At 43.3% G+C, this 110,454-nt stretch overlaps 3 protein-coding genes across 3 annotated transcripts in view; 1 reads left to right on the forward strand and 2 right to left on the reverse strand.

Annotated features, from left to right (window-relative positions):
- The window catches only part of pfkfb3 (6-phosphofructo-2-kinase/fructose-2,6-biphosphatase 3), a 22,732-nt gene extending 20,197 nt beyond the window's left edge, over nucleotides 1-2,535 (reverse strand). The window contains exons 1-2 of the mRNA XM_083659996.1: nucleotides 2,465-2,535; nucleotides 114-239 (exon numbers count right to left, since the gene is read on the reverse strand). Of these exons, the coding sequence (XP_083516122.1) occupies nucleotides 114-239; nucleotides 2,465-2,528 (190 nt within the window). The 5' untranslated portion in view covers nucleotides 2,529-2,535. The remainder of the gene's footprint in view (nucleotides 1-113; nucleotides 240-2,464) is intronic.
- Nucleotides 2,536-15,478: 12,943 nt separating this feature from the next.
- On the reverse strand, nucleotides 15,479-55,922 carry rbm17 (RNA binding motif protein 17). Its single transcript, XM_083658971.1, has 12 exons — nucleotides 55,823-55,922; nucleotides 54,899-55,044; nucleotides 45,580-45,696; nucleotides 42,738-42,907; nucleotides 40,371-40,486; nucleotides 35,381-35,431; nucleotides 34,461-34,596; nucleotides 31,070-31,221; nucleotides 30,304-30,354; nucleotides 24,608-24,681; nucleotides 21,135-21,306; nucleotides 15,479-15,815 (listed from the first exon to the last, which is right to left on the reverse strand). Exons 2-12 carry the CDS (start codon nucleotides 55,016-55,018, stop codon nucleotides 15,712-15,714), a joined length of 1,263 nt encoding a protein of 420 aa, XP_083515097.1. The 5' UTR covers nucleotides 55,019-55,044; nucleotides 55,823-55,922; the 3' UTR covers nucleotides 15,479-15,711.
- A 2,553-nt stretch (nucleotides 55,923-58,475) lies between these two features.
- LOC310794803 (uncharacterized protein) lies at nucleotides 58,476-94,126 on the forward strand. The gene is made up of 7 exons (XM_083656853.1): nucleotides 58,476-58,733; nucleotides 72,683-72,886; nucleotides 81,295-81,345; nucleotides 85,652-85,693; nucleotides 86,718-87,155; nucleotides 88,263-88,332; nucleotides 92,751-94,126. Exons 1-7 carry the CDS (start codon nucleotides 58,667-58,669, stop codon nucleotides 92,830-92,832), a joined length of 954 nt encoding a protein of 317 aa, XP_083512979.1. The 5' UTR covers nucleotides 58,476-58,666; the 3' UTR covers nucleotides 92,833-94,126.
- The last annotated feature ends 16,328 nt before the right edge of the window (nucleotides 94,127-110,454 follow it).

Consider the following 110,454-nt stretch of genomic DNA (forward strand, 5'->3'; position numbering starts at 1 on the left):
AGTTCCAGCGCGGCTGCGTGCGTGTGTGCTTGTGTGTGTGTGCGTGCGTGTGTGTGTGTGTGTGTGTGTGTGTGTATGTGTGTGTGTGTGTGCGTGTGTGTGTGTGTGTGTACCTTTGGTGGGCATGCCGATCCAGTTGAGGTAGCGTGTGAGCTTCTTGGACATGTAGGTCTTGCCTCGAGCTGGCAGGCCCACCATCACGATGACCGTGGGCGTGTTGGCCAGGTGGGGGCCGCCACCTGGGAGAGAGAGAGGGGGGGGGGGGCCTGATCACTACACTGCAAAAAATACACACATTGAATGGAGTCTTCAAAATGTCTTTTTTAGTCTTAAAACGGTTGAAGAAAGGCTTCTCTCTCACTTGCTTCCAGTGCAAATCAATGCGAGTTTTCTTTCAACACACTAACACTTGTTTCTGTAAACTCCGGGTGCAAAACAAACAATGTCCAAAACCCATGTAAACACTGTAAAACCATGTAAACACTATGTAAAACCATGTAAACACTATACCATGTAAACACTGTAAAACCATGTAAACACTATGTAAAACCATGCAAAAATGATGCATTGTAAGCAAGTGAGCCGGCTGGTAGAGTTGTTCTCTTGTCTCTAGGCGTCTATAAGATTGTAAGACTGGAAGTCATAATCATAATCTTTATTGAGGCTACAGCTGTGACAGCTGATGTGTGCTGAGCAAACTGCTGGCTGCTACACATCGCTGGTGGACACAAACCACGATTTATGTAAAGAACGTAGGCTGCCTTGAAAAGCACAATATAAATCCAAACTATTACTATTAATTTAACTATTTGGGAAAATGGAAAAATCAGCTTTGTCAGTCCCTGTCTGTGCTCAACAGCCCATGTGCAGGTTCAGTCTGATTGGCCAACCCGTTGAGGAGAAACATGTGTTTTATAGGCGAGGATAGACAGAGCACTTTTCAAACTAAATGGCCAAAAATAAAAATGAACGTTGGTCGATAAGACAGAACGATGAGGCAAAAAGCAGTTGATCAAGTTTTTCCCCGCTGATTTTCCTGCCATTTCCCCCTGCTGTCCCAGCTGTTGCTCCAGCCCCTCTGCCCATCTGGGGAGAGTGTTAGTCTGGCACATGCTTCCTCTGATACATGTGCAGTCAGTCACCAGCTGCTTTGTTTTACGTGACAGCAAGGAATCAACTGTAAACCATGGAATGTTGCAGAATTTTTCATAATTTGGTGGAAATTGATCAAAGTAGGCCTAATTATCCAAATCAAAAGCAAATTATTTGTAGTAACCTAAATGATTTCATCATTGTAAAATAGGCTTAGAGAAATCATTATTTTCGATTGAGGTGCTTTGAGAGACGGGGGTCGGTGTGACTCTTGCAGTGGGACCCTGACGTCGCCTCACACACCCAGGCAGCAGCAGTGCGCCGTGCCTCCTGGCTGCAGCCTATGGGCAGACTGCGAGCACTGGTGACCCGCGGCCCGCGCCATGCACACGCACCCTGCAGCGACCAATCACAGAGCGGTGCGCTTTCAGGGAAGCTCTCTGTTCTCACACACACACACGGAGGTTTGGGGCCGAGCAGGGAACCGTGGTAACCATGGTGACGTGACGACACGCTCCAGTTCTACAGTGTGTGCGTAGTGCGTGCCGCGCATGCCGATGAAGCGCCGGAGAGAGATCAAAGCACCGGCTACAATTATCGCAGCTAATAGGCTAATTAAGATATTAATAATAATAATAATAATAATAATAATAATGATGATGATGATGATGATGATGAGAAGAAGAAGATGATTTGTGGGGGTTTACAAAGTGATAAGGAACCAGCAAAGCTAAGAAATCCTACAGAAAGTATTGACTATTTATGCAAATGAGTCAATAAAAAAGGGGGGGCGGGAAATCTGATCTCATTACTGAGTGGAAATAGGCTAATTGTGACAAGTTATCCTTCAGTGCGATGACGTCAGACAACAGCGATCTGTTTCCACTTTCAGGGAGAATATGTTTTGGCAAAATCAATGTGTGAACTGAATGAGCAGATGAATCCACTTCATGCGTCTGGATCTAAAGTGGATCTTTGTGTCGTATCAGATGATGACACACTGACAGCAACACCGACACAGTGAACTGGTTGACCCGACATGATGAAGCAGGTGTTTCCAACCTCGACACAAACTAGCCTAGAACCCTCAAACTTAGAAACAAAAACACAGCAAAAATAACGAGAACCTCAGACCATAGATAATTATGGCATTATTATTATTATAGGAATATCATAGACAGACTGATAGCAAAAGATAAGCAGCCTACGAAGTATATGGCCCTTTAAAATACCATCGGAATACTACAGTTAGGCTATCGGACAAACCAGCCTAATTTAATATATTAGGCTATCCACTTCAATAGGTGAAAATGATTAAAATTGCACTTTTGAATAGTTAGTAGGCTACCATAGTGGTGCTATCTATCGGTACCTCTGCGCAGCTTGGAGGACATCCAGGTCTTGTGGGTCCTGTTCTGGCTCATCTCCCGGGGCATGCCGCACCTCCAGGCGGGCAGACAGGCGTTTAGATACGGTGGAAGCGTGAGAGAGAGAGAGCGTCTGTGTGTCTGTGTGGTCTGGTAGGCTATGTGTGTGTTTAAGAGCTGGTGTGACTGACACAGGAGGATAATCTTGACTGTGCCGGCTCGTGGTCCACATCCGCCTTTTAACTCCACTCACTCTCAGGGAACCCAACGTGACTGTGATCACGTCACATACCAGGGAACACTGCGCCCCCCTGTGGCAGGCTTTGGTATCAGGGTCAAACAAGACCCCAACATCATATAATTGCAGCGCCGCAGAGCCCGCAGAGCCAGCTGGCTACGCCTCTTGACACTCTTGACACGGTCTGGCTACGCCTCTTGACACGGTCTGGTATACACATCACCCTTCAAAATAAAATACTCGTTATTTTTCTCTTGATTTAAAGAATTACAAGAACAATGCTTTCTATCTTCCACACAAAATAAAATACTCGTTATTTTTCTCTTGATTTAAAGAATTACAAGAACAATTATGCTTTCTATCTTCCACACTGAGCGTAGTTAGGCTCGTTTTCAACTCACCCAACACATTTTGTTTTTCATATGTATATTTTATGGATTTGGAAAATGTTTCTAAATCCTTTTTAAAGGTTGTAGACAGAGTAGAGTTTTGCTATACAGTATTTACATTTCTGTATAAAATATTTGGTCAAAATAATTACATTGTTCATTAAAAAAAAAAATTTTTTACCTTCAATGAATATTCAAAATTTGACAGTTTCAAGTATAAATGGTGGTAGTGCATCAATGCTATATTTAATCCATAAATTCAAATTAGACCAAAAGCTAGTAGCTAATCCAGTGAAAAACATAAATTATCTGTTGTCTCTATCTCTGTATTACAAAAATGGCAAGAATTACAATCAATATTAAAATTATTCTCAGGAATAATCCCCTTGTTGGAGTGGATATATTAGATTAATTATCCTGAAGTGTACTTCTTTTCGTAGATGGGGAATGAGTTGAGATGTATCTTTTTGACTGTCTAAGGCCTAGACAGCCTAGACTCAATCTGTCGGTGTTCAATCGCCTGTTTTCATAACTTTTAATAAAAACATGGGTAAAGTGTGTGGTAGTTTATATATTTTATTTTTTGCTTGACCTATTTGTTGCATTCAGAAACAATAGCAGCAAACAGATATAGAAGCAATGTATAGAAATAGATTTAGCAGAGAATCACATTCGTGGCAATTGTTAGGCAGGAGGTTAACCCATTTAATCCAAAAATTTTCCCAGGAATGAGGCGATATTCGCTAGACTAGTTCAGGACCTCCGGCTGAACACACGTGCAATTTTTTTTGTCATTCTATGCATCCCCGGCAATGTTATGGCCTTAAAGCTGTGTCCGTTTCTGTCAAAGTCAAGAGGCGTAGCCAGACCGTGCCAAGAGGCGTAGCCAGACCGTGTCAAGAGGCGTAGCCAGCTGGCTCTGCGGGTCTGCAGTTAGATGTATCTCAACAAGACAGCTGCATTCTAACCATTTTAGAAGTAATAGTAAATGGCTTATAGTCTAGTATTGTTTACTTATAGGCTATTACAAATTAGTAAAAACAAAGAAAGAAAGAAAAAAAATCAAAAAAGGCTTTCTTTCATTTTATACATTTCTTGTTTAAATTAGCAAAGTTTTTATATTATTATTATTATATGTGTTATTTATTTATAATGTACGCTATATTAGTTGTTTATTAACTTTCTTTTAGTAGTAGTATGTAGTAACATGACTGAACACATGATTGAGGAGACACACTGTGATGAGATGTTGGCCTAACTGTCAGCAGTGAGACTGAGACCTGAAAGTTCTCAGGTCCAGAGGTCAAAATAATAGAAGGATTCACTCACTAAAGCCTAACTGAAATACCAAAGAAGTAACAACACTTACAGTAATTCAATGTTTCCTCTCTAGCGGGTTAAAATGTCTCTCGATGTTAATTGATTTGATTCTTTTAATGTAATGCAAGTTTCTCATGGTTTTACACACGACCCAGATATTCTTCTCTTGGTAAATGCCTTTATTTCTGCATGTTCTTGTGTTGTACCTGTGTGAGTTGCAGCACTGTGAGTTTCCTCTTGATGGACAGACTGAGTCACAGGCAGACGTGCAGAGCAGCACAGCTTCCTCATGACATCACTCACTCTGCTCCACATCTGGGACAGATGATGCCCATCCAGGGCACCAGCCAGGGGGGGGGGGGGAGGGGGGGGCATCCAGGGCACCAGCCAGGGGGGGGGGGGCATCCAGGGCACCAGTCGGGGGGGGGGATCCAGGGCACCAGCCAGGGGGGGGGCATCCAGGGCACCAGCCGGGGGGGGGGGGATCCAGGGCACCAGCCGGGGGGGGGGGGGATCCAGGGCAGGGGGGGGTGGCTGCATTTATATGGCACTTTTATCCAAAGAGCTTTACAATACACCTACATTCACCCATTCACACACTCATTCATTCATACAGCGATAGCGGCTAACGCGCAGCGTGCTGCTGGCACAACCATCGGGAGCCATTTTTGGGTTCAGTATCTTGCCCAGGACACTTTGACATGCGGACTGGAGGAACCGGGGATCAAACTACCGACCTCTTTTATCCAAAGCGAGAGGGGCCATTGGCCTCTGTAAAGTGGTACCACGGCTAAAGTGGTAAACTGGCGTAAAGTCGCTTTTAGTCGTGGCTGGTGTGATCCAGATTGTCCCTATTTTTTATGTAATTCACTTTTTAATGCGTCACACAACACAAAGACATAAACAGAAAAGATACCACACAGCACTTTTAAAACCGTATAAAACTTTAAGGTTGAAATCTGTTTTCTGAAAGAGTGCACCCTGAAGGAAATCAATAGCTATAGTATCCTTATAACATTCATAGTGGCTTGGAACTTGTGTGTTTTCTATCTCCCATGGTTTCAGTATTAAGATTCCTGTATTTGGGACATTTAGTTTGGCTGCACTATCGAAAAAAATCCAGTCAGAATAATGTAATAACCAGTTCCACAACTTTTTGTTTTGTTTTCTATAAACATCCAAGAAGTTTTAGTTGGAAATGGTGAAATCTCCGTCCAAACTTATGGCCCACTTTCTTTATCGAGTTGAATTTTTCACCAAACGCTCTGGAATGTTGTGTATTTACCTCCTTTAGACCTATCTGAAGATTACTATTGTTGGTTTTGTGAAGGAATCTCATCAGGAATACCAGGGGAATGATAAAAAACTCAAATCTTAAACTCAACCCGTGATCTTGTGAACAGTTTTCCACATCGTTTATGATTTGGAAATGATCTTTCGTCAAACTCTGGTGGTTTTTAGGATCTTTCAGGTTCCTCATTGTAAGGAGAACGTGTGTTGGTTCTTGTGAAACCGGGTTCTGTTTGTCCTTGACCTTGATAGTGAATCACTTTTTTTTTTAGTTTCAAAGTATTTTGCAGATACAACTGCTGTTACCACGGGCACACAAATGTGTGTTTTAAGTTAAAGTTTTAATTAAAATGCGCTCTTCTTTTCTGTGTAAAAGTAAAAAAACAAAACCATTTTACGGCGTAGCTGCCTTCACCGGGTGGATCTGATATAAACAAAAGATGTTTTCCCACAGCGCTGGACAAACCAGCCCCGGGGTCAGATTATATAGCAAAGTCAGGACACTCTGTCACTCAGTCAGTCAGTGAGTCAGTCATGGACGTTTAGTGAGTTTAGCGAAGGGGCGGGGCTAGAGAAGAGGGGTCATAGTTAGACACGTGTGTGGATTCATGCTCATGTTCATGAACTCAGACTCGGACTTGGACTCAGGTTGATTCTGACTCTTCTTTGGTAGTCTCAACGCCAGACCCATGAGAGTTCTTACGCTGATACACTACGTTACTGCATGCTGCAGAGCTCTCTGGGTCTGATACACTACGTTACTGCATGCTGCAGAGCTCTCTCTGGGTCTGATACACTACGTTACTGCATGCTGCAGAGCTCTCTGGGTCTGATACACTACGTTACTGCATGCTGCAGAGCTCTCTGGGTCTGATACACTATGTTACTGCATGCTGCAGATCTCTCTCTGGGTCTGATACACTACGTTACTGCATGCTGCAGAGCTCTCTCTGGGTCTGATACACTACGTTACTGCATGCTGCAGATCTCTCTCCGTGTCTGATACACTATGTTACTGCATGCTGCAGATCTCTCTCCGTGTCTGATACACTATGTTACTGCATGCTGCAGAGCTCTCTCTGGGTCTGATACACTACGTTACTGCATGCTGCATGCACACACACACACACACACACACACACACACACAGTTTGGGTCAGTGGGACAGTCGGACGTTCCTACAGACACAATTGGCCGTGTCTGCGGGTGGGAAGCCGGTGAGGTATGTGTCCTGGTCGCTGCACTAGTGCCTCCTCAGGTCGGTCGGGGCGCCTGTTTGCGGGGGAGGGAAACTGGGGAGAATAGTGCGATGCTCCCACGTGCTACATCCTGCCGGTGAAACTCCTCTCTATCCACCTTATTTTTGAATGCCCCACTGTACAAATAATTGTGGGTACAAGTTCCGGTTTAACGTGACTCATTGTTGTAGCTTGCCATTTCCTTTGTTATACTCTGGCTGCAGACCCCAATTATAAACCGGAAACTGGAGTACGTTATAAAAGTTATAAATATAGTCACGTTATAAACAACTAACCAACGCACCAGCCGGGGGTCCGTATGGAAACAGTGTTACTCGAAATGGTTAAAAGTTAAATCAATTTGGTCATTTAGTGGCATTTTACTGCCATGTAACATAGCTAGCTAGCCGCTAACATTGGCCACAGTAGGCTGCGCAATGCGCTCTTAACTCATTCATGGCCAGTTTAGGACTGCCAATATTTAGCACAGGCCAAAGATTTTCATAATTGTTGGTCATCTTTCAAGACCCACAGTAAATTATCTATTAGCATCAGAGTGATTTGCAATACCTCAAAATGAAGATGTACGTCTCTGGGTTCACCAGGAAAAAAAAAGTGAGCTTTTAGCATGTTCTGTACTCTACTTATATCCATTTATATACACCCTGTTTTCACCCAATAGGTCTCTCTGAGATGACAAACAGGAGAAAATGCAATTTCTGTAAAATACACATTCTCAAGCAGAACTCGCTCTCAATTCTTTTATTTTGAACTGTATTGACATCAGACATGTAAATACTATTTGTTATGACACAAAAAAAAAAAAAAAAAAAAAAAAAAATATATATATATATATACCGTAAATTCCGGACTATAAGCCGCGGCTTTTTCCCCGTTTTTTGGCCCCTGCGGCTTATATAACGGTGCGTCTTATCTATGGATTTTTTCAGAAAAAAAAAAAAAAAAAAAAAAATCTCTCTTTTTTAGCACTCTTTCTAACTATAAATCCACTTCTGTTTTAATTTCCTCTCTTGCCCTCTTTTCACCACACCGCGGACACTGTGTGCACTGTAAAAATAAACAACGGTGGTGTTGTGTTATGTTGTTTTGTTGAAATGTTACGGTAATACGGTAAATGGGAGCTTCCTCAAACAGCCATCTCTTTCCCGACAATCCCCTCTGTGCGTGACCACTTACATATGGTAATTACGGTAAGCAAACGGCCACAAGCCCATCAACTCCCTCCCCCGACTACCAGGAGAAAATCACAAACTTCGGCGAATTCACACAAAGGAAGATCAAGGAATATTCCATCGAACCGGAGCAGATCATAAATATGGATGAAGTGCCTTTGACGTTCGACCTGCCACTCACTCGGACTGTTAACAAGAAGCGCCCTGGAGGATTCTTTCACCAAAAAAAAGCTTTGCTCGTTCTCGACAGCATGAGAACGAGCAGTAGATGATCATGAGGTGGTTTTTCAGACGTGTCGATATAGCAGTTTATCGCAAAAGTGTAATGGAAACACATTTTTCGCATTTGCACGTCATGTGACCCATATTATCCCTTGGAAAAGGAGCGGAAAATAAGTTTGGTAAGTAAGGTTCGATAGCCGTGTCAAAACCTCCGCAGCAAGTGGAAAACTTTGAAGCAACGCTACCTAGCAGAAAGATGAGTGTTGTGCAAAAGCGTAGCCGGGCAAATTAGATAATGTTTAATGGCAGAAATCGGTCCATGGTGACAGCAGGCTGCCTGTGTGCGCGCATTCGGCACAGCGGCGAGATGAGAGGATGAAAAGCACACACTGGTGCGGTGGTGCTGTCTGAAGTGAATACAGTGACTGTGAGTAGGCTAATACATTGCACACGTTTCAGGTGCAATTATAGAACCAAATCAGCCTTTTCCCCCCTCCATCTCTAAATCGGACCAGTTGTAGGCTATTAGGCTACCTTTTTTCCTCTGCCTGTCGCGCTGACTGCATTCACGCAGCCAGCAACATTTTGCGACTCATTTTCTTTTGAATTGATAATCAGGCTCGTTTATATGCATTGTAACTTCATGTTGGGATTTCCATTGACCATTGGTTGGATTTGAGCATGCAGGGGACGGGATATGGGGCAGATCCCCGTGCGTAATCACTGTGGCAGCTGCTGCAACGGGGAATCACTCAAACGCAACTTCAATGGAAACGCCTACAAGTCGCAATTGTACATTGTCGAAGTTGTAGAAATATCGCAATTCTTTTGCGAAAAACTGTAATGGAAACACAGCTATAGATGAAGAGGAGTTCGTTGGTTTTGAGTGACAATGAAGGAGAGAGGAGAGTGGTTGACGAAGCCACCCTGAACCTGTTCGTTTCCGACACTGAAGATGAGGACTTTGGTGGTTTCAGTACGCAGGAAGAAGAGGAAGACGAGCATTAGTGACTTGACTTCTCTGGTTACAGGTTTGCTGCACATATAGCCTATTGTTGTGTGATTTTGTCTGGGGATTAGTGACCTGACTTTTGTTTTGTTTTGTTGAAATGTTAATAAATGGGAGCTTCCCCAAACAGCCATCGCTTTCCCGACATTCCTCTCTGTGCACGAACCCTTTCATATGGTAATTAAACATCAAAACACCCGCGGCTTATAGACCGGTGCGGCTTATAGAAGAAAAAAATAGTCAATTTTGGTCCCGCGGCTTATACACCGGTGCGTCTTATAGTCCGGAATTTACGGTATACACATGAAGTGCTTTTTTTTACATTCAACAATACAGCAGTGTGAGTGAGTGTGCAGACAGACAGACACACCGACAGACACACACACACACACACGATCCCCCTTCGTTGCGTGATTTCTAACCCCACATAGGATAAGCAATAACCACGCCCTGTGGCGCCGGGATTGGCCAGGAGCAACACTGGAGGGCACGCAGCCCAGCGATTTCATGAACCAACTGAATAGCTCTTGAGAACAGACAGCGGGCTGCTGTGACTGCCGCTTCTGCCTTGTGTGTTTATTTTGTTTTGTTCTGGTCCACCCGTCGTCGTCCATGTCTCCCTGTCTCCCTGTCCTAGTATCCTCCCTGCCTGATCGTTCCCGTTTTCCCCTCGGCTATTCAACACGTCCTCACCGCCCCTCTGATCGATCATTTCCTCATTCCTCCGATGATCAAACGCATCTCTGGATTACAGTACTTTCTTCCGTTTTCTCCGGCTGGCACACAGGAAAGCGAGCAGCTCCTGCAGCGCGCGAGTGGCGTTTCAATGGCGTTTCTCCTGTCTGCACAAGGCAAGCTCCTTATCCGTTTTCTGCTTTTCCTCCTGCTCAATTTCAAAACAACAGCTGCGGTATGTGTTTGTTCACGTGTTGTCTTAGATGCTAGGGACCTGATACCATGTGACAGGCTGAGGAAGTGTTTGAACTACGCCCTGCAGTAATAAAAACAAAAACACGTCAAACACGTCATTGGCCCTCTGGGCTATTCCTGATAACACGTCAAAGACGTCATTGGCCCTGAATGAGTTAAAGAGATATTTATCTACGAGATTTCGGCCAAGCTGGACCTGATTAGTGATTTGCTCCATTCGCCCAGACGGGTGCCAAGCTGTCAGCAACAAGGCTGGGAGGATCACACTGGAAGAAAAACACATAGGCATCATGGCCACTAGAAATAAGGTGATAGGTATTTCTATCTTCAGTTGGTCGATTTCAAACTGGCCCCACCTCTCCCGTCGCCAAATGCATATTGCGTCATGCTATACGCTGCATGACGGCACTAAGACATATTCCACCTATCTAATCTTGCATATTGTGGCAATCAAAGTGATTCTGATGCATACTTTGATGCTGGTATGATACGTTGCAAATAGATGATTTTTGCTCGCCTAGAGCGGCAGAAGGGCCCAGGTGCATGCTGGGAAGGCGCTGGGCGCCGGCCCCGTTCTCGTTCTCATTATCCCACGGATATTATCCTACCCACCCTCCCTCCATTACAGTATGTCACTTTAAAAGACTTTGACTTTACACGTTATAACTTGTTTTCTGTTTGCTCCCTCTTCTGCTGCTGGTGATGTGATCGCTGCGCTGCACAAAGACACATTCCTCGTGTGGAACATGTTTACTCGGCTATGGCATATCTACTTTTATAATGCTTTACTTTTACCATTACTCTTACTCAAGTCATTTCAATAATATGTATTCTACTTCCCTACTTTGAAATGTACATTCCATTACAGAGTGAATTCAGATTTAGGTTTTGCACACCGCACTATGAAAACAGCACGGTAGGATTGGGACTGCCAATTTACCAGGGCATTTACACCTGGCGTTAACATGTGGTTTCTGCCATCAGATTGCAATCAGATTGTGTTTTATCACTTGAAAGTACAGGTGTAAACACCCCCAAAACGCATTGAAGATGGATTGCAATCTGATCGGCCAAACCACCTCCGGAGGTGGTCAGGGATGCATTGTGTACACATTGAACACAAGTGTAAATGCAATGTGTCCTCTCAATCTGGATACAGCAACTGTATGCGGATTGAGAGGACACCCATTTCTGCCATCAGATTGCAATCTGATGGCAGAAAACACATGTTATGCCAGGTGTAAATGGCCTCACAGGTCCAGAATCACTTGCACATTTAGGGCGCCCAAACTGGTGACTGGCCAAGTGAATTAGACGGGCGTAGACACAATCCACAAAATCATAACGATTCCCATCGTCACATGAGTTCATGAATCTCAGTTTCATTCATCTATTTGGACAGAAACTCAGACTCACTCACCTCCTTCAAAACCCAACTCAAATCCCACCTCTTCAAAACAGCCTACAATATCTGACTTTTACCTCTAACCACCATTCCATCTCTGCAATCTATTGATTTGTATCTGTATTTGTTCTTGTTATTTAGTTTGTTTACTGTATTGCTTTTCTATGTACTGTAAAGCATCTTTGAGTTCCCCAGAAAAGCGCTATATAAAACCTATGTATTATTATTATTATGTTGTATATCCTTTCCAATATCAGCACAATTTATTTATTTTTTAAATAGTATGTTTTTTATGTATTTTACATACAGAATTTAATTTTAAATACAGGAAATTTGATTAAAAGTGCTTTTCTCAATCAAATCTTTCTCTTCCTGGTTAATAACATTACATTGGGACAGCTTAGGTAACACTGCTAATGTGCTGGACGTGTGCAATTTAAACATTAGGGTAAATGATTAAAATAATAAAACATTTTAAAAGTAATGCAAATGTACATAATACTCTTTCCACCTGTCTCTCCCTCCCTCCTCCAGTATGAATGAATGGAGTGAGGTCTCTGCTCTGTTATCTAACACGATTTCCTTGATCAGAATTAAACCTTCTCCGTTGGGGTGCAGTGTGACGTCTTCGTCGCGGCACCCGGGGACGCCCAGCGGGTGCTCTTACACAAGCTCTGAACCAGGCTCACCCAGAGGCCCAGCGCCTTCCCAGCATGCACCTGGGCTAAGTTAAGATGGGCGAATCCCTGGGGACGTCGTTATGTCACGACAAAGACAGAGAGAGGAAAGCAGGCTTTCAGAGGCTCCACTGCTGCAGAACAGGAAGTCTGCAGCGGTTTCATTAAGTTCAATTTATGGCCGTTTATGTCAGAGTGATATAAGTGTGATTTTGTAAGTGTAAACCACTGTAGCCCAGTCAGAGTGACTCTGCAGATTTCTCATTCGTGTGGAGGAGGGAACATTTTAAAGAGCTCCAAAAAAGAACACCCTCATTTTGCATAATAAACTTAAAGGATAAGTTCACAGAAAAATTACAATTCAGCCATTCTCTACTCACGCCTCATGCCGTTGGAAGGTCGGGTGAAGCTTTTTAGTCGACAAAACATTTGTGGATTTTTCCAGGAAAACAAGAGTTACTGCATTTTCCTAAACCATAGAGACAGTCAGTCTGGGAACGCCCACAAAATGTTAAACGGCTGGCGCGCGAGTGGGGTAAAACCGCCCATATATCTCATGGGCTGACTGACCAAAAGACGGTGCTGCGGCTCTAAACTACATGTTTGGGGGTTCTAGAGCAGAACACAAGACGTCTGTTCAGATGTGCGTTTACTGCGGTGGTTAAATCCCTGATCGTGTCTGCCTGGGCTGGGCTATCAGCTAAATTCTAACTTTGCTGAATGGATAGAACGGGGGTTTTTACCCCACCCTGACCCCGCCCCCAGCCAAACTTCCCTTCTTTCCGGGAGAGAAGTCTGGCTGCATGGAAACAGGCTGCTGGTAGAAGCTCTGCTGGTATAAGCTCTGCCATTGGTGACGACCATTTCAGTCGCCAGCAGAAGAAAATCCCTTTGCGCTCCCTGCAAGTTCCACCTTTGGCTCCTACCCGCTCCGACTGACCGGTGCTACCATATGGATTCATTCCCTTTCCATCCCCTCCGTGACAAATGCCTCTGCCACTGTGCGTGTCAAATCTGTCCATCTCAAATGCTGCGCCGCTGTGAAACAATGTCAACAATGCTAGCTCGTTGCTATACGCTGAAAACGATTGGATCCCCCGTTGTAGGGAGAGTCTGGTAAGCGAGACTAGGATCAACCAAACAGAGCATTTCCCCCCCGGCAAGTCCAGAGTGGAGATCTACACTGCCAGACTCCTCTCCCGGAAGGAAGGGAAGTCTGGCAAGCAAGACTAAAGTGGAAACTGGACTTTCAGCTCACAGCTACAGTGAAGATTTCAGCTAAAGACCGGGTGTAAGTGACATCTTTTCAAGTCAACTTGGCATCTCAGGGCTTCTGGAGAGTTGGATTACGCCAGACGAGCAGTATAGGAGGCTTTTTAACGTTTGAAAGTTGGTCACCATTCACTTCAATTGTTTAGAAGAATGCTGTAGCCTAACTCTGTTTCCCTGGAAAAGCTGTTTAGAATTCACAAATGTTTTGTTTCTAAAAAAACTTCACTCGACCTTCCACCGGCATGAGGGCGGATAATGAGTGAATTTTCATTTTTAGGTGAACTGATCCTTTAAAGACATTTTAACACTTTCAGGCTCTGTAGACCAACTGCAGAAGAACTACTGATGAAAAGGTGCCGACAAACAGAGCGACAGATCATTTTAAAGCACAACCTTCATAGCTACTGGCATCATCTGCATAGACCCATGCCTTTGGAAGACTTCCTTTTATGGCCAGAATGAAAAATGCAACCACATTTGTAAGTGAAAACTTGAGCCCAGTCAGAGTGACTCAGCTGGTTTCTAACTCGCGTGGAGGGGAAACCTTCAGACGTAAAGAATACAGCTGGAGTTTTGAACGCATTTCTTACAGTCAATCCACAATCCCTTTCACCTTATTTACACCTGGTTTTTAAATGTGACCTGTATCCGGATAAGTTATCTGGATAAGGAAAAATGCATCGTGATGAGAATGTGATCAGATCTTCCTGACCACATCTGGAGTTAGTCTAGCTCACGTAGTGTTCAGATCTCTTAGAAACCATTTACCCCTGGTTTTTAATGTGATCATTATCCAGATAACTTATTTATCAGATACAGGTCGCATTTAAAAAACAGGTGTAAATTAGGGATGGGCATCGAATTTCCGAATAATCGTTGTTATTATCAAGGTCGACTTTTATTATTGAAAGTCGAAATTCGAAATGTTTAGTTAAATGTTGCATTGTCTCCCCTGATTCTAAGTATAGTCGAATCGCTTGGTTTGAGCAAGTAAAACAATTTTTATAAGCATTTTAAGCAAGGTTTATGGAAAAATGAATGGCGGATGAAATCCCATGAAGAGGGAGAGGGGGTGACTTTGGCACCCCTTTGGCACTCAGACCTGAGCCTACTAAATATTTAATTAACCACTCATGATTGTCAAAACTGTTTTTTATTTTCGAAAATGTCAATGTCATGTAACATGTTCTTTACTTCAGTGGTGCAATGCTTGTTTGAGCTAAAAATCCACAGCAGAAGCTTTTTCTATTAATAATAAAGCCTTAGACTTAGAATCAGGGGAGACAATGCAACATTTCACTCACAAAAAAAAAAAAAAAAAAAAAATCCGAATTTCGATTAAAAGTCGACTTTGGCCAGCGAATTTCGAATAGTGTTTTTGCTAGAAATGCCCATCCCTAGTGTAAATGGGGTGTTTTTAGCTGTCAACCCGGAAGTCACTGGCTCCAATTGTGAGCTAAAAACTCTGAAATACAGCTCACATAATTTACATGTTAAAAATCACTGTTACCATGAAAAGCCAGGCTGTTGTAGTTATTACCAAATCAAATTCAAATTGAATTTTGAAAATTCAAACTACTTTCCTGAGTTGGAAATCGTGTTTTAACGTTCAGATTATTAAGTTGGTTGAGGAAAAAGTTGAGTGGCATTTTATTATTGTTTTTTTATAATGGAGTCCTATGGCTGCTACATGGACGAGATTTGTTTGCAAAACAAATTCATTGTTGATTTTGTTATTGTCACAGGATTTGTTGACGTTTAGAAACGCATTTAGTTTGGGAGAATATAGCTTAAGACTTTGCTAATGAAAACAGAGTGACATCATTTGAACACAAGAGTTGTTTATTCTCGTTTGCATGTCATAATCATACAGCGACAAAGATGTCGATGTACAGTATACCCTTTATTAGAGTTCAATGAGATGTTTCTCAACATGGGGAAAAAAAAACACAACTACAGAGTCGACTCTTCACTACATACAGACTCAGAATATAAAAACGGACGGGTTATTTACAGGTGGAGAGAGGTGTGCCTGTGTGTGCGTGTGTAGTCTGTCCAGGTGGTGAACGTCACACCTGCTCGCCCAGGTCCAACACCCGAAACTTGTCCAGGTTGTAGAAGCAGGCTTTGACGACTCGCCCACCAAAATACCGTCCGTTCAGATCCACCACAGCTACGGGGAGAGAGGCGGGAAGAGAGAGTATCAATATTACAGCTACAGGGAGAGAGAGGAGGGGAGAGAGAGCATCAATATTACAGCTACAGGGAGAGAGAGGAGGGGAGAGAGAGCATCAATATTACAGCTACAGGGAGAGAGAGGAGGGGAGAGAGAGTATCAATATTACAGCTACAGGGAGAGAGAGGAGGGGAGAGAGCATCAATATTACAGCTACAGGGAGAGAGAGGAGGGGAGAGAGAGTATCAATATTACAGCTACAGGGAGAGAGAGGAGGGGAGAGAGAGCATCAATATTACAGCTACAGGGAGAGAGAGGAGGGAAGAGAGAGCATCAATATTACAGCTACAGGAAGAGAGAGGAGGGGAGAGAGAGTATCAATATTACAGCTACAGGGAGAGAGAGGAGGGGAGAGAGAGCATCAATATTACAGCTACAGGGAGAGAGAGGAGGGGAGAGAGAGTATCAATATTACAGCTACAGGGAGAGAGAGGAGGGGAGAGAGAGTATCAATATTACAGCTACAGGGAGAGAGAGGAGGGGAGAGAGAGTATCAATATTACAGCTACAGGGAGAGAGAGGAGGGGAGAGAGAGCATCAATATTACAGCTACAGGGAGAGAGAGGAGGGGAGAGAGAGTATCAATATTACAGCTACAGGGAGAGAGAGGAGGGGAGAGAGAGTATCAATATTACAGCTACAGGGAGAGAGAGGAGGGGAGAGAGAGCATCAATATTACAGCTACAGGGAGAGAGAGGAGGGGAGAGAGAGTATCAATATTACAGCTACAGGGAGAGAGAGGAGGGGAGAGAGAGCATCAATATTACAGCTACAGGGAGAGAGAGGAGGGGAGAGAGAGTATCAATATTACAGCTACAGGGAGAGAGAGGAGGGGAGAGATAGTATCAATATTACAACTACAGGGAGAGAGAGGAGGGGAGAGAGAGTATCAATATTACAGCTACAGGGAGAGAGAGGAGGGGAGAGAGAGTATCAATATTACAGCTACAGGGAGAGAGAGGAGGGGAGAGAGAGCATCAATATTACAGCTACAGGGAGAGAGAGGAGGGGAGAGAGAGCATCAATATTACAGCTACAGGGAGAGAGCGGAGGGGAGAGAGAGCATCAATATTACAGCTACAGGGAGAGAGAGGAGGGGAGAGAGAGTATCAATATTACAACTACAGGGAGAGAGAGAGAGTATCAATATTACAGCTACAGGGAGAGAGAGGAGGGGAGAGAGTATCAATATTACAGCTACAGGGAGAGAGAGGAGGGGAGAGAGAGCATCAATATTACAGCTACAGGGAGAGAGAGGAGGGGAGAGAGAGTATCAATATTACAGCTACAGGGAGAGAGAGGAGGGGAGAGAGAGTATCAATATTACAGCTACAGGGAGAGAGAGGAGGGGAGAGAGAGTATCAATATTACAGCTACAGGGAGAGAGAGGAGGGGAGAGAGAGTATCAATATTACAGCTACAGGGAGAGAGAGTATCAATATTACAGCTACAGGGAGAGAGAGGAGGGGAGAGAGAGTATCAATATTACAGCTACAGGGAGAGAGAGGAGGGGAGAGAGAGTATCAATATTACAGCTACAGGGAGAGAGAGGAGGGGAGAGAGAGTATCAATATTACAGCTACAGGGAGAGAGAGGAGGGGAGAGAGAGCATCAATATTACAGCTACAGGGAGAGAGAGGAGGGGAGAGAGAGCATCAATATTACAGCTACAGGGAGAGAGAGGAGGGGAGAGAGAGTATCAATATTACAACTACAGGGAGAGAGAGGAGGGGAGAGAGAGTATCAATATTACAGCTACAGGGAGAGAGAGGAGGGGAGAGAGTATCAATATTACAGCTACAGGGAGAGAGAGGAGGGGAGAGAGAGCATCAATATTACAGCTACAGGGAGAGAGAGGAGGGGAGAGAGAGTATCAATATTACAGCTACAGGGAGAGAGAGGAGGGGAGAGAGAGTATCAATATTACAGCTACAGGGAGAGAGAGGAGGGGAGAGAGAGTATCAATATTACAGCTACAGGGAGAGAGAGGAGGGGAGAGAGAGTATCAATATTACAGCTACAGGGAGAAAGAGGAGGGGAGAGAGAGTATCAATATTACAGCTACAGGGAGAGAGAGGAGGGGAGAGAGTATCAATATTACAGCTACAGGGAGAGAGAGGAGGGGAGAGAGCATCAATATTACAGCTACAGGGAGAGAGAGGAGGGGAGAGAGAGCATCAATATTACAACTACAGGGAGAGAGAGGAGGGGAGAGAGAGTATCAATATTACAGCTACAGGGAGAGAGAGGAGGGGAGAGAGAGTATCAATATTACAACTACAGGGAGAGAGGAGGGGAGAGAGAGTATCAATATTACAGCTACAGGGAGAGAGAGGAGGGGAGAGAGAGTATCAATATTACAACTACAGGTAGAGAGAGGAGGGGAGAGAGTATCAATATTACAGCTACAGGGAGAGAGAGGAGGGGAGAGAGCATCAATATTACAGCTACAGGGAGAGAGAGGAGGGGAGAGAGAGCATCAATATTACAACTACAGGGAGAGAGAGGAGGGGAGAGAGAGTATCAATATTACAGCTACAGGGAGAGAGAGGAGGGGAGAGAGAGCATCAATATTACAGCTACAGGGAGAGAGAGGAGGGGAGAGAGTATCAATATTACAGCTACAGGGAGAGAGAGGAGGGGAGAGAGCATCAATATTACAGCTACAGGGAGAGAGAGGAGGGGAGAGAGAGTATCAATATTACAACTACAGGGAGAGAGAGGAGGGGAGAGAGAGTATCAATATTACAGCTACAGGGAGAGAGAGGAGGGGAGAGAGAGTATCAATATTACAACTACAGGGAGAGAGAGGAGGGGAGAGAGAGCATCAATATTACAGCTACAGGGAGAGAGAGGAGGGGAGAGAGTATCAATATTACAGCTACAGGGAGAGAGAGGAGGGGAGAGAGAGCATCAATATTACAGCTACAGGGAGAGAGAGCATCAATATTACAGCTACAGGGAGAGAGAGGAGGGGAGAGTATCAATATTAAATACATTGTTGAACATCTCTTGGTGCAAAATGGCGCCTCTAGAGAGAAGCCCTCACTCTGATTCAGGGTTGCTGCACATTCTCAATAAGTAAAAAGTCCACACGTTTTCCACACCTTGATCTGTTTTGAAGATGTTGTCTGGTGTTCAATATGATTTACACAGACAGACATCTTGCCCTGCTCTATAGATGAAGATTGTTCTTCACAGCCACAATAATGTGAGATAGGTAGGTAGGTAGGGTTCCTACACATGTTCCATGTAAAAAGTCCATATTTTTGCAGGCAGAGCTTATGTTCATGATGTTGGTGGGTATTTCATATTATGCATGCTTGACAGCGGCTGGGTAATTTTAAGAGCAACCTCTATCTTCACCATTATCTGAAAATTATTCTTCACATCAGCAACAACTGTGGACTCAAAGTAGAGATGGAGATTTATAAATTTCCATAATTGAAATTTGGGGCAATTAACGATCAATTATCGATTCATCGTTAATAATAATATTATTATCATCATCATTATTATTTCAACAAAAGCCTGACGATAGTGTGTCATGAGGGACTCAATGTCACGCGCCCTGGCTCAATTTTTGCGACTGTTACATTAGCCACACAAGACGGTAACGCTATTCGCGGAGCTTCTGGGTGGTAAATCCATTAGCTATAGCGCAAGCCAACGTTATCTGGCCAGCCAAAACCACATCATCACAGCAGCTAATACAACAAGCTAACGTAAGGTCGACATCGGTATCATTGCTGCTGTTTGGCCAGACGTGCTTCAGTAGATAAATCTTTTTTTGTTTTTCTGTTCTTTTTACTGGACTCTGTGTTGTTGGTTTGCTGACTTTCATTGGCTACATTAGCTAGCTAACGTAACATTAGCCTGTGTTAGCCTTCTTCTTCGTTGGTGTATTTACTAAATACGCCAATGAAGAAGTGGTGTGTCATATTGTGGTTATATATCTGTCCTGCTTTCTGGGTGCTGTGATGTAAGCGTGGAGCGGCAGCACATCTGGGAGACACTGGGTTGCTGGGCCAGGTGTGATGCAACACCTGAGGGAGAGCAGCCTCACCTGCTTTCTGATCTGAACCGACCCATTTAGAGGGGGACACACTTTCACCGCCAGCGCTTATACAATAGCAGATAAAAAGTCAGCATTACATAAAGCGGGTATTAAAACTAAATCTGTTTCTTAGATGTTCCACCACAGGCCGCAGAGTGAACTCTGGTGAAGACAGAGACATCACATTTTCACTGGTCTAACACGTCTGCACCGAGGTCGGCTCAGGGTTAGAAGAACAACATAAATTGTGTCCGATAAATTATTGGCTGATAATGGGAAATTCATCTTTATCAGCTATTATCGGTATCGGGCATATCGTCTATAATAATATCTATACAAAATTTGTTGTTTACAAGGAAAACCCCTTTGGATACCTTTAAGCATAAAATACCATAGGGGCCAGTCTATTATATACCTTTTGTCATTGTGTTGTATCTGCAGACTAAGCAGCCATAGGCTTTCAGTTCTATAAAAGCCTTCATTTTTGTATTGACTGATGCACTTTTCTAATAACCTGTATTAAATGCATTGAAGCCAAAGTATGTTTGGTGAAGTTTTTTGATCTACTTTACTAGAAAAAATGAATAAATGAAATGAACATTTGAAGAGTCACAGGTGTTCTTTGTTTTGTGTTAAAAATAGTGATGTCAGTTAGGTTTGGTGAGGTCAGAGCTATGGAAAATGACATCATCCATCTTTGCTCACTACATCTTAGCCTTTCTCGCCCTCAGCTGTGCATAAACTACACGTTATTATTAACCCTTTTAAAATACAAAAAATGTGAAATGATCAGTTATCGTATCGGCCATGAGAAGCAGCTACCGTAATTATCAGTTATCGGTATCAGCTGAAAAAAAATCCATATCCCTAATTCAGCTTTTTTTTTAACTGTGAAACTGTTAAATGGGTTTAACTCTCATTCAGGTAGGAGCTTCAGTACACAGATGCACGTCGAAGCCAGGGTTTTTCCTGCATAGACAATTCAGAGGTCAAATTTGGTGCCAGCTCCAGCTCTTGACAAAACTCTCACAGGCGTCTTCATGGAAAACACTATTTTCTAACGAGCGTTAAGCGTTAGACTCGGTGGATTTCTGTCATTTGGAATTGTGGCATTACGCCGATGTGTTGACAATTTAATGTTACATAATTTGATTATTATAATAATTATTTTAAAAGTTATTATAGAAACACCCACAAACCTTTGATGGCCGACTCCACCCGCTCGAACTCCAGGAAGATCCTGACGGCCTCGTCGTCGGTCACCATGGCGATCTCAAAGATCACACACTTGGTCACTTTGCCGTATTTCTCACACTCCTCTTTGGTCTCTCCCTCCAGGTCCTCATCCACCTCGCCTCGCCCCACCATGTTCTGCACAACACACACACACGCACACACGCGCACACACACGCACGCACACGCGCACACACACACACACGCGCACACACACACACGCACGCATGCACGCACGCACAACACACACGCACGCGCACGCACACACACACGCGCGCACACGCACACACACACAACACACACGCACACACACACACACGCACGCACACACACACACACACACACACACGCACGCACGCACAACACACACGCACGCGCACGCACGCACGCACACACGCGCGCACACGCACACACACACACGCACGCACGCACGCACAACACACACACACACACACACTCGCACGCACGCACAACACACACACACACACACACACACACACACACACACACACACACACACACACACACACACACACACACACACACACACACACACGCTTTATGTTAATGACTCACATCCAAACTCTGTGATTTCATCAACCACATGGATCAAAATCTGCATTTGGGGCGGCTTTAGCTCAGGAGGTAGAGCGGGTTGGCCAATGACGCAAGGGTTGGCGGTTCGATCCCCGCTCCCTCCCAGCTGCTGTCATTGTGTCCTTGGGCAAGACACCTAACCCTCCTTGCCTCGTATGAATGATGGTGGTCGGAGGGGCCGTTGAGCGCCGATGTGTGGCTGCCACGCTTTCGAACCACCGGTACGAATGGTGTGAACGAATAATGATTCTGTGAAGCGCTTTGAGCACTTGGAAAGGCGCTATATAAATCCAATCATTATTATTTATTATTATTTATTTGACGTAAATGAGCAGCATTAAAATATGATCAATAATGATCCCAAAAAGGAGGCATTCTTAAAACTCTAACACATCACTGCAGGGATGCAAACTCATGGAGAGTGAAACAGGTGGCGGACACAAACCACTCAGAAATCAGTCACTTCAGTGCCCTAATTTGGGATGAAAAGGGTGACTAGGGCTGGGCGATATGACTTCAAGTTCAAATCAATAGCAGGATTATTTCAAACTTTTACTTCGATTATGATTAATGAACTATGACTTATTTGAGACACTTTAACACTGCCCCTCACAGTTCTCTGACGAGCTCTGTACTGTACTGAACTCAGACTAATGTTAGTTGGGTGGGCGGAGGCACATGACTAAACACAACATAGTATTTTTTTAAGGGGACAGTTCATGAACGCACACATTGGGTAAGTATTAACACGTTAATTGCCAAGAACGAGTTGAGTCGTCAAACACAATCCAGCTGTTCACTGCCAACGACGAGTTGAGTCGTCAAAAAATATATATATTTTTTTTTTGACGGTGCTACGTGGATCAATGCCCCCCGCGTCTCCTATGGAGATATTGGAAGTATTGAATGTGTATAATCTATTTTACCGACCAGCTAGGTGGCGACGGTCCTCTCCCGACAGAGATAAAGTCAACCAAAAGCAGCCGCCTCCCGCGGCTGCTTCCTCCAAGGAAGGAAATCAAGGAAATGGCTTGGCGATTTTACAGTCAGAAACGAACGAGCCTCATTCTCATACTGTAGGCGGGGACGCTTTCGCGCTGCTGCGGTGGGGGGTTCCAGAAATGGACTGTGTGTCAGCATAAAGCCTAGAGTCGCACGGGGCTTCATCGGGGCTCTCAAACCCAAGAGATGAGTGAGACCTATCCACACTCGCTGCCAGGGAGGCAGGCTGCTCAAACTCGCTGCCAGGGAGCGACGCTGCTCAAACTCCCAGCAGCAGAGCACTCACTTGTGACAACGCAGGCTGAAAGCCACTAGACACGCCCACGGAGGGAGGAGTTGAAGGAGAGGGCGTTCGTTTGGATGTCTGATCTCTCACTGATGCCAAAAATAAATGGTTAAAGTGACTGTTCTGGCTGTTTGATTGAATTTCACAAAACTGCGATTATCTCAGCTTCCTGTCTCAAGACGCTAAAACCATGCTGTACTCAACGGCTAATATCTACATAACTACTAACTCTACAAACTAACTCTTTTAGACAGAGAAAGCACACATTCTATTAGTACTTTTGTGAACTTTGTGTTGACAAACTCCAAGCAGAAAAGAATCCTCGGCTCTTGTAAAATGAGCCAGAATCCTCAAAAAAACGGCTTGGCAAAAGCTACCTACAGCAAAAAAAAAACGGCTGGCAGTCAATGTGTTAACCAAATTAACATGAATTAACTGACACAAGCAAGATACAGTTAGACACAGTTAGAGGTTTTGATATATCTTTAGTTAATTGCCCAGCCCTAAAGGTGACTAATTGCATCCCTACACTGAATGTGATCGTAGATCCAGCTCAGGCGTGAACAGGGCGTCAAAAACAAAATGATGGTCATTTATAAGAAAATACCTCTAATTGCCAGGGATAATGAAATTGGCTGAAATTAGAGATGAAACGATATGAAAATTTCATATAGTGATGAAAATTATCACGGTTATCAGTATTATCACGATATTGTTAAATGTTCAAAAAGTACTAATACACTCACAGAAATCATTTCACCAAGTTTGATATTGAAAAGTCAGACCCCAAAAGGATTGATACACTCACTGAAATCATTTCTCAAAGGCTGCACGTTTGCATCTGGGAGACTGCTGCCAACTTTGGTTGATGATGGATGTTTTTCAAAGTGTACGGTTATCGTAAGGAATTTGATCACAGTTATCATTGAAACTGGTTATCGTTTCATCCATAGCTGAAATCATGTGACGCCTGTATACAACTGTAGAAAAGTCAAGGTTTTAAAATTAGTCACTTCCTGATTTAGGGAAGTTTGCGCAGAAAATTAATTTGAAACTGCTAAAGATTCTACTGCTGGTTCCACTAAAGATCCCATTGATTCCACTGCACAAACAAACAAAATGTCATCTCATCGGGGGAAAACTCATCATCAAAATATGGAGGGTAACTTGCACTGGAAGATGGAGATAACTTGATTCAAAATATGAAATAAGTTGATAGGTCTGGAGACAAGAGAAAACCACTGTCATTCTTTACAGTGCGTCTTCCATCAAACTCCTTCATCATACTGTCAGTCCAGCACCAGCTGGATCTGATGCAGATGAGCAGCCTTCAATATGGTAATTATTCAAATGATTTACCTGCCACGCCTAATGAAACTGACCCTAGAGCTGGGTCTCAGAAACAAAATTATGAATTGCACTCTGAAGAAGTGTGCATCCATTTCCAACAAGGACACCTTTGAAAAATAATATTGTAAGAACGTGAGTTGGTATCTGAGTGCATACACACACACACACACACACACACACACACACACACAAGGTAAGCCTTACCCGCAGCAGGACAACTTTGGTTGGGCATTTGAGGATCTCTGTGAGGGGATTGGCCTCTGACTTCTTGCCATCCGCTGATTGGACGAAAACAGAGAGGACGGTCACATGTGTGTTTTAACTACTGCCTATTGGTTAACAGAGGAACACACGACTACTGTCACATTGTGATGACTACACTGACCACATGGATATTATTATTACACAAATAAATTACATACATTTAAACTTATTGTTGGCCCCTTTTCTATTGGTGCATGTGTTTGCTCTGTAGCAGCTGCTGACTCAGCAGTTGGGGATAATGCCTTGCTCAAGGGCAGTTTTCTGTTATACTGTTATGATGCTGGCATGTGTTTAAACTGCATACATTAGTATCAATATCATATTACAGTTTTAATTTCTCCTTATGAGCTTCTATATCTGAGTCTCTTCTTCTTGTGTGTAACTACAAAAATGAACTGGAAATAGTATTTGTTATTCGCTTATCCCACCCAGATTTTGTTTTCGCCCCAAGCAGTCCAGGGATTCAAACACGCAACTTTTGATCATGAGCCAGTATCCAGTATATCAATTTATATATTATTTAGGGCTGTCAAAGATTAATTTTCTTAATCGCGATTAATCGCATTTTTGTATCGCATCTTTGTATCGCATTTTTAAAATGCCATTATTTTGCATTTCAAAGCATTTTTAATTAGATATTAATAATTCTTACCAGTGTGTCGTGATTGGGAATCAAATGAATGCAAATAAATGTACTTTGTGATCTTGAATTTTAGATTTATTTTCAATTCAATAGAAGTGCACTGTAGACAGGAGGTAACAATGTCTACAAAATGTATCTTGAGTAGAAAATAAATGCACAATTGTAAACAGTGCAGTACACGCTCCAGAACCCAGCACTTTGAGCTGCATTCTATGTATGAAAGGTGCTATACAAATAAAGCGTATTATTATTATTATATTATTAGAACCGATACTTCCGGCGGCGGCGCTGTGGAGCAGTCGAAACCCAAAATGACACAGCCGAAGAAGGCTGTATCTGAGCTAAAACTTTGGCACTTCCATGTGAATAATGGCTCGGTATTGGAAACTGTGTATATTGATAACGTGTATATCGCGTGAAGCCATTGGAGCCGACCTCCCAGTGGTTAGAGGACCCGCGCATCCGAGACTCTGAAGGAAGAATGAGTGATGAGTCTCGCGCTAGCTAGCTGGCCGCTAGCTGCTCCGGTATGCTTAAACCCGATGCACTTCGGTGATATTTTAATTCCGTTTTACACAAGGTGCAAACTACTGTTGACTTGTCCACTGTGCCATTTGGGAGTTTCTTAACCCATTGATACCTGATGCAGCATTTGTGTGTGTATCCCTTTAAGAGGTCTTAAAGGGATACACACAAATGAGGGATATACCGTAAATTCCGGACTATAAGCCGCGGCTTTTTCCCCGTTTTTTGGCCCCTGCGGCTTATATAACGGTGCGTCTTATCTATGGATTTTTTCAGAAAAAAAAAAAAAAAAAAAAAAATCTCTCTTTTTTAGCACTCTTTCTAACTATAAATCCACTTCTGTTTTAATTTCCTCTCTTGCCCTCTTTTCACCACACCGCGGACACTGTGTGCACTGTAAAAATAAACAACGGTGGTGTTGTGTTATGTTGTTTTGTTGAAATGTTACGGTAATACGGTAAATGGGAGCTTCCTCAAACAGCCATCTCTTTCCCGACAATCCCCTCTGTGCGTGACCACTTACATATGGTAATTACGGTAAGCAAACGGCCACAAGCCCATCAACTCCCTCCCCCGACTACCAGGAGAAAATCACAAACTTCGGCGAATTCACACAAAGGAAGATCAAGGAATATTCCATCGAACCGGAGCAGATCATAAATATGGATGAAGTGCCTTTGACGTTCGACCTGCCACTCACTCGGACTGTTAACAAGAAGCGCCCTGGAGGATTCTTTCACCAAAAAAAAGCTTTGCTCGTTCTCGACAGCATGAGAACGAGCAGTAGATGATCATGAGGTGGTTTTTCAGACGTGTCGATATAGCAGTTTATCGCAAAAGTGTAATGGAAACACATTTTTCGCATTTGCACGTCATGTGACCCATATTATCCCTTGGAAAAGGAGCGGAAAATAAGTTTGGTAAGTAAGGTTCGATAGCCGTGTCAAAACCTCCGCAGCAAGTGGAAAACTTTGAAGCAACGCTACCTAGCAGAAAGACGAGTGTTGTGCAAAAGCGTAGCCGGGCAAATTAGATAATGTTTAATGGCAGAAATCGGTCCATGGTGACAGCAGGCTGCCTGTGTGCGCGCATTCGGCACAGCGGCGAGATGAGAGGATGAAAAGCACACACTGGTGCGGTGGTGCTGTCTGAAGTGAATACAGTGACTGTGAGTAGGCTAATACATTGCACACGTTTCAGGTGCAATTATAGAACCAAATCAGCCTTTTCCCCCCTCCATCTCTAAATCGGACCAGTTGTAGGCTATTAGGCTACCTTTTTTCCTCTGCCTGTCGCGCTGACTGCATTCACGCAGCCAGCAACATTTTGCGACTCATTTTCTTTTGAATTGATAATCAGGCTCGTTTATATGCATTGTAACTTCATGTTGGGATTTCCATTGACCATTGGTTGGATTTGAGCATGCAGGGGACGGGATATGGGGCAGATCCCCGTGCGTAATCACTGTGGCAGCTGCTGCAACGGGGAATCACTCAAACGCAACTTCAATGGAAACGCCTACAAGTCGCAATTGTACATTGTCGAAGTTGTAGAAATATCGCAATTCTTTTGCGAAAAACTGTAATGGAAACACAGCTATAGATGAAGAGGAGTTCGTTGGTTTTGAGTGACAATGAAGGAGAGAGGAGAGTGGTTGACGAAGCCACCCTGAACCTGTTCGTTTCCGACACTGAAGATGAGGACTTTGGTGGTTTCAGTACGCAGGAAGAAGAGGAAGACGAGCATTAGTGACTTGACTTCTCTGGTTACAGGTTTGCTGCACATATAGCCTATTGTTGTGTGATTTTGTCTGGGGATTAGTGACCTGACTTTTGTTTTGTTTTGTTGAAATGTTAATAAATGGGAGCTTCCCCAAACAGCCATCGCTTTCCCGACATTCCTCTCTGTGCACGAACCCTTTCATATGGTAATTAAACATCAAAACACCCGCGGCTTATAGACCGGTGCGGCTTATAGAAGAAAAAAATAGTCAATTTTGGTCCCGCGGCTTATACACCGGTGCGTCTTATAGTCCGGAATTTACGGTACACACAAATGCTGCATCAGGTATCAATGGGTTAAAGTAAAACGAGCCATTTAGAAGCGTATTGCTGTCTTTCTCTTCCATGCCTGCACAGGCAGGAGACAGGACACAGCTGCGACCGGCTTGACTGCAAGTACGGGTACGACGAAGGGACAAAATAGCGCCATGCGATTAAAAATAACGCGTTATGGTCGGCCCTTAATCGCATCGCGATTAACGCGTTAACGCTGACAGCCCTAATATTATTATATAATTATATCCAAACAGAATTATTTTATGGTGAAAAGTCTTAAAGATGAGATGAACCCAACGGAGCCCAAGTGGCGCGTGCCACGTGGGTCAGAGTCACGTTTCAGACTGAAAAACAAAACTTGTCTGAGATGACAGGTTGAGAGGCGGGCCATAGTAGCATGTCGATGATTTGATTTGACAATTTTGGGGACTGGAATTGGCTTTGGCCAATCCTGGCGTGTTCCGCCCCCAAATCGAGTGGGATTCAGCGTGTTGTGGTGCTACGCGAGTGGGATCCGCAGAGTACCAGGCAGCCAGCTGCTTCTGTGTGGAGCGGAGCAGACAATCCGATGCATGAGTGCTGCCTGCCCGCCTGGAATCTCTGAGGGGAGACCCCTTACGTTAACGTTATCCTGGAATGCGAGTTTAACGAGCCAGTTACATTTCTTTGCATTCTTAGACATCACCGTTTGCTTTATTTTGTATGTTACATACAATTGGCCAAGTTAATAGTTAGTTTATCAACTAGAAATTCTACCAGGTTACAGACACTAGGCGCCATCTTTCTCCTTCATTTGGAGGAGTGAAATGGGGTAGAAATTTCATAGTGCAATGCGACGTCCGCAAACTGTAGATTACTGTTAAGAATTAAATCTTGAAAAATTAACTTTTGATGTGAAAAGTTTGAATTTTTGTGATTTTCTTTGCATACATTAATAAATAGGTGCACTGAATACCCAGGTATTTGAACTAAAATTAAAAAAAGAGTAAATTTTGGGTTCAGCTCGACTTTAAGATAACAGTCATTTTCCCATGACTTTTTCTATTATTTCAAAATGCAGGAGGTTTCATTCTATCTTCAGGAAGGAAATTCTTCAGTTGGTGCCTGGTTCAACCTGTACTACACTGACACCTACAGGCTAGTGGCCCCCAAACTGGGGTTTGGGGACTACCGGGGGTCCCCAGCAAAATGAGGAATACATCAATTTCAATGATGTGAAGATCATTTTCAATACTATATAATGTGAAGACAGGACAATGAGAGAATATGTAAGAAAGCTAATTCTAGTGCACACATGGGCAAAATACGGCCCGCGGGCCTCCTGTGTGGCTCTCTGTTCTACATTGATGTAAACATTTAAATAATTAACTTGTTGGTTTTGGATTTATTTAGCTTCAAGAGTGCATTTTTGTTCGTGTGACCCTCAACACAGGCTTTGATCATCCCGGGCCACTTACTGATACTTATGCTTAAATTAACACACTCATATTCTGGTTTATTTCAAGAAACACATTTTGGCTAGTGGAAATTCTAATTGGCTGGTAACTTTAAAATCTAGCAGCCATATTGGCAGGTGGTGAAAAAAGTTAATTTCAAGCCCTGCAGGGAGAGCAGGTGGTGACATAGGAGTGAGTGAGAAAAGGATCAAATATTGGTGGTTAAGACTGAATAATGACATCACAACTGTTCATTTAAAATTAGTTATTCCTCTAAACCTGGCTTCAAATGCCCCAAATTGTTCGCGCTGGCACCGTTCAGCCCTCAGAAAAATCTGGTAACGAGGAATTTCTTTTGTGGCCCTCTCTATCATCAAAGTTGCCCATCCATGGGTTACGGCATGACAATATTTGTTCGGCCCCCGGCAACAATCTGGGTTTCTCATGTGGCCCCCCATGAAAAATAGTTGCCCACCCCTGTTCTAGTGTATATAAATCACCCATAAACATCCACTCAAAACTGCAACTATATTTTCACTGAGACCAAAGCAGTGATGAAGCGGCAGCCAACAGCGACACCTGCTGGACAAATGTGAACACTGCAGCCAGTGAGCAGCAGCAGCTCACTGAGGGAGCGACCTATCGTGTAAATACAACTTAACTGAGCAGATTAAATGTGACTATTGGAAGTAGAGATGCTGGATGATATCAGCACATCATCAATATGGGCTGATAAAGACTGTAAAGAGAAATCATCAGCGTCAGCCAGAAACGGACATTTCTGCCAATATGACAGGCCGATAAAATGATGCTTTTTTTCATTTTGGCAATGAAGGAAGTGGAGACGCGTCATCCCATCTTTTATACAGTCAATGGTACGCATGCACACAGAGAGACAGACAAACAGGGTATGACAGGCAGACAGACAGACAGGGCATGATGTGCACGGGAGAAATAAAATGAGTTGAGGCCAACCTGCAGCGCCTCCGGCTGATGTCTCTGCAGCAGCTGGCTGGCTGGCTCCTGCTGCTCAGTCACACACACACACACACACACACACGCACACACAATGATCAAATACAAAGACACACACACACACAAAATGATCAAATACAGAGCCATGGCCAAACGATGCTAAACTGAGGACAGACAGAAGAACAGCGACAGTGAAACTTTGTCGGGGATGAAACTACAGCTGAGACAGAGTGAGACGACAGAGACGTGAGCAGGACGGGGACACTTTCCATGCAGCCGACAGAAGAATGTGAGACATTTAAAACACACACATTTCAAATGTAGGACAAAGAGCAAGCAAGCGACTTTTTGCAACCGATAGATACACATATAAGCAGAGAGCAGGAGGGAAAGACAAAGAGAGAAATATTTATCCAACACTGAAAGAAAGAAAGAAAGAAAGAAAGAAAGAAAGAAAGAAAGAAAGAAAGAAAGAAAGAAAGAAAGAAAGAGGGAGGGAGACAGACAGACAGAGGCAACTGGATCTCAATGCGCATTGGGTGCGTTCAGACATGTACTTTACTGAGATCTGAGTGCCAAAGATCAGAACTGGGCAGTTTAAATACCAGGTTTGAGAGAGAGAGAGACAGCAGTCAGACAGACACAGGCAGACAGGCAGCAGACAGGCAGCAGACAGAATCAGCAGACAGACAGACAGACAGTCAGTCAGACAGACAGACAGACAGACAGACAACAGACAACAGACCGACACGCAGGGTGTAGTTACGTTTCTCAGCAGCGTCTCCGATGATGATCTTGCCTCCTCTCTTGCTGGTCTTCTCCACAGACAGTGCAGTGCTCAGGCCCTGCTCGTGCTTGCCCAGTCCCTGGCCCTCCCTGAAGCCGTACTTCTGCATGATCTTATGGGCCACCGTACCTCTGAGAGGAGGAGTCAACAAAACAACATGATCTTATGGACCACCGTACCTCTGAGGGGAGGAGTCAACAAAACAACATGATCTTATGGGCCACCGTACCTCTGAGAGGAGGAGTCAACAAAACAACATGATCTTATGGGCCACCGTACCTCTGAGGGGAGGAGTCAACAAAACAACATGATCTTATGGGCCACCGTACCTCTGAGAGGAGGAGTCAACAACAAAACAACATGATCTTATGGGCCACCGTACCTCTGAGAGGCGGAGTCAACAAAACAACATGATCTTATGGGCCACCGTACCTCTGAGAGGAGGAGTCAACAAAACAACATGATCTTATGGGCCACCGTACCTCTGAGAGGAGGAGTCAACAAAACAACATGATCTTATGGGCCACCGTACCTCTGAGGGGAGGAGTCAAAAAACAACATGATCTTATGGGCCACCGTACCTCTGAGAGGAGGAGTCAACAAAACAACATGATCTTATGGGCCACCGTACCTCTGAGGGGAGGAGTCAACAAAACAACATGATCTTATGGGCCACCGTACCTCTGAGAGGAGGAGTCAACAAAACAACATGATCTTATGGGCCACCGTACCTCTGAGAGGAGGAGTCAACAAAACAACATGATCTTATGGGCCACCGTACCTCTGAGAGGAGGAGTCAACAACAAAACAACATGATCTTATGGGCCACCGTACCTCTGAGGGGAGGAGTCAACAAAACAACATGATCTTATGGGCCACCGTACCTCTGAGAGGAGGAGTCAACAACAAAACAACATGATCTTATGGGCCACCGTACCTCTGAGGGGAGGAGTCAACAAAACAACATGATCTTATGGGCCACCGTACCTCTGAGGGGAGGAGTCAACAAAACAACATGATCTTATGGGCCACCGTACCTCTGAGAGGAGGAGTCAACAAAACAACATGATCTTATGGGCCACCGTACCTCTGAGAGGAGGAGTCAACAAAACAACATGATCTTATGAGCCACTGTACCTCTGAGAGGAGGAGTCAACAAAACAACATGATCTTATGGGCCACCGTACCTCTGAGAGGAGGAGTCAACAAAACAACATGATCTTATGGGCCACCGTACCTCTGAGAGGCGGAGTCAACAAAACAACATGATCTTATGGGCCACCGTACCTCTGAGAGGAGTCAACAAAACAACATGATCTTATGGGCCACCGTACCTCTGAGAGGAGGAGTCAACAAAACAACATGATCTTATGGGCCACCGTACCTCTGAGAGGAGGAGTCAACAAAACAACATGATCTTATGGGCCACCGTACCTCTGAGAGGAGGAGTCAAAAAACAACATGATCTTATGGGCCACCGTACCTCTGAGAGGAGGAGTCAACAAAACAACATGATCTTATGAGCCACCGTACCTCTGAGAGGAGGAGTCAACAAAACAACATGATCTTATGGGCCACCGTACCTCTGAGGGGAGGAGTCAACAAAACAACATGATCTTATGGGCCACTGTACCTCTGAGAGGAGGAGTCAACAAAACAACATGATCTTATGGGCCACCGTACCTCTGAGAGGAGGAGTCAACAACAAAACAACATGATCTTATGGGCCACCGTACCTCTGAGGGGAGGAGTCAACAAAACAACATGATCTTATGGGCCACCGTACCTCTGAGAGGAGGAGTCAACAACAAAACAACATGATCTTATGGGCCACCGTACCTCTGAGGGGAGGAGTCAACAAAACAACATGATCTTATGGGCCACCGTACCTCTGAGGGGAGGAGTCAACAAAACAACATGATCTTATGGGCCACCGTACCTCTGAGAGGAGGAGTCAACAAAACAACATGATCTTATGGGCCACCGTACCTCTGAGAGGAGGAGTCAACAAAACAACATGATCTTATGAGCCACTGTACCTCTGAGAGGAGGAGTCAACAAAACAACATGATCTTATGGGCCACCGTACCTCTGAGAGGAGGAGTCAACAAAACAACATGATCTTATGGGCCACCGTACCTCTGAGAGGCGGAGTCAACAAAACAACATGATCTTATGGGCCACCGTACCTCTGAGAGGAGTCAACAAAACAACATGATCTTATGGGCCACCGTACCTCTGAGAGGAGGAGTCAACAAAACAACATGATCTTATGGGCCACCGTACCTCTGAGAGGAGGAGTCAACAAAACAACATGATCTTATGGGCCACCGTACCTCTGAGAGGAGGAGTCAACAAAACAACATGATCTTATGGGCCACCGTACCTCTGAGAGGAGGAGTCAACAAAACAACATGATCTTATGAGCCACCGTACCTCTGAGAGGAGGAGTCAACAAAACAACATGATCTTATGGGCCACCGTACCTCTGAGGGGAGGAGTCAACAAAACAACATGATCTTATGGGCCACCGTACCTCTGAGAGGAGGAGTCAACAAAACAACATGATCTTATGGGCCATCGTACCTCTGAGAGGAGGAGTCAACAAAACAACATGATCTTATGAGCCACCGTACCTCTGAGAGGAGGAGTCAACAAAACAACATGATTTTATGGGCCACCGTACCTCTGAGAGGAGGAGTCAACAAAACAACATGATCTTATGGGCCACCGTACCTCTGAGAGGAGGAGTCAACAAAAAAACACCAGCTCAAAAGCTACATGGCTGGACCGTGTTGATCATCAGTTTAGATTAAACCACACCCACCTCCGTATGACCAAAGCCTCGGAATTCAAACCGGAAAACATGGCGGCTCGTTTGCAAACTTTCTCTGATCTTATGAAAATGATTCAGCGAAATGTGTTCCTGAAAACATTTGAGGAGAGACATCAGCCGTACAGTTGCTGAATCGGTCTTCATGGTTTCCAGAGGGGCCGAGGAGGGTTGGCCATCGAGAACCCAGTTCCAAAATTATCATTCCAAAGGAATCGAAATTCCAAAAGAATTGATTCTGCTTATTGATCCCTCAACAATGTTTGGATGCAGAACCTACCTGAAATCCCAGTTCCCACCCAAACATATTAAGTGGCGGACACGGACCACTACATAAAGTGTTAATTTAAAATGTTAAACAAAAAAAATGGTAAACTGTTGATGATACAACAAACAATGCTATGATAATAGGAGTATGACTGAATGATTTGTGTAATGGTTAAAAAGAAATCTGTGAAATAAGCATGTGACCTGTTTTGAACCCGTCAAGAGAGAGAGAGAGAGAGAGACAGAGAGAGTCTGTTGTCTCCCACCCACCCCATGTTGGCCAGGAAGGAGTTGGTTGGCCCGGGCGGTGAGCGCGGCCGCTCGGCCTCGTCGTAGGTGGGCGGCGGGATGGCGGCCTTGGAGCCTCTGGCCGGACGGCCTTCATCCTCGTAGGAGAAGGAGGAGCCTAACAGACAGACAGACAGACACAACACTGAGACATGGAAACACCTGGAGGCCAGTTGCACCAACTGGTCTTACACTGGTCTTAAGCTAAGTTGGTTGTAACTTTACGACCTAACAGCTACGCCGGTTGCACCAAGACGGCTTAAGCCTTCTTTTCACTACGACCAGGCGTAACTCCTACGCCTGGTCAGGAGGAGGCGTAGCCTGCCTGTAACAGAGATCTCCGCGGAGACCTTTTTGAATCCTTACCGTCATTGTCGTAACACAGCCAGTTCTCCGTCTTTGAAGCACGATGTTAAGATTATAACTAACTAGTTGTGTGGCTTAGCCTTCCCAAATGTTGCCGTTAATTTTTTTAGAATGTAATACATAGAATTGGGAACGTTACATTCAATTTCATTCAGACTGTCTGTCTGGCTCAATCGCTGCCATTTTCCCCCCAGAGCGAGGGAGGGTGGGAGGAGGGAGGGTGTTTTACAGTAGTGGCTGAGAGAGCGTAGTGGCACAGTGCTCCAAGCAGGTCGCGAGGCACATTTTTTGCAACATCATCCAATCAGGGTGCATTCCCTGGCAATTCACATGGACGCGCATTGCTACGACCAGCATAGTTAAGACCAGACATAAGCCGTGTTGGTGCAACAGGCATAAATCCACTCTAAAGACTGGTCTTAACTAAGACTGACGTAGGAGTTACGACCAGGCATAGTTAAGACCACTTGGTGCAACCGGCCCCTGGGAAACAGTTGTATTAGCACACAGACTGAGGCTGCATGGAGCCCACTCACCATCTCTGTCCACCAGCGATGAAGGAGGGGCGATGGCTGCTCCACCCATAGCTGTACGAGAGAGAGAGACACAGACAGACAGACAGACAGAGAGAGAGAAAGAGAGACACAGACAGACAGAGAGAGAGAGACACAGACAGACAGAGAGAGAGAGAGAGAGAGAGAGAGGGGGCAGAGAAACACAGACAGATTTAAGATTTTTCTAAAATACTTCATTTAGATGATGACATTAAGCATGTTTACATGCACATAAGAAATGCAAGTGGTGTGCTCCAAGCCATAATGTTAGTGAAGGTGTGTTGGAGCACTGCAGAGCACATATTTCACTCAGCAGCACGGTTGCAATTCGGTACCGGTACTATTATAGTGGTACCGGGTTTCCAGTGTTTCTCTACATTGATCTATTTGTGGCGGTACAGCATAAAATAGATAGTGACTGACTGCCACATATTAATTTCAACTTGTTGACTGCAGACTCCTGCTTTAGGGCTTATATAAGTATATATATATATAGCTTATATAAGTATCGTCTTGGCTGAACATCAGTCCAATTAAAGTGAGGGAATTCCTTTGATTTGATTTGACTTTGCCTACAAAGTGGTGTGTGTAGTTCTTCATAAATCTACCCTCTTTCTTTTGCTCTCAAAGTGCACCAGATTGATGCATTTTACTTTAAAATGTAGGTGATGAAGATTCCCATCCCCAATACGTAGGTTTGCTCATTTATGTGTACGATATTTATTGTTATTCACCTTTTTCTTGGACTTACGTTTCCCATGATTCTCAGCGGTTGCCGGTTGTCGACTTCCTGTTTAATTTTTTTTTTTTTTCACTAGCAAGGAGGTGCATGCCGCTGTCAAAGAGTGGGAACGTTTGGCTTATTTTATCCGAAATAGCTAAAAATAGTAATGTTGTGTGGTTGCTTATCGGCGATATTTCACCAAAACGAGGTGAATGTCAATTCACTGGTACTGTATGGGCTTATTTGAGCCGAAATTGCTAAAAAATAGTATGTGGTTGCATAACGGCCACTTTTATTTTGAAGGCTAAACGTCCAAACCGGAACACTTATTATTTGGTAATTGAACGGAGCTTTAGCGGTCTCTCTCTTTCAAGATTCAAGTTATTGTCACTCCTTGTACAATTATGCACGTGTGAAATTATTGTGCTGGGGGCTCCATTACAAGACATAGGTAGGTACAAAGTCACAACAATTATTATGATTATTTTCAGTCTCTTTCGCTATGAATGGTCCTGGGCGGAAACAGGCAACCAGCAGCTGGAAACAGGGAGGGAGGCTGTCATGGAAGCGCCCACGGTCTCACCAGGAAACTCGTGAATAGTTCTAAGTGTGAATGGGCATTAAGATCCCCTAAAAAAATAACTTTTCTATAGAGCGAATCACAATGTTTGTTTAGAATAAGTTCTGGGTATAGAGCAAATCACAATGTTTGTTTACAATAAGTTCAAACATTTCTACAGGTTCTTGCAGATTAGGCACTGTATATCCTCTGTGACAAACTCTTCACTTGACCCATTAACTGAGATTCAAGGAGTGTTTTATCAAGACTGGTATCAAGGTTTTATGATGTCATCAGAGATCATCAGGCACCCAACCTGACAGGCTTGAAATTAAGCTGGGAGAAGGATATATGTGAAGACATTTCTGAAGACTCTTGGAAGAAGTTAGTGGCCAAATGGTATAAATGCTCTCGAGAAGCACAGTCACAACTTATCCTATACAAAGTGTTGGACCCCCAGTAAGCTAGCTAAGCTTAAGCTGAGAAATAATGACACCTGCTGGAGATGTGATAAAGATGTGGGTACGCTCGTACATATGCTGTATGAATGTGAGAAGGTTAAGAACATGTGGGACAAAATTGTAGTATTTTTGAGTGAAATACTGAATAAAAAACGACATAAATCTGCTGCGACATGCATACTGGGTTTGATACCAAAAGATACCATATTGTCTAAACACTAGGGATGGGCATTTCTAGCAAAAACACTATTCGAAATTCGCTGGCCAAATTCGAATTTAATTCGAATTTCGAAAATAAATAAATAAATGTAAAAAAAAAAAAAAAAAAAAATTTTTTTTTTTTTTTACATTTTTAATTTTTTTTACATTGACATTTTCGAAAATAAAAAACAGTTTTGACAATCATGAGTGGTTGTGGTTCATTAAATATTTAGTAGGCTCAGGTCTGAGTGCCAAAGGGGTGCCAAAGTCACCCCCTCTCCCTCTTCATGGGATTTCATCCGCCATTCATTTTTCCATAAACCTTGCTTAAAATGCTTATAGCGATTTGACTATACCGGTACTTAGAATCAGGGGAGACAATGCAACATTTCACTCAAAAAAAAAAAATTTTTTTTTTTTTTTTTTTTTTTTTCGAATTTCGAATTTCAATAATAAAAGTCGACCTTGATAATAACAACGATTATTCGAAAATTCGAAATTCGATGCCCATCCCTACACCAAGGGATGTGGTATAGAATGGCCATGATATCTGGTTGTAGAATTGCATTAAGACATTGGAAATCACTTATTCCCATTACATTTGAGGAATGGTTGGAACTAATGTGTCATACAGCATCTTATGAAAGGGTAACTTATAGAGCTACGGGAAGAGAAGATGTCTTCACTGAGGTATGGGGTCACTTTTTGAAGCTAACTGAAAGGTCTAAAGACTAAATGAGGTTCTTCCCTTTTGATAATATAATAAGTACTGTGAGATACAAGAATTGATCACGTGGTATATATATTTTTTTCTTTTCTATTAACACATTGAATGCCAGCCATGTTTTCATTCCTGTAGGTAAGTTGTGCCAGGGGTGTTTTTGACGATTCTGGCTCATTTTAGAACAGCCGAGGATTATTTTCTGTTAAGAATTCATGAACATCAATCATCTAAAAATAACTAATAGAATGTGTGCTTTCTCTGTCTAAAAGAGTTAGTTTGCAGAGTTAGTAGTTATGTAGATATTAGCCGTTGAGTACAGCATGGTTTCAGCGTCTGGAAATTTATTCAGAGATAAATGGCTTTTTGTGAAACAGTCACTTTAACCATTCATTTTTGGCATCAGTAAGACCGTCAGACATTCTAAACAATAGTTTTGAACAGTAATTTCCTCCATAACAACAGGAAACACCCCTCTCATTCAAACTCCTCCCTCCGTGTGTCTTCTCCTCCTTCCTCCTAACAGCGGGCGTGTCAGAAGCGCGTTGCTGCTGCCTGCCTGCCTGTCTGCCTGGCAAGACGAGTCTGAAATGGATTACTGTAAAATCGCGTCGCCATTTCCTTGAATGGCTGGCTTGCTCCCGCGGTGTGTGTGTGTGTGTGTGTGTGTGTGTGTGTGTGTGTGTGTGTGTGTGTGTGTGTGTGTGTGTGTGTGTGTGTGTTCGCGCGTTGCTGCGCGGCTCTGGGGGGAAGGGATCTCTGTCCGTTCTGTGTGTGTGTGTCCGGGCTTCTGACTGTAAAATCGCCAAGCCATTTCCGCGGGAGGCGGCTGCTTTTGTGGCTTTTGGGTCCCGTGGCTGTGACTTCTCTCGGTCTCTGTCGCCACTTAGTGGTCGGTAAAATAGATTACACACATGCTCTTGCTCCAAATAGTTATCTCGAAGATGTAAAAGGGGTTGATTGATGTCCCACCGTCAAAAAAAAAAAATCTTTATGTAAGACGAGTTAGTCCGTCCTTGGCACTTAAGCGCTGGATTATGTAAGACGAGTTAGGTCGTCTATGGCACTTAATGAGTTAACATTTTTGTTTGTTGTAATTTATTTTCTTTTTTTCTGTTTACGGTTCTGTCTTTATGTTGTTTTTATATAATGTATGTAAAAAAACTATGTAAATCTATGTGATGATGGATGGGTTATACCATATAAGAATTGATTTCTGTATGTCAAGTGATTTACGCAAAAACATAAAAAAACAAAAAAAGAACAATAAGTTCTGGGTATAGAGTGAATCACAATGTTTCTTTACAATAAGTTCTGGGTATAGAGCGAATCACAATGTTTCTTTACATTAAGTTATGGGTATAGAGCGAATCACAATGTTTCTTTACAATAAGTTATGGGTATAGAGCGAATCACAATGTTTCTTTACATTAAGTTATGGGTATAGAGCGAATCACAATGTTTCTTTACAATAAGTTATGGGTATAGAGCGAATCACAATGTTTGTTTACAATAAGTTCTGGGTATAGAGCGAATCACAATGTTTGTTTACAATAAGTTCTGGGTATAGAGCGAATCACAATGTTTGTTTACAATAAGTTCTGGGTATAGAGCGAATCACAATGTTTGTTTACAATAAGTTCTGGGTCGACAACACCTGCGTTACGCACATACAATTTAATGGAGTGGAGCAAACAGGGGCGGGGAACAACTGAGATCAAGAGAAAATGGTTGAGTCCATAATGATTGTTTGATGGTTTCATATGTCATTCATTAACAACACTTATACTAACGTTAGTTTAGAGACCTCATTTACCTGTTGGGCCACAAAATAAAAGCAATTACCGCTCGAGTTCACCCAAAACTGGCAGCTGGTCTGACCAGCGGTGACATGTCACTGCTGGGTAGATTTGGTTTATCAACACAGTACATAAAATAAGCACAACCAAACATCAGATAGGTCGGACCACCGTGTTTAATGAGGGTTTATATCTTTAATGTTATAATAATGACGGCTGAAAATGACAACAGAAATAAACAATAAACAAGTTTGTGATATCTCCACATTTTAAATCAAACGGCAGGTGTCTACCTGGAAGTACCTGTTGTTGTTGTTGTTGTTAACGCAGCGTCACGGTGACTCGGTCTATTCGAGGAAACGGAATTCACGGAATTGTGTTGCTAGCGAACCGTTTGAACCGTAGCTTATTTCCTGTGAGCTATTGTATCAGCAAACACTGCAACAGGAAGTAAACCAGGGGTAACTTGTCAAGTTAAAACCATCTACACTGCAAAACATCGCTCACCTCTCTTCCTGCGCTCCTTCTCGTACTCCTCCTCGTCCTCTTCAGAATCACCCTCCGCCGACGGGAAGCGAGAGAACCCGCTTGGAGCTCCGCCCTCGTGACGGTCCTTCCGCTTCCTGACACACGCGCGCACACGCGCACACACACACACACACACACACACGCACGCACACACAGCTCCAGGTTAAAACAGCAGGGGGAGGAGGGGGGCATCCTCTACAGCAGTGATACTCAACTTGCGATGGAATTGAAAAAAATAATAAAAAAAGTTTTACAGTGCACCTGAATGAAACATGCAAGATACCCGCTGAATAAGTGTCCAAATGTTCATGTCACTCTGACCAATATACTCCACTTCTGTTATAGCATTTCAGTCTGGAATATGGAATATCTTTCAATAATCTATAATTTAGCTGCTAAATTGTCAAATACCGCCATCTGCTCGCTACCCAGGCACTTATGTATGTACTTAACCTAACTAACTATCTGGTGTGCACAACATTGTCAGACTAAACTCCGGCTGACCCCAAAAACCTACAATCCGCTACAGAAAAATGTATATTGTTTGTTTATTACTGGCCCCTGGCCCTCTATCATTTCACAAAAGTGGCCCCAAAGCAAAGCAAGTTAAGTATCCCTGCTCTACAGATTAAAGGGATAGTTGTGATTTTTTATGTGGGCTTGTATGAGGCACTTGCATACAGTCAGTGTACTACATGCAGTACTACATGCAGTAGACTCGGACCCAAATCGGAGAATATTTTTTCAGATTTGATTTTGTCGAGAATTCCGTGACTGCCTGTACTGTAGGCAGAGCGATAACGGAGAAACTATGATCAGAACAGTTATTCTTGTAAATGATCTGTTTTAACTTCTCGTCAATGAAATTATGCTGAAGTTGAATGATACATCAGATTGCTGGGGACCCCCTGGTGGTCCCCGGACCCCATGTTGAGAACCACTGGTCCTCAACAAGAATAACTGGAAAACAAATGAAGTTTTGTTTGTGTTTTCTGTTCATGGTGGGATGTTTTCTGTTTGTAGAAGCCAGCTGCAATGTTTTCATATCTGCATCAACTTGCATTAGTTTCCTCCTGGATGATATCCCCGTCTCAGTCCCCTGTGCAGTGTTTTGTCCCTCTGCAGCTGCCGTACTTCTCTCTCTCCTCAATCTCCTTCTGTCTCTCGTTCTCTCTCTGCCTCTGTCTCTCCTCTCGTTGTCTCTTACTTCTCTCTCTCCTTCGGTCTCTCGTTCTCTCTCTGCTTCTGTCTCTCCTCGCGGTGTCTCTTACTTCTCTCTCTCCTTCGGTCTCTCGTTCTCTCTCTGCCTCGGTCTCTCCTCGCGGTGTCTCTTACTTCTCTCTCTCCTTCGGTCTCTTGTTCTCTCTCTGCCTCTGTCTCTCCTCTCGTTGTCTCTTACTTCTCTCTCTTCTTCTGTCTCCTCCCTGCTTGGCACTCAGCATCAAAGGGTTGGAATTGGGGGGTTAGATCACCAAATGATTCCCGAGCGCGGCGCACGCTGCCGCTCACCGCTCCCCCAGGGGATGGGTCAAATGCGGAGAACAAATTTTGCACACTCAGGTGTGTGACAATCAGTGGGACTTTACCTTTATCTTACTTCTCTCTCTCCTCGATCTCCTTCTGTCTCTCGTTCTCTCTCTGCCTCTGTCTCTCCTCTCGTTGTCTCTTACTTCTCTCTCTCCTTCTGTCTCTTGTTCTCTCTCTGCCTCTGTCTCTCCTCTCGTTGTCTCTTACTTCTCTCTCTCCTTCTGTCTCTTGTTCTCTCTCTGCCTCTGTCTCTCCTCTCGTTGTCTCTTACTTCTCTCTCTCCTCTCTCTCCTTCTGTCTCTCGTTCTCTCTCTGCCTCTGTCTCTCCTCTCGTTGTCTCTTACTTCTCTCTCTCCTTCTGTCTCTCGTTCTCTCTCTGCTTCTGTCTCTCCTCTCGTTGTCTCTTACTTCTCTCTCTCCTTCTGTCTCTCGTTCTCTCTCTGCCTCTGTCTCTCCTCTCGTTGTCTCTTACTTCTCTCTCTCCTTCTGTCTCTCGTTCTCTCTCTGCCTCTGTCTCTCCTCGCGGTGTCTCTTACTTCTCTCTCTCCTCGATCTCCTTCTGTCTCTCCTTCTCTCTCTGCCTCTGTCTCTCCTCGCGGTGTCTCTTACTTCTCTCTCTCCTCGATCTCCTTCTGTCTCTCGTTCTCTCTCTGCCTCTGTCTCTCCTCTCGTTGTCTCTTACTTCTCTCTCTCCTTCTGTCTCTCGTTCTCTCTCTGCCTCTGTCTCTCCTCGCGGTGTCTCTTACTTCTCTCTCTCCTCGATCTCCTTCTGTCTCTCGTTCTCTCTCTGCCTCTGTCTCTCCTCGCGGTGTCTCTTACTTCTCTCTCTCCTCGATCTCCTTCTGTCTCTCGTTCTCTCTCTGCCTCTGTCTCTCCTCGCGGTGTCTCTTCACCACCTTCTCGTAGTCGTTGGGGAACATCGGGTCGTACTCGTCTGCCAGCGGGATCAGAGCTTCTCCCGCCGAGAAGCTGCCCGGCACCACTACGTCCTGACACACACACACACACACACACACACACACACACACACACACACACACACACACACACACACACACACACACACACACACACACACACACACACACACACACACACACACACACACACAATGAGAGAGAGTGAGGCAAAACATTCAGTCCAAACCAAAACATTTGAGCATTACAGAGGTTTGGTTTTCCCAATCAGACAGACAGACAGAAGATAAACACCACAGACCGTCAGACAGTCTGTCTCTCAAGCCAGTCTCTCTCTTGCACAATCTTCAAATGCTCCAGAGACAGTCTGTACTTTACTTTAGCTCGTTACAATTTGGCCAAAGGAGAAAGACGTTTCAGAGCGGACACATATAAACAAAACCGAGGCAGGTGATTGGAGAAATTAGCGAATGTGTCCGCCTTCAGCGGATGTCCCGCCTTATTTCCGTTTCTCCTCTATGAAGTACAGACGGGTATTGGATGCTGATTGGACGAATGAGCGGATGTCCCGTCTTATCCGCTCATTACTTCCACCAGTTTCCCTTTCTGTTTTGACCAACTTTCCCCTACAGGAAGTACAGACAGGTAGGTGGGAGCATTTGCATTAAATGTATTCCAGTGAATGGAGTGCTCCAGGTCCTTCTTGGGTTTAGCCATTATTTATTTCTGTTGTGAATACTGTCCTGTCCTGAGAGCACCAACCTCCCTCTGTGGAGGGGCTGAAGCACAAGAGACTCCTCTGCCTTGTGTCTGTAAGAGACTCAGAGTAGATAAACACCACAGACAGACAGACAGAAGCTGTGTTTCCATTACAGTTTATCGCAAAATAATTGCGATATTTCTACAATTTTGACAAAGTACAATTGCGACTTGCAGGCGTTTCCATTGAAGTTGAGTTTGAAGTCTCGTCTTCGAGATCTCGTAGAATCTCGTAAAATCTCTTCTCGCGAGACTCCACTTTAAGGAAGATGGACGTCCAGAGTAACCCGACATTGGCAAATGGGGGCGGTATTGTTTGTTTTCACAAACCAAACCGCACATCCATCTGGGTATGGCCTGCCCAGAGCCGATGTCACGGGGGAAAAAAACTACTTGGCAGGTGATTGGATGAAGCATCTGTCTATCACCGGGACTGGACGTAGTAGCTCGGATCCGAAGCAGGCTAGCTAACATGCTAACAACAAATCCAGCTGCAGGGTGCAATCATTGACTGTTCAATTCGCCATTCAAAAGAATGAAGAACTGCTGATGTCCGAGGATGAACGCTTTTGACAACATGGAGGTAGGCCATTTTTGTTGTCTTTGCACCTTAAATGTAATCTTGTTGATTGACTGCCCTGGCCTGCATACCTGTGTTAGCCATGGATCTGGGTCTGTTAGCATACATACGTTAGCGAGTTAACTTAGCTTAGAAATAACGTTGCGCTACTTAACTGCAACTGTAAATATGGACGTGTGATGAGTAATATTAACAGCAATAACATGTATCGTTTTTAGGGACTGATGCCACCGGACTGATCTGAAGATAGTAACCAGGCAGCAAGCACCGTGGACAGACGGCTAACGTTATTGAGACAACATGCACAATGCTCTGTAAAGGCTGTGTAAATAGCTACAGTTAAAGTGTTGTATAACGTTAATCTTCATGTACATGGCTTATTCTAAGCTCTTCTGCTCTCCTGGGATGTATAACGTTAACGCTAAGTACTTACTGGTGATGCGTTTGTTGTTAATGGGATCATGGCAATAACATCAGCTAACGCTAAATGGTGAGAAACAATATGATTTAACAGTACTATTTAACGTTAAGGACTAGTGAATTTGAACATTTATTTATCAATGCATTTACCAGTTTATTTATCAGATGTCTGCTTGCTTTTGTGAGGATAAACTGAGGAAAGATGGCCTTGTGCTGGTGTTGAATGTAAATCTAAATCATGTATCGCAGATAATCGCTCATTCTCCGTCGTCTGGTCAGAGGCACGGTTAGATAAAATGATAAGATGTGTTGATATAAATTCATATAAAAGATGTTGATGTTGGAACGCGAAAGGGAGCTGACCAACCCTGGAGCCCAGAGGACGTCAGGTAGGCAGAGAAGAGGAAAAACAGCCTGGTAGCAGCCTTCAAATCTGAAAGCTTTAGGTTTATATTTATTGAAATGTTTTGATATCTAACACTTCGGCACCCACGATGTAGCGTGTATTTCGATATAATGGCATGCTAGCCCCGGTCCCAGCCGGTCCTCTAAAATTGAAAATCCAAATAAGCGTTATTTAGAGCAACTGACCTCATAACGGGAATCTACATTGTTATTAGTCTACTACAAATTTAAAAAGTTAATTAAGTACCATATTAACATTTGAAGAGCTAAAACTATCAGCATTAGCTAGCATCAGCTAATGCAAATGCAGAAAATGTGTTTCCATTACACTTTTGCAATATACTGCTATATCGACACGTCTGAAAAACCACCTCATGAGAACGCAAAAACTTTTTGCGATATTTGGGAGGTTTTTCGAAATTTACGTGTTTCCATTACCCGGTTTTTATTGCGACATTGCATTTCTGAGGGTAATGGAAACACAGCTAGAGAGACAGAGAGGCAGGCAGACAGACAGACATACAGGCAGACAGACAGTCAGACAGACAGACATACAGACAGGCAGACAGAAGCTGGTTACCTTGAGTCCCACAGCAGCGTGTGGGGGCGTGTCAGCGATCTGTCCATCATCACTGGAGCCTCCTCTCTTCAGATCGATGACAGGAGCCAAGACCGTGGCCTGCTTCATCCGCTGGGTCTGCACACACACACACACACACACACACACACACACACTTTGTGACTTTTCAGGCCCAGTTCCCTCCAATTCAGCGCTGCAGTAGCAGACTGTCACACTGTTTAAATATGCTGTGTGAAACCCAATGGAGCGCTGGAAACATGTGGGGCATTTAAGTCGGGTTTAGAGGAATAACTCATTTTAAATTAACAGTTGTGATGTCATTATTTAGTCTTAAACACCAATATTTGATCCTTTTCTCACTCACTCCTATGTCACCACTTGCTCTCCCTGCAGGGCTTGAAATAAAAAATGTTGACCACCTGCCAATATGGCTGGCGCTGCTAGATTTTAAAGTTACCAGCCAATTAGAATTTCCACTAGCCAAAATGTTTGTCTTGAAATAAACCAGAATATGAGTGGGTTAATTTAAGCATAAGTATCAGTAAGTGGCCCGGGATTCTCAAAGCCTGTGTTGAGGGTCACACAAACAAAAATGCACTCTTGAAGTTAAATAAATCCAAAACCAACAAGTTAATTATTTACTTCAATGTAGAACAGTCATTTCTTACACATGAGATTACTTTTAGCCTTTTAGTCATAAAGATTATTGAAAGATATTCCATATTCCAGACTGAAATGTTATAACAGAAGTGGAGTATTGGCCAGAATGACATGAACATTTGGACACTTATTCAGCGGGTATCTTGTATGTTGTGTTCAGGTGCACTGTAAAAAAAAAAAAAAAAAAATCTATAAAGTAACCGGTAGGCCAGAGGCCAGTGAGTTGGTTTTGATTCAAGCAATATTACAGGGTGTACTTTACCCTGGTTATTGGCACGACGGTGATGCGGCAGGAGGCTTCAGCCGAGGTCCATACACGTCACTGAAGTGCCAATAACCACGGTAAAGCACACCCTCGAGTGTAATATTGCGATTATACAACAGTTACCAACAAAATACAAGCTATAAACAAAAGGTGTTCATATTTTGGGGCCGTTTGCTCTCAAAATAACAAAGTTTTTGCTGAGTGTGTTAGTCCGAGACAAGAAATAGTCCCCGTTGAGTCAGCCAGCTGATATGCTCATCACATGAGTTAACTGTAACAAACACCTGTGCAGAAACCAGCCAATATGCTCATCACATGAGTTAACTGTAACAAACACCTGTGCAGAAACCAGCCAATATGCTCATCACATGAGTTAACTGTAACAAACACCTGTGCAGAAACCAGCCAATATGCTCATCACATGAGTTAACTGTAACAAACACCTGTGCAGAAACCAGCCAATATGCTCATCACATGAGTTAACTGTAACAAACACCTGTGCAGAAACCAGCCAATATGCTCATCACATGAGTTAACTGTAACAAACACCTGTGCAGAAACCAGCCAATATGCTCATCACATGAGTTAACTGTAACAAACACCTGTGCAGAAACCAGCTGATATTCTCATCACATGAGTTAACTGTAACAAACACCTGTGCAGAAACCAGCCGATATGCTCATCACATGAGTTAACTGTAACAAACACCTGTGCAGAAACCAGCCAATATGCTCATCACATGAGTTAACTGTAACAAACACCTGTGCAGAAACCAGCTGATATTCTCATCACATGAGTTAACTGTAACAAACACCTGTGCAGAAACCAGCCAATATGCTCATCACATGAGTTAACTGTAACAAACACCTGTGCAGAAACCAGCTGATATTCTCATCACATGAGTTAACTGTAACAAACACCTGTGCAGAAACCAGCCAATATGCTCATCACATGAGTTAACTGTAACAAACACCTGTGCAGAAACCAGCCAATATGCTCATCACATGAGTTAACTGTAACAAACACCTGTGCAGAAACCAGCCGATATGCTCATCACATGAGTTAACTGTAACAAACACCTGTGCAGAAACCAGCCAATATGCTCATCACATGAGTTAACTGTAACAAACACCTGTGCAGAAACCAGCCAATATGCTCATCACATGAGTTAACTGTAACAAACACCTGTGCAGAAACCAGCCAATATGCTCATCACATGAGTTAACTGTAACAAACACCTGTGCAGAAACCAGCCAATATGCTCATCACATGAGTTAACTGTAACAAACACCTGTGCAGAAACCATCTGATATTCTCATCACATGAGTTAACTGTAACAAACACCTGTGCAGAAACCAGCCAATATGCTCATCACATGAGTTAACTGTAACAAACACCTGTGCAGAAACCAGCCAATATGCTCATCACATGAGTTAACTGTAACAAACACCTGTGCAGAAACCAGCCAATATGCTCATCACATGAGTTAACTGTAACAAACACCTGTGCAGAAACCATCTGATATTCTCATCACATGAGTTAACTGTAACAAACACCTGTGCAGAAATCAGCTGATATGCTCATCACATGAGTTAACTGTAACAAACACCTGTGCAGAAACCAGCCAATATGCTCATCACATGAGTTAACTGTAACAAACACCTGTGCAGAAACCAGCCAATATGCTCATCACATGAGTTAACTGTAACAAACACCTGTGCAGAAACCAGCCAATATGCTCATCACATGAGTTAACTGTAACAAACACCTGTGCAGAAACCAGCCAATATGCTCATCACATGAGTTAACTGTAACAAACACCTGTGCAGAAACCAGCCAATATGCTCATCACATGAGTTAACTGTAACAAACACCTGTGCAGAAACCAGCCAATATGCTCATCACATGAGTTAACTGTAACAAACACCTGTGCAGAAACCAGCCAATATGCTCATCACATGAGTTAACTGTAACAAACACCTGTGCAGAAACCAGCCAATATGCTCATCACATGAGTTAACTGTAACAAACACCTGTGCAGAAACCAGCTGATATTCTCATCACATGAGTTAACTGTAACAAACACCTGTGCAGAAACCAGCCGATATGCTCATCACATGAGTTAACTGTAACAAACACCTGTGCAGAAACCAGCCAATATGCTCATCACATGAGTTAACTGTAACAAACACCTGTGCAGAAACCAGCTGATATTCTCATCACATGAGTTAACTGTAACAAACACCTGTGCAGAAACCAGCCAATATGCTCATCACATGAGTTAACTGTAACAAACACCTGTGCAGAAACCAGCTGATATTCTCATCACATGAGTTAACTGTAACAAACACCTGTGCAGAAACCAGCCAATATGCTCATCACATGAGTTAACTGTAACAAACACCTGTGCAGAAACCAGCCAATATGCTCATCACATGAGTTAACTGTAACAAACACCTGTGCAGAAACCAGCCGATATGCTCATCACATGAGTTAACTGTAACAAACACCTGTGCAGAAACCAGCCAATATGCTCATCACATGAGTTAACTGTAACAAACACCTGTGCAGAAACCAGCCAATATGCTCATCACATGAGTTAACTGTAACAAACACCTGTGCAGAAACCAGCCAATATGCTCATCACATGAGTTAACTGTAACAAACACCTGTGCAGAAACCAGCCAATATGCTCATCACATGAGTTAACTGTAACAAACACCTGTGCAGAAACCAGCCAATATGCTCATCACATGAGTTAACTGTAACAAACACCTGTGCAGAAACCATCTGATATTCTCATCACATGAGTTAACTGTAACAAACACCTGTGCAGAAACCAGCCAATATGCTCATCACATGAGTTAACTGTAACAAACACCTGTGCAGAAACCAGCCAATATGCTCATCACATGAGTTAACTGTAACAAACACCTGTGCAGAAACCAGCCAATATGCTCATCACATGAGTTAACTGTAACAAACACCTGTGCAGAAACCATCTGATATTCTCATCACATGAGTTAACTGTAACAAACACCTGTGCAGAAACCAGCCAATATGCTCATCACATGAGTTAACTGTAACAAACACCTGTGCAGAAACCAGCCAATATGCTCATCACATGAGTTAACTGTAACAAACACCTGTGCAGAAACCATCTGATATTCTCATCACATGAGTTAACTGTAACAAACACCTGTGCAGAAACCAGCCAATATGCTCATCACATGAGTAGGGATGGGTACCGTTCACATTTGAACCGATACCGGTACGGTACCGGTACCTGGAATTCGGTACGGTACCCAAAACGGTACCATTTTCGGTACTTTACACGCTCTAATAACAAAAAAATTACAGTTGTAAAAAAAAAAAAAGGTCCAAACTTCTCAGAGAGAGCGGTCGGTATTCACTAAAGCCTTCATATCTCAGGCTCTGTAGCACATAGAAACATAAAATAAAAAGCATTTGAGAGCTTAACCCTTTGGCTTTTCGTATTATATTTGCTCTAATGTTCATAAAAAAAAAAAAAGATCTTTAACCCCAAAAAATAAAAATAAAAAGATTCTAATGCATTTTAAGAAATGTTAATAAAGATTACGGCAAATGTAACCCTTCCAAATAAAAAGCCACGGGTTTAAGCTCTCAAATGCTTTTTATTTCATGTTGATAGCTACTATACAGGCTGAGGAAATACGTTGTGTTGAACCCTTGACAATTACTGCAGCAACATTAACGTTAGCGTTAACGTTAGCGATCTCTGTTTTGCAGTCGTTGTGAAGACAGTGAAAAGCCCCGTTATCTAACAACCACAACGGCAGTGAAACAACTTATCCAGCTAACGCTAGCTAATTAAATAACGTTACCTGATGTTGTAGAAGTCGATGCCTCTCTCAACGTTACAGCTGAGGAGGTGCACTGCTAACGTTAGCTGCGGTGGGCTGCCTGCTTCATTCACCCTCAGCCTATCTAATACAGTCTTCAGCATTTAGCTAAATATATCTTGTGTTTGACCATGCTTCCTCAAGTTTGAGGTGTTTCCCTGGCCAGCTTTGCAATTCACATCACAAATGTTGCAACCAGTGTTGTCTGAGTCTATCTTGGGAAAGTGTAGTCACATTTTCGGGTGGTCCTGTTTGTTGACGTTTTAGGTAGAGTGACGTACTGAGTCACGTAATGCGCTCTCGCGTGTTGCCTTAAGGTTCCGTCGGAATTTCTAATTTACCCACTCTCTTCTATTACTCAGATGCGTTCAAGTACCGAAATGAGGTACCGTTTTATGTCATGTGAACTGATACTCGGTACTACCGCCCCCTTTCGGTCGGTGCCTGTAAAAGTACCGAGTTCGGTACCCATCCCTACACATGAGTTAACTGTAACAAACACCTGTGCAGAAACCAGCCAATATGCTCATCACATGAGTTAACTGTAACAAACACCTGTGCAGAAACCAGCCAATATGCTCATCACATGAGTTAACTGTAACAAACACCTGTGCAGAAACCATCTGATATTCTCATCACATGAGTTAACTGTAACAAACACCTGTGCAGAAACCAGCCAATATGCTCATCACATGAGTTAACTGTAACAAACACCTGTGCAGAAACCAGCCAATATGCTCATCACATGAGTTAACTGTAACAAACACCTGTGCAGAAACCAGCTGATATGCTCATCACATGAGTTAACTGTAACAAACACCTGTGCAGAAACCAGCCAATATGCTCATCACATGAGTTAACTGTAACAAACACCTGTGCAGAAACCAGCCAATATGCTCATCACATGAGTTAACTGTAACAAACACCTGTGCAGAAACCAGCCAATATGCTCATCACATGAGTTAACTGTAACAAACACCTGTGCAGAAACCAGCTGATATGCTCATCACATGAGTTAACTGTAACAAACACCTGTGCAGAAACCAGCCAATATGCTCATCACATGAGTTAACTGTAACAAACACCTGTGCAGAAACCAGCTGATATGCTCATCACATGAGTTAACTGTAACAAACACCTGTGCAGAAACCAGCTGATATGCTCATCACATGAGTTAACTGTAACAAACACCTGTGCAGAAACCAGCTGATATGCTCATCACATGAGTTAACTGTAACAAACACCTGTGCAGAAACCAGCCAATATGCTCATCACATGAGTTAACTGTAACAAACACCTGTGCAGAAACCATCTGATATTCTCATCACATGAGTTAACTGTAACAAACACCTGTGCAGAAACCAGCTGATATGCTCATCACATGAGTTAACTGTAACAAACACCTGTGCAGAAACCAGCCAATATGCTCATCACATGAGTTAACTGTAACAAACACCTGTGCAGAAACCAGCCAATATGCTCATCACATGAGTTAACTGTAACAAACACCTGTGCAGAAACCAGCTGATATTCTCATCACATGAGTTAACTGTAACAAACACCTGTGCAGAAACCAGCTGATATGCTCATCACATGAGTTAACTGTAACAAACACCTGTGCAGAAACCAGCCAATATGCTCATCACATGAGTTAACTGTAACAAACAGCTGTGCAGAAACCAGCCAATATGCTCATCACATGAGTTAACTGTAACAAACACCTGTGCAGAAACCAGCCAATATGCTCATCACATGAGTTAATTGTAACAAACAGCTGATATGCTCATCATCACATGAGTTAACTGTAACAAACAGCTGATATGCTCATCACATGAGTTAACTGTAACAAACACCTGTGCAGAAAGCAGCATCTAGCTTACAGCGTTGATGCTAAATGGATTGTTTTGTTGTTAATTGTAATTTATTTGGAGGACTTACTGTTGACGAATGGTTGGAAGAAGAGAAAAATAAACAAGTTACTGGTTTCATCTGGCAGCGTCAGGTTAGGACGGTAACATATCAGACTGAAAATAATACTGCCTGTCTGAGATGAAAGAGGGTTGAGAGGCGGGCCATAGCGTGTCTGTCCATGATTTGATTTGACAGTTCTGGGCACTGGGGTTGGCGGTGGCCAATCCTGGCGTGTTCTGCCCCCAAATCGAGTGTGTTCTGGCGCTAAACGAGTGGGTTCCAGGACAACCAGGCTCTCTGAGGCACGCGCCAACTACGTTGATGTGGAGAAGTGCGGTAAATACAATATTCCTGGAATGCGAGTTTAACTAACCAGTTACATGTCCTCTGCATTCTACATCAAATTAAGACATTACTGTTTGTTTTATTTTTTTATGTTACATACTTATTGGCCAAGTTATTCGTTTTAGAAATTCTGTGGGGTTACGGGCAATATAGGCGGCCATGTTGCCTGCAGAATTTTGACCGCTGCTGTTCTCTGCTGAACAGACCGGCCGGTGGAGTGATATCTTAGTGATGAGGCCGTTCTGAAATGAACGATATGAGAACGGGTAGGTGTGCTGTTATGCTCATTTGAGAACGGTCCTTGACCAATCAGATTGCTTGGTCGGAACTACATGTTGTATAATCATAATAGAGCTCAACAGGCACGTGACTTTTCGTGATGTAATTTGACCCGGAAGTAAGTTCTGCGTCCATTTTCTCCATAAACATTTACCGTAAATTCCGGACTATAAGCCGCACATTTTTTCCCGTTTTTTGGCCTTTTTTGGCCCCTGCGGCTTATATAACGGTGCGGCTTATCTATGGATTTTTTCAAAAAAAAAAAAAAAAAAATCTCTCTTTTTTAGCACTCTTTCTAACTATAAATCCTATATAACTATAATAAGTTTTAATTTCCTCTCTTGCCCTCTTTTCACCACACTGTATGACACTGTATGACACTGTGTGCACTGTAAAAAACAACACAGGTGGTGTTGTGTTATGTTGTTTTGTTGAAATGTTAATAAATGGGAGCTTCCTCAAACAGCCATCTCTTTCCTGACAATCCCCTCTGTGCATGAACCCTTACATATGGTAATTAAACATTAAAACACAAAAAAAATAAAAAAAAAATACCATTAAAACACCCGCGGCTTATAGTCCGGTGCGGCTTATATAAGAAAAAAATAGTCAACTTTGCAGGTGCGGCTTATACACCGGTGCGGCTTATAGTCCGGAATTTACGGTAGATAAATCCAAATATAACGAGTTTTAAGGCTCGAACCAATCCAACACGTGATCCAGAGAATCTTGAGTGACCATAAAACATTAGGTATAAGCGAGAACAAAAAATAACAACGGGGGGGTGGGGGCAGAATCGACTTTTTTTCAGACAAACAAACTTGCAAGTTTGTTTCTGTTTTTCTGTCTTATTTCATTTGACAAAAACAAGAAGCACCTGCAAGTTAGTTTCCTGTTGAAGGAAGTGATGTAGGCTACTCGCTGAAGATGTACTGAAGTGATAGTACATCTTGAGGATGTTATCTTCGCACACTGCCTGGACACCACCTGACATCTCCTCCCCTCTGGCAGGCACTATATGACAAGAGCCATTTCCTCCCACAGTTAAATGTGTCTGCATGCTTTTCTGTATTAAGCTGCTGTTTGGAGCAGCAGACAGTTTGAGTTAACAAGCAGGTGCACCTAATCAAGTGGTCCGGTAAGTGTGTTGCAGGGGTCGGCAACCTTTTTGATATGAAGGGCGATTTTCAAATGTGCTTGTCAATCAGTGTGCCAGTGCCACACCCACATGAATGACTCGCCCATCAACATTTAAACCTTCAATGGCTCTGTAATGTTATTCCATCCAAAATCAGGACATTGGAATGAAAACACTAAGATACGCAGCACGCTCTTTGTCTTCCATGCTGCCATTTTTCATCTGCTTTCTGCTGCCATGGAAGGCAACCAATCAGAGGCAGAGTAGAGTGGGTCACTCACTACTAGGGATGACACAAGACCACTTTGTGTGCGTAGATTTGACTTCACTTCTGGGAATGGTAACGTAGCCTATTATTGATTGTGATATTGTGGCATGCTGTGCTGCGGAATTGCGGCTGGCGGTGTGTTTTGTGAGGAGGGAGAGAGGAGGGAGAGAGACTGAGGGAGAGAGAGAGGGAGACAATTGTGCGAGCGCCAATAGGGCCCGGCACGCAAGGCCACACAGCAGCCGAGCTGCGGGCAAGGTCGCGCAGCGGCCGAGCTGTGAATGCAAGCTGCAGCAAGGAATCAAGCGCGCGTAGCGCCCGAGATGCCTAGTATATGTATATATATCTCTTTCAATGACCCACGTCCATGTTTATATTGAAAAACTTTCAAGGGCTTGATTTTTCTTTCTCAAATTCACAAACTTTCAAGAATTTTAAGGACCTGTGGGAACCGTGCTGTCAGTTGCTGTCTGTTACCTTGGCATGGGTAAGGCCTGTCAGTTGTCAGCAGTCTGTAGTTACCTTGGCATGGGTAAGGCCCGTCAGTTGTGTCAGAAGTCTGTAGTTACCTTGGCATGCGTGAGCGCCGCCTTCTTCACCTTCAGCTGGGACTGCAGCAGCTTGAAGTTCTTGGACCAGCCCTCCGTCTTGTCGCTGGCCGCGACACAAGGGTCGTCGTAAAGCGACATCGTTGCTCCAAAGAGCTTCTGTTAGCCTACAAGCAAAGCATCATTTCACTTAGATTCAACTCACCTCGCTGTGCTAAATGTGTGAGCGAGCGCAGAGGGCGCTCTTATTGTACAGGTAGTGTGGTCACTGGTCACGTCATTATTCTGATGGCTGCTGTCACAAATGGTGACCTTTGGAATAGGCTATTCTGTCTATTCCAAAAATAACTTTAAGATTATGGAATGCAAGTTTCACTTATACATGCATGCACAAATAAACATAGTTTTAGAAAATGTTTGTTCAGTTGATTCCATAAACTGCAGTAGGCTAATCAAAAAAGATTCCTAAAAACTTTACTCGTTTTTTGTTTTGTTGCCATTAAGACAAAGACAAACCTTTTGAGCAGAGCAGTCACAGAGGGGCTCGTAACGACAACATCAGCCTGTTGCTGATTCTTTCCCATATTTTAGCATTTCGTGTAACACCTGAAGCAGGCCAGCTGGATGCTAGCTGGCAGCAGGCTAACAGCTGGATGCTAGCAGCAGGCTCACAGCTGCTTGACTCAACGCTGTTTAGTTCAGCACGTGCATAACATCATTTTTCAGCTGTATAGCGTTAAATCACAATAATCACTGTTTAATCAATCTGACTGAGCTGGTCAGGGGGAACTGCTAGCTAACGTTAGCGTTAGCCGGGAGCTAACTTAACTTAACAGTCGGTCCAGAGATGCATGTCTCTGGTCTGTCTATGAATTAACGTTAGCCGATGTGGAACAAATATTAGCATAACTTCGTGTTATTGACGTCGACTTGGTTTCAACTCACCGGTATCAGAAATATCTTGACATTAACCAAATGAAGCTACATGTGTTACGTATCAGCAGGCAGCACATTTAGCTCCTTGTTGCGTGCACTGCAGCGGAAGGCAGCAGCAAGCGACAAAACAACAAAACAACAAAACAACGACGTTTACCGACACTTCACGTTCTACTGCCGCCTGGCGGTTGGAGAACCACTACAACAGCGTTCGTAGTACTCTTTTAGTGCTGCGTTCAAGTCCGCTCAGAAAGACGGGGCTTCCCTCTTGAAAATACACTTCACATCAGCTCCAAACTGTGAAACAATTTCAAACAGTCTTTGGCAAGTTACTTTCAAAATGTAATATACAATTACAAGTTGCTTTCATTTGAAAGCAATAAGTTACTTTACAATATTACTGTCTGTGTAGAGTAACTTATTACTTACACTCCTTTTTTATTGTTTCATTTTCAGACATCGGTTCAGTGCTTTAACAATTGGGTGTACACACCCAACCAAAAAATAAAAAATAAAATAAAAACAACAACAGCAAACAGACGGGACAGAACAGGACTTTTGCATTCGTTTCACCAAAATAACTGCAGTAGCAGAATGACATCGCTGCCCCGGAACCATCCTGAAAAAATAATTTCAACCGTCTTGAAGTCAGTGTAAACCGTCCAAAATTCTAAATGTGATCCTTTTCCTTTGTTATTGTCATTTATACTGGTTATTTGCATAAAAACACACAATTTGATTAGGAAATGATTGTATCTTTATTTAAATATGTGCTTTGATTAAAAAATAATTAAATCAATTTGTAACGTGTGTTACTTGACAAAGTAGCCTAACTGGTAGGACGAATCAGTGTGACGTCACTTGCCACCAGAAATGTGGAACCTTGCAGCAGTTAAAAAAAAAAAAAAAAAAAAATCGTAAGGGGACAAGCCCCGTCTTTTATTGTCACACGAACACCACAACACATGCATGCGGCCACAACGCACTCATGCTGACGGTGGCCGGTGAACAGTGTCCTCTGCATTTAACCCATCCAGGCATGTCAGTGGTCGCTTTCTCGTACAGCGCCCGGGGACCAACTTCGGATGTTGTCGTCACTGGTCGGATGACGATGACGATCTGATCTTCTGCATGTTTTTAGTGGGGGGGTTATATACGGAGGAAGTTGGAACCCCCTGGGGGAACACGGGGAGAACATGCAAACTCCACACAGAGAGAAAGGCCCTTACGACGAGATACCCCACCTGGGCAGAAGGCACTGAAGATATGGGGGGGAACATACAACCACAGCGCCCACAGTGTCCCAGGCGAGAATCGAACTCAGGACCTTTTGACTGTGAGGCATCAGCTCTACCACTGAGCCACCTAGTTAACTAGTAGGCCTATGGGTTGTGCCAAACAAACATTAATATCTCAAAAACTATACATCACATCGCTTATATTTTGACATTCTGAGTGAGAGCAGAATAAGCTCAAGAGTTTGATGTATAATATATAGGCTATATCCCATTTTGTCCCCCTAAAAATTTGGTCCCCCTAAATTATTATTATTATTTGTCTCTCTTACACCTGAGAGACAGACAGACCTGGGGATCAAGTTACTGGACAGGTTTGTGTTCAGAGTGGGAGCTTGCCAAACATATATACACCTCCTCTATGACATCCCACTCTCTGGCGGCCCGTCACACCCTATTGTGACATTTCTGGACAGCCGTTGGATGGTGGCCACCCCCGTGTCCAAGATGTGACATCACTGATGACATCACAATTGTCGAGTGACAGCAATATGGTTTGTGCCGACATCTTGGACACGGGGGTGTCCACTGTCCAGTAGCTGTCCAAAAATGTCACCATAGGGTGTTTGGGTGGGTTTGACGGGCCGCCATATTTCTTTTTATTCCTACAGGCCTTAGCAGAGAGTGGGATGTCATAGAGGAGGTTTTCCCGAGCGCGTGCATATATGGTTTGTGCTGACATCTTGGACACGGGGGTGTCCACTGTCCAGTAGCTGTCCAAAAATGTCACCATAGGGTGTTTGGGTGGGTTTGACGGGCCGCCATATTTCTTTTTATTCCTACAGGCCTTAGCAGAGAGTGGGATGTCATAGAGGAGGTCTCCCCGAGCGCGTGCATATATAGTCTGTGCCGACATCTTGGACACGGGGGTGTCCACTGTCCAATTTGTAAAGGCTATGCACTCCAGTGAACAGCTTTTATCTATTAAGATACTGAGAAGAAAGTTCTCAATGTTATTGAAACAGTTATTGTCATACAGAAACATCATTTGTATTGTATAGCTTCATTTAAATGCTTATTTATTAGTTTAATGTGGAAAATAATAATTTTTCATTCGCCCCTGTCTGCTCTATAATTGTGCAGAATCGTTATTTTACTTTGAAAAATCTCACCGGAACTTCTTATATTCGCTAGCTCTTACTATTCGCTAAAACAACACGGCTCAGAAAATTCCTGCTCACTTGACACTTGCGCGAAAGCGAAAGTCACTGTAGTCAGAGAGAGAGAGAGAGAGAGAGAGAGAGAGAGGAAAAATGATTTGGCAATATTTTACTTGAGACATTCATGCCAATAAAGCGAATTTGAATTTGAATGAGAGAGAGAGAGAGAGAGAGAGAGAGAGAGAGAGAGAGAGAGAGAGAGAGAGAGAGAGAGAGAGAGAGAGAGACATAGACTGTCAGTCAGTCACGCAACATTTCATTCCTCGTCACAGCTCTGTGCAGGGGGCCGGCGGGTTGGAGCGGACCCAGGCAGGCAGAGGACTCTTTACTTTGGACTGAGATGATGCGCTTGACCTGGCTCGGAGCGCTTCTAAACCCGACCAGAGCCGCTGGTCGAGATGGATCTGGCTTCACTCTCTGCTTTCGTAACCACGCTGTGTCTGCTGCTGGGAACTGCGGGGTCAGGTCAGTGCAACAGAAGAACAACAACATTAAACACGTCACACGACAAAACGCCTTTCCAAGTATGTTGAAATGGTCAGAACAGTGTAGAACGATTTCATGTAAAAATAAATAAACACAAAACCTTGAAGAGAACAAAACTTTTGAAATGACATTGAACTTTTATAAAGTTAAGTTATTTCCTCTCAAATTGCCCATGAATGTCCCCCCCCAGTAGGCTATGGTGACCACATCGCTGGAGGGCGGGGTGTGTGTGTGTGTGTGGGGGGGGGGGGGGGGGGGGGGGGAGGGTCGGCAAAACATAGGTCTATTATTAATTCACTAACTTCCTTATAGTAATATATAGTATAGTGATGTTTAATGTAAAATGTTAGAATGGATTGGATTGAGTTGGTTTTGATCCATAATTGCTGAGTATGATGAGAGGACATAGGCTACATTGAAGCCATGTCTGTCAACTTGCAGTTTGTTTGTTTGTCTGCCTGTTTTTCTGTCTTATTTCATTTGGCAAAAACAAGAAGCACCTGCAAGTTAGTTTCCTGTTGAAGGAAGTGATGTAGGCTACTCACTGAAGATGTACTGAAGTGATGTAGGCTACTCACTGAAGATGTACTGAAGTGATGTAGGCTACTCACTGAAGATGTACTGAGTGATAGTACATCTTGTGATGGTGATGGTGTTTTTTTATTTTATTTTATTCAATAAACAAAGTCTGGCATTAATAATCAGTACATTATACAAAAAAATCAGACTAAACATTTACAAAATTGGAACAGACAATCAAATAAACAACAAAATAAAATAAATAAAGCAAAAGAGTTCTAAACAGTAATCAAGATAATGCATCTTTTCGTACACTCTCCATGCTTGTTTGGTTTTAACATGTTTCAAGGCTTTTTTTTTAAAGTTAATCATCTCATTCATCTACGAACAGGGGTCTGGCATTTTGAAATCTACATCGGTGAATAAATTGTTTAGCCATAATAATTAAACTATTGTACATCATTTCAATTGGTTTATCTTTCATTATAACTCCAAATTTAATATCATTATATTCTAAATTGGGTGATTGAGGGTCTTTTTCAGATATCCAATTTTGAAACAAATCCCAAAAAGATCTAGAGTAATTACAAACAAAAAACACATGCTCTACAGTCTCAATATCAGAATCACAAAATCTACAGTTGTTCATATCAAGGTTAAATCTTTGTCTCAGAAACTCATTACATGGATAAATATCATTCATTACTTTAAAGTGAGTGTCTTTAGCTTTGGGTGGGATAGGGAGAGTGAGGTATCTAGTTCAAATTCAAATTCTTATCTCTTCAGGATAATCTTTTAACAGATTTTTCCTTTTTATTGGTAAAGGGAAGATTACAGAAGTAAGAGTATTCCTTATAAATTTGTTTGTGCATTTTTTCTCCTTAAATTTGATACCGTCAATACACAGTGAAGGTAGCTGTGGAACGAAAACATTATACAACAACATCCCTTTAACCGTATTCACCATTGCTTGTGGAATTGCCTTAATAACCACCGAGTATTGTCTTTTTGTGCAATTCACATTGTATTTATCAATAAACGTATTATACTCGAGAAGATTACCATTTGAATCCATCAAATGCAAAATTGACCAAATTGATGGTGATGGTGTTATTGTCACACCCTGCCTGGACACCACCTGACAGCTCCTCCCTTCTGGCAGGCACTATATGACAAGAGCCATTTCCTCCCACAGTTTAACCCATTGATACCTGATGCAGCATTTGTGTGTGTATCCCTTTAAGACCGCAAACCGCGTTAACACGGTTCGCGGTCTTAAAGGGATACGCACACAAATGAGGGATATACACGCAAATGCTGCATCAGGTATCAATGGGTTAATGTGTCCTAGTCTCTCTCCCCAGACTCAAATATTACGTTGAATCGCTGCGCTCCGCATACTACATAAGTGAGTCTGTGCCAGTTAACAGCCACTGCTGGTTTTGAAGGCAGGTTGAAATTGAATGAGTGACAGGTCGTAGCACCAATGAGAGAGCAAATGGGCCGCGCCTCCCGTGTCGTCTGATCGCAAAGTCGTTACTGATTGGAGAGGACTGAAGCCATCACTGGCATATGACTGGCCAAGTGAACGGTTCCCTCCCATAACCAGCCGGCTGAGGGAAAGTGTCCCAGACCCAGAGAGAGATCTACAGCATGCAGTAACGTAGTGTATCAGACCCAGAGAGAGATCTGCAGCATGCAGTAACGTAGTGTATCAGACCCAGAGAGAGATCTACAGCATGCAGTAACGTAGTGTATCAGACCCAGAGAGAGCTCTGCAGCATGCAGTAACGTAGTGTATCAGACCCAGAGAGAGCTCTGCAGCATGCAATAACGTAGTGTATCGGCGTAAGAACTCTCATGGGTCTGGCGTCGAGAATAAATGTGTCCTACACGCAGTGGTTCTCAAATGGGGGTCCGTGGCACTTTGCCAGGGGGTCTGCAAAAAGTTTTCAGGAAAATAAAAATAAAAACGTTTTTTCTTTTTGTTTTTTTTGCAAAAGCTTCATAGTTCAACGAAAATATCTTATGCTTTAAATCTAAAATGGTTCATGGATTACATTCTAATCTAACAAAACCTATCAATTTAAAAGTCAAGCACGTTACCGTGGAAACAATGAAGCTTAGCCCAAAATCACAAATCAGAATGAGGGGGTCCCCGGTATATTTTCTATCTTGTAAGGGCTCCTTGGCTGAAAAACATTTGAGAACCTCTGTCCTACAGGGTCAGAAACCATCCCTGTCTGCATACGTAGGGAGGGACGGACACTCACGCGTCACGCAAGCAAAGGGGGGGGGGGGGGGGCAGCAGGGTGAGTGTAGGGCTGGGCAACATAGCGATATTATATGGAGATTGTGATATGAGACTAGATATCGTCTTAGATTTGGCATAAGTGTTGTCTTAAAGGCTGCATTACAGTAAAGCAGTGGTACTCCACCATGCCCTACTCAGGAGCCACATTGGCAAAAAAACAAAAAAAAAGGCTTTTGGAAGAGCCACAATCCAAAAAGGTCCCTTTCCTCCCTGATGACAGCTTGGTTCTGTTTGAGTCTCTTCAGCTCTTCAGCCTGTAGCTCTCCACCTTTCAGAACGGTGGTACTGATTGAACCTTGGGTGCTTTGTTTCCTGATGGCGCTGCAAAATGGACATTTTGAATTGTGAAATGAAGAAAAACTCGAGTTCCCAATCTTTAAATGTTTGATATTCCTCTTCATATTTGCATTTCTTATGTTCTTTGGGGCCTGTGTCCACCTAGCATCTTTTCATCAGCTCCGGCGTCTATTTTCAATTGTTTCCAATGGGGGGAGAGCGTATTGCGAGCGCACACGGACGTCTAGAGAAAGTGCGCTGCGTCCAGCGTATATTTTCAGAGCGCTCTGGTGTTTTTGTGCGCCCGACTCCCAGCGCTTCCAGCTGAAATTATTTTAACTTTTCAGAAAGACGCTGGTGTTGGGTGCTCCTTTTCTGGCAACTAAATTATGAAAAAACTATCGCAACAGAGACAGAAAGGCTCAATTGTGGGAGCAGATTGGCTAGACACTTAATATTTCTGGTGAGTGTTGAGCTAAATCACTGTATGTGTGTTGTTAGCTAATGTTAGCTGTCAGCTATCAAGCTACTACCGCACTGAGCTAACGTTAGTTTCAGACTGCTTCCTTGTTATATTGTGCGCCGAGATCAGCGTTCCCCAGCGCACTCCCAGCGTTTAACGTCGGAAAAAGACGCTAGGTGGACACAGGCCCTTAGACATTTTAGGTTCATGCAAAGCTAGTTTTCTCAGTGTGATGGAGTTTGCACTTGACTCACGCAACAGAGCGTGAGACCTGAGATCAATTGTGATTGGTTGTTCAGACGGTTGAGGGGTTGGGTCAGGACATAATAGATTGAGAATGAGAATTAAATATTGATTAATTCTGCTGACAACTTTGTTTTGTTTCATTTGTATTTTCTTTTAAGTAGAAGAGCCACAACTATCCATAAAGGAGCCACATGTGGCTCAAGATCAGGGGTTCACACACCTTTTCAGCTTTGGACCCAAGTGGTCTCTGAATTTAAGTATCTTGGAACCATTCTCGACTCAAACCTCACATTCAAAAAACAGGTAAAGAAAGTCACTCGAACAATCATTTACAACCTGGCTAACTTTAGATACACAAGAAGCTGTTTAAGCACCGAAGCAGCAAAATTATATTTGAACGCAATGATCATGCCTCATTTCACCTACTGCCTCACCAGCTGGACACAGGCATGCAAAATTACACTAACTCCAATTCATTCAGTTTACAAGCAGGCACTCAAGGTGCTTGACAAGAAACCCTTTTGTCATCAGCACTGCAATATTCTAGACAAGTATGGCCTGTTAAGCTGGGACAACATCACAAAGCTCAGTGATGCTTGTCTGGTTTATAAGATCCTCCATGGTCTTGCTCCACCTCCACTTAATGACTTTTTCTCAGTGAGCAGCAGACACACTAGATCTGTTGCATTAGGCAACCTCACCATACCTCTCAGGAAAAGTTCATTTGGCCAGTCAGCCTTCTCGGTGAGAGCTGTCCACCTCTGGAACTCCATACCGACACACATTCGCAATATCAACACATTCAAATCTTTCAAACACACCATGAAAACATGGTTAAAAGACAATCAGGTGTGTGAACACAACTAGCCCATGTCTGTCTGCTTGCCTGCATGTTGCTAAATTGTACATGTGGCATAATTGTTATTGCTTATCTGACTCCCCCCCTTCTCCTCTCTTGTCATGATGCTGCATGGATGCTTTGTCTGTCTGCATGGTTTGGCTGCATCGTCTGTTTGCTTGTTCGATGCATCACTGGTCCACACTAACTCAACTTAACTGGTGGTGCTGTGTGACAGTAGTGCCAGGTGGTGGTGCTGTGTGACAGTAGTGCCAGGTGGTGGTGCTGTGTGACAGTAGTGCCAGGTGGTGGTGCTGTGTGACAGTAGTGCCAGGTGCTGTGTGACAGTAGTGCCAGGTGGTGGTGCTGTGTGACAGTAGTGCCAGGTGGTGGTGCTGTGTGACAGTAGTGCCAGGTGGTGGTGGCTGTGTGACAGTAGTGCCAGGTGGTGGTGCTGTGTGACAGTAGTGCCAGGTGGTGGTGCTGTGTGACAGTAGTGCCAGGTGCTGTGTGACAGTAGTGCCAGGTGCTGTGTGACAGTAGTGCCAGGTGGTGGTGCTGTGTGACAGTAGTGCCAGGTGGTGGTGCTGTGTGACAGTAGTGCCAGGTGGCGGTGCTGTGTGACAGTAGTGCCAGGTGGTGGTGGCTGTGTGACAGTAGTGCCAGGTGGTGGTGCTGTGTGACAGTAGTGCCAGGTGGTGGTGCTGTGTGACAGTAGTGCCAGGTGGTGGTGGCTGTGTGACAGTAGTGCCAGGTGGTGGTGGCTGTGTGACAGTAGTGCCAGGTGGTGGTGGCTGTGTGACAGTAGTGCCAGGTGGTGGTGGCTGTGTGACAGTAGTGCCAGGTGGTGGTGGCTGTGTGACAGTAGTGCCAGGTGGTGGTGCTGTGTGACAGTAGTGCCAGGTGGTGGTGCTGTGTGACAGTAGTGCCAGGTGGTGGTGCTGTGTGACAGTAGTGCCAGGTGGTGGTGGCTGTGTGACAGTAGTGCCAGGTGGTGGTGCTGTGTGACAGTAGTGCCAGGTGGTGGTGCTGTGTGACAGTAGTGCCAGGTGCTGTGTGACAGTAGTGACAGGTGGTGGTGCTGTGTGACGGTAGTGCCAGGTGCTGTGTGACAGTAGTGCCAGGTGGTGGTGCTGTGTGACAGTAGTGCCAGGTGCTGTGTGACAGTAGTGCCAGGTGGTGGTGCTGTGTGACAGTAGTGCCAGGTGCTGTGTGACAGTAGTGCCAGGTGGTGGTGCTGTGTGACAGTAGTGCCAGGTGGTGGTGCTGTGTGACAGTAGTGCCAGGTGGTGGTGGCTGTGTGACAGTAGTGCCAGGTGCTGTGTGACAGTAGTGCCATCTGGTGGTGGTGCTGTGTGACAGTAGTGCCAGGTGCTGTGTGACAGTAGTGCCAGGTGGTGGTGCTGTGTGACAGTAGTGCCAGGTGGTGGTGCTGTGTGACAGTAGTGCCATCTGGTGGTGGTGCTGTGTGACAGTAGTGCCAGGTGGTGGTGCTGTGTGACAGTAGTGCCATCTGGTGGTGGTGCTGTGTGACAGTAGTGCTGTGTCCATAAAGTCCACTGGATTCCGTTCTTTCTTTGTTCGGTTGTTTTTCTCATTACCTCAATGACTAATAGGGGGCACGGTGGCGCAGTCGGTAGCGCTGTCGCCTCACAGCTAGAAGATCCTGAGTTCGATTCTCGCCTGGGACGCTGTGGGCGCTGGAGTTGTGTGTCCCCCATATCTTCAGTGCCTACTGCCCAGGTGGGTTATCTCGTCGAAAGGGCCTTTCTGTGTGGAGTTTGCATGTTCTCCCCGTGCTCCCCAGGGGGTTCCTCCGTACATAACCCCCCACTAAATGCAGAAGATCGTCATCCGACCAGTGACGACAACATCCAAAGTTGGTCCCCGGGCGCTGGAAAGAAAAAGCGACCACTGCTCCTGGCCTGCCCCCTGGAGGAAAGGACAAGCCAGGATGGGTCAAATGCAGAGGACAAATTTCACCGGCCACCGTCAGCATGAGTGTGTTTGTGGCCGCATGCATGTGTTGGTGTGTGACTGTGTGACAATAAAAGACAGGCTTGTCCGTCACTAACTGTTTAAAAACTGTTTAAAAACTGTTTAAAAACTGTTTAAACTGTTTAACTGTTTAACTGTTTAATAGGAACAAGAAGGGGGATAATAGGCAGCCTTGTCTGACCCCGGTCTTGATCTCGAAATGGTTGGTGGTAACTAGGGGTGCTCCAAAAAATCTGAATCTGAAAGGGTCGCGATTCTTAATGCCATGATTCCTGGATCGATTCCAAACTCCCAAGAATCGATTCTTAAAATTGTAAAAAAAAAAAAAAAAAAAAAAAAAAAAAAAAAAATTTTTACAGTGCACCTGAACGCAACATGCAAGATACCGGCTGAATAAGTGTCCAAATGTTCATGTCATTTGTGTACTGTACTGCCACGGTGCCACCACCTCACTTAAGAACTCTGGTTAATGTTTTCCCCCCAAAAGTCTACAGATCCCCCCAGCCTATAAATCCATCTTATCTGAAGAACATAAGGGGGGAATTCCCCCCTAGTTTGCAAAATGAATTTAGGCCCTGACTGTAATACAGAAGTTGAATTTGAAGTTCAGCATTAATACATTTGTCATTTTTTGTCTTATATTTACCTTTGTGTGTTATTGCAATATAAAACTACATAATTGAGAATCGATTCTCGATTCTGGAATCGAGAATCGTTGGAATCGAGAATCGATTCTGGAATCGGATCGTGACCCCAGGAATCGGATCGGATCGTGGCTTAGCCGGATCGGAGCACCCCTAGTGGTAACCTGTCCTTCATGTATTACTCTACAGGTCATTTCAGTGTAACTATTTTTGATGAGGTTCACTTATAAAGAGAAAACATCGCATGGATGCAACTGGGACGTATCCTCAGTGATGTACCCTGGGGTCATAGGATGTTTCGGGTCTCGCAACATCATACACCCTCGCCCAGGTGACCCAGCCGGGGCTGGCCAAGCCCCAACTTACGTCCCAGTAGCTACCCACGGTCAGCCCTCTAGGAAGGGTCGAAGGTGGTCACTTGGTCAGGGCCACTCAATCCGCTGCTCCGGAACTACTCTGCCGGGACCGCGGGGGGGGGGGAGAAGGGCTCTGGTACGTAGAGGGACCGGGCTCTGTGGGTTGCCACCCGGCCGGGCTCCTCCCTCATCTCACCAGGTCTAGGACCTGTGCGCTGCACCAGACTCCCCCGCTCCAAACATCTCATTCCGACGTGATTGTATCTTGGTGGATATCATGCAGTACCAGTAATTGGTGGCACTGCAGACTCCACTTGCGGCTTGAATGGCCCTCCTAGAAGGCCTCTCATGGATTTTGGGCTTCTTCCTCGCAGAAGACGCAGGCTGGGGCGCTAACCCATACTGCTCCCGGGTGCCGTCCCTGTTCCGGCTGCCAAATCTTGGTGGATATCATGCAGTACCAGTAATTGGTGGCACTGCAGACTCCACTTGCGGCTTGAATGGCCCTCCTAGAAGGCCTCTCATGGATTTTGGGCTTCTTCCTCGCAGAAGACGCAGGCTGGGGCGCTAACCCATACTGCTCCCGGGTGCCGTCCCTGTTCCGGCTGTCAACTGTCTCTCCAGTGGTCACTAGTCTATTCCTGGTTGTCACGTAGTCTATTCCTATGAGTCACTGGCTAAGCCAGGCTAACTTATAAAGAGAAAGCATCGCATGGATGCAACTGGGACGTATCCTCAGTGATGTACCCTGGGGTCATAGGATGTTTCAGGTCTCGCAACATCATACACCCTCGCCCAGGTGACCCAGCCGGGGGTGGCCAAGCCCCAACTTACGTCCCAGTAGCTACCCACGGTCAGCCCTCTAGGAAGGGTCGAAGGTGGTCACGTGGTCAGGGCCACTCAATCCGCTGCTCCGGAACTACTCTGCCGGGACCGGGGGGGAGAAAGGCTCTGGTACATAGAGGGACCGGGCTCTGTGGGTTGCCACCCGGCCGGGCTCCTCCCTCGTTTCACCAGGTCTAGGACCTGTGCGCTGCACCAGACTCCCCCGCTCCAAACATCTCATTCCGACGTGATGGTATCTTGGTGGATACCATGCAGTACCAGTACTTGGTGGCACTGCAGACTCCACTTGCGGCTTGAATGGCCCTCCTAGAAGGCCTCTCGTGGGTTGTTGGGCTTCTTCCTCGCGGAAGACGCAGGCTGGGGCGCTAACCCATACTGCTCCCCGGTGCCGTCCCTGTTCCGGCTGTCAACTGTCTCTCCAGTGGTCACTAGTCTATTCCTGGACTAGTGACCAGCTTAGTGGGCACTCCATGATGTCTCAAGAACTTCCAAAGGGTCTCCCTATTCACACTGTCAGATGCTTTTTCATAGTCAACAAAGTTGACATACAGTGAGGAAGACCATTCTAATGATTGCTCGATGATGATGATGCGAAGAGTGGCAATCTGGTCGACACAGGAAGGGCTCTTCCTAAATCCGACTTGTTGGTCTCTTAGCTGTTGGTCAACTGCATCCTTCGTTCTATCTAAGATGACTCTGTTGAACACTTTACCTGGCACAGAGAGTAGGGTAATCCCTCTATAGTTGGAACAATTACCCAGGTCTCCTTTCTTAGGTATCTTGATGATAAAGCCCTCTTCCCAATCCGCCGGTATTTCTTCCTCTTCCCAGATATTTCTGAAGAGTGAGTGCAGCAGCCCTACAGTGTGGAACACACCCACATCTGTTGGTAACAGTTCTGCCGGGATGTGATCTGGTCCTGCTGCCTTTCCGTTTGTGTAGTTTGTGTACGGCCTTTCTGATCTCCTCTCTACTGGGTATGTCACAACTGATGTGGAGATGGGTTTCTGCTGGTTGAATGTCTGGGGGGCTTGGTGCTGGAGGTCTGTTAAAGGAGAATTTCGGTTTTTTACACCACGGACCTTATTTCCAGCTTAAAATATGATGTTTTACTCACCCAAATAACTTTGGTTTCATTCGGATGTCCACAGAAGATTTTGAGCTCGGAGTAGCATCCTCAAACAGGCTATAACGGGCGCAAACGGGGCAAGGTGCATGCGCTCTGTAAATAACACATTTTCTGTCACATCGCGGTTCATTATGGTTGTTTTATAATTATGAGAACATGAATTAGCGTTCTAACTAACGAGTCAACTCTGACCTGCCCCGGATGGGCTTTGAAATACTTGTATTTGAAATACGTATTTCAACTACTTTTTTGTATTTTGTAATTTGTATTTGGCTGGGCAGAGAAAAATGAGATGTAATTTGTATCAAGATACTTTCAGATCTTGTATTTTGTGTATTTCAAATACATAAAATACATTTTTCTTTTTATTCTCAAATTGACACATGTAAACATTGACACAGGTTTAAACTAAAGATGGAGAAATTAGTTGTACTAAAAACAACTAAGTGAACTAAACTGAAACCTGATATGAATAAACAGAGAAATTACTTGTACTAAAAAACAACTAACTGGACTGAACTGAAACCTGATTTGAATAGGAGAAATTAGTTGTACTAAAAACAACTAAGTGAACTAAACTGAACTCTGATATGAAAAGATGGAGAAATAAGGTGTATTGAAAAACAACTAACTGAACTGAAACCTGATGTGAAAAGATGGAGAAATTAGTTGTACTAAAAACAACTAAGTGAACTAAACTGAAACCTGATATGAATAAACAGAGTAATTACTTGTACTAAAAAACAACTAACTGGACTGAACTGAAACCTGATTTGAATAGGAGAAATTAGTTGTACTAAAAACAACTAAGTGAACTAAACTGAACTGAAACCTGATATGAAAAGATGGAGAAATAAGGTGTATTGAAAAACAACTAACTGAACTGAAACCTGATGTGAAAAGATGGAGAAATTAGTTGTACTAAAAACAACTAAGTGAACTAAACTGAAACCTGATATGAATAGATGGAGAAATAAGTTGAAAAAACAACTAACTGAACTAAACTGAAACCTGATATGATTCAGAATAGATAGAGAAATAAGTTGTACTGAAAAACAACTAACTGAACTAAACTGAAAGCTGATATGATTCAGAATAGATTGAGAAAGAAGTTGTATTGAAAAACTAACTAACTGAACTAAACTGAAACCTGATGTGAATAGCTGAAGAAATAAGTTGTACTGGGAAAAAAACTAACTAACTGAACTATACTAAAACCTGATATGAATAGATTGAGAAATAAGTTGTACTGAAAAAAAACCTAGCTGAACTAAACTGAAACTTGATTTGAATAGGAGAAATTAGTTGTACTGAAAAACACCTAACTGTCATAAACCTGATTTGAATAGATGGAGAAATTAGTTATACTGACAAACTATAACTGAACACCAAAGTACCCTAATGAAAATCAAAAATGTATTTCTGTTGCTACAAGGATGTCTGAGCTTCACTGTGCATAATGATGGCTGTGCAGATTTTGACACTAGAATGGTGTTACCACTGCTGATAGTGGAAAGTTGTATTCAGTGAGTGATTGTTCTTTAGTAATTATGTTCTAGATAGCCAGGTTGTTTTGGATTTTGTTTATGAAGCAGAAGGAGGGGAAGTCATTTTAAGGATGTAAGGATTTGAACAAGAGTCCAATTTCATGGAAGGCCTTTTTTGTTTGAGATGCAGTTTCTCATCGTTCCTCTCACCAATTCACAATTTCACAACCTTAGACAGGATGTGCATCAGGGCATTCAATTCCTGAAATGTAACCTTTTCTAGTTGTATAAATATGTTTGCACGTTAAATAAATACTGTGACGACAAGTTACTGACATGGTGGTGAATGTGAAGTTGTTTAAAGGGGACCTACTATGCCTTTTACCTATTTCAGTTATTTATATATTGTGTTATGATGTCAGATATCTATGGCTAAACATAGTCAAAGTTCCAAAACTTGAGGTTAACATGCAGAAATGCTGCCTTTAAGTCAAAAGCCCTCACAGAAGGTGATTAACAGCTGAGCTGAAGGAGAAATTAGTTCTACTGAAAAACAACTAAAACTAAAATGGAAGAACTGCAGTGTGTTAGGGAGTACACATAGTGTGACAGAGGACTAAAGAGAGGATTTACTGTCTAAGGAAACCAGAAAATTTCACTTTTGAATAGCTGAAATCAGAGAATTAGGACATTTTCCTTAAAGAAATGTCTCTAAATGATTAATAGATCATCAAAATAGGCAATTAATTTAATATTTGGCAATTCATCTATGAATTGACTAATCGTTGCAGCTCTTTATAAGTTTTTATAAAATGTATTTTCATGTATTTTCAAAATACAAAATACGTATTTGTATCTCAAATACATTTTCAGACAGGTATTTTGTATTTGTATTGTGATACATTTTTTGAGCAAGTATTTGTAATTTGTATCAAAATACTTTATGATGTATTTTCGCCCATCTCGTTCTTCTTCTGTGGTTTATCTAACAGAAGCGCTTCTCACTGCTTCTTCTGAAACACATCCGGGGCAGGTCAGAGTTGACTCGTCTGTTTTGTTGTTGTAGCTTAGCAGCTTAGCTTAGCAGCCTAGCTTGGCATATAGATATGATCTGATGTCAAGATTATGGACGATTCAATTCAATTGCCGCTCGTGTGGAATAAGGCCACATATCGACAACAATAAACAGCAGCGGGAGATAAAGCGGGAGGTGTTATCTATGTGATGGACACTCGGACAGCAAACAGAGCAGGCTGTCGGCACTCGGCAGCACAGGAGGTTAGTTAGATATCTATTTCATGTTCTCATAATTATATAACAACCATAATGAACCGCGATGTGACAGAACATGTGTTATTTACAGAGCACATGCACCTTGCCCCGTTTGCGCCCGTTATAGCCTGTTTGAGGATGCCGAATGAAACCAAAGTTATTTGGGTGAGTAAAACATCATATTTTAAGCTGGAAATAAGGTCCGTGGTGTAAAAAAACAAAATTCTCCTTTAAGCACTTCCTCAAAGTGTTGTGCATCAGGATATCACAATGAAGGAAAATAGATGATAATGTAGCTCAAGCTTAAAATATAAATATTTTTCTCTTTTGTTGCTATATGAATATATTGACTCACAAAACACTAGGGGTGTCACGATACACTCAGTTCACGATGCAATACGATACACGATATTGGGTTCACGATAACGATACGATACGATATTTTAACAATATTTTTTGCGATCGATTTGTAAGTTGAGGGGGCATCCTCCACGCTAATTTGAGTAATTTCACCATTTTCATCCTCCGTGTCTGTAACGTCCCTCGTCTGTTCAAACAAAGCAATGAAAAGGAGAGCGAGCATGCAATCAGATGCAGATCAGTGCCACCATGTTCAGCTTCTTTTTCTCACGATATGAGATTTCATCTCAACGATACATATTGTCACGTTTTGATATCGCGATATATCGTGACATCCCTACAAAACACTAATTTCACCAAGCTTCTTTTCCTAAGTTCTATACACCCCCCCCCCCCCCCCCCCCTGTTTCTGTCTCCCTCAACATCTCTTCGGCCCACGTTGGTCATCTTGGGTGTTTCCCTGCAGACGTCTGTGACTGTCCCTGTCCTCAGCCTCTAGAGAAGGACAGACCCACACTGACCCTACCTCTGTGTGTTTCTCTGCAGACGTCTGTGACTGTCCCTGTCCTCAGCCTCTAGAGAAGGACAGACCCAAGCTGACCCTACCTCTGTGTGTTTCCCTGCAGACGTCTGTGACTGTCCCTGTCCTCAGCCTCTAGAGAAGGACAGACCCAAACTGACCCTACCTCTGTGTGTTTCTCTGCAGACGTCTGTGACTGTCCCTGTCCTCAGCCTCTAGAGGACAGACCCACACTGACCCTACCTCTGTGTGTTTCCCTGCAGACGTCTGTGACTGTCCCTGTCCTCAGCCTCTAGAGAAGGACAGACCCAAGCTGACCCTACCTCTGTGTGTTTCCCTGCAGACGTCTGTGACTGTCCCTGTCCTCAGCCTCTAGAGAAGGACAGACCCACACTGACCCTACCTCTGTGTGTTTCCCTGCAGACGTCTGTGACTGTCCCTGTCCTCAGCCTCTAGAGGACAGACCCACACTGACCCTACCTCTGTGTGTTTCCCTGCAGACGTCTGTGACTGTCCCTGTCCTCAGCCTCTAGAGAAGGACAGACCCAAGCTGACCCTACCTCTGTGTGTTTCCCTGCAGACGTCTGTGACTGTCCCTGTCCTCAGCCTCTAGAGAAGGACAGACCCACACTGACCCTACCTCTGTGTGTTTCCCTGCAGACGTCTGTGACTGTCCCTGTCCTCAGCCAGACAGACTCACACTGACCCTACCTCCACAGGCAGAGAGGTGCTGTGACAAAAGGGGTACATTCCGCTACACGTGTGAACCCGGCTACCTGAGGAAGGCAGGAACCTCCAACCTCATCAAGTGCACGAAAACCCCCAACGGGCATCAGTGGAGCAAACCCTCACTCGTGTGCATCGGTAAGACTCTTTACCTTTAAAGTTCATATTTCAAAATGCATTGTGCAGGGAAAAAGGGACACGTTCTTGAAAAACAATGCTCATTCATTTTGCACATCAATAGACACACACAACTAAAAACTGTAAACAGTTTTGCAGGCATTAATTTAGTTTGACAGTTATTGAGAGTTGATTGGAGTTCAGTTGTGGACCGGCGATGTCATTTGTGCATGAATGAAATCACTGGTCCACAACTGAACTCAAATCAACTCTCAATAACTGTCAAACTAAATGAATGACTGCAAAACTGTTTATAGTTTTAGTCCATGGGCCAGAGCTCAAAATTTCACTTGTCGGTACCACTCAAGGTGGCAACACTTGCTTATAATTTTTGATAAGATACATGTCCGTAGATTCTATTTTGGTATGATAGCCATTCCTGAGTGGTAGCTGATACCTAGTTATCAGCTTATGAAGTTAACAGTGCCCTAAAGTAAATTGCATTTTAGACGCTGGTGCATATCCTGGTTTAAGCTCATGGTCATGACATTTTTCAATGTCTTATAATATTGTCTTTGATCCTATTTAAAGGGGACCTTCTTAGCTTTCATTTAAGGCCAGTTGTGCATTTTTATATTAGTTTTTACCTATTTTAATCTAAATACAGAAGGCTACAGTGTTGTGCAATCTGGGTAATGTGCAATTCTGTTTTTAGCAAATATATATTTGATCTCTTTTATGCATTGGATTGTACTTTTTGGGCAGTGTGCAATTTTGCTAACTGTTACTGTAATAGTTCCGATGTATGTGCTGTATGTATTGTCTGTATGTATGTGTTGCCTGCCAAACAGCAGCCATAAGGTGTATGTCCAAGACAAATTTCCTTCGGGACAATAAAAGTCTATCCTATCCTAAATAAAGAAACAGGAAAAAATCAGTTAGGCCATCCGCTTATAGTGATCAATTTGACCCGTCCCAACATAATCACTATAAGAGGAGTGCACTGTAATAACAACACCACACTGTGTCAATCATCAAACTCGTCTCTCTCGTCATCTGACTCCCCGAGTTCAAAGTCAGCTTCTGGATCTCTCTGGCAACAGTGGACACGGATTTGACAGGAATTGGCTTGACTGCCTTTGCTTGCACAGCAATCCCATTGACTCTGTGAGATGTTCCCTCACCACTAACAGTTTCTTCAAGACGATCGATATTGTCCCAGGCTAAAGTTGTGAATATACCAGGATGGATGTTTGCCGGTAAGGCAATGTCACTCCCTGATGAGAGTTTCTGAAGACACAGAGCAGTTTCAATCTCTTCCATCTGTGAATAGGACACACTGTGACCAAGTCGGTTGAGGATGTTTATCAGCTCTACATTCCCTGTCAATGACTTGACACTGAATGGCAGAATTATGTGCTTGGAAGGCTTGGTCTTTCCACATGTCACTGCATATACATACACTATGTCATGATTTCAGAAGCTGCTGAACTCTCTGGGATGCATGATGCGTGAGTAGATAGTACAGGAAGACAATGAGCGAATGGTAGGACATTCTGCTTCTGGTTTGACTTCAGGTGGCCAAGCTTGAGGAACATCTTGGCTCTTTATGTCTACTCTCAATTTGATGGCTGCTTTGGCTGTAACATCTAGAGCACAGATACTTTTCAGGGTCTGCAGCTCCCTTATGAGAGACTGGTTTTCTTTGGCAAGTTCCCTCATGTAGAGATTATCTGGAAAGAGGAGGAGTTTTCCTTCCGCATCAGGGAAGATATGCAAGGCTCCAGCAAACTCACTCTCCAGCTTTCGTCTGATGTGCTTCTTGGTTGATTCCTTGACTTGGACAATTCCTAGGCAGTTCATTGAACCAGTAGGTGACAGATGTCCCGGCACACACGGTTTAAGAAAAAATATCTTATTTATTGTGGGCAAGCAAGGTGATGAACGTTTCGCCTAGAAGGCTTCGTCAGCATGACAATATGACAAGTGAAGTGAGAGCAGTCGTTGTCATCACTTGAGGACTGCCAAAAAGCTCCATCCAGATGAAGAGGAATATCTAATTGTATGGCCGATTCACAGCAGCGTCATACTGGGCTGTTGCAGCATCATCATCTTCATTGCTGGCAACCACTTATTGGGAAACCTCCTCCTTGGTGTACAGTATAGCATGACCTATGGTAGTGTCCTTCAGCTGCTACAAGGTCTCTACTCACAATGCCAAGGATTCTGCTGTCCATTTTCTTTGTGGCTGCACTCCTGAACTTTGCATTAGCTCGCAGTTCTTGAGACTCGAGATCTTTCTTCAGAGTGAAGATACTGCGACACTTTCCGTGATAGTAGATTGCTGGAATCTGTCCCTCAGGAATGTCTTTTGCCAGTTCCAAAAGCGATGCATGATTTTATATCTGAGCTGACCTGAGCAGAGTTCTCCAGGAGTCAACACTTTGTGGTGAAACCAGCTTATCTGTATCATCAGAACAGTGGATTATGCACTCCATCTGTGGTTGATTTGGTCGTGAGCTGTTACTTTCTTGTTCACCGGTAGTCAGATTCAGCCAGTTTTAAACTGTAACATACACTCAGAAATCATCATTACTTCGATGCAAAACGTGTATTAACCTGTCAGTAATTTGTGAAAAAAAGTCTAAGGTTGAATGGCCACAGACGTCTGGTTAGGGATGAGGCATTAAACTTGGTTTGGAGTATATTAATTAAATGTTGTCACGATACCGTCAAAACTTTCCACTTGTACTAGTGTATGGTTCTATATAAAGGAAAAATAAGCCAAGCTAAAAACTGGATATATTCTACCAAAACTAAATAAAAAGCACATTTCTACACACTAATATGCAGTGGCTAAATGAACATTAGTATTTCTTACTATCAGTATCCATATTATCATTAGTTGCTTAAACTGCAATACTAAATAAACTGTGTAGAGGAGCATTATAAACATAAACAGATAATTAAACACATTAACTGGTGCAAAGTTTGGCACTTATATAGCTGCAGACACACAACAGCAACAAGCCACTTCTTAAAACTCTACTGAACTGTCTCTTCATGACAGAAATTCAACAACTAACAGTCTCAGCCTGCTCAAACACCTTTTCGTTAACAAGCACATGAAATTGATCAAATCTGATGTGGCTGTGACTGATAGGTAGTTCTGAAGAGTGACAGGTAAGAGGCCCAATGAGAATATATTAGGAGCTTTTCCACAATTTCAATCACACATCCCTAGCTAGCTTGTTGGCTCATTCACTTCTTCAGCCACATGTATCAGTTCTTCTTATCTTTAGCCTTTATGGCGTTCAACATGTTACATTCTAAAAATTAAGATATTTATTTATTTATATACTATATTTTACATAGTTATTGCAGTTTGGATTAAATGTTTACCTTCAGACTCAGTCTCTCTAAGCATATTCTTCATTTGGTCTGGCCCAAGGACTTGAAGACATATAATATGCAAGATTTCTGCCACAGTCATTCTTCTAATTTAAGACCTACAATCACATCTCACAATGACATAGTATGGCTATATTATACATTTCCTGAATCCATGGAGTCTTGAGAGTATTCCAGGTTTTGTCTTTTGTGTCTCTGATGTCCCTTGATGCTACGGGGCTAAAAGAAACTACATAGTTTAGACGAAAATTGTTGGAAAATGTGTGTCATTGACGGTTTGAAGAACTCTAGTGAGCTCTATATTTGTCAGAACATTTCACAACTGGCCTTAAATGAAAGCTAAGAAGGTCTCCTTTAAATTGAGACCAAACAGAATATTGAAAAATGTCCTGACCATGAGCCTAACCAGGATATGCACCAGCGTCTAAAATGCAATTTACTTTAGGGAGTGGTTAACTTCATGAGCTGATAACTAGGTATCAGCTACCACTCAGGATTGGCTATCATACCAAAATATCATCTATTCTACAGACATATATCTTATTAAAACCTTGAGTGGTACCGGAATCTGGTCTGGCCCATGGACTATTTTTAGATGTGTGTGTGTGTGTGTGTGTGCGTGTGTGTGTGTGTGTGTGTGTGTGTGTGTGTGTGTGTGTGTGTGTGTGTGTGTGTGTGTGTGTGTGTGTGTGTGTGTGTGTGTGTGTGTGTGTGTGTGTGTGTGTGTGTGTGTGTGTGTGTGTGTGTGTGCAATATGCGAAACATGTTGTTCGCTCATTCTTGCCTTTTGATGTAATCTATTAAAAAGAAGTGTCAGTTGTGATATACAGGTGCATGTGTGTGCTGGATTATACATGTTAAATGTTTAAATCGTAGGGGTCCCTGTTGTGTTTCTCTAACAACCAAGGGGTCCTTCCTTTGGCTGAAAAAGGGCGAAGACCCCTGCTTTAAAGGGATAGTTCAGATCTTTTGATGTGAGGTTGTATGAGGTACTTGCATACAGTCAGTGTACTACATGCAAATGTGCAAATGAAGACCAGCCGCATCAGGCAAGTAGAGAGCTGCTGAGTATGAAGGGGGCCATGAGAAAAAACGTTAAATTAAAAATAGAAAACACAAAAAAAATACATGAAATGCTTCCGTACTGCTCACCTGGCATAATCCAAGTCTCCACAAGCCCTGAGATGCCACGTTGACATGAAAATACATCATTTAGCTGAAATATAGCCATTTGCAGCTGGACCTCCCCCTGCAGCTCCAGTGCAGAATAACAGAATAAGAGTGGTAGGTAATATGAGTGTTGGGTCAAATGTAAACGAGCGTCCATTCAGTGCATTCAGTGGATTTATGTTTCCAGGCTGGCTGTTTCATGCTTCATTCAGTGGATTTATGTTTCCAGGCTGACTGCTTCATTCTGCATTCAGTGGATTTATGTTTCCAGGCTAGCTGCTTCGTTCTGCATTCAGTGGATTTATGTTTCTAGGCTAGCTGCTTCATTCTGCATTCAGTGGATTTATGTTTCCAGGCTAGCTGCTTCATGCTGTACTTAGTGGATTTATGTTTCCAGGCTAGCTGCTTCATTCTGCATTCAGTGGATTTATGTTTCCAGGCTAGCTGCTTCATGCTGTACTTAGTGGATTTATGTTTCCAGGCTAGCTGCTTCATTCTGCATTCAGTGGATTTATGTTTCCAGGCTGACTGCTTCATGCTGTACTTAGTGGATTTATGTTTCCAGGCTAGCTGCTTCATTCTGCATTCAGTGGATTTATGTTTCCAGGCTAGCTGCTTCATGCTGCATTCAGTGGATTTATGTTTCCAGGCTAGCTGCTTCATTCTGCATTCAGTGGATTTATGTTTCCAGGCTAGCTGCTTCATTCTGCATTCAGTGGATTTATGTTTCCAGGCTAGCTGCTTCATTCTGCATTCAGTGGATTTATGTTTCCAGGCTAGCTGCTTCATGCTGTACTTAGTGGATTTATGTTTCCAGGCTAGCTGCTTCATTCTGCATTCAGTGGATTTATGTTTCCAGGCTGACTGCTTCATGCTTCACTCAGTGGATTTATGTTTCCAGGCTGACTGCTTCATTCTGCATTCAGTGGATTTATGTTTCCAGGCTGACTGCTTCATGCTTCATTCAGTGGATTTATGTTTCCAGGCTGACTGCTTCATGCTTCATTCAGTGGATTTATGTTTCCAGGCTAGCTGCTTCATGCTTCACTCAGTGGATTTATGTTTCCAGGCTGACTGCTTCATGCTTAATTCAGTGGATTTATGTTTCCAGGCTAGCTGCTTCATGCTTCACTCAGTGGATTTATGTGTCCAGGTTGACTGCTTCATTCTGCATTCAGTGGATTTATGTGTCCAGGCTGACTGCTTCATTCTGCATTCAGTGGATTTATGTTTCCAGGCTGACTGCTTCATTCTGCATTCAGTGGATTTATGTTTCCAGGCTAGCTGCTTCATTCTGCATTCAGTGGATTTATGTTTCCAGGCTGGCTGCTTCATTCTGCATTCAGTGGATTTATGTTTCCAGGCTGACTGCTTCATTCTGCATTCAGTGGATTTATGTTTCCAGGCTGACTGCTTCATTCTGCATTCAGTGGATTTATGTTTCCAGGCTGACTGCTTCATTCTGCATTCAGTGGATTTATGTTTCCAGGCTGACTGCTTCATTCTGCATTCAGTGGATTTATGTTTCCAGGCTGACTGCTTCATTCTGCATTCAGTGGATTTATGTTTCCAGGCTGGCTGCTTCATGCTGTATTTAGTGGATTTATGTTTCCAGGCTAGCTGCTTCATTCTGCATTCAGTGGATTTATGTTTCTAGGCTGGCTGCTTCATTCTGCATTCAGTGGATTTATGTTTCCAGGCTGGCTGCTTCATTCTGCATTCAGTGGATTTATGTTTCCAGGCTGGCTGCTTCATTCTGCATTCAGTGGATTTATGTTTCCAGGCTGACTGCTTCATTCTGCATTCAGTGGATTTATGTTTCCAGGCTGACTGCTTCATGCTGCATTCAGTGGATTTATGTTTCCAGGCTAGCTGCTTCATTCTGCATTCAGTGGATTTATGTTTCCAGGCTAGCTGCTTCATTCTGCATTCAGTGGATTTATGTGTCCAGGCTGACTGCTTCATTCTGCATTCAGTGGATTTATGTTTCCAGGCTAGCTGCTTCATTCTGCATTCAGTGGATTTATGTTTCCAGGCTACCTGCTTCATTCTGCATTCAGTGGATTTATGTTTCCAGGCTGACTGCTTCATTCTGCATTCAGTGGATTTATGTTTCCAGGCTGGCTGCTTCATTCTGCATTCAGTGGATTTATGTGTCCAGGCTGGCTGCTTCATTCTGCATTCAGTGGATTTATGTTTCCAGGCTGGCTGCTTCATTCTGCATTCAGTGGATTTATGTTTCCAGGCTACCTGCTTCATTCTGCATTCAGTGGATTTATGTTTCCAGGCTGACTGCTTCATGCTGTACTTAGTGGATTTATGTTTCCAGGCTAGCTGCTTCATTCTGCATTCAGTGGATTTATGTTTCCAGGCTGGCTGCTTCATTCTGCATTCAGTGGATTTATGTTTCCAGGCTGGCTGCTTCATGCTGCATTCAGTGGATTTATGTTTCCAGGCTGGCTGCTTCATTCTGCATTCAGTGGATTTATGTTTCTAGGCTAGCTGCTTCATTCTGCATTCAGTGGATTTATGTTTCTAGGCTAGCTGCTTCATTCTGCATTCAGTGGATTTATGTTTCCAGGCTGACTGCTTCATTCGGCATTCAGTGGATTTATGTTTCCAGGCTGACTGCTTCATTCTGCATTCAGTGGATTTATGTTTCCAGGCTGGCTGCTTCATGCTATATTTAGTGGATTTATGTTTCCAGGTTGACTGCTTCATGCTGCATTCAGGGGATTTATGTTTCCATGCTAGCTGCTTCATTCTGCATTCAGTGGATTTATGTTTCCAGGCTGACTGCTTCATGCTGCATTCAGGGGATTTATGTTTCCAGGCTAGCTGCTTCATTCTGCATTCAGGGGATTTATGTTTCCAGGCTAGCTGCTTCATGCTGTACTTAGTGGATTTATGTTTCCAGGCTAGCTGCTTCATGCTGTATTTAGTGGATTTATTTTTCCAGGCTGCCTGCTTCATTCTGCATTCAGTGGATTTATGTTTCCAGGCTGGCTGCTTCATTCTGCATTCAGTGGATTTATGTTTCCAGGCTAGCTGCTTCATTCTGCATTCAGTGGATTTATGTTTCTAGGCTGGCTGCTTCATGCTGTATTCAGTGGATTTATGTTTCCAGGCTAGCTGCTTTATTCTGCATTCAGTGGATTTATGTTTCCAGGCTAGCTGCTTCATGCTGTACTTAGTGGATTTATGTTTCCAGGCTAGCTGCTTCATGCTGTATTTAGTGGATTTATGTTTCCAGGCTAGCTGCTTCATGCTGTATTTAGTGGATTTATGTTTCCAGGCTAGCTGCTTCATGCTGTATTCAGTGGATTTATGTTTCCAGGCTAGCTGCTTCATGCTGTATTTAGTGGATTTATGTTTCCAGGCTAGCTGCTTCATGCTGTATTTAGTGGATTTATGTTTCCAGGCTAGCTGCTTCATGCTGTATTCAGTGGATTTATGTTTCCAGGCTGGCTGCTTCATGCTGTATTTAGTGGATTTATGTTTCCAGGCTAGCTGCTTCATGCTGCATTCAGTGGATTTATGTTTACAGGCTGGCTGCTTCATGCTGTATTAGTGGATTTATGTTTCCAGGCTAGCTGCTTCATGCTGTATTCAGTGGATTTATGTTTCCAGGCTAGCTGCTTCATTCTGCATTCAGTGGATTTATGTTTCCAGGCTAGCTGCTTCATTCTGCATTCAGGGGATTTATGTTTCATGCTATATTTAGTGGATTTATGTTTCTAGGCTGGCTGCTTCATGCTGTATTTAGTGGATTTATGTTTCCAGGCTGACTGCTTCATGCTGTATTTAGTGGATTTATGCTGTAAAGTGCGTCTTATGTCCTCTTTCAGGAAATCCAAAAATAACCCAAACCACAAAGATGACGACAGAGGCACGAAGCGGTAAGGCTGTGTGTGTGTGTGTGCGTGCGTGCATGTGTCTGTGTGTGTGTCTGTGTGTGTGTGTGTGTGTGTGTGTGTGTCTGTGTGTGTGTGCGTGCGTGCATGCGTGTGTGCGCGCGTGTGTGTGCATGCGTGCGTGCGTGCATGCGTGTGTGTGTATGTGTATTTGTATTATATTTGGACACACCTGTTTGTATGTAGCTACCGATACTTTGTTTTTCATTCTCTCAAAGGGCTTATGCTTATCAACTTGAAACTAGACAAATATAAATAGTGAAGTTGTTGCCTATCAATTCCTTTCCAAATCCCTTATTTAACCTTCCATCAGGGCAAAGGGCGGCTACTTTAAAGTGTGTGTATGTTTTGTGTGTGTGTGTGTGTGTGTGTGTGTGTGTGTGTGTTTGTGTGTGTGTGTCTGTGTCTGTGTGTGTATCAGGGATTCTGCTAGTACGATCTTTATTCCAGTGTTGTCATTAAGAGGCCGACTTTGCAGCAAGAATATCTAATAGACCAGAACTGCAACGCGTCATCGCACTGCACCGCGCCCCTTTTTGGGGGAATGCGGAAATCCTCTTTGACTCAGGCTGAACGGACATGACGACAGTCCAGTCAACCTTAATTTATTCATATATCTCGACCGTTCAGGTTCGGGCAAGGTCGCAAAATAATTAGTAGACATGTTTATCAAACCAAAAAAACACTTGAACCCGAAATTAATGAATTGGTATTTTGTCTATGCTAGCTAAAAACACGGCAAAAATACCATCACAACAACGCTATTCATTCTTTCTATCCCCCAAAAAGGGGCGCGGCCTTGACGCTTTGGATGTGCAGTTCTGGTCTATTGGTCGGCATTCAACAGGCATGCATGTTATTCTCAGTAAGGACGCTTTCGTTATTGAAACACAGACAGCAGCACGCTCCATCTATCTGCATGTGTGGAACACATTATGAGCCAATATCTCCTGGACATTGTCTTGATGAAAAAACAAGGCAAAGTAATAACTGTCAGGAGAGTGGAGAGGTGTGCGTGTGACTTGAATCTCCAGCAATACGCATTACGCACCTTCATCTCGCCCTCTCCACACCTGGCACCTGCGTCAGCCAGGCTCTCCTGCACTCACTCTTTGCTCCTATTTGGCTTTATTTGTGGTAACTTAGCATTTTGATTAATCTCCTCATATCATACGAGCGCGTTTGACCTCCGCTGAATTGACAGCCTACGTTGGGCACTCACTCACTCACTCACTGCGTCGACTCAGGCCAGGATGGCCGCCGTCGGGCACGATGTCGGACCTTCCACACGTCTCGTGCTTCCATCAGCGTACGCAGCTTCCCAGTTGTTGCAGCTCAGCAGTCCTCTTTTAGGGTGTTGACCATGGTCTTTAGTGGTCTCCCAGGGTTCATCCTTCCATGAGTTGGTTCCCACAGAATGACTCGGCTAGCAGGCAGCTCAGGGTGTCTCGCGCAGAGTTGCTAGCTGTAGTCGTGTGTCTCTTATTTTTCTAGTGAGAGGTGGTAGGTCACCATAGAGATACTTGTTCGAGACGTGCTGCGTCCAGCAGATGTTGAATGCCAATGTAGCATCCATCGATAGATTTTGATGTGGCCTTGGAGAGGGTCCATGTCTCGCTCCCACAGAGCAATATGGTCTCTATGGTAGCGACAAAAATCCTCTTCTTGAGCCTCCGAGATAGATTTGAGGTCCAGATCTTCCTGGTGTCTTTGAGCGCCTTCCATGCGAGCGCTCATCGCACCTTTGTGTCTACGTTGGGCGAATCAATCAATCAATCAATGAATCGCTCGAGCTCGTTGCCCGACTGCATTTCGTTCCAGAATCACGTTTGGTAGCCTACTGGAGAGCCATTTAGAGCCACTAATGGGTTATTGTACGCATGACTTGGCCCTTGTATTATTGAGCTGTTCTAAACAATTACAATGAATGATCTGCGTCTCCTATCGTTGGCATGCGGTGAAGCGGTAATCAGCTTGTAAAGTGCTGTGTAAAGAAATAAGAGCCAGGGACAAAGTTGTTTTTCATGTTGTTAAGGATTTATGGTCCTAATTTGCAAAGCATCCAACTGACATTTCCCATGACTCCTTAAAGACCACCTAAAGATGTATATCAAATACTCTACTTTGAATAATAATTTGTGTCTGATGGTTTTTCCCATAAAAAAAGTTAAATTATCTTGTTAAAATCTTTAAGATGACCTCCCCTCCTTCTCCCTTATTTAAAAATCTAAAGCAACCAATCAGGGTGATCTAGAACCTAATTAGTGTAGACGATTTTTTTATATATATATTCATCCCCCCCCCCCCCCCCCCCGATTTTTTATCCCCCGTTGGTGCTAATTTTAATTTATTTATCCTGGTTGTTGCTCCACCCTCTGCCAATCTGGGGAGAGCCGAAACTGGCTCCATGCTTCTTCCGAGACATGGGCAGTTAGCCAGCCGCTTCTTTTCACCTGACAGGGGAAGCTTCACCGGTAGGACATAGTACGTGGGAGGTTCACGCTATTCCAACGTGTTCCCCTCCCTCCGAACAGGCGCCCCTAACGACCAGAGGAGGCACCACATCAGCGACCAGGATATTGCATGTTTTGGTGTGGGGTTCCTATATGAAGGAAACCCCCAGGGGGCACGGGGAGAACATGCAAACTCCACACAGAAAGGCCCTTTTTGACGACCCCACCCGGGAGGCGGCCACTCGAGGACATGTGGATTCAGCGCTCACAGCGTAGTGTAGAGGATTAACCCCTATAAAACCTTAACCTTAACGTGCGGTCCTTTGATTAAGTGGTGTGTGACGATGTATGGAAGATAAAATTGAATGGTGTAATGAATCAATACTAAATTAAATGAACCTAATATGATAACCAAGACTCATGTTAATACACCATCTGAGCAGGGCCAAGACACATGATAATACCAGGTCTGACCAGGGTCAAGACACATGTTAATACCAGGCCTGACCAGGGCCAAGACACATGATAATACCAGGTCTGACCAGGGCCAAGACACATGATAATACCAGGTCTGACCAGGGCCAAGAAACATGATAATACCAGGTCTGACCAGGGTCAAGACACATGATAATACCAGGTCTGACCAGGGTCAAGACACATGTTAATACCAGGCCTGACCAGGGCCAAGAAACATGTTAATACCAGGTCTGACCAGGGCCAAGACACATGTTAATACCAGGCCTGAGCAGGGCCAAGACACATGTTAATACCAGGTCTAACCAGGGCCAAGACACATGATAATACCAGGTCTGACCAGGGCCAAGACGCATGATAATACCAGGTCTAACCAGGGCCAAGACACATGATAATACCAGGTCTGACCAGGGTCAAGACACATGTTAATACCAGGCCTGACCAGGGTCAAGACACATGATAATACCAGGTCTGACCAGGGCCAAGACACATGATAATACCAGGTCTGACCAGGGCCAAGACACATGATAATACCAGGTCTGACCAGGGCCAAGAAACATGATAATACCAGGTCTGACCAGGGTCAAGACACATGATAATACCAGGTCTGACCAGGGTCAAGACACATGTTAATACCAGGCCTGACCAGGGCCAAGAAACATGTTAATACCAGGTCTGACCAGGGCCAAGACACATGTTAATACCAGGTCTAACCAGGGCCAAGACACATGATAATACCAGGTCTGACCAGGGCCAAGACGCATGATAATACCAGGTCTAACCAGGGCCAAGACACATGATAATACCAGGTCTGACCAGGGCCAAGACGCATGATAATACCAGGTCTAACCAGGGCCAAGACACATGATAATATCAGGTCTGACCAGGGCCAAGACGCATGATAATACCAGGTCTAACCAGGGCCAAGACACATGATAATACCAGGTCTAACCAGGGCCAAGACGCATGATAATACCAGGTCTAACCAGGGCCAAGACACATGATAATACCAGGTCTGACCAGGGCCAAGACACATGTTAATACCAGGTCTGACCAGGGCCAAGACACATGTTAATACCAGGTCTGACCAGGGCCAAGACACATGTTAATACCAGGTCTGACCAGGGCCAAGACACATGTTAATAGCCTGGGTAAACCCAGCCCCCAGTGACCTGCTCTCAGGCTCACCCTGCTTACAGTCACAAGGACTAGTGACTGGGAACTGAGAGAGCAGGTCACGTGGGGGCTGGGTTTACCTAGGCTAACATGTTAATACCAGGTCTAACCAGGGCCAAGACACATGTTAATACCAGGTCTGACCAGGTTCAGAGATGTTTTAACCTGACCGGGACTTCTTCTCTCAGCCACAGCGGCCTCTCCTGCCTCCCAGATGGCTCAGAGTCCAGGTGACAAAGCAGAAGAAGAAAACACCACCACTCTGCCAAGCTCTCCAGCTTTGCTGACCTCTCCAGCTTTGCTGACCTCTCCAGCTTTGCTGACCTCTCCAGCTTTGCTGACCTCTCCAGCTTTGCTGACCTCTCCAGCTTTGCCGACCTCTCCGCCCTTGTCGACCTCTCCGCCCTTGACGACCTCTCCGCCCTTGCCGACCTCTCCAGCTTTGCCGACCTCTCCCGCTCTGCGGTCCGAACCCACAGTCCATAGACGGGGTACGTCCTGCCCTGTAACACTGCTCCACCTGCCTTAGCCCCTTTCACGACTGCGTTCCTACACAGTCCTTTACACAACGATTAGAAAAGTTCACAAGTAAGACTCAAGCTGTGGCCAGCAAAACAACTTTGTCTGTGTGGCAAATACAGTTCAAAAATACTCACAGTTGCACAATGATCTTGTGAACTTGGGCGGTGGGGTTTGAAAGATCGATGCTGTTAAACATAATTTTAATATATGGAATCCTCAACTTTCACTTTCCTTCCAGCCCTCACAGCGATCACTATCGGCCCCTGCTGGTTGCTGGTCCTACACCGAGTCGTACATCTTGTGTTTGTTGTTTCAGTAGGCCTATACTTTAGCTTCCAACCAGCAGGGGCAGATAGCGAGTGCTGTGATGGCTGGGCACACCAACACAAACACAGAACAAGACAACTGCCATTTTCAAGGAAAACAGTTTGACCGAAGGATCTTTTTCTTTTTTTATATATATATTTAATAGCGAGCTTTCAAACCCCACTACCCAAGGTCACAAGACCCTTGTGCAACTGTCAGTTGGAAGGAAATCTCATCTCTATATCACCAATTTATTTGGCCATGTCAAAAAACACATGCCAACGTTTCGGCCTCATGGCCTTCATCAGAGCATCATGGTCGTATAGGGACTGTGTAGGACCAGGCAGTGACAACCCAGCACTGTTCAGGAGAGATGGATACTCAGGGAAACCTCACCCCTCCTCTTTGTCTCTGCTCTCCCGGTAGGTCCTTCGGCTGAGGTGGAACGGACGGATGGGACGACGCTTCGGTCCACCGTGGCCCCCTCTTTTCAGTCCACCGTGGCCCCCTCTCTTCAGTCCACCATGGCCCCCTCTCTTCAGTCCCCCATGGCCCCCTCTCTTCAGTCCACCGTGGCCCCCTCTCTTCAGTCCACCACGGCCCCCTCTCTTCAGTCCACCGTGGCCCCCTCTCTTCAGTCCACCATGGGCCCCTCTCTTCAGTCCACCGTGGCCCCCTCTCTTCAGTCCACCACGGCCCCCTCTCTTCAGTCCACCATGGCCCCCTCTCTTCAGTCCACCGTGGCCCCCTCTCTTCAGTCCACCGTGGCCCCCTCTCTTCAGTCCACCGTGGCCCCCTCTCACACCGCAATCGTTTCTCCGGGCAATGACACCACAGAGGGGCACAGTGGCACCATCGTTCTCAGTGAGCTTCTAGACTGTGGCTTTTGTCCAAGCAAGCCAAACAAATACATCTCATCAGTGGTGTTATTATGCATAGAAGCAATCTGGGAACCCAGAGTCTATTTGTATTTGAAAAATAGACTCTGGGACAGCCCTACCTTTTTCCCCGGCTTCCTGTACAGCGCGCCTCTCCTGCCACCGTCACTTCCTTTTCCGCGTCTGTGCTCCACTGAATAGCAACTTGCGCCGCAACTTTGGCGATACTACTAATCACAACAACTACAACTCCAGTAATTTTTCCACTGTTGTTGTGAGACTAGTTGACGTCTTCTATGCAGTGTGTTTGTGCGCTAACGTTATCAGCGAATAGCCGAAACGGACGCGGAAAAAGAAGTGACGGTGGCAGGAGAGGCGCGCTGTACAGGAAGCTGGGAAAAAGCTAGGGCTCTCCCAGAGTCTATTTTTCAAATACAAATAGACTCTGGGTTCCCAGAGTCTATTTTTCAAATACAAATAGACTCTGGGTTCCCAGATTGGCATAGAAGTGAAACATGCTGTCTCCTACATTATGCAGGCAGCCCTATGAATGACAAAACCTCAAAAAATTCTGGTTTCATTTTAAGAACACGTTTCCACATAGGGTTATCTCAGCTACATTCAAACAAATGATCAAATCTACTGTCTTTAACAGTGCAACGGCAACTGTGCAATTCTCTATTTAGTCAAGGACCTTGACTATAGAGAATTGCACAGTTGCCATCAATTGTAATGCTGAAAATAGTTTACCATTTAGTGATGAATACAGAAAACATGTGGGCCGGATTGGACCCTTTGGCGGGTCGGTTCTGGCCGCATGTTTGACACCCCTGACCTAGATGGAGTTACTTTGAAAGGTTGAAAATTTGACTCCATGGCACCTCCTGCAGTCTAATCAGTGTAATGTGTAAAACATTGAACACAGTGCCAAAATGCCAAATCTTTACACAAAGTTGAGTTAAAATCAGTCCTGTGAGATTTCAAAGTCTTTGGAACTTTAATAATAGCGTCCTCATAACTAGCATTTCACTATTAGCTTCTGTTCAAGTCTACTCTTCCATCTTCTATTTTTTATTTATTTTTTCCCCATCAGGAGTGAGCACTGTGGCAGCCCTGCTGGTCATCTGCGGTCTGTTCGTGCTCGCTGCCCTCTGGTGGAAAAGGTAAGATAGGCTGCCGTGGATGGTTGAAGAGATAAAAAATATATAAAAAAAATCTCAACATGTTATCAGAGCTTGTATCGAGTCTTAGAATCTTATTTTTCGCCTGAACAAGTGGAAAAAAAAGTTGTTTCTAATGCAAATCGTCTCACTTCAAGAATTTTCTAGATCCGAGTTTTTCTGCCTTGTTTCCAGACAGGAGCTGCGGTTACATACATACATGCGTCGGGTGCTTGGCATGGTTATCACTTTACTGCTGTTCTTTCTGATGAAGCAACAGTTTCATTACAGCATATAGTTTTGTTCTGCCAGAAAAAAAGTTAATTAATGTAATTAATAAGTAAGTTATTTACAAGACATTATTGACGCTAAAATATTCCAACCAAAGAAAGCGATCAGAATGTCTATTTTACGGAATTGTATCAACTGGATTAACTAGCAGTCTCAAACGGATTAAAATTTCATTGAGGCGTTTATATGAGGTACGGTATTTCTGTTCTGATTAAAAGGCTCCATATACAGTAGCGCAGCTACAGACTCTTATTTCTCCCCAAAAATCCTGAAACAAGTCAAGTTACAAGCAAGTAGAATTATCTAAATTGTCTCATAATGTTTCAGTTGTTTAAAAATATATATTATTTGGAGACCGAATACAAGACGAAACGACTTGTTGAGGTGGATAGGGCTGCAACTAATGATTATTTTCATTATCGATTAATCTGACGATTATTTTCTCGACTAATCGATTAGTTGTTTGGTCTATGCAATTTCACAAATGGTGAAAAATGACGATCTGTGTTTCCCAAAGCCCAAGATGATGTCTGAAAAATGTCTTATTTTGTCCACAACCCAAATATATTCAGTTTACTGTCATAGAGGAGTAAAGAAACCAGAAAATATTCACATTTAAGGAGCTGCAGTGGGTTGCACCAGCTGTGCGTAATTTGAAACGTAGCTTAGTTTGAGCGTAAAGTCTCACTAAGTCCAAGTTTACGCACTACTAAAAATATACAGTATATGTATGTATGGGTTGCACCAAGTGAACTAGTTACAACGTAGGCATACTGTAAGTTAGAACTTAAATCTTACATCTACATCTAGGTGTAAAGTCCTCCGTAAAATAGCAATTGCAACTTGGCACCATGGCGCATCGTGATAGCTCAATCAGGTTCATTATGTCTTCTTAGTTCAAATGATAGTTTTTGTTTCTTTTAAACAGACAAAACAGACAAAAAACATTTGACTGTTTAAAAGAAACAAAAACTATCATGGCGCATCATTGTTTTGCGTCCGCAACGCGTTCTCCGTGATAAATTACACCATTTGAGTAGTAGTAGTACTTCATTTGGCACATAGCAGTCAGTAGACTGACCAGTTTACAGGTTAAAAATCAAACATGAGCCCTGCTAAAATACATAATGGTCACAGGTTAAAATACAGACATAAGTACATAGCTTCAAATTAAAATATAGCTTTCAGTCATAAACAAAAGGAGACCAGACCAACAGGACATGTTATGGGGTATGGAGGTGGTTCAGTAGTCTAGTAAGGTATGGTATGGGAGAGTTCTGATGGCGACCTGTTTTTGTGAGGGGATTGTTCAGTTTTTCACGGTTCCGGGTTCTACGGCCAGAGATTTGTAGTCGTGTTGTTGGGGGTAGCCAGCTGGCAAACTGGGAGGTTTGTAGATTTTGGGCAAATGCTAAGCAGATCTGCTCACGTCGGGTAGCCAGGTCTGTGAGCCCTGGTGTTGACAGGGCAAATGAGTAGTGGTCATATTTGGGGCCGAGGATGATGCGACAGGCCCTCTTCTGTACCCGCTCCAGTTGGAGTGAGAGGACTTGTGTGATGCCAGCATTCCAGGAGGGGGCAGCATACTCCAGTAAAGGTCGTATATATCCAATGTTTATGGTTAGTAGGTCATCAGTGGGGACAGAAAAGCACCTGAGACGCTTCAGGAAAAACAATTTCCTATTAGCGTTTGCTGTTATGGCATCTCCCTGGCTGTTCCAGCGAAGGTCATTCTGTATGATGAGACCAAGGATCTTGAGTTTGGGGACAGCTTTGAGAAAAGTGTTGTTGATAGAAAGCTGTGGCGGTGGAGGTGGATTCCTGCTGAATGTTATATGCATAGCCAGACATTTCTTCTGATTGAGAAGCATGACATTTCGTTTTCCACTGCATAGGCTACACACATTAAAATAACAGCAATTAAGCGAGGCAGGATAGTGGTGAATTACAATGATGAAACTCTCACCACAGATAAACATGAACAGTTTATGAACCTAACGAACGTTACTCTAACGTCCTTTATTTGGTTAGTGTTAATGAAATATGAAAGAGATACTCAACACTTTTTACACTTTTTTCTGCTGTAAATCAATATATATTGGAAATTAGCTGTGTTCTTGAGGAATCCAGGTCAAAGTCCTGACATTTACTGTGAATCTGAGTAATTCCTCTTCTCTTCTCACATACCGATACAGTTCCATACAAACCAAAAAGGCCAGCTGTAGACTCCCAATTTTCCTCCCTTTCTATTGGCAGAGCTCTTGATCAGTGACGTAGCTTGATCAGTGACATCACGTTAATTTTCTGTCGATCGATTAATCGTTATAGCTCTAGGGGTGGACTTGCTAACGTTCAATCCACTTCTAAAAAGTAGAATCAGAACAACGAAAACAAGATTCAAGATTCAAGATTTTTATTGTCATTCCGTAGTACAAGTATCACGTGTGAAATTCTTGTGCTGTGAACTCCGTTTACAACATAATACAAATATAACAGGGCATATGAGTGCAAAAACAACAAGAGACACAACAAGCAATAAGGCAGTAGAGTGATAAGACAAGTCAGAGATAGTGGCATATTCACTGCACATAGGTGCACATGTCATGTGCATACTTTGGACGTACTTAAACATTTTGAATTCGATGTATTTGACGTACAGGTGCAAATAGCATATACCTAATTAAACATACAATTAAACATTACACATACATAATGGTAGCATCTACAGTGCATATACCTAATTAAACATACAATTAAACATTACACATACATAATGGTAGCATCTACAGTGCATATACCTAATTAAACATACAATTAAACATTACACATACATAATGGTAGCATCTACAGTGCATATACCTAATTAAACATACAATTAAACATTACACATACATAATGGTAGCATCTACAGTGCATATACCTAATTAAACATACAATTAAACATTACACATACATAATGGTAGCATCTACAGTGCATATACCTAATTAAACATACAATTAAACATTACACATACATAATGGTAGCATCTACAGTGCATATACCTAATTAAACATACAATTAAACATTACACATACATAATGGTAGCATCTACAGTGCATATACCTAATTAAACATACAATTAAACATTACACATACATAATGGTAGCATCTACAGTGCATATACCTAATTAAACATACAATTAAACATTACACATACATAATGGTAGCATCTACAGTGCATATACCTAATTAAACATACAATTAAACATTACACATACATAATGGTAGCATCTACAGTGCATATACCTAATTAAACATACAATTAAACATTACACATACATAATGGTAGCATCTACAGTGCATATACCTAATTAAACATACAATTAAACATTACACATACATAATGGTAGCATCTACAGTGCATATACCTAATTAAACATACAATTAAACATTACACATACATAATGGTAGCATCTACAGTGCGGTACACGTACCGGAGGAGACACCAGGGCACTAGGTAGGGTTGGGCAAGTTACTTTCAAAATGTAATATACTATATATTACTAGTTAATTTCATTTGAAAGTAATAAGTTACTTTACAATATTACTGTCTGTGTAGAGTAACTCGTTACTTATTCCACTACTTTTACTTTCAGCTAAATAACTGCAGTAGCAGAATGACATCGCCGCCCCGGAACCATTCCGAAAAATAATTTCAAGCGTCTTGAAGTCAGTGTAAACTGTCCCAAATTCTAAATGTTATCCTTTTCCTTTGTTATTGTCATCTATAGTGGTTATTTGCATAAAAACACACAATTTGATTAGGAAATGATTGTATCTTTATTTAAATATGTGCTTTGATTTAAAAAAAAACTCAATTTGTAACGTGTTGACAAAGTAACTCGTATAATATTACTGAAATCATATTGGTAATACGTTACATAACTGAGTTACTGCTAAAAGTAATATATTACATGTAATATGTTACTTTTGTAATGAGTTACCCCCAACACTGGGGGGGACCCCCGATTGCCACCGGGTATTTCGCACACTGCCTGTATGGTTTGTACTTGTCATAATGTCATCATCATCATCATGATTGGCCGGCTCCTTGTCATACTCTCATCACTGGCTGGCTCCTTGTCCCCAGGAGGAGGCAGCAGCAGCCTGCCGGCTCGGAGCCGACAGCAGAGGAACAGATCCCCATGAACCCTCCTGGACCCACGTGTTAGCGCACCACGTGTTAGCGCACCACGCATCGCACGGCAGGAGACAGGATTACCATGGGATTGCAGTAGGACCAAGCCAACAGACACGGAACTGAAAGACTGATGTTTTTGTAGGAATTATGTGCTGAACATAAGAGTTTTAATTTTGTATGGCCGATACGGATAGTATTTTCAGTAGGGTTGGGTGATATGGACCAAAAATCATATCTCTGTATTTTTAGGATGAATGGCGATACACCATATCTGTGTTTTCTACAAAGTGGGCTAAATGTTCATTTGTAAGTCAAAGCCACATGTGAGCTGTCACAAGCACTTTTATTATGCAAGATAAGTAGCGCTCCACCCGGCTCCATCTTTCTTAAGGTGCTGGAAGCATCAATGAGTGCAAAATGAAAAGAAGCAATTCCAGACACTTAATACGTCTTTGCAATACAGTAGAGCAGTGGTTCTCAACCTGGGGGTCGTGAGATCGTTATCAAAAAAGAAAAGATAAAAATGATTTTCCTCCATTGATTATTAAATCTCCCATACCAATGATTGAATGTATTATAAAGCTATATAAAGTATAAAAACGATTTCAGTGAGTGAGTGAAATCAGTGTGTGAATGTGTGCGCACTGTCGTTGGGTTGGGTAGTGGCAAGAGGGGGGATTGCGGACCCCAGCCTGAAGTTTTTTGGGGGTCGCGGCTCAAAAAGTTTGAGAACCACTGCAATAGAGCAATAGAGGTTCTCAACCATTTAATCATCATGGGACAAAAAAAACAACAACACATTTTTCTCTTTTGACAATCATCCCGCGACCCCACAAAATAATCTCGTGACCCTCTGGGGGGTCCCGACCCGCTGGTTGAGAACCACTGCAATGGAGTACCGCAGGAATGAGTCTGCAAGTAGCACTTGGGTTCGTCAGGGGAAAAGGCGATGGGGTTTTAGAATGGGGATTTTGGTTAAATGCATGAAATAAGGTCTGTAGTTGACAAAAGTTTATGGGAGTGGTAATTTGTGTTCAGCAGGATAATCTTCACAAATGTGGGCCATTTTTATGACTTTTGAAGCGCAAATGCATTTTTTTAAAGTGATTTTCTGAAAACGTTTAAAACTTCTGTTAACCACAGACCTTGTTTCATGCATTTAACCAAAATCCCCATTCTAAAACCCCATCGACTTTTACCCTGATGACCCAACATGGCGGCGATTTCTGGTTAAGCCTACAGAAATATGTCATCCCAGCGGTACTCTATAGTTCACTTTTAAGTACTTTTATTAAAACAAGATAGGGCTGGGCAATATGGACAAAATCACCAAATACCATTATATATATATATTATATATATATTATATATACAGTATATATATATATATATATATATATATATATATATACTGTATATATATACTGTATGTATAATATATATATATATATACTGTATGTATAATATATATATATATACAGTATATATATTTTTTTACCAAATACCTCAGTATCAATATTGTGACAATATTGTAGGGATAACTATTGCTGTTTTCACAAAATATTTACACAATGAGATTTTTGATAAATAATGATCAGTAATGGGGATATAATGAGTAAGTGGGTAAAGGCAACTAATAGAACAGTCTGGTGAGTTCAGACAATGACATCACTTTACTGTGATTCAGCCAAAAAAACAGGACTTGGTTGGACAACACTTATGCGATACTCTTGTCATTAAGACTGTATTTTAAAAAAAATGGCCCGGACCTGAGCTTTGAGCAGCATGCCAAATCCATAGTAAGATCCTGTTTTTTCCATCTTAGGAACATCACAAAAATTAGACAAACTAATTTTATCGACACAGAAAGCATTATTCATGCCTTCATTTCATTGCGGCTGGATTATTGCAAATTATTATTCTCCTGTTTAAAGCGGAACGTTTTGGATCGGCTTCAAATAGTTCCAAATTCAGCAGCCAGGCTTTTAGCTTTGAATGGGATCACATCACTCCTGTTTTAGCTTTGTGCTCGTGACGCTGTTCACACTCAGCAGACAGCTCTACTTGCCTGACACGGCCGGTCTCCATTTATCCAAACTGGGACCGTGCTGGCTGCATTCTACTGCATGTAGCACACTGACTGTATGCAAGTACCTCATACAACCCCACATCAAAATGAACTATCCCTTTAAAAATGTAAATTCCATCACCATACATGTACATCTGCAGGTGTGTTTGCATGATTCTATGATGTCATAATTTCTAAGCATGTACAGTAAGAGATGATTTCATAGCTAAGTTATGGCCATAGACTGAATAATGTATTTTAAATCACACTTAGACAGAGAGGAACATATTAGTGTCTGGCATGATCCCTGTCTGTCATACCAGCTAGATCAGGGGTTGTCAAATATACGGCCCGGCGGCCAGAACCGGCCCGCCAAAGGGTAACAATCCGGCCGACAGGATGACTTTGCAAAGTGTAAAAATTGCAGCTGAGAAATCCTTCAATCCAATATGATGCACTTAGAAGGCTAAGAGGTACCAGGTTTAAGTAGTGTACAGTTGCAGTAAATTGCACAGTTGCCATGAATTGTAATGCAGTTACAGACAGTAGATTTGATCATTTGTTTGATGGTAGCTGAGTTAACCCTATGTGAAAATGTGTTCTTAAAATGTACCTGTAATTCTTTGCATTAAAAGAAACAGGAACATTTGGAGGTTTTGTCATCTATAGGTTATTATTAATTTTATTTGTCTGGCCCACTTGAGACCTAATTGGGTCGCATGTGGCCCGTGAACTGAAATGAGTTTGACACCTCTGAGCTGGATCATCACTGACCTGGATCATCACTGAAAATGTCCTGGACAATGATCTCTAGAAAAGAGTGTGTAACCCTGTAGGCTCTGGTCTAAAGGTGACCCGGCCCCTAGACTCTGGGAGGCCCTGCCTGAAGTAAGGCTAGCAGACTCTGTATCATCCTTCAAAACACGTTATCAGATGGCATTTTACAACCTTCTACTCTCTCATGGTTGAGTTTTGCTCTATTTTACACATTCTATTCTTTTTTTTATCTTATTGTACAGTACTTAATTTAGGTAAAAGCTTATCTGAATCAACTTGGTGACTATGGTATTTGTTTTGTTTTGTCTTCATCCTGTTTTATTACCTTTTCTATTCGCCTGTGTGAAGCACTTTCTAACATGATGGAAAAGTGCTATACAAATAAAGTATTGTTATTATTATATCCTGATATTGTGATATCCAAACTCCAAGCCGATATCTAGTCTCATATCACGATATCGATATATTATCAATATATTGCATCATTGGATGGGACAGTGAAAGTGACATGTGATTGTCGGAAGGTCTGTAAGGAAACTCTGGGAAACATTTACTGCCTTTAAATGAAGAAGAAACATTACTGAGCAATTCAATGAACTAATAAAATGTGCAAAGAAAATCAGGTTTTCCAGACTGTTTTTCTACAGGACAGTGGACCACACTGATCTGCTGATGTCTGATATCCAGGGTTCCCACGGGTCCTTGAAATCCTTGAACGTTTGTGAATTTAAGAAAATCAACGCCTTGAAAGTTTTCAGAAAATACACAAATAGAAATGGGTAATGAAAGTGCTTTAATTTATATATTGTGCAAGAATCTTTTTTCTTAACGTGTAACGCAGCACAGTTGACAAATGATCACACATTCAAGTCTCTCTCTTTGTAATTGTCTGAGCTGCTCCTGTAAAGCTGCTAGTTGTAACAGTAATTAACCTTCATCTCTGTCTCCAACTCTGCTGTGTTGGCTCATTGAATTTGAGTTAATTGGGCCGTGCAAGTCCTTGAAAGCACCTGTCCATATTTCAGCTGAAAGTTCACATGGCTATTATTTCAGAACCGAGATGGAGCCATGAGAGGAGCTGCAGGCTGAGCAGCAGCTGGTAGTCTTCAGGTTCAAGTCAACAATCACTTCTGTACGAGTCGAGGCTCCCTTTCTGTTTCCCTCTCCTCTCCTCTCTCCTCTCCTCTCCTCTCCTCTGGAATGAAACTATCCGACTTCTCTGGCTCCAAACCAGGTGAGCAACAGATTCTTCTCAGAGATTAAATGCACACACACACACACACTTTTTATGCCCTATGCGATGGGCTGGTGGCATTATGGATCCGTCCGTGGTTGTCCGTACGTACGTCCGTACGATGTTCGTTAACGCGATATCTGAGGAACGCCTTGACGGAATTTCATCAAATTTGCCTCAAACATCGACTTAGACTCAAGGATGATCTGATTAGATTTTGGTGGTCAAAGGTCAAGGTCACTGTGACCTCTCGAACGTCATTTTCAAGCTTGTTAACACGATATCTCAGGAATGCCTTGACGGAATTTAAAGGTCCCAATTCGTGCAGCTGTAACCTCTTAAAAACGTGTGTCTCTGGTCCATAAAACATGATTCTGGATTAATTTGTCGAAAATATAGCAACCCCGTTTGTTGTGACGGAGTTCTCACTTCCTCATCTCGTCGCTTCCCAAGAAGGGTCTGTTTCTATAATATATTCAGAACTAACAGTTCCCATTGGCCGCTGAGGGAGAGCCCGCCCCAGGCTCGCAGCGGCCAATCAGATTAGCGTCTGTGGACCAGCACGCTAGGTTGCGAGTTATCGTTAACTTAATGGTTACTACGCTAAAGAGGACATCTCAAAATGCCTAGACTTACCGAATGCACCTCTGCAGTTGCTGGATCATGTACAGTTGGCGTCGCTCCAGCTAGAAGTGTTAATTTTGTGGCTATAGACAAACTGGTGCAGGTAGCTTGTGTGAGAGAGACCCGCGCAGTATGCGTGAGGAAGCTTGTGACGTCCCGATCCCCCGTCTGGGCAAACGAAGCGTTTGGGGGTGTGGCTTGGAGGAGACTGCTTGAGAGAGCTGTATAGGGACAAATCCAACTGTGGCAGTTCTGAGCTTGTGACCACTCATTACAGGGAGGGCTGACAGCAGTATATATGCATTTACAAGTAAAAACAGCTTTTGCACGGAATGGGACCTTTAATCAAATTTGTCTCAAACATCGACTTGGACTCAAGCATGAACTGATTAGATTTTGGTGGTCAAAGGTCAAGGTCACTGTGACCACTCGAACGCCATTTTCAAGCTTGTTAACGCGATATCTCAGGAATGCCTTGACAGAGTTTCATCAAATTTTCCTCAAACATCGACTTGGACTCAAGGATGAACTGATTAGTTTTATGTGGTCAAAGGTCAAGGTCACTGTGACCTCACGAATGCCATTCCCAAGTTCGTTAAAGCGATTTCTCAAGAACGGCTTGATGGAACTTCTGCCAATTTGGCTCAAACGTCGACTTGGGCGCAAGCCAGGATGAACGGATTACATTTTGGTGATCAAAGGTCAAGGTCACTGTGACCTCACGGACGCCATTTTCAAGCTTGTAACGCAATATCTCAAGAACGGCTTGATAGAATTTCTTCTGATTTGGCTCAAACATCGACTTGGACGCAAGGATGAATTGATTCCATTTTGGTTATCAAAGGTCAAAGGTCAAGGTCACTGTGACCTCTCGAATGCCATTTTCAAGCTTGTTAACCTCTGATATTTCCCAATTTCTCACTTCCTTCATCAATTCATCCTTGTCCTCTGGTTCTGTTCCCACTCTCCTCAAGACCGCTAGAGTCAAACCACTGCTCAAAAAACCTTCTCTAGACCCCTCCACCACCCATAGCTACCGTCCCGTGTCCCTTCTCTCCTTCATATCCGAAACCCTCGAACGTGCAGTCTCAGATCAACTCTCACTTTATCTCTCCCAGAACAATCTATTAGATCCTCTACAATCAGGTTTCAAGCCATATCACTCCACCGAGACAGCCCTCCTCTCAGTCACTCATGCCTTACATTCTGCCAAATCCTCATCCCTCTCCTCTGTCCTTGTTCTTCTAGATCTATCTGCAGCGTTTGACACCGTAAATCACCAAATCCTTCTCTCTACTCTCTCTCACCTGGGTATTTCTGGTTCTGCACTTTCATGGTTTACTTCTTATCTTTCTGATCGCTCATACCAGGTGTTATGGCGAGGTGCCCTTTCTAGACCCTCCAGGGCTCAGTCCTGGGCCCTTTCCTTTTTCTTCTGTACATCAGATCGCTTGGCCATGTGATAGCCTCTCACGGTTTATCTTACCATTGTTACGCCGATGACACGCAACTTTTCATTTCTTTCCCCCCCTCTGACACCCAAATTGAAGCCCGCCTCGCCTCCTGCCTCAATGACATTGCAGCCTGGATGTCCGCACACCATCTCAAATTGAACATTGATAAAACTGAGCTCCTCTTCCTCCCGGCTAAAGACTGTCCTCTCAGTGACCTCTCCATCTCCATTGAAAACACGACCATACTGCCCTCTCAAACAGTTAAAAACCTCAGCGTAATCCTGGATAACCAGCTATCAAACTCAGCCTTCATCGCAGCCACTGCCCGCGCCTGCAGATTTTCACTCTATAACATTCGTAGGATTCGGTCCTGTCTCTCAGTAGAGGCGACTCAACTCCTGGTCCAGGCATTGGTTTTCTCCCGCATGGATTATTGCAATGTTCTGTTGGCCGGGTTACCTGCATCTGCTATCCGACCTCTTCAACTAATTCAAAACTCTGCAGCCCGTCTGGTGTATAACCTGCCCAAATTCTCTCACGTCACTCACCTCCTCCATAAACTCCATTGGCTTCCCATCCTTTCACGCATCAGATTCAAGTCTCTGGTACTGGCTTACAGGGCACTCCACCGGTCAGCCCCTATATATCTACAGTCCATGGTTAAGCTCCAACCATTGCATAGCTCTCTCCGTACCTCCACCCGTCCTGTCCGTCTAGCCCCTCCATCAATCTGCGGACCTGGGGGTCGCTCATCTAGATCACGACTCTTTTCATCTTTGGCGCCACAATGGTGGAATGAGCTCCCCCTTTCGGTCAGTGCAGCTGAAACACTGCCTATTTTCCGTCGGAGACTAAAGACTCACCTATTTGGATTATATTTTGGCCCTTCCGGATCAGACCTTTCTTAATTGTTCATCGTGCTTATTGTTTGCTATGTCTTTATAAGTGATACTTTTTATAAGTGTTTGTTGGTTCTTACCTTGTTCATTGCTTGATATATTTTTCTGTATTGTTGCTGATAATGTGTATTCTTTGATTTTATATTGTACTGCACTGTATTGTATTGCATTGTAAGTCGCTTTGGACAAAAGCGTCTGCTAAATGACATAAAGTAAAGTAAAGTAAAAGTTAACGCGATATCTCAGGAATGTCTTGATGGAATTTATTCGAATTTGCCTCAAACATGGACTCAAGGATGAACTGATTACATTTTGGTGGTCAAAGTTCAAGGTCACTGTGACCTCACACACCCAATTTCCAAGCTCTGTAATGCAACATCTCATCTTTTTTCTTCTTTCAGCTACTTCGTTATCTCTGATTCCCCTCAACCCCAGTGTGGTAACTAACGGGTGTGGATTTAACTTGAAGTTTGATATTCATCAGCTGACACCTTTTAACGCCTTTTTTAGAGAGGAAGACGGAGCCAACGTGTGACAATCTTGACGAAGTCAAAACCACAGCGGTACTTTCAGCTTGGTCAGACGTTCCTACTAACTTGACGTCACCAGGTTCTCTCTCAAAGGAGAAGAGCCTGGTGTCCATTAGTGGCAGGTGGCAGTGCTCGGTCTTCCTCTGTAAGACCGGTGGTGTTTCTGCTTTGTGTGCTGCAGTATTTTCGTTCCCCATTAGAAAGATGGTTTTAATATGGTGTTAGTTCAATGTATCTTTGTAGCTATATAGCTAGATACCATCACATTTATTTATATTACTATGAGCAGAGCAGAATTGTTTTTTGGACCACAGAAAAGGTCCGCATCCGCCAAATCTGCAACGGCTGTTTACACTTTTTTGCCGGATGACCAGATGCCAAAGCATTTGGCCACAGACTAGTTCCTACAGACACAATTGTCCGTGTCTGCGGGTGGGAAGCCAGTGGGGTATGTGTCCTGGTCGATGCACTAGCGCCTCCTCTGGTCGGTTGGGGCACCTGTTTGGGGGCTGGGGAACTGGGGGGGATAGCGTGTCGCCCACGTTATGTCCTGCCAGTGAAACCCCTCACTGTCAGGTGAACAGAAGAAAAACTATGCAATAGTTCACATTAAGTACTTTTATTAAAACAAGATAGGGCTGGGCAATATGGACAAAATCAAATATGAGATTTTTTTTATCAAATACCTCAAAATATTGACACAATGAGATGTTTGATAAATAATCATCAGTAATGTGGATATAATAACTAAGTGGGTAAAGGCAAATAATAGAACAGCTACAACAGTCTGATGCAGCCTTTAAAACCAGGAAAAGACAACACTCAGGCCAATGCCATGACAGATCAGATCATCCCCTCCCTTTGACATCTCTTATCATTTAGACTTTATATATATATATATATATATATATATATATATATATATATATATATATATATATATATATATATATTATTATATTATTATTATTATTATTATTATTATATCATGATATTACTATATCCAATATCAAAGACGATATCTACAGTAGTGTCATATCACAATATCGATATAATAGCAATGGTAACACTTTACAATAAGGGTACATTCATTAAGGGTTAATTAATGCTTAGTTAATGCTTAATAAGCATTAATTAACCATTAATTAACAGGGTTAGTAAAGCCTTAGTAAGCCTTAATTAACCTGCATGCATTCCACTCAGTCCTGAAAATGTGTGATTTAGTTGACTTGACAAATAGCCTTCAAATATGATGTTGATTAAACTAAGGTGCTTGTAAGGTCAACTTTTAATAAAAAAGAAACCTGGCTGCCTTAAAATAGTATGTTGATTCAACTAAGGTGCTTAGTTGAACTAACTTGTGTTTGTTTGTCCAACAAAATGTAGAAATACATGTTTGTTGGTTTGACTCATAATGTAATGTCAACTCAACTAGGCATTTAGTTTGTCCAACTTGAATTTCCTTGTTGGTAGTACTAAAAATGTTGTTGATTGAATTTAAATATCTAGTTGATCTGTTTTTATCAGTTTTGTCTTTGTTGGTTTGACTCATAATGTGCATTAAGTAAGGGTTGGTTAATGCTTAATAAGCAATTAACAGCCCTGGAAAACCTATAGCGAATGTAAACACTGCCCATCTGCTTATAATAATGACATTATAATGATACAAAGTGGGTTGATAATCGGTAAAGCCATCCTTTAAGGGATACATGGTAATGTTTATAGAACATGCATTTAAGTTAGGGCCAGATGAAGAAAAGGAACCAGCAAACCTCAAATTAACGTTAATTAAGGGTTAATCTAATGGATGCTTATTAAGCACTACTAGTCCTGTTAAGGCCCGTTAATTAATGCTTATTAAGCATTAACCAACGCTTACTTAATGCACATTAGTTAACATTAATTAATAAATGCTTATTAAGCATTAACAGCATTAATTAACCCTTAATTAATGTACCCTTATTGTAAAGTGTTACCATATCAATATATGGCATCATGGCATGGGACAGTGAAAGTGACATCATGTTAGTGTCGGCAGTATAGTATTATCATAGTATAAGAGTAGGCTATTATAATACAATTGTCACAGAAGATTGTACACTTGAAATAGTCCAGTCAAACAAGGGTTATCTTTGTCGTTTTTTACTGAAGAGGTTTCAAAACAGTTGAATACACTTGAACTAGTTGGACAGCAGAAAATATCACACTGACACTGCTCAAACATAGATATATACGGTATATAGAAAACCATTGCTCCTCCCCAGACAGAAATACTTTCATTTTCCATTACATGGTATAGTGGGTTCAATGGAAGTTTATTTAAAGTGTAGGTGTTCGTGGTTACACTGAGCACCTCTCTCATTTTGCATCTACTGCTGGTGAGAGAGATTAAGATGCCTGATATCTCAGATAGCGCCAGATAACAGCCTTCAGCGAGAAAACAAAACGTTCAACACCAGGGCATATATGGAAACTCCCTTCACACTCAAAGATCATATATATAGGTGGTGCAGTGGTAAGCGCTGTCGCCTCACAGCTAGAAGGTCCTGGGTTCGATTCCCACCTGGGACGCTGTGAGTGCTGAAGGAGTGCGTGTCCGCATGTCCTCGAGTGCCCGCCGCCCGGGTGGGGTCGTCAAAAGGGCCTTTCTGTGTGGAGTTTGCATGTTCTCCCTATGCCCCCTGGGGGTTTCCGTCATATAGGAACCCCCTTCACCAAAACATGCAATATCCTGGTCGCTGATGTGGTTCCTCCTCTGGTCGTTAGGGGCGCCTGTTCGGAATGGAGTCTATGGAAGCATGGAGCCAGTTTCAGCTCTCCTCAGATTGGCAGAGGGTAGAGCAGCAACCAGGATAAATAAATTAAAATTAGCACTAATGGGGGATAAAAAATCGGGGGGGTTTATATACAGATTATATACATTATCTGTACAATCATTAATTCCGCTATTAATAATTAATAAATTCAGCTATTACATCAATATATGGCATCATGGGATGGGACAGTGAAAGTGACATTATGTTAGTGTCGGCAGCTCTGTAAGGAACACTGGGAAACATTTACTGCCTTTAGATGAAGAAGAAACATTATGGAGCAATTCAATGAACAAATCAAATGCGCGGAAAATAAAATCAGGTTTCCCAGATTGTTTTTTGTACATGACACTGGACCACACTGATCAACTGATGTCTGATGCTCAGACCCTAGAGATTTTTAAGTCTTCTTTGAAGACTCACTTTTTCTCCCTGGCTTTCAACTCCGGTTGAGCTGGACACACAAAAACTTTTAGAATATCTTGTATTGTGTTGGATATTATGTACTGCATTGCATTTATTACGTTTACATTTTCCTTATTGACCTGTACAACACTTTGGTCAACTTCGATTGTTTTTAACGTGCTTTATAAATAAAGTTTGAGTTGAGTTGAGTTGAGTGTGATATATACAGGTCCTTGAAATCCTTGAAACCTTTTGAGAATGACATCAATGGGTCATTGAAAGGGCTAGAATTTTTATTTTGTGTGAGAATAGAAATGAGATTATTTTTTACACAGCACAGTTGAGAAGTGTTCACACATTCAAGCCTCCTCTCTCTTTTTAATTGTTGTCTGTGAGCTTCTGTAATAGCTTCTGTTGTCATTATAAGAATTATCAGTGTTGTTCTTAATAATTAACCTTGCTCCGTGTGTCAAACTGTGTTGGGTCCTTGAGTTTCAGGGAATTGGGCCTGCATGGAAAGTCCTTGAACTTGATATTTAAGAAGGTGTGTGTTTAATAAAGGGCCAGTATCAGTCTGATGTTTCGTTCTAACCGAGACTTTAACAGTGTCACGTGGAAACTAACAGAAATGTGTTGGAGAAGAAAAGGAAACCCTGGAGGCAGTGAGAGACCAGCTCACAATATGTCCTTTATGAATTAGTTGCAGGGATCTGATGAGAAACTCAAAATGTCTGTTTTGGAAGCAAAATATTAATTTGAATTTATACAGTTCAATAACTGGTTCCTTTGTTTTGTCCAGAGTATGAGCTGTTTGCATTCATCAGCCACATGGGGACGAGCACAATGTGTGGCCACTATGTGTGTCACATCAAGAAGGACCAACAGTAAGTACTTCACTGCCTTCTACAGCTTATTTGAAACTCCAGACACACCAAGCAGATAGTTGGCGGTTGGCAATGTCATTGCCAACCGCCAACTACATTTCCAGTAGCTATAGGTCTATTTATAAAATGTGTCCTGTTTCATTTTGACATCATACATTATGACATTGTGACTTGGGGCGGCTTTAGCTCAGGAGGTAGAGCGGGTCGGCGGTTCGATCCCCGCTCCCTCCCAGCTGCTGTCGTTGTATAAATGGTAAATGGCCTGCATTTATATAGCGCTTTTATCCAAAGCGCTTTACAATCAGTAGATAGTCTACATTCACCCATTCATACACCGATGGCGGCAGGCTGCCACGCAGGGTGCCTACACACCATCGGGAGCAAGGAGGGTTAAGTGTCTTGCCCAAGGACACAACGACAGCAGCTGGGAGGGAGCGGAGATCGAGCCGCCAACCCTTGCGTCATTGGCCGACCCGCTCTACCTCCTGAGCTAAAGCCGCCTCCTGAGCTAAAGCCGCCCCGTTGTGTCCTGGGGCAAGACACTTAACCCTCCTTGCCTCGTATGATTGGTATGATTGGTATGAATGTAGACATGAATGGTATGATTGGTATGAATGTAGACATGAATGATGGTGGTTCGGAGGGGCCGTTGAGCGCCAATGTGTGGCTGCCACGCTTCTGAACCACCGGTACGAATGGTGTGAACGAATAATGATTCTGTGTAAGCGCTTTGAGCCTTGGAAAGGCGCTATATAAATCCAATCATTATTATTATTATTATTATTATGACTAAACTTTAAGGCTCTTCAGTTTCTTGTTCACAGGTGGGTAGGAGGAAATCCATGGGCAAGAGGAAATGGTCTTTTTACTTGCATTAAAGTAAATGGACTGTGCGGGAATGCTCTCTTCTCAACATACATTAAAAACCCAAGTGATGGATGAGATCACATTATTTGATTATTTTACACGTTTTTGTGATGCAGCCTAGTTTTAAAAAGAGTGTTTTGAAGTGAGCGTAGACTTGTGGAGCTTCAGGTAAGAAATCCCAGGCCTAGTTTGCAAGAAAGCGCATCATCATGAGTAAACCCACAAAGAGCTGATGGGGTTTGCAATTGCCTACAACTTTCCAAACTGCAGTTCTCTTCCGCACTCAACACCCTTTGCAACCTTGCACCGTCGTCTTCGATGAAATGAAGCACTGAAAGGACAAAGAAAAAATATTTCAGTCAGGACCACTTTAGTCAAAAACACAAGACCACTTAGATCAATTTAAAGCTTTTATTAGCATGAGTTAGCAGATCCTGGGAGCTCCTTTCCCCTCCATGAGCAACATGGAATAGCCTTAACTCATTCAGGGCCAATGACGTCTTTGACGTGTTATCAGGAATAGCCCAGAGGGCCAATGACGTGTTTGACGTGTTTTTGTTTTTATTCGTGCAGCGCGTAGTTAAAACACTTCCCCAGCCTGTCACATGGTATCAGGTCCCTAGCATCTAAGACAACACGTGAACAAACACATACCGCAGCTGTTGTTTTGAAATTGAGCAAGAGGAAAAGCAGAAAACGGGTAACGCTTCCTTGTGCAGACAGGAGAAACGCCATTGAAACGCCCTCGGCGCGCTGCACGAGCTGGAGTCGCCTTCCTCTGTGCCAGCCAGGAGAAAACGGGAGAAAGTAATCAAGAGATGTGTTTGATCATCGGAGGAATGAGGAAATGATCGATCAGTTTGCGAGGGCGGTGAGGACGTGTTGAATAGCCGAGGGGAAAACGGGAACGATCAAATAGCAGAGAGGATATGACAGGGAGACATGGACGAGGACGGGTGTACCAGAACAAATCAAAATAAACACAGGAACAGCTAGGCAGCAGCGGGCAGAAGGCAGTCACAGCAGCCCGCTGTCCTTCTCAAGAGCTCTTCAGTTGGTTCATGAAATCGCTGGGCTGCGTGCCCTCCAGTGTTGCTCCTGGCCAATCCCAGCGCCACAGGGCGTGGTTATTGCTTATCCTATGTGCGGTTAGAAATCTAAAAGGGGGATCGTGTGTGTGTGTGTGTGTGTGTGTGTGTCTGTCTGTCTGTCTGTCTGTCTGTCTGTCTGTCTGTCGGTGTGTCTGTCTGTCTGTCTGTCTGTCTGTCTGTCTGTCTGCACACTCACTCACACCGAGTAAACTGTATTGTTGAATGTAAAAAAAAAGCACTTCATGTGTATATATATATATATATATATTTTTTTTTTGTCATTTGTGTCCTAACGAATAATATTTACATGTCTGATGTCAATACAGTTCAAAATAAAAGAATTGAGAGTGAGTTCTGCCTGAGATTGTGCCCTTTTACAAAAATTGCCTTTTCTCCTGTTTATTTTCTCTGGGAGACCTTCTGGGGGAAAACAGGGTGTATATAAATGGCTATAAGTAGAGTACAGAACATGCTAAAAGCTCACTTTTTTTTTCCTGGTGAACCCAGAGACGTACATCTTCATTTTGAGGTATTGCAAATCACTCTGGTGCTAATAGATAATTTACTGTGGGTCTTGAAAGATGACCAACAATTATGAAAATCTTTGGCCTGTGCTAAATATTGGCAGTCCTAAACTGGCCCTGAATGAGTTAATGCAAGGAGAGCAACAAAAGACCCCCAGGTACAGAACAGAGCAAGCAACAATGACAACAGAAATGACACTGTTTAAAGGCTGAATTATGCTCACCCTGCCGTGAAGGGCGCGGGGGTGGAGCGAGGGCCGGGCGCGTCAAATGACGTAAATTTGTTGGGCGTGGTTATTCGCTAGCTCCGTCTGGCGCTCGCCTTGTGCATGATTTTTTTTCTAACAGCGCGAGCAGCGCACGGCTTCTCTCCAAACATGTCCGCTTTCAAGCCACTGAACCCTGAACACAGCTGTGTTTTCGCCACATTTCTTGACCCATGTGGTAGGCTATAAACTTTGATTTGCAACTGTTCATTTTTAGTAATTTCACCAAGTAAATGTGTTGTGTTGAGAGCATTATTGAGAGAGATTAAAAGCAGCACAGAGTAGGCTATCAGGGCTGAGAAGTAAAACGGCTTTCAGTAAAAACAAGTTTGGTGATTTGATTCCTTCATGTGGTGATGTGCGGTCGTTTGAGAGTGAAAGCGCACTCAGTACTGCACATAATAGCTGTAGCGAAGCTTGTGGGCTTGCTGGGGGCAAAGCTTTTGGGCTTGCCTCGTGAAGTGTGCTGGATCGTGGATGAGGGCTCACGGGCTGTGATCGATCAGAATCACAGGGATGGAGGTAGGGACCGAGATGTCGGTCCTGGGACGCGGTTGAAATACCACTGGTGACCTGGCTGGGTGTAAGGCAGTCGGTCACCAGGGCCTGGCTGGTTGTAAGATAGCCAGGATTCAGCTCGGGTTCGGATTTGGTTGTGCTAATGGTTGACATTATGAAGGTAGAGTAGGAAGTAAGAATACCTGAAGAAGTATGGAAGTAGAAGGAATCTATATAGCGTCACAGAACACCTTGTTTATATCCCCGCATTTTGGTGTATGACATCACGTCATTGGTGATGTCACAACGTTCAGGGAGCTATGACATCATCGGTGTTATGTCTGACATCGCCGATGACCTCACAGGTGAACTCTATGCTATGACATCATTGTCATCGTTGATGATGTCATCGTCATTACGTCGTTGGCGCGCCGGTTGGTGGGCATCGACTGCCCCAAGAACAGGCCTGACGGTGGGCCATTATGGACCCTTTTCTACAATAGCGTTTCATTGCGACTTTTCACGGGCTGTTCTCACCATTGTACAATACATGCTGATCACTTTCTGAGTATAATGGCATCTGCCCCAGCGCGAGGTCTGCACGGAGACTCGCGGGGCCCCACCCCACGGAGCTTTGCTCGAGTATAAGAGCACCTTAAGTCAGACACAGCATGAAAGGAGGAGCTGGGGAGGAGGTGGGTTGCAAACAGCTTGCAGATGAAGCAGCCATGTTAGGAAGCAGACTGGAGCAGAATTAAAGAGGGTGCCCAGTTTGAGTTGAGCCAATTGAATGCATCAGCTAAGCAGTCAGCTGATGTGGGCTGGGTTTGAGATCAGCTCCTAATCAGCTGTGGGCTGGGTTTAAGCTGGGCTTGACATCCGTGGCCTGCCTGAACTACCGCAGTGCTCCATATTTGCCCGTTTTTAAATTGCATGAACTACAGTACACTGCATTAACCTACGATTCCAGGTAAGTTTTGAAACTAGACTTGAAAACTAATTTTATGTTGTAATACAAAATGTGGATTTTATATTCCCATTCGGAAAACAGTTTTCTTATATCAAATATCTACAATATTTTCAAATGTCAGACTAAACATAATAATTGGTGCATCCATTTCAGACAAAAAAAAAGTGACATTTCAGTTTGTAACCATAGCCTCATATTTATAAATGTAAGAGTCAATTAAGTTGCTGTCTTCAATCTTCCAATCCAACTCTTAATTGTTCTGTATTGTATTTGAAACCCTATTAGCGTTTAAAGTAAATGTTGAAGTGTAAGTTCCTCAACTGTAAAAAGGGAAAATGTGCCTTATTGGCACTTTAGGTGCTTAAGACTTGTGTATATGTCCAAATCAACCTAATTATAACTGAGAAATGCCTTATGATCTCTATGCATCTTTATTGGTCAGTCACTACTGAGGTGAATCATGATAATATGTAAGAAAATACAATTAGCTTGTTTTGAATTGAATTTGGATGCAGTTGTCTAATTGACTGAATTTTAATATGAGCAGCCTCCTATTGTGGAAATTTGAAGCAGCCACAATAGATGTGGTTTTAAAACGACAATATGTACAATTAGTCTAAGGTGGTATATGTTTATGAATTTGATTCTATTAAAGCATTAGAAACTCTAGAACTCAGGGCCGTAAAGCTGCATGGCGTAGTTTACCACAGAGCAGTGAGTGATAAATGGTGTGTCAACTTTTTTAAATGAATTTTCTCCCCCCAGTTGCCTTATGCTGGAAGAAACGGCATGCCAAAATGATTGCTTTAATGCGCTTTTGTTATCTGATGTACATCTCAGATGATTTTTTTTTATTTATAGCGATAGCCCTACCAAGCATTTTAACATCCATTATTGATGATTATAATTAAAGGCCCAATCCGTCAAAACTCACTATTACTGACGCCGGTGGCCGTTAGTGTAACTGCAGGCAGCGTGTGAACGAGCTGACGCGCGGGCACCATACTCGCACGCGCACAAGTAGTTGCCTGGCAACAGCAGAGCTGTTCGTTGCTTTGTAACGTTAACTCATAAAAGTCACTTGAAAACGGCAACCTGGACAATTTATCGGTCAGATCAGCCTCGAGATGCCCAGGAAGGATTCTGGATGAATTAGGGGACGTTATTGTGGCATGTTTGGTCGTGTTTTGGCTTGCGTTGGCTGCGGGCAAGTCGATACTCATGTTAGCAAAAGCCAGGAAATAGCCTGCTCCCCTTATGTACGGTAATGCCTGGAGTTGACCAAACTGAACAATCAAACAATGTTTCATAAGCATAACAGTAACGTTAGGCATATTTAGGACTGTTAAATTCATTATCCACACAAGACGGTAACGTTATTAGTAGGGCTGGTGGTAATTTCTATAAATGTAAATTAATATTAGTTAGCCGCGATTAGCATCAAGCTAACATTACTAGTATGTGCAGTCCCACTGCAGTCAGAGCCTGCTGGCTGCGGGAAGTGGATACTCATGTTAGCACAAGCCAGGAAATAGCCTGCTCCCCCTGTATGTACGGTAGCCTACCGTCAAACAATGTACCGTAAGCATAACAGACAGTAGGCTAACGTTAGGCATATTTCCGACTGTTAGATTCATTATCAACACAAGACAGTAACGTTATTAGTGGGGCTGGTGGTAATTTCTATAAATATAGCTAAATCTATTAGTTAGCCGCGTATAGCATCAAGCTAACGAATCACCACCGCAG

Source organism: Poromitra crassiceps (assembly GCF_964638095.1).
Source record: "Poromitra crassiceps genome assembly, chromosome: 2".
In the NCBI taxonomy this organism is placed as follows: Eukaryota; Metazoa; Chordata; class Actinopteri; order Beryciformes; family Melamphaidae; genus Poromitra; species Poromitra crassiceps.

Excerpts from the sequence above, each read along its gene's own strand:
- rbm17 (XM_083658971.1), bottom strand. The coding sequence starts at position 55,018 with ATGTCGCTTTACGACGACCCTTGTGTCGCGGCCAGCGACAAGACGGAG. Across the intron at positions 40,487-42,737 it reads GAGATCGAGGAGAGAGAGAA|GAAGCGGAAGGACCGTCACG; the intron begins GTAAGAGACACC and ends CGCGTGTGTCAG. Across the intron at positions 34,597-35,380 it reads ATCGCTGGTGGACAGAGATG|GCTCCTCCTTCTCCTACGAG; the intron begins GTGAGTGGGCTC and ends TCTGTCTGTTAG.
- LOC310794803 (XM_083656853.1), top strand. The coding sequence starts at position 58,667 with ATGGATCTGGCTTCACTCTCTGCTTTCGTAACCACGCTGTGTCTGCTG. Across the intron at positions 81,346-85,651 it reads GACGACAGAGGCACGAAGCG|CCACAGCGGCCTCTCCTGCC; the intron begins GTAAGGCTGTGT and ends TTCTTCTCTCAG. Across the intron at positions 88,333-92,750 it reads GCTGCCCTCTGGTGGAAAAG|GAGGAGGCAGCAGCAGCCTG; the intron begins GTAAGATAGGCT and ends CCTTGTCCCCAG.